This window comes from Thalassophryne amazonica, chromosome 3 (genome assembly GCF_902500255.1).
Source record: "Thalassophryne amazonica chromosome 3, fThaAma1.1, whole genome shotgun sequence".
Classification (NCBI taxonomy): Eukaryota; Metazoa; Chordata; class Actinopteri; order Batrachoidiformes; family Batrachoididae; genus Thalassophryne; species Thalassophryne amazonica.
The window spans coordinates 7,364,187-7,508,365 of NC_047105.1; the positions used below are offsets into that span (position 1 = coordinate 7,364,187).

The window sequence follows — 144,179 nt, forward strand, 5'->3', positions numbered from 1 at the left end:
GGTAGTATAGTTGCTGACATTTTGCTAAATATAATAAATTCATGCTCTAATTTCTGGCTTGTTAGTGCATAAAATGCTGGAGGAACCGTAATCACTGGGACGGATCTGGTGGCGTGATCTGTTCGGGACTGAGATGGATCCCTTAAGCTGCTGATGAGAGCTCACTTTCAGTCTTGCGTTGTGACACTGTGACCCTGTTGCAAAGGGTCCACATAAAGCAGGACATTCACTTCTAAAATTAGCTGCTGGCTGCAACTCTTATATGAGAGTGTTGGCACCTGTATGGTAATGCACTGTGGTATGTGGGAGAAAACATTGACAAAATGACATGGCTTGTCTTTTTGATCCCTCATAATTCCTCATATTTGATGATGGAATAGGAAGACAAACATCACTGATCCCCTACCTCTAGGAGTTTGTGATTCTGTGATGATTTGATATAACTTTAAAGTGTCTGGACATTAGTTTTTAGAATTTTTAAAAAATAATTTTATATTTTGGATGAATAGCTGTGTTTCACAATATTAACAGATGGAGAAAAAGGATTTTTTTTTTTTCCAAAGCATGTACTCCATAAAATAGTGAGTGAATGAGTCCATTCTCTCCAGGTATTTAACATGATGATTCAGAAAAAATCAAAATGTTGTAATCTTGTTATCTGAAATTAAAAGGGCATACAGTAAGTTTAAAATAATTTCAAATTTGGTTAATCTGATCAGTAAAAACATGCTGAACACTGCCACCTGCTGGATGGTTGGTGGGTACAGGATGCATGATTAGAAATTAGGAGCAGGTGTGGTTGAAGTTACATGTAGCTTTTCCACCACCTGCAGAGAATCTTTTGACAAAACCTGACAGAGAGGACAGAGAGCCTTTTCATACCTTGCCCCTGTTTTGTGGAATGGTCTCCCAGCTTCAGTAAGACATTCAGATTCTGTGGAGACTTTTAAGAACAGACTAAAGACACATCTTTTTAATCAGTCTTACCTATAGTTGGAATGTTATGCTGGCATCTTTTTTAATTCTTTTAACTTTTTACTTTTTAATTGTGCTTTTGTGAAGTTTGACTTTTGCTTTTGATCTTTTAATTTTGCTTTACATCGTTCTTGAAGTGTTTTGTGTGAGGCCACGCTGTTCTGAATTGGCGTGTTATAAATTGAATAAATTAAAAATTTAAATTAAATTAATAGCGGGAGGTAATGTAGAGGAGGTGATGGACAGGGGAGGTAATGATCTAGTGGTTAAAGCATTGGGCTTGAGACCAGAGGATCCTCGGTTCAAATCCTGGTTCAAGCCTGAATGGAAAATCACTAAGGGCCCTTGGGCAATTAAGGTCCTTAATCCCCTAGTTGCTGCAAGTGTGTAGTGGGTGCCGTGCATGGCAGCAGCCTCACATTGTGGACCAAAGGGAAATAGTAAGTAAGTAAATAAGTAAGCTTTATTTATAAAGCGCCTTTCACAGACCAGGGTCACAAAGCGCTGCACATGGCATACAAAAATAATCTAAAAATAACATACGAAAACAATAAAATACAATATTAGGCTAAAAAGCTAACTTAAAGAAATGCGTCTTTAGTTGCCTTCTAAAAGTATCTATACAATCCAGAGAACGAAGGGCACAGGGAAGCTCATTCCAGAGGCTAGGCGCCACCACTTTAAAAGATCTGTCCCCGTGAGTTTTAAAACGGGTCCGAGGAACCATCAACAGGTTCTGATTGGATGACCTGAGGCTCCTGGAGGAAGCATAAGGCTGGATCAGGTCCCTGATGTACTCCGGTGCCTGTCCATGTAGAGCTCTAAAAGTCAATACCAGGATTTTGTAATGAATCCTGTAGGAGACAGGCAGCCAATGCAAAGTATTAAGAATATGAGTAATATGGTCCCTCCTGCGGGTGCGGGTAAGCAGGACTTTTACAATAATCCAAACGCGATGAGACGAACGCATGAACAATCATCTCAAGCTCTTTTAAAGTCACCATCTTACGGAGCTTAGAGATGTTCCGAATTTGGAAAAAACAGTTCTTAACCAGGTAATTTGTGTGCTGCTCCAAAGACATCCCTCCATCCAAAATTACACCCAGGTTACGCAGGCTGCTTTTGACCATGCAGCTTAGGCTACCGAGATGCTGCTTAATTCCAGGTACAGCACTATCTGGTGCTACAATCAGAGTCTCAGTCTTATTGGAATTTAACTGCAGACTGTTCTCAGTGAGCCATTCCTTAATTTTGGCCAAACAATTTGTGAGAGAGCAGAGTTTCTGTGGCTCAGTTGTCTTAAAAGTGCAGTACAGCTCTTACAGTAGTAAGAGCTGTACTGCACTGTACTAGTACAGCCTAGTAATACGACCTAATATGACCTAAGAAAGGCTTTTGACACAATTGATCACAACATATTTCAAAAGATGGAACTGTATGGGATCATTATTAATTGTTGCAACTGTTGCTCTGGGGGTTAGTAAGGTTAGACCTTACTTGCGTGAAGCGCCTTGAGGCAACTCTGTTGTGATTTGGCGCTATATAAATGAAAATAAATTGAATTGAATTGAAATTAAAAATTAATGAAAGAATTAATTGGAAAGCTCATATTTAAAAAACTACACTGCAACCATTATTCATTCTTCAAAAAAGAGCATTAAGAACAATCCACAATGCAGGTTATCGAGACCACACCAATCCATGGTTCATTAAATCTAAATATTAAAACTCCATGATGTGGTTGCATTTAAGACTGTTCAATTAATGTATAAAGTGAAAAACAAGCAATTGCCCTTTAGAATTCAAGAATTGTTCACAGAGAGGGAAAATATAACCTAAGGGGCTTGTATTATTTTAAAATTGCTGGTGCCTTGACAACCAGGAAAGGTTTCTGTGTCTCCATTTGTGGCTGATGGAGGAACCCAAGAGATGTCCAAATATTAATCAGTTTAAATATCAGTATAAAGAAATTATGCTCTCTAGATGTGTCTGATGTAAGATGAGTTTGTGCTGCTATATTGTGTATGTAAATTGTTTGGTATTGCTATTGTTATTATTGTGGTTAATCTTATCATCACTATTATTATTAGTATTACTATTATTATTAGTTGCAAATTTGTTTCATAGAGTATTTTGAAATCAACTGATGATATATGTGTATATAGCAAATGGTAAAAGGGGTGAGTGTTATAAGCTTTTGCTTCAGCCGACACCCCTTCGGCCGCACAAAACTGGAAAATGGCTGAGTTTTGTTTTATGAGATTTCTTTTTTCTTTGTTGTCGTTAAGTATGTGTGTATGTGCGCCACCGAATAAATTCATTCATTCATTCATTCATCGGGGTGAATGTGACACATTGCTGTGTAAAGCGCTTTGAGCATCTGATGCAGATGGAAAAGCGCTATATGAATGCACTTTATTTATAGCCATAAAATCTTATCATTTTAATTAGTAATTTAAATTTTTTGAGGTCACCTGCTGCAGAAGTGTTCAAGTAAGAACACTAGAATCATGGCAGGCTCTTGGTTACCTCATCGACCTTGATTTCAGACACAACACAATGCTAAAAACGCAGCTTGAAAACTACTTAAGATCTTTGCCTGCAGTCAGCCATAAGTTGACCACATTGGGACACAGTTTCCAGACCACAAGAATTCTTTGAGGGTAGGACTGATTAGTGAGGTCTTTAAACTTTGGTTTATGGAATATCTTGAATTCATTTGGCCATTTTAGAGACCTAAAATCTAGGAAATGACAGTAATAATTACAGCATGCATTGTTTATTCATAAAGGTGTAATGACTGCAATAAAGAAAAGTGTTGAGAAAGCAAAAGTAACTGATAGATGAATGATGTTCTGTCATTAACTAGATCCCTGAATGTTTTGCATAATCCTCATACAAGTCAACAGCGGAAAACCTTTGTAGTGAATGCACACTGCAAGGATCTTATTTATTGATTCAAAAAAGGGGGTTCTAGGACTACCTAAATCAAAATTAAACCCTGCTGCAATAAATCTGTGCTGTTCTGTATCTTATTTATTCTGCAGACATCATGCCCTAATTTATATATGCATGTGAGTTGAATCATGCCATAAAACATAAGGAAGTCATGTAAGAAGTCAACTTGTATGGAAACAGGCCTCGGATGTATGATGAAAGTTGGATATAAAATCCAAACCTCAGCAAAGAGCGATGAAATATGTTTAGGCTCCCACACTGCATTGTTGCTGCACACATGAATAACACAACAATAGATGTTACTAAGAGTCTGGTATTTGTTATATATTTACAAGTTGTAAATGTGTATGACTTTTGTCTGGGTTCTACAGCCCAGGCTGTAGAACCCCTACTGGGCATTGTGGGTTACTATTTATGAAGAAAAAAGACCGTTGATTGGTTCCATTTCTGAAATAGGATTTTCTGGCGCACAGTGGCATAGATAATGACACTGTTCCCTCAGAGTAAGAAGGTCCTGGGATTGCTTCCCATCTGGGCCTTTGCATGTTCTCTCTGTGTTCACTTGAATTCCCTCCGGGTGCTCTGAGTTCCTCCCTCTTCCAGCCATGCCAGTTTGGTGAATTGGAAACTTTAAATTGACCATTGGTGTGCGGTTGTGTTTGTCTGTCTATATGTGGCCTTGCGATAGACTGTCGACCTGTCCAGGGTGTAACCCGCCTCTTGCTGTTTGACTGATGGGATAACAGGGTTCTAGCTAGGATAAAATTTTAGCGTAGTGGTAATGTCGAGGGAGCGAAGCGACCAAGGGGGGGCAGGGGGAGGGGGTGCGTAAGGGGGGAAGCTTTTGAAAATTCAAGCTAAAAATTGGCCATTCTAGGGGTACCCAAAGGGGAAAAGCCAGGTACGACAGCCCACGTCCCTTCATCATGTCCAGAAGGCTGGGGAGGTTTGTTGAGTGGGCAATCTCATTCTGGGTTAGCCAGTACATGGCCCTCAGTGAGTCTGGACATTTTAAGTCAAGACTTAAAACCTATTTTTATTCTCTTTCTTATGAGTATTTTTTATTTTTTTTTTAAGTTTTATTCTTTTACTTCTGTTTTTAATTAGGTATTTGAATTTTTTATTTTTATTTATTTATTTAATTTTTTTTTATGTTGAACTGTTCTGTGTGAGGCACCTTGAGACGGCTTTTGTTGTAATTTGGCACTTTATAAGCTGATTAAGTTGAAATTGAACAACATTTTATTGAGGCTTAAAGTAAATAAATATGAAATTGGTTACTGGGTCCTTAAACTCTGGACATAATAAACTCTACATGGTGGATCCTTGATCTCTGGACATAAACAGAAATAAAATCTGTTAGTTTTTGTCTAAAGCATTTCCTTTCAGACATTATTATTGGCATGAATATCTTTCCATACCTATGAGCTGCAGCTCTTGCAGCTGCGCTCCATGTCAGGTTTATAAAGAACGCAGGACATCTCATTTTGTGAGGGGAAAAAAACGTTTTAGTCGATTGTAGTTTCTTGTCTGTATTGCAACGTTTGTAAGAGGTGTCATTTTATTTCAGCAGAGCCGCGCAGCATTTAGAGCTGTGCAAAAGGAACGGGACGATTCTCGTTTGTTGACTGCAACAAGACAAGAGTCCCAGTTAGTGACTTTAATCCACACAAAAGTGACTCATGATATTTTAATGGCTTTCAGAGGGGTTAAGAAGCGGACTTACTGCTTCTGAAGACAGTGAATCAAAGAGCCACGAGCCATTGAATCAAAGCATTGGTTTGATTCACGCTTCAAACTGGAGTCGCACTGCAGAAACGGTTGATTACAGACACTGTATTGAAAATAAGCATAACGGTCCAAAATTATAGCGTTACAGGCCGTAACGCAAGTTTGCGCTAGCTAGAACCCTGGGATAGGTTCCAGCACCCCCCGACCCTTAAATGGAGTAAGTGGGAAAAGAAAATGAATGATTAATGATGATTTCCTGCTCTTTTCGCCTTTGAAGTGTTATTTCTAGTGGAGTGTATGTTGGACCAAACAAGTAATTTGAATATGTCCCAGAGCTTTCATGTATTTTATTTATTTATTTATTTATTTATTTATTTGCTGTTCTGACATTGATACATGAATAATGATAGAGATATGTACCGGATTAATCAATCATTTTGATTGCAAACAAAATACAGGTAAAAAACAGTATGTACCCTACACAATTGCAAATGGTTAAAACTTGCCTTATTTTTTGAAGGTTTATATTTTCTGCATTTGGCTTTTCCCTTCTTAAATACAACCCCTGGTAATAATTATGGAATCACCGTCCTCGGAGGATGTTCATTGAGTTGTTTAATTTTGTAGAAAAAAGAAGATCACAGACATGACACAAAACTAAAGTCATTTCAAATGGCAACTTTCTGGCTTTAAGAAACACTATAAGAAATCAGGAAAAATAATTGTGGCAGTCAGTAACGGTTACTTTTTTAGACCAAGCAGAGGGAAAAAAATATGGACTCACTCAATTCTGAGGAATAAATTATGGAATCACCCTGTAAATTTTCATCCCCAAAACTAACACCTGCATCAAATCAGATCTGCTCGTTAGTCTGCATCTAAAAAGGAGTGATCACACCTTGGAGAGCTGTTGCACCAAGTGGACTGACATGAATCATGGCTCCAACATGAGAGATGTCAATTGAAACAAAGGAGAGGATTATAAAACTCGTAAAAGAGGGTAAATCATCATGCAGTGTTGCAAAAGATGTTGGTTGTTCACAGTCAGCTGTGTCTAAACTCTGGACCAAATACAAACAACATGGGAAGGTTGTTAAAGGCAAACATACTGGTAGACCAAGGAGACATCAAAGCGGCAAGACAGAAAACTTAAAGCAGTATGTCTCAAAAATCGAAAATGCATAACAAAACAAATGAGGAATGAATGGGAGGAAACTGGAGTCAACGTCTGTGACCAAACTGTAAGAACCTCCTAAAGGAAATGGGATTTACACACAGAAAAGCTAAACGAAAGCCATCATTAACACCTAAACAGAAAAAAACAAGGTTACAATGGGCTAAGGGAAAAGCAAATCGTGGACTGTGGATGACTGGATGAAAGTCATATTCAGTGATGAATCTCGAATCTGCATTGGGCAAGATGATGATGCTGGAATTTTGTTTGGTGCCGTTCCAATGAGATTTATAAAGATGACTGCCTGAAGAGAACGTGTAAATTTCCACAGTCACTGATGATATGGGGCTGCATGTCGGGTAAAGGCACTGGGGAGATGGCTGTCATTACATCAATAAATGCACATGTTTACGTTGATATTTTGGACACTTTTCTTATCCCATCAATTGAAAGGATGTTTGGGGATGATGAAATCATTTTTCAAGATGATAATGCATCTTGCCATAGAGCAAAAACTGTGAAAACATTCCTTGAATGTGTCATTCCAAAAAGACACATAGGGTCAATGTCATGGCCTGCAAATAGTCCGGATCTTAATCCAATTGAAAATCTTTGGTGGAAGTTGAAGAAAATGGTCCATGACGAGGCTCCAACCTGCAAAGCTGATCTGGCAACAGCAATCAGAGAAAGTTGGAGCCAGATTGATAAAGAGTACTGTTTGTCACTCATTAAGTCCATGCCTCAGAGACTGCAAGCTGTTATAAAAGCCAGAGGTGGTGCAACAAAATACTAATGATGTGTTGGAGCATTCTTTTGTTTTTCATGATTCCATAATTTTTTCCTCAGAATTGAGTGATTCCATATTTTTTTCCCTCTGCTTGGTCTAAAAAAGTAACCGTTACTGACTGCCACAACTTTTTTCCTGATTTCTTATAGTGTTTCTTAAAGCCAGAAAGTTGCCATTTGAAATGACTTTAGTTTTGTGTCATGTCTGTGATCTGCTTTTTTCTACAAAATTAAACAACTGAATGACATCCTCCGAGGCCGGTGATTCCATAATTTTTGCCAGGGGTTGTATATACTCAGCAGAATGTCCAACATTATGGTATCCACCATCGGTTTAGGGGGTGGGGTGGGTGGGGGAGGGGTCATAGGGAGGGGATCATCGAGCCACTCAGTGGATCTGTTCCTGCAGCAGAGTCCATTGAACTTGATGCAGACTATTGTGGTCACTATTTGAGCAAATATATTGCCTTTTTGAGGAATCCCAGGTGAATCCACAGATTGTGGCAGATTACACTGAAATGAATAGAGGCTTGGTCCTAGCTAGGCCCTGGGGGCCCATTGGTGCCAGTGCATGTGATTAATATGTAATTGACATTTGTTTCCTAGCCTAACCATAACTGTAGTATGTACTAGAGATAAGCAAGTGGGTAACAGGGACACAAATCACGTACTACACTGCCATCATCTTACCTGCCCTTTGACCCAGATGTTTATGCAAAACCCATGTGCACATACCAAAGTATGCTACAGAAATGAAAACGTTTCAGTGACAGACTAAACTGTTCCTGATGTTCATTTGTACAATGGATGCCGTTACTATTTTACCTATATGTCCGCTATCTTCTTTGAATTTTTTTTTTCAATAAAGCTCTTCTGTTAGGTTACTAAGCATTAGGTGGCTAATGGGCATGGTTGGGTAGGATTACTTTGAAAGAATACATGTAGATTACATGTATGTATGTACATACATTTGGATTACTTGTAATCTGATTACTTTTGGATTACATTTCAAAGTAATCCTACCCAACCTTGCTAATGGGATAGCATAGTGTAGGCTGTTTGCACACTAGGAAGGTAGAACATCATCTAGGTACTGTTAAACTATGATTACATGCCTACTGGGTATTCAGGCACCCCTCGGATTGTGATGTACTGACTGCTTTTTGTCAGATGTAATATTCGCATGTAACCTATGACTTTCCCTGGATGGGACGCCAGTGCGATGCAGGTCATTTTTACTACCCATTTATATCTGGGTGGACTGACACAAGTTGTCCAAGGACACAGACAGTTAGCGTGACCAGGAATTGAACCCAGGTCTACATATTGGTAACCCAACTCCTTATCCCACTGATCTACCTACTCTTCACCTTGGCATAATAATAGTGTTAACATGCTAGAAAAGCATTCTTCCAGTTGCGTTGGAAATGAACGATCTGAATCGCACGTTAGCACCTCAAAAGTGTTGCGGCCAACTGTGCAACGTGTCACCAATCACAGCGACAGGAGAACTCACACTCGAAATCCAAAGTTCTGAACATAGAAAGAACATGAAACACCAGCTGGAGGCCTGAAGGTTTGTCTTTCGAAGACAGCCGAAACCTAAAAGCAAAGCCTGAAGCAGCTCAGCGGATCCATTTTTTCCTAAAACTGAGAAACAATAAAATGTGTGCGTGCCTAAGTTTGTTTCTGCGCACGTCAGGAATAAAGCTGTGCACACAGTGCTTGTCAGAGAACAGCTTTCCTTGCCTGGAACCTAAAATGTTTCTTTATCTGTAATCTGACCTTAGAGAGCAGCTGCTCCTTCTGCTGCCAAATCCTGTTTTCTTCTGTCAAATGTCTGTTGTTTGTGTGGCTGTTGCTGTGCGGTTTCCTTCACGCTACATCTGTATGCATCGCAGGAGGATGAGTTGGGATCTTTATGAAGTGGATTTGTGGGTACTGGGTGGACTGTTGTGCATTAATGTATTTTGGTGGAGGTATCTGGTCTGCCATGCGGGGAGCTTTTGACTGCCAGCAGCGTCTGTTGTTTGCCAACAAGTGTCCAAGATTCAGCTGCAACTTACAGGCTGTTTTCAGTTCACATCTTATAGTGTTTTTTCAGAACAGTACAAAAATACTTTTGCAAGTCAAGAAAGGTTGCAAAATGCCTAAGCTTTATGAAGATTTTATATTTCATGCTCAGACGATGGTTTCCGTTTTCATCAGAGATGCTTAGTACTTTATTTTCTGGGCTATATGTCATAGCAGAGTGTTAGTCACATTTGTCCAAAAATGCATCATGAAGAGGAAAAAACATACATAAGATACATTAATCTAAAAATTTCATTTATTTTGGAAATATGGTTCTACTTCTCCATACAACAGTAAGCAAAATTAATTTAATCAGTGCATTATTTATTTGTAATGAAAACATCCCGTTAGCAAGCGGACACCAATAATTATTATTGGATGAGGCACAAAGAACTGAAGAGGAAACTGTTTCTTGTCATCAATGAACAGATTAAACCATCAACACAGAGCTCAAGGTTTGCATATTGGTCACCGTGAGGAAAAAGGAAGAACTTACTTCATGCATTTTTCTAATATTATAGTTGGTCTTACCTTAGCCTAGCCAACTTTCTTATTACTGTTCTGGCTTTCCCATGAAATGCAGACAAGTGAAATGCAGAGTAGTATGAAGGTTATTCCCTCTATTTATTCAAGAATATATGAAGGTTATCCCATAGGTTGATTCAAAAGCGTAGTTTTCTTACAGTTTGAGAGCATGATTCATTAATTTTGCTTGTTGTCAAAGACCTAGCACACCCTGTTTCTTCAGCATTTCTTCGGTTCATCTTGTTTTATTGTGGTTGGCGTCGAGCTTAATGGTCAATTACCACCATCTTCTGCTGTGGAGTATGAATCAGACAGTACCTCATACAGATCAGTATATAAGAGGAGGTTGTCGCGCATGTAAATGGATGGTGATGCAACATTTTGACATATAAAATCAACTTTATTTATATAGCGCCAAATCACAACAGAGCCTGAAAGCTGAAGGCTCTGCCTCCCATTCTACTCTTACAAATCCTAGGAACTACAAGTAAGCCTGCAGTCTGAGAGCGAAGCGCTCTATTGGGGTGATATGGTACTATGAGGTCCCTAAGATAAGATGGGACCTGATTATTCAAAACCTTATAAGTAAGAAGAAGAATTTTAAATTCTATTCTAGAATTAACAGGAAGCCAGTGAAGAGAGGCCAATATGGGTGAGATATGCTCTCTCCTTCTAGTCCCTGTTAGTACTCTAGTCCTCTGGCTTCATGGATAGATAAAGCTGGGTATCATCTGCGTAACAATGAAAATTTAAGCAATGCTGTCTAATAATACTGCCTAAGGGAAACATGTATAAAGTGAATAAAATTGGTCCTAGCACAGAACCTTGTGGAACTCCATAATTAACCTTAGTCTGTGAAGAAGATTCCCCATTTACATGAACAAATTGTAATCTATTAGATAAATATGATTGAAACCATCGCAGCGCAGTGCCTTTAATACCTATGGCATGCTCTAATCTCTGTAATAACATTTTATGGTCAACAGTATCAAAAGCAGCACTGAGGTCTAACAGAACAAGCACAGAGATGAGTCCACTGTCTGAGGCCATAAGAAGATCATTTGTAACCTTCACTAATGCTGTTTCTGTACTATGATGGATTCTAAAACCTGACTGAAACTCTTCAAATAGACCATTCCTCTGCAGATGATCAGTTAGCTGTTTTACAACTACCCTTTCAAGAATTTTTGAGAGAAAAGGAAGGTTGGAGATTGGCCTATAATTAGCTAAGATAGCTGGGTCAAGTGATGGCTTTTTAAGTAATGGTTTAATTACTGCCACCTTAAAAGCCTGTGGTACATAGCCAACTAATAAAGAGATTGATCATATTTAAGATCGAAGCATTAATTAATGGTAGGGCTTCCTTGAGCAGCCTGGTAGGAATGGGGTCTAATAGACATGTTGATGGTTTGGAGGAAGTAACTAATGAAAATAACTCAGACAGAACAATCGGAGAGAAAGAGTCTAACCAAATACCGGCATCACTGAAAGCAGCCAAAGATAACGATATGTCTTTGGAATGGTTGAGTAATTTTTTCTCTAATAGTTAGAATTTTATTAGCAAAGAAAGTCATGAAGTCATTATTAGTTAAAGTTAAAGGAATACTTGGCTCAATAGAGCTCTGACTCTGTCAGCCTGGCTACAGTGCTGAAAAGAAACCTGGGGTTGTTCTTATTTTCTTCAATTAGTGATGAGTAGTAAGATGTCCTAGCTTTACGGAGGTTTTTTTATAAGCAACAGACTCTTTTCCAGGCTAAGTGAAGATCTTCTAAATTAGTGAGACGCCATTTCCTCTCCAATTTACGGGTTATCTGCTTTAAGCTGCGAGTTTGTGAGTTATACCACGGAGTCAGGCACTTCTGATTTAAAGCTCTCTTTCAGAGGAGCTACAGCATGCAAAGTTGTGTTCAATTAGGATGTAAAACTATTGACGAGATACTCTATCTCACTCAGAGTTTAGGTAGCTACTCTGCACTGTGTTGGTATATGGCATTAGAGAACATAAAGAAGGAATCATATCCTTAAACCTAGTTACAGCGCTTTCTGAAAGACTTCTTGTATAAACAGTATGTCTATTAGACATATAACTCAGTTTCAAAATATAAGCCATAGACCAGCCAAACAAGTAAAAAACAAAAAACAAAAAAACATGACATAGCCCTGAAAATACAGGACTCCGTTTGCTGGGTTATTAAATTTAAAACATTAAATGTTTTCAGAGCACAGCAACTAGTCTTGACATGTCCAGAACGACTATATACTGTATATGTGATGTAGATTATTGAAGCATTTTGTGGGATCTTATGTTGTTGTGTTTACTTGTATTTGCATTGTGTTTACTTGTAAGGAAATGTGCTACAAAAGGTGCTGCTTTACCTTCTGGTTGTAGCTTTTTTTTAAATGCGTATTTCTCAAAAAAATGTTTTACTGAACATGCCGACACGAGCGACATTAGGTCAACCTGCATCAGTTCCTATTGCTTTCCAGTGGACCAGGTGCAAGTGGACTCTGTATTTGCGGTCATTGAATCTCCGGGCTTGTGAAACCATCCACAGGACACTTCCTGCAACCCGCTTTGTCGTGAGACAATACTAATATTTACCTTCTGAGAGGCACATTTTATAACTAATCAGTTAAGCTGCTTGTGTGTAATATTCGTCACAACCCTGAAATTCGTTTTTTCTGATTTTTCTGTTCCACAGTGAGGAATGGTATTTTCCCAGCAGTGGATGTACAAGAGATTTTAAAAAGAGGTTAAAAATCGGACACAAAACCTTGTTTTTTTTTTTATTTGGCTCAGGTGTGCTGACTGTGGTCCAGCCTTTAAAGCCTTTTCACGCTAGTGTGAGCTGATTATCTACATGCAAACTCACATTGGAAAACTTTCACATGGGTCTGGTGTAGATTTCCTGCGTTTATTCAATCATGGGAAGAAACGAATTACTCAACCAACTACTGTAACGCAACACTGGCCTCCAGGACCCTACAGTTATCAACACACAACTTGCTTACAAACTCTTGATAGGTCTGTCTGCCTTAATTTATGTTGTGGTCATGTTTTGGGTGTAAAAGCTAACTGATACCAATACAAAATGATTTTAAAGTCATGTATAGACTAGGGATGGACTATATGACCTAAAAGTAATATCACAGCATTTTTAGCTTTTGATGGGACTGTATTATATTATGGTTTTGCACTTGAATATTTTTGAGCAAATGTTTATAGCAACCAATGTGAATAAGACGTAAAATGACGATTGCCCCACGGACACACATGATCACGTCTGGTCACTTGCAACGTATACGTGGACAGTTAGTGCAATCAGATTTGAATCAGATATGCAATAAATCCAATTTAACTGGCAAGCTGAATAAACCCCAAGTTGCATAGCCCAGATGTCCTTCTCCCCGGCCACTTCCTGGAATTACTCTTGGGATCCCAAGGCCTCCGAGCCCAGATAGGACATAATCTCTCCATGTGTTCTGGATCTATTCCATGACCTTGTCTCAGTTGTATGTGGCTGGAAAATATCAAACGAAGGTGTCCAGAGGGCATTGTATGGCAACATGTAACACACCACCAGGTTATTTTTAATACAGAGAATGAGCTTCTTCATGATGTTACAACTTTGCAAGGATGAGGTCAACCTACTCTGAACAATTTATTTCAAACAATGTATTGTCTAATTAATATTTTGCTCACCCTACCCAAAGTTTAGAATATATGACACTTGCAACATAAAATCAACTGGTAAAGGAGTTTTGCTTCACCTTGACACTCTGAAGCAATACTTGAATGGCCTGTTGAGCTCATGTTCCACTTTCCCCCACTGTAAACAAGACACCTAGATACTTGAACTCCTTCACTTGGGGCACCAGTCGTCTGAACTTGAAGGGGAGCGGTTTGTCCCATTTTGCATTCATCACTCACTATGCAAAAGTTTGAGTGCAGATCCTTCGTGTGCTTGTCAAATACATTTTTTATGGTGGTGGAGCACTAATTCTGCCACCAGACCCCCCCCACAACAGATTTACCTGCAGGCTGGAGGACCTCCTACAGTCCATATGCATTTTAATGTTGTGAACAATAATGCTAAATGTTAAAATGAAGTCAAGACAGCAGAGTCCAGTCATTTTGCCTGAAAGATTGGTTTAGGTGCCACAAGGCTTAAAAAGGGTAATATTGCACTCTGATGGGTCCATATGGTGTATCCTAATGCACTTGGTTTCAAGGATACCCATGCCCAATCTCATGTACATCTGGAATTGCACACTGCCCTAATGCCAGACCCCATCTTGGGCAAAGGTTGCTTGATTGTAGTGCTACGTGCTATGTTGGAAGAACTATTAAAACTGTCCCCCTTGGCTAACAGTATGGGCCACTCTCCTTCCTCAACTTACCCCTTGTCCTCCTCAGCTGCCTTTTCCGTCCCCATAACTCCTCAACCCTCGTCTCTTTTGTGATGCCATCCTCTGTTGTCTGGTGGTAACTATCATGGTAACCGCTTTGTCTTCTTGACAGCCAGGATCTTAGAAACCTCTGCAATGGTTCCCTCTGCCTCCTCCTGCATAAACCTCTCTCCGTCTCTCGCATGACCTTCTGCAGCTTGATTGTAGCTTTTGTTATAGTGTGGCTACCTGCTCCACCAAATCTAACCAGTGTGTCTGTGCCTTTCCCCATTGCCATCTCCTCCTCTGCCTCCCCTTTCTCCACGCCCTGTCCTGTCCTCTGTCAGGCCCTCTATGACCTAATGAGGGTACTGATCATAGCATCCTCTGCTGCCTCTGTACCCTCCCCTGCCAGCTTTGGACACATCCTGACTCTTCTACCAGGAGGGGCTCTGTGGTGGAGGGGTGACAGGACAAAATCCCATTGGACAAAATCCCAACTTCTTATTACAAAAGTGGACAAAATCCCAGTCTCATGAATAAATATAAAATATAATAGGGTTAGGGTTCAAAGAGATGGAACTTTGGAATGAGACTGGACTTTGTCCATTTTTGTAATAAGGGGTTGGGATTCTGTCCACTGGGATGTTGTCTGCTGGGATTTTGCCATGGATCCCTGGTGGAGGAGTCTCACAAAATGATTCCTTTTCTGTCTGGCACATTAAATTACTGGTGAAATCTTTAAATTGATCACTTTAAATTAATATTTAAAAATATGTGGATGTTCAGCCAGCATGGACGTTGTGCTCAATAAGTAAAAACATGTTATAGTAACTTGTTAGCTCTGATTTCACAAATGAAGCATCGTGTTAAATCCTGACTGTCAAATCAACCAGTTGTTTCTGCTAAGACCCATAAGCCATGTTTGTTTTCCTGCCTGTAGGTCTTTGTAAGAGATGTCTGACAGTCGCTGGCACACCTCAGGAAGCGCCTGTGATGAAACCTCTTTCTTGTTTTTGGATCTACTATCAGCGGGACTCAGTAGAAATGCTGTAATTCGGTAGAACATTTCACCGCTTACAAATCTGTTAAGGAAGGAAAAAACAAACCGAATATTAGCACGCACACACACACACACACACACACACACATATACATATAAAATATAATAGGGTTGGTACTTGGACTTTTTGGCAGAAGAGATAAGCCGGTTGCTCAGACTGATTGCAACATGATCACCCTGTAAATGCTGGGAACACGGGAAGTAGGATTCTGGTGCATGAATGGTGCTGTTTGAATGAACGTGCAAGTCGCATAGCTTTGCAGAGTTATTGACATTCCTGCTGCACATTGGAATTCTGTAGCATATTTGACTGGAGAGCCTCGTGGTCTGACTCCCAAAGAGCGAGAGAGGAGGTGTGTACTGTTCTGGTGTCAAATCAGGTTGCAAAAAACAGTCCGAAGGTACCGTTCACACGAGAGTCGACCAGACCCGCCTGTTCAGTGTGTTTTGAGTTTTTCCTTGTGAAATGACCTGCTAGCACACGTGATTGGAGGACTGAATCGGAGAGGTCTTCTTTGGATTCATGGATTCTCTTTCATTGTGAAACTGTTGCTTTTCATTACAAAACCATCTCTGTAGCATTTGGACTTCTTACTTGATTTAAATCCTGTGACTCCACCAGAGGATGCACTAAAAAATGGCTCTGCTGACAGTATCCTCCCTCTAGTCTGAGCCGCGATTGTGTTCCATGCTGATGTTGCATTCCAGTTGGAACAATCCCACTGTTTTTCCAGACCCCAAAGTGGACGCCTAAATTGGACATCATCCCCCTCCCCCTCCACCACTTCACACACACACTCCTCCCCCCCCCCCCCCCGGGTGCCCCTAATACCCCCCCCCCCCCCCGCCCATCTGTCTCTTTCCAATCTGCCTATACACGCGTCCCCTGGTCTCCTGTCCTTATTTGGGTAGAGACCTTCTGAGCGCTGCGTGGAGAGAAAGGGGGAGGGAATGGAGGGAGGCTGGGCGTTGGGTTGACACAAGGGAAGCAGGAGGAGAAACTGAGCATTCACAGCCCTTTCTTAATAAGGACATGTCTGGAATTCAAGCCCCACTCGCCACTAAGAGCCTCTCTTTCACAACGCCTCACTCAACCACACTCGTGTGTAAACCTGAAGCTTTATCTAGGTTGTCCTCTCTGCTTGTTAGTCTCAGTGGTGTTTGTGTGCAGGAGGTTTTCTCTGTTATCTTAACAAAAGATTCCCCCACCCGCCGGCCTTTATATCGCATGGATCAGACCGCCAGTCTTGAACAGTTGAAGCGGTTTCCCAGCAGCACCTGAGGCCCAACAGCAATGTCAACAAAAATAACAATAGTCGTCACTGTTTTTTTTCAGGCCCAGTGTTAAAATAACAAATTATATATATGAATAAATAAAACTTGAAAAATGTAAGACACTCAGGAAATGCAACAGCTAAAAGTCAAGTGATATTTTCAATGTTGTGGAAATCAAGAGACATGGGCATGTTAAAAAAAAAAAAAAATGGAGTGGCTATTCGCCCAGCCGTTGGTTCAATAAAGTAAATACGCGAGCATATACTCCCAGCCACAACCAACCAGTGAGCGCGCTTGTAAGTTCACTTCCGGTTTCAAAGTGGGAGGGGGAAAAAAGGGCTTAAATTAAATTTTAAGGACTTGAATTAAATTTTTCTCACTGGCTGTGGGAGGGTTCGCAGCCCGCGGAGGGGCTGTGATCTAAAGCGGTTCTGTTTGGCTCATCACACCCAGGGAACTGTGTCAAACTAACACCATCTTACCGACAACAAGCAGCATTTTGATCAAAAACGGTTTCGTCATCGTTAACAGGCTTCCGTTCAAAATACTTATGAAGTTTGTTTTCATCCATTGCAGTGTTTTCACAGTAATTAAACATGGCGCCGTTAAATGTGTCAAACATACACCGCAATAGAGCCTTAAAAAGTGGTGTAAAAAACGTAGTTTAGATGCACAAAACGTGTCAAATACACGATCACGGTTGGGCGAATAAGGTATCATGTTTATCTGCTCAACGGTTGGGCGAATAGCCTTTGGAACACTGATTTTCAAGATCGCTAATCTTTCTGCTGTCAGCTGCATGAGTGTAAACAATATATTTGTTTAAAAGCAAAAGTTATCATTTGTCTTTATTGTCAGAATCTCCCCAGTCATCAATAGCAGATCTCACTTATTTCCTTGAAAGTTTGACTCCAGTCCCCCGTGAAGCATTTTAAAACAAATGGGCCACTTTACGTGCAACAATGCAGATATCTTGTGTGAAACAGGAGTTATTAGGGAGTTTTAATGGCACCAGTGGATCACATGAACAGTGAAAGAGCATTTCACCCCCCCACCCCCCCCATCTGTGAGGCTGATAATATTGCCGGGGAAACACTGAATAATAACTGATTTGTACAGCATTTACCAAGCACACTGCTTCCCACATCAAATGACAGTAACATAATAAAGTGATATACATCAAACACAGCATTTTAAAAATTAAACATAAGCAAGAAATTTACATAAAAAATAAAGGAAAAAAAATATACCAAACATTTCCAATTGCCTGATTGATCTATTTCAGTCTCACCCTGTCCTCTCCATCTTCATCTGTCACACCAACCACCTGCATGTCCTCCCTCTTCTCCTCCTGCTTGGTGGCTCCATCCTCAGCATCCTTCTCCCTATATACCCCGGGTCCTTTCTCTGCTCATGTCCAAACTATCTCAGTCTCGCCTCTCCAGCTTTGTCAATAATGATAATAATATATACGGATATACAATGTGCTTCTCTAATCAAAATACAATAAAAGACGATAATTTAATAAAATGCCATAAATAAAGCAGTTATTTAAAAATTAACATTAACTGAGAAAGTTTAATAAACACCAGAAAGAAATATCATTGCAAACTATTTTGACACATTTTTTTCCAGCTTCTAAAATATGAACATTTGGTCTTTTTCTCAAATGAATACCTTCATCTGTAATTAATTATGTTGCTTTGAACTGCTGGTGAGTCAAAAATAAGCAATGCAATGATTTTATATTTATTTAGGGGTGGGCAAACATAAAAAATCTTAATCGCATTAACTCAATGACTTTCTGTGACTTTCTGTGTTTTAATCATGATTAATCGCATGGTATATGTGAAACCCAAAAATGAATTCAAAAGCCACTTAAAAGCACAGTTTTATTTGAAAATGTAAATGAACATTGCATAAATTTGAAAACGTAAATTTCAACTGAAACACACTAATGAAATCAAATATAAAACCACTGGCAGGTCATTTGTTATCCTGTTTCATATCAAAATAACAATATTCATGTCCATGACTAAATGTACTAAAACAAATACGTCACAATTGTACACATACCACAATTTGATATGTGTACAATTGTGATGTATTTGTTTTAGTATATTTAGATTTTGTTGTGATTTGGCACTTTATAAGCCGATTCAATTGAATTGAAATTGAACATTTTATTGAGTCTTAAAGTAAATAAATATGAATTTGGTCACTGGATCCTTAAACTTTGTACATAATGAACTCTACAGGACGAGTCCTTGATCTCTGGACATAAAAAGGAATAAACAAAATCTGTAGTTTTTGTCAAAAGCATTTCCTTTCAGACATTGGCATGAATGTGTTTCCATATATCTGAGCTGAGCTTACAGCTGCTGTGCTTCACTTCAGGATGTAATTTGAAAAGAAAACACAGCACGTTTCATTTTGGGAGGAAAAAAAAAACATTTTAGTCGATTGTAGTTTCTTGTCTGTATTACATTGGAAAGAGGTGTCATTTTATTTAAAGCGGCAATTCATTTTGAAGTTATTAATTCCGACCGGACTCTGTCTCAGCGCGCAGCGTTTTGAGCTGTGTGAACGGAACGGAGGACGATTCTCGTTTCTTGACAGCAACAAAACAAGAGTCCCAGTTAGTGACTTTAATCCACACAAAAGTGACTGACGATATTTTAATGGCTTTGCGAGGGGTTAAGAAGCGGCTTGCCGTTTCTGAAGAGCAGTGAATCAAAGAACCAACGAGCTACTGGATTGAAGCATTGCTTCAATGGTTCATGGTTTCAAAGTGGAGCCGCGCTGCAGAAATAGTTTATTACAGACCAAACCCTGAATATCCGACTTTATTTGTACATCCGTATGACTCTGAAACTCGGAAAAATCCGTATAATTTACGGACTATAGGTTGACATGAAAACCACCGAAAAGCTGTGTTCACCGCGGGGACACGTTCAGCTATTCGAGATTATTCAAGATTTTTTTTTTTTTTTTTTACCGATGACGAACGATGCGCAAAAAAAATTTGACCGATGCAGCTGCATCGGTCCAAACCGGTCTGGATCCAGGCCTGATCCTGTAGAACTTTGTACCGAAAATGTCCATTCAAAAGTTCGGCGTCTTTCTGCATTTTGTTTTGTTGTGCATTGCATAGCCTGTACTTTTCTCGATCCTCGTGTCGTTTTCTGTGTGAACTCAGCTATCAGCAGGAAGCAGCAGCATAAGCTCGCCCCCGACTGACGCTTTCAAAATAAAAGGCAACGAGCAACAGTCATAAAAGGCTAAAAAAAAACAAAAAAACAAAAACGCAGTGTTAAGGGGAGGAACAAAATTGTCGGCGATAATGATCTCAATAATTAACGCAACGTTAGTGTGTTAACGTTGCCCAGCCCTAATTTATTTATATTTAAGAAAGTGCAGTTAACCCCCCCCCATAAACATAATTGAGCCTAATGTCATAAAGAAACTAATAGAACAACTAATAATAATAAATAACATGTACTTATAACAGTCTAAATTTCTCTGTTTCTTTGGTAGTATAGTTGCTGACATTTTGCTAAATATAATAAATTCATGCTCTAATTTCTGGCTTGTTAGTGCATAAAATGCTGGAGGAACCGTAATCACTGGGACGGATCTGGTGGCGTGATCTGTTCGGGACTGAGATGGATCCCTTAAGCTGCTGATGAGAGCTCACTTTCAGTCTTGCGTTGTGACACTGTGACCCTGTTGCAAAGGGTCCACATAAAGCAGGACATTCACTTCTAAAATTAGCTGCTGGCTGAAACTCTTATATGAGAGTGTTGGCACCTGTATGGTAAATGCACTGTGGTATGTGGGAGAAAACATTGACAAAATGACATGGCTTGTCTTTTTGATCCCTCATAATTCCTCATATTTGATGATGGAATAGGAAGACAAACATCACTGATCCCCTACCTCTAGGAGTTTGTGATTCTGTGATGATTTGATATAACTTTAAAGTGTCTGGACATTAGTTTTAGAATTTTTAAAAAATAATTTTATATTTTGGATGAATAGCTGTGTTTCACAATATTAACAGATGGAGAAAAAGGATTTTTTTTTTTTCCAAAGCATGTACTCCATAAAATAGTGAGTGAATGAGTCCATTCTCTCCAGGTATTTAACATGATGATTCAGAAAAAATCAAAATGTTGTAATCTTATCTGAAATTAAAAGGGCATACAGTAAGTTTAAAATAATTTCAAATTTGGTTAATCTGATCAGTAAAAACATGCTGAACACTGCCACCTGCTGGATGGTTGGTGGGTACAGGATGCATGATTAGAAATTAGGAGCAGGTGTGGTTGAAGTTACATGTAGCTTTTCCACCACCTGCAGAGAATCTTTTGACAAAACCTGACAGAGAGGACAGAGAGCCTTTTCATACCTTGCCCCTGTTTTGTGGAATGGTCTCCCAGCTTCAGTAAGACATTCAGATTCTGTGGAGACTTTTAAGAACAGACTAAGACACATCTTTTTAATCAGTCTTACCTATAGTTGGAATGTTATGCTGGCATCTTTTTTAATTCTTTTAACTTTTTACTTTTTAATTGTGCTTTTGTGAAGTTTGACTTTTGCTTTTGATCTTTTAATTTTGCTTTACATCGTTCTTGAAGTGTTTTGTGTGAGGCCACGCTGTTCTGAATTGGCGTGTTATAAATTGAATAAATTAAAAATTTAAATTAAATTAATAGCGGGAGGTAATGTAGAGGAGGTGATGGACAGGGGAGGTAATGATCTAGTGGTTAAAGCATTGGGCTTGAGACCAGAGGAGCCTCGGTTCAAATCCTGGTTCAAGCCTGAATGGAAAATCACTAAGGGCCCTTGGGCAATTAAGGTCCTTAATCCCCTAGTTGCTGCAAGTGTGTAGTGGGTGCCCGTGCATGGCAGCAGCCTCACATTGTGGACCAAAGGGAAATAGTAAGTAAGTAAATAAGTAAGCTTTATTTATAAAGCGCCTTTCACAGACCAGGGTCACAAAGCGCTGCACATGGCATACAAAAATAATCTAAAAATAACATACGAAAACAATAAAATACAATATTAGGCTAAAAAGCTAACTTAAAGAAATGCGTCTTTAGTTGCCTTCTAAAAGTATCTATACAATCCAGAGAACGAAGGGCACAGGGAAGCTCATTCCAGAGGCTAGGCGCCACCACTTTAAAAGATCTGTCCCCGTGAGTTTTAAAACGGGTCCGAGGAACCATCAACAGGTTCTGATTGGATGACCTGAGGCTCCTGGAGGAAGCATAAGGCTGGATCAGGTCCCTGATGTACTCCCGGTGCCTGTCCATGTAGAGCTCTAAAAGTCAATACCAGGATTTTGTAATGAATCCTGTAGGAGACAGGCAGCCAATGCAAAGTATTAAGAATATGAGTAATATGGTCCCTCCTGCGGGTGCGGGTAAGCAGGACTTTTACAATAATCCAAACGCGATGAGACGAACGCATGAACAATCATCTCAAGCTCTTTTAAAGTCACCATCTTACGGAGCTTAGAGATGTTCCGAATTTGGAAAAAACAGTTCTTAACCAGGTAATTTGTGTGCTGCTCCAAAGACATCCCTCCATCCAAAATTACACCCAGGTTACGCAGGCTGCTTTGACCATGCAGCTTAGGCTACCGAGATGCTGCTTAATTCCAGGTACAGCACTATCTGGTGCTACAATCAGAGTCTCAGTCTTATTGGAATTTAACTGCAGACTGTTCTCAGTGAGCCATTCCTTAATTTTGGCCAAACAATTTGTGAGAGAGCAGAGTTTCTGTGGCTCAGTTGTCTTAAAAGTGCAGTACAGCTCTTACAGTAGTAAGAGCTGTACTGCACTGTACTAGTACAGCCTAGTAATACGACCTAATATGACCTAAGAAAGGCTTTTGACACAATTGATCACAACATATTTCAAAAGATGGAACTGTATGGGATCATTATTAATTGTTGCAACTGTTGCTCTGGGGGTTAGTAAGGTTAGACCTTACTTGCGTGAAGCGCCTTGAGGCAACTCTGTTGTGATTTGGCGCTATATAAATGAAAATAAATTGAATTGAATTGAAATTAAAAATTAATGAAAGAATTAATTGGAAAGCTCATATTTAAAAAACTACACTGCAACCATTATTCATTCTTCAAAAAAGAGCATTAAGAACAATCCACAATGCAGGTTATCGAGACCACACCAATCCATGGTTCATTAAATCTAAAATATTAAAACTCCATGATGTGGTTGCATTTAAGACTGTTCAATTAATGTATAAAGTGAAAAAACAAGCAATTGCCCTTTAGAATTCAAGAATTGTTCACAGAGAGGGAAAATATAACCTAAGGGGCTTGTATTATTTTAAAATTGCTGGTGCCTTGACAACCAGGAAAGGTTTCTGTGTCTCCATTTGTGGCTGATGGAGGAACCCAAGAGATGTCCAAATATTAATCAGTTTAAATATCAGTATAAAGAAATTATGCTCTCTAGATGTGTCTGATGTAAGATGAGTTTGTGCTGCTATATTGTGTATGTAAATTGTTTGGTATTGCTATTGTTATTATTGTGGTTAATCTTATCATCACTATTATTATTAGTATTACTATTATTATTAGTTGCAAATTTGTTTCATAGAGTATTTTGAAATCAACTGATGATATATGTGTATATAGCAAATGGTAAAAGGGGTGAGTGTTTATAAGCTTTTGCTTCAGCCGACACCCCTTCGGCCGCACAAAACTGGAAAATGGCTGAGTTTTGTTTTATGAGATTTCTTTTTTCTTTGTTGTCGTTAAGTATGTGTGTATGTGCGCCACCGAATAAATTCATTCATTCATTCATTCATCGGGGTGAATGTGACACATTGCTGTGTAAAGCGCTTTGAGCATCTGATGCAGATGGAAAAGCGCTATATGAATGCACTTTATTTATAGCCATAAAATCTTATCATTTTAATTAGTAATTTAAATTTTTTGAGGTCACCTGCTGCAGAAGTGTTCAAGTAAGAACACTAGAATCATGGCAGGCTCTTGGTTACCTCATCGACCTTGATTTCAGACACAACACAATGCTAAAAACGCAGCTTGAAAACTACTTAAGATCTTTGCCTGCAGTCAGCCATAAGTTGACCACATTGGGACACAGTTTCCAGACCACAAGAATTCTTTGAGGGTAGGACTGATTAGTGAGGTCTTTAAACTTTGGTTTATGGAATATCTTGAATTCATTTGGCCATTTTAGAGACCTAAAATCTAGGAAATGACAGTAATAATTACAGCATGCATTGTTTATTCATAAAGGTGTAATGACTGCAATAAAGAAAAGTGTTGAGAAAGCAAAAGTAACTGATAGATGAATGATGTTCTGTCATTAACTAGATCCCTGAATGTTTTGCATAATCCTCATACAAGTCAACAGCGGAAAACCTTTGTAGTGAATGCACACTGCAAGGATCTTATTTATTGATTCAAAAAAGGGGGTTCTAGGACTACCTAAATCAAAATTAAACCCTGCTGCAATAAATCTGTGCTGTTCTGTATCTTATTTATTCTGCAGACATCATGCCCTAATTTATATATGCATGTGAGTTGAATCATGCCATAAAACATAAGGAAGTCATGTAAGAAGTCAACTTGTATGGAAACAGGCCTCGGATGTATGATGAAAGTTGGATATAAAATCCAAACCTCAGCAAAGAGCGATGAAATATGTTTAGGCTCCCACACTGCATTGTTGCTGCACACATGAATAACACAACAATAGATGTTACTAAGAGTCTGGTATTTGTTATATATTTACAAGTTGTAAATGTGTATGACTTTTGTCTGGGTTCTACAGCCCAGGCTGTAGAACCCCTACTGGGCATTGTGGGTTACTATTTATGAAGAAAAAAGACCGTTGATTGGTTCCATTTTCTGAAATAGGATTTTCTGGCGCACAGTGGCATAGATAATGACACTGTTCCCTCAGAGTAAGAAGGTCCTGGGATTGCTTCCCATCTGGGCCTTTGCATGTTCTCTCTGTGTTCACTTGAATTCCCTCCGGGTGCTCTGAGTTCCTCCCTCTTCCAGCCATGCCAGTTTGGTGAATTGGAAACTTTAAATTGACCATTGGTGTGCGGTTGTGTTTGTCTGTCTATATGTGGCCTTGCGATAGACTGTCGACCTGTCCAGGGTGTAACCCGCCTCTTGCTGTTTGACTGATGGGATAACAGGGTTCTAGCTAGGATAAAATTTTAGCGTAGTGGTAATGTCGAGGGAGCGAAGCGACCAAGGGGGGGCAGGGGGAGGGGGTTCGTAAGGGGGGAAGCTTTTGAAAATTCAAGCTAAAAATTGGCCATTCTAGGGGTACCCAAAGGGGAAAAGCCAGGTACGACAGCCCACGTCCCTTCATCATGTCCAGAAGGCTGGGGAGGTTTGTTGAGTGGGCAATCTCATTCTGGGTTAGCCAGTACATGGCCCTCAGTGAGTCTGGACATTTTTAAGTCAAGACTTAAAACCTATTTTTATTCTCTTTCTTATGAGTATTTTTTATTTTTTTTTAAGTTTTATTCTTTTACTTCTGTTTTTAATTAGGTATTTGAATTTTTTATTTTTATTTATTTATTTAATTTTTTTTTATGTTGAACTGTTCTGTGTGAGGCACCTTGAGACGGCTTTTGTTGTAATTTGGCACTTTATAAGCTGATTAAGTTGAAATTGAACAACATTTTATTGAGGCTTAAAGTAAATAAATATGAAATTGGTTACTGGGTCCTTAAACTCTGGACATAATAAACTCTACATGGTGGATCCTTGATCTCTGGACATAAACAGAAATAAAATCTGTTAGTTTTTGTCTAAAGCATTTCCTTTCAGACATTATTATTGGCATGAATATCTTTCCATACCTATGAGCTGCAGCTCTTGCAGCTGCGCTCCATGTCAGGTTTATAAAGAACGCAGGACATCTCATTTTGTGAGGGGAAAAAAAACGTTTTAGTCGATTGTAGTTTCTTGTCTGTATTGCAACGTTTGTAAGAGGTGTCATTTTATTTCAGCAGAGCCGCGCAGCATTTAGAGCTGTGCAAAAGGAACGGGACGATTCTCGTTTGTTGACTGCAACAAGACAAGAGTCCCAGTTAGTGACTTTAATCCACACAAAAGTGACTCATGATATTTTAATGGCTTTCAGAGGGGTTAAGAAGCGGACTTACTGCTTCTGAAGACAGTGAATCAAAGAGCCACGAGCCATTGAATCAAAGCATTGGTTTGATTCACGCTTCAAACTGGAGTCGCACTGCAGAAACGGTTGATTACAGACACTGTATTGAAAATAAGCATAACGGTCCAAAATTATAGCGTTACAGGCCGTAACGCAAGTTTGCGCTAGCTAGAACCCTGGGATAGGTTCCAGCACCCCCCGACCCTTAAATGGAGTAAGTGGGAAAAGAAAATGAATGATTAATGATGATTTCCTGCTCTTTTCGCCTTTGAAGTGTTATTTCTAGTGGAGTGTATGTTGGACCAAACAAGTAATTTGAATATGTCCCAGAGCTTTCATGTATTTTATTTATTTATTTATTTATTTATTATTTATTTGCTGTTCTGACATTGATACATGAATAATGATAGAGATATGTACCGGATTAATCAATCATTTTGATTGCAAAACAAAATTACCTGGTGAAAAAACAGTAATTGTACCCTACACAATTGCAAATGGTTAAAACTTGCCTTATTTTTGAAGGTTTATATTTTCTGCATTTGGCTTTTCCCTTCTTAAATACAACCCCTGGTAATAATTATGGAATCACCGTCCTCGGAGGATGTTCATTGAGTTGTTTAATTTTGTAGAAAAAAGAAGATCACAGACATGACACAAAACTAAAGTCATTTCAAATGGCAACTTTCTGGCTTTAAGAAACACTATAAGAAATCAGGAAAAATAATTGTGGCAGTCAGTAACGGTTACTTTTTTAGACCAAGCAGAGGGAAAAAAATATGGACTCACTCAATTCTGAGGAATAAATTATGGAATCACCCTGTAAATTTTCATCCCCAAAACTAACACCTGCATCAAATCAGATCTGCTCGTTAGTCTGCATCTAAAAAGGAGTGATCACACCTTGGAGAGCTGTTGCACCAAGTGGACTGACATGAATCATGGCTCCAACATGAGAGATGTCAATTGAAACAAAGGAGAGGATTATAAAACTCGTAAAAGAGGGTAAATCATCATGCAGTGTTGCAAAAGATGTTGGTTGTTCACAGTCAGCTGTGTCTAAACTCTGGACCAAATACAAACAACATGGGAAGGTTGTTAAAGGCAAACATACTGGTAGACCAAGGAAGACATCAAAGCGGCAAGACAGAAAACTTAAAGCAGTATGTCTCAAAAATCGAAAATGCATAACAAAACAAATGAGGAATGAATGGGAGGAAACTGGAGTCAACGTCTGTGACCAAACTGTAAGAAACCTCCTAAAGGAAATGGGATTTACACACAGAAAAGCTAAACGAAAGCCATCATTAACACCTAAACAGAAAAAAACAAGGTTACAATGGGCTAAGGAAAAGCAATCGTGGACTGTGGATGACTGGATGAAAGTCATATTCAGTGATGAATCTCGAATCTGCATTGGGCAAGATGATGATGCTGGAATTTTTGTTTGGTGCCGTTCCAATGAGATTTATAAAGATGACTGCCTGAAGAGAACGTGTAAATTTCCACAGTCACTGATGATATGGGGCTGCATGTCGGGTAAAGGCACTGGGGAGATGGCTGTCATTACATCATCAATAAATGCACATGTTTACGTTGATATTTTGGACACTTTTCTTATCCCATCAATTGAAAGGATGTTTGGGGATGATGAAATCATTTTTCAAGATGATAATGCATCTTGCCATAGAGCAAAAACTGTGAAAACATTCCTTGAATGTGTCATTCCAAAAAGACACATAGGGTCAATGTCATGGCCTGCAAATAGTCCGGATCTTAATCCAATTGAAAATCTTTGGTGGAAGTTGAAGAAAATGGTCCATGACGAGGCTCCAACCTGCAAAGCTGATCTGGCAACAGCAATCAGAGAAAGTTGGAGCCAGATTGATAAAGAGTACTGTTTGTCACTCATTAAGTCCATGCCTCAGAGACTGCAAGCTGTTATAAAAGCCAGAGGTGGTGCAACAAAATACTAATGATGTGTTGGAGCATTCTTTTGTTTTTCATGATTCCATAATTTTTTCCTCAGAATTGAGTGATTCCATATTTTTTTCCCTCTGCTTGGTCTAAAAAAGTAACCGTTACTGACTGCCACAACTTTTTTCCTGATTTCTTATAGTGTTTCTTAAAGCCAGAAAGTTGCCATTTGAAATGACTTTAGTTTTGTGTCATGTCTGTGATCTGCTTTTTTTCTACAAAATTAAACAACTGAATGAACATCCTCCGAGGCCGGTGATTCCATAATTTTTGCCAGGGGTTGTATATACTCAGCAGAATGTCCAACATTATGGTAAAAATATACAAATATGTTCTGTTAAGGCCCTGTCACACCTTGACGATTTAGCCAGCGTGTGCCAGTCGTATTAAAAACACTGGCATAAGTCCAATATGTTCAGGGTAGGTTTTTAATAAGTTAAGAGCAAGTTGAATGTATTGAAACACGCCGAAGCTTGCTGATGTACGTCCTAATAAGATGAGCTCCATAAAAAATTTTGGGCATGCTGAAAATTTTCAACGAGTGCCAGTGTGTGACTCATACGTCCAGCACTTATGGACTTATGGAACTTATGTGATTGTTGGCACACATTTCTTGTAATTTACTCATAAGTATAAATATGTCCATTAATACTGGCCACTGATTGGCTGAAAGCTGGTGTCCTTATACAGAACGACTGTTTCATTCACACACGGAATAAATCTGACCTGTTCATTTCAGTCCAGTTCACCATCACAGTTGGACATGAATCCACATAAAGCTCCTGATTTTTGAAAATGACATCTGTAAATACTTTAATTTGTGGCTGGAAACGTAGCATTTTAAAGCAAGTCCCTCTGTGGTTTTTCTGCTCCAGGTGCGTTTCTCATGCCGGTGTTGCACTCTGATCACACAGAACTGCTGTGATGATTTAAACTTTTAAAGCACTGTCACTGTGGCGTGATCATCAGACAGCCTGATCAATGAAGTGTGATCAGTGCCGAACGAGGTGCTGCGACTCTTTAAACTTTTAAAGCGCCATCGCTGTCGGTGTGATCATCAGATGACCTGTTTGATCAGGTGTGGTCACGCCTGATTAATGCGCTGTTTAAACATTTAAAACGCCGTCACTGTCGGTGATCACCACGCCGACAGATCACACAGCATCACTGGCACTTTAAAAGTTTAAATCATCACAACGTTTCATTATTCAGGTCTGTGGTGACCTGATCAGGTCTGATCAGCAGACCTGATCAGAAATCAACAATGCTTTAAACATTTAAAGAGACAGCACTTCATTCATTCACGGCAGCGTTTACCACAGCTAGTTCACTCATCAGCATTCTGTACACAATGAAAATGGTCTACCAAGATAAGAAATTACTCTGTTTCTGACCTGCACCGCACAATACCGACCCGAACCACTGGGTGGAAACGGGGCTGTTGGTATACGCTGGATAATCGTCAAGGTGTGACAGCTGCATTAATTTATTTGGCGTACGACAGCATATGCCAGTGTTTTTAATATGGTCGGCATATGCAGACTAAATCGTCAAGGTGTGACAGGGCCTTAAAGCATATGATATATTGGACTGCACCGCACCGTGCAATACCGACCCGAACCACTGGGTGGAAACGGGGCTGTCGGTATACGCTGGATAATCATCAAGGTGTGACAGCTGCATTAATTTATTTGGCGTACGACAGCGTATGCCAGTGTTTTTAATATGGTCGGCATACGCAGACTAAATCGTCAAGGTGTGACAGGGCCTTAAAGCATATGATATATTGGATTATGTGCATTGAAAATGCAAGATGTCTTTCTTTTTCTGCAAAGATAGCACTTAGTCCAGTTTTGTCTGTCACGCTTTTCTTTTAAATTTTATGAATAATTCCAAGATTAAATACTAGTAGGTCATTCTGTGTCAAATCACGGAGAATCTGCTGACATCGCTCGAAATTTTCTAAATCTTTGAGGAATGACTGGGATTCATGAGTTCCATATTTTTGTTTATGTCCTCTTAACTAGGGAGAAACGCTAACAATATTTCACCTAATTAGCACACTCTTGGAACTTGAACATTTCTTCATATTCCTGAGAAAGTAATCTTATGGTCTCACAAACACTGAGAAAATTTGTTAGTTGGTATCTCACTAATTAAGAAGACATGAGCTACAATATTGAGTTCTGGGTGTTACTATTTTATCCCAATCATCCCACAAAGATTTACAAATTACAGAGAGATGTCAGCAGATTCTTCATTGATTTGACACAGAATGACCCTAATTTGTGTCATCTTGGTGCAAATTACATACCCCCCTTCACACATAACATGATTGAAGCAACTAGCGCATGAAGGAGGTATTGCATGCCACTCGTGAAAAATTGGAGCTGCCTCAAACACCACGTACAGCTGTCTCCACAACTATTCGCACAGACCAGCGGTTGAAAGACAGCGAGTGCCCTGTGAGTGCCCATTGTACCCCCCTCTCGGCAGGTGTCGGCTAAAATCCAGGTGTCACACACGACCATCCAACATCGCTCACTGGACACAAAGAAATGGAGAGGCTATTCACACTCCTGGCACGAGAGTAGAGAACAGGCGACCACATTTGAGGTGTCTGTGAAAATTGTCTAAGTGCAACCCAAGTGTGGGGTAACTTAGCAACACATGGGTGTGACTATGCCGAAACCCCCTCCCCCCCACACACACACATACAAATGGCTTGTGGAGTGTGTCACTGTCATTGTCTCCCCCCCCCCCCCCCCCCCCCCCAGCACACATGGCTTGTGGAGTGTGTAGCCACCCCCCCTCCCCCCCACTCACACACACCATGAATCCAACATTGTCAGCTGTGGCTGAGTGTCCCGGAGTCCGATCGCTGTTCAGCGCAGTGCACTGTTGGGACAGCTGACTGCTGTGGACTGCAACTCAGCTGGTGAACACGCAAAGCACATGTGTGGGCGGGCGCTCACGTCCTCTTGACATGCTGATAATTTCATATAGACACGATCACACGAGTACCGGCCAGCGTCTGAACGCAAAGTACGGTTTGAAATTAATGAGCCGGCTGGGCAGGCTGATGTCACTTCCATCACATACATTGTAGTTTACGTGACTGACAGAAAGAGTGGAGATTAAATAAAACAAAAAGGGTAAAGGCGTGAACTCATTCATGTGTGATCGCATTGCTCTTACGCTTTGCTGTGGACATACAGCGCCTGTCAGCTGACCGCCGGCTGTCAGCTGGACCTGACCGTGTATGCAAGGTGGTAAATTAAAAACACAGACATCAGACAGATGCAGGATAAAAAAATAATAATACATACTGAAAATAAAAATCACAGAATAAAGGAACAGAGAGTGTCTTTTTTTCTGTGAGCTAGCGATGTCACAGACAAAGGGGGGGGGGGGTTCCAGTGACTGGCAGCTGTTCAGATATCTGTGCTTGCAAGTCACAGCCGGAGGACACCTGTAGTGTTGTAGAATATGACCTCGCATAACTTTATCATGAGGCGTTGACATCAGCTTGCTGTCCTCATGTGGGAATAAATAAAACACATATCACTTCAGCTGACCATCGTGTCAGCGCTCCGCAAAGGTGGTGAATATCGTGCCATGCAGAAAATCACCTCACGGGACGCCCCGCGAGGTGCGTGTATCTGCGGGATTTCCTCACATTGTTGTAATTAAAACCCATATCACATGTGCAATGCGGTCACCAGCGGATCACTGTGCTTGACACACCATGCTGTGCTGATGAGTTCATGACATGGGAGCTGGCTCTTCATGAAACAAGAGCCCGGCTGATGTCTTCATGAGACGAGCACATCAGGTAATTCATGTAAAACATAAAAGGGAGAACAGTAATCCACATCATTTCACTACTTCCCGGTGTACGTCTAGGTAGACGCTAATTCTGCTCTTTATAACAAGAATTGAGTATTAGAAATTGTGGTGTTTTTTTTTTTTTTTTTTTTTTTTGCTCCAGTGCTGTGTGTGTGACTTTCCACATGCTCGCACTGTCTTCATGCACGCGAACACGAGGGTGCACAAAATCATCGCCGCGGTATTGTGCATGCCTGTCTGACCATGTCTCCCTCCCGACAACAGGTGGAATATTTTGTGATTCCCCATTTTGTTTTGTTTTTTTGTTCACGGATTTTCTTTGGGTTTCTGTGTCTTTTGCCCAATGTCATGTTATGTGTGAAGGGGGCCTTAGCAATGAATATTATGTCCAAATGGACAAGGAAGGACAGTTGTCACACTGAAAAAAGACAAATGTTGATCCAACTTTATTGAATTGTTTTGCTTGGTACCAACTGAGTGAATTAAGTTCTTTGAAATGACAATCAATCAATTTTATTTATATAGCGCCAAATCACAACAAACGGTTGCCCCAAGGCGCTTTATATTGTAAGGCAAGGCCATACAATAATTACGTAAAAACCCCAACGGTCAAAACGACCCCCTGTGAGCAAGCACTTGGCGACAGTGGGAAGGAAAAACTCCCTTTTAACAGGAAGAAACCTCGAGCAGAACCAGGCTCAGGGAGGGGCAGTCTTCTGCTGGGACTGGTTGGGGCTGAGGGAGAGAACCAGGAAAAAGACATGCTGTGGAGGGGAGCAGAGATCAATCACTAATGATTAAATACAGAGTGGTGCATACAGAGCAAAAAGAGAAAGAAACACTCAGTGCATCATGGGAACCCCCCAGCAGTCTAAGTCTATAGCAGCATAACTAAGGGATGGTTCAGGGTCACCTGATCCAGCCCTAACTATAAGCTTTAGCAAAAAGGAAAGTTTTAAGCCTAATCTTAAAAGTAGAAAGGGTGTCTGTCTCCCTGATCTGAATTGGGAGCTGGTTCCACAGTAGAGGAGCCTGAAAGCTGAAGGCTCTGCCTCCCATTCTACTCTTACAAACCCTAGGAACTACAAGTAAGCCTGCAGTCTGAGAGCGAAGCGCTCTATTGGGGTGATATGGTACTATGAGGTCCCTAAGATAAGATGGGACCTGATTATTCAAAAGAAGAAGAATTTTAAATTCTATTCTAGAATTAACAGGAAGCCAATGAAGAGAGGCCAATATGGGTGAGATATGCTCTCTCCTTCTAGTCCCCGTTAGTACTCTAGCTGCAGCATTTTGAATTAACTGAAGGCTTTTCAGGGAACTTTTAGGACAACCTGATAATAATGAATTACAGTAGTCCAGCCTAGAGGAAATAAATGCATGAATTAGTTTTTCAGCATCACTCTGAGACAAGACCTTTCTAATTTTAGAGATATTGCGTAAATGCAAAAAAGCAGTCCTACATATTTGTTTAATATGCGCATTGAATGACATATCCTGATCAAAAATGACTCCAAGATTTCTCACAGTATTACTAGAGGTCAGGGTAATGCCATCCAGAGTAAGGATCTGGTTAGACACCATGTTTCTAAGATTTGTGGGGCCAAGTACAATAACTTCAGTTTTATGAGTTTAAAAGCAGGAAATTAGAGGTCATCCATGTCTTTATGTCTGTAAGACAGTCCTGCAGTTTAGCTAATTGGTGTGTCCCCTCTGGCTTCATGGATAGATAAAGCTGGGTATCATCTGCGTAACAATGAAAATTTAAGCAATGCCGTCTAATAATACTGCCTAAGGGAAGCATGTATAAAGTGAATAAAATTGGTCCTAGCACAGAACCTTGTGGAACTCCATAATTAACCTTAGTCTGTGAAGACGATTCCCCATTTACATGAACAAATTGTAATCTATTAGATAAATATGATTCAAACCACCGCAGCGCAGTGCCTTTAATACCTATGGCATGCTCTAATCTCTGTAATAAAATTTTATGGTCAACAGTATCAAAAGCAGCACTGAGGTCTAACAGAACAAGCACAGAGATGAGTCCACTGTCTGAGGCCACGGAGTCAGGCACTTCTGATTTAAGGCTCTCTTTTTCAGAGGAGCTACAGCATCCAAAGTTGTCTTCGATGAGGATGTAAAACTATTGACGAGATACTCTATCTCCCTTACAGAGTTTAGGTAGCTATTCTGCACTGTGTTGGTATATGGCATTAGAGAACATAAAGAAGGAATCATATCCTTAAACCTAGTTACAGCGCTTTCTGAAAGACTTCTAGTGTAATGAAACTTATTCCCCACTGCTGGGTAGTCCACCAGAGTAAATGTAAATGTTATTAAGAAATGATCAGACAGAAGGGAGTTTTCAGGGAATACTGTTAAGTCTTCAGTTTCCATACCATAAGTCAGAACAAGATCTAAGATATGATTAAAGTGGTGGGTGGACTCATTTACATTTTGAGCAAAAGCCAATTGAGTCTAATAATAGATTAAATGCAGTGTTGAAGCTGTCATTCTCAGCATCTGTGTGGATGTTAAAATCGCCCACTATAATTATCTTATCTGAGCTAAGCACTAAGTCAGACAAAAGGTCTGAAAATTCACAGAGAAACTCACAGTAACGACCAGGTGGACGATAGATAATAACAAATAAAACTGGTTTTGGGACTTCCAATTTGGATGGACAAGACTAAGAGTCAAGCTTTCAAATGAATTAAAGCTCTGTCTGTGTTTTTGATTAATTAATAAGCTGGAATGGAAGATTGCTGCTAATCCTCCGCCTCGGCCCGTGCTACGAGCATTCTGGCACTTAGTGTGACTCGGGGGTGTTGACTCATTTAAACTAACATATTCATCCTGCTGTAACCAGGTTTCTGTAAGGCAGAATAAATCAATATGTTGATCAATTATTATATCATTTACTAACAGGGACTTAGAAGAGAGAGACCTAATGTTTAATAGACCACATTTAACTGTTTTAGTCTGTGGTGCAGTTGAAGGTGCTATATTATTTTTTCTTTTTGAATTTTTATGCTTAAATAGATTTTTGCTAGTTATTGGTGGTCTGGGAGCAGGCACCGTCTCTACGGTGATGGGGTAATGAGGGGATGGCAGGGGGAGAGAAGCTGCAGAGAGGTGTGTAAGACTACAAGTCTGCTTCCTGGTCCCAACCCTGGATAGTCATGGTTTGGAGGATTTAAGAAAATTGGCCAGATTTCTAGAAATGAGAGCTGCTCCATCCAAAGTGGGATGGATGCCTAACAAGACCAGGTTTTCCCCAGAAGCTTTGCCAATTATCTATGAAGCCCACCTCATTTTTTGGACACCACTCAGACAGCCAGCAATTCAAGGAGAACATGCAGCTAAACATGTCACTCCCGGTCCGATTGGGGAGGGGCCCAGAGAAAACTACAGAGTCTGACATTGTTTTTGCAAAGTTACACATTGATTCAATGTTAATTTTAGTGACCTCCGATTGGCGTAACCGGGTGTCATTACTGCCGACGTGAATTACAATCTTACCAAATTTACGCCTAGCCTTAGCCAGCAGTTTCAAATTTCCTTCAATGTCGCCTGCTCTGGCCCCCGGAAGACAATTGACTATGGTTGCTGGTGTCGCTAACTTCACATTTCTCAAAACAGAGTCGCCAGTAACCAGAGTTTGATCCTCGGCGGGTGTGACGTTGAGTGGGGAAAAACGGTTAGAAATGTGAACGGGTTGGCGGTGTACACGGGGCTTCTGTTTAGAACTACGCTTCTTCCTCACAGTCACCTAGTCGGCCTGCTTTCCCGGCTGCTCGGGATCTGCCAGAGGGAAACTAACGGCGGCTAAGCTACCTTGGTCCGCACCGACTACAGGGGCCTGGCTAGCTGTAGGATTTTCCACGGTGCGGAGCCGAGTCTCCAATTCGCCCAGCCTGGCCTCCAAAGCTACGAATAAGCTACACTTATTACAAGTACCATTACTGCTAAAGGAGGCCGAGGAATAACTAAACATTTCACACCCAGAGCAGAAAAGTGCAGGAGAGACAGGAGAAGCCGCCATGCTATACCGGCTAAGAGCTAGTAGCTGCGCTAAGCTAACGGATTCCTAAAAACACACAAAGTGAATAATGTGTAAATAATTTAGAGGTGATTCAGCAGAGGGAGTGCTTTAGTTAAGGCACGTGAAGATTACACTGTGAAACAAATCGTTATCTAGTTAACTAGCTCAATCTAACTACGCAGATTAGACAGCTAACAGATACAGCAAAACACCGCTGTGCTCCGGAACAGGAAGTGATACAATACCGCAGTGAGAGCCAACCACCAGTAGAGCAAATTAAGTTGCTTACAGCTAGTTTGTTATTTAATTTCAAAAACTTAATTCATTCAGGTCAGTAAGCTACTTACTAAACTTAATTTAAACTTAAACTTAATTCATTCAGGTGTTACCAATTGAAACAAATTTTTAAGTTGGTTCTTTTTTTCAGTGCATGCTTGTTGGTGGAAGGTCTGAGCTGCATGTTCTACTCTCACTCTGAGTCAAAGTGTTCAATACTTGGGCAGTGTCGAGTTGATGCAATAACACAGGCAGCACACATGACCGACCATGCGACCTCAAACCACATGTATGAGGGGCGATCGAGAAGTCTTGAGACTCACCCAGAAAAAGTGGTTCTCCAGCTTTTGCATTCTGAGATACCAACATTTCTCAGCTTTGCACCCACTGAATCAAAACTTCACGAGAAATGTTGGTTTCTCAGAATTTAAAGGTCAGGCTCAAAACTTCTCAGTTGCCCCTCAGTAACATCACAATAGCCACCTTCAGCATCTAAGACAGCGGTGGATAATATCCTGCCATGACAGGCCAAGAAGATGCAGGTTTTCGTTGCTAATGATCACCTCGTCACCATTTCATAGACGATTGTGACCTTTACGTTGAAGGGAGATGGTCATCAGTAAATATACCTGCTATGGCTGTTGGTTACAAGGAAGGCCTGCAGTCATCTTCACTTCCATCCTGTTCATTGATTTTCCAGATTTGTAAGCAGACAACGCTACTTCAGTCAGCACCAGTGGAGTCCGATAATATGAGCTCTTGTACAAATAAAGCTGCAATTTAAACTGAGAAGTAAGACACCCACGCAAAAAAAGCTATTCCTTTTGAAACAAATCAGTAAGTGCACCTAAAGGCCATGCCAAATTCTGAATGAAAGGAAAGCAGTCGATGTGTCACTCTACAAATTTCTTCAGCAGCAGGCAGCTATTAAGTTTTCCCCCAATTGTCTGGGCTTTTTCTGTGTTTGCAGTTCATAACACAACTCCAGATGGAACCTCTGTAACCTACAGGTTTAACTTGCTAAACTCATCAACCGCTGTCTTTTAAAGTTGAGATGGCTCCAGTCTCCGTTAAAAACAAATTGAAGAATTTATTTGTCCACATCTCATATTTAGCTTCTGAATGGAAGGTAACTAGTGCAGGGTTATGGCTATCACTCATTCATCACTCATCTTCAAACACTCATCCGGGATCAGATTGCAGGGGCAACAGCTCCAGCAGGGGGCCCCAGACTTCCTTTTTCCCGGCCAGATTAACCACCTCTGACTGAGGGATCCTGAGGTGTTCCCAGGCCAGTGTGGAGATATAATCTCTCCACCTAGTCCTGTGTCTTCCCTGTGGTCTCCTCCCAAATGGACGTGCCTGGAACACCTCCCTAGGGAGGCGCCCAGGAGGCATCCTTACCAGATGCCCAAACCACCTCAGCTGGCTCCTTTCAAGGCAAAGGAGCAGCGGCTCTACTCCGAGCTCCCCATGGATGACTGAACTTCTCACCCTATCTCTATGAGAGACACCAGCCACCCTCCTGAGGAAGCCCGTTTCGGCCAGTTGTACCCACGATCTAGTTCTTTGGGTCATGACCAAACCATCGTGACCACAGATGAGAGTAGGAATAAAGACCATTTTGGCTCAGCTCCCTTTTCTTCACAATAGTACGGTAGAATACCGCCCCTGCTGCACCGATTCTGTGGCCAATCTCACACTCCATCGTCCCCTCACTCATGAACAAGACCACAAGGTACTTGAACTCCTTCACTCGGGGCAGGACTGCATTCCCTACCCAGAGTAGGCAATCCATCGGTTTCCTGCTGAGAACCATGGCCTCAGATTTAGAGGTGCTGATCCTCATTCCAGCCGCCGCTTCACACTCGGCTATGAACCGATCCAGTGAGTGTTGGAGGTCACATGCTGAGATATGATCCAAAAACCCAGTATAATTACAGGAGTGTAAGTTGATAGTTTTTTAGTTTTTGCTGGCCTGAGAGGTCATGTGACTTACACTCTGGTGCGACTTATATATATATATATATATATATATATATATATATATATATATATATATATATACGAGGGCTGTCAATAAAGTAATGGTCCTTTTTATTTTTTTCAAAAACTATATGGATTTCATTCATATGTTTTTACATCAGACATTCTTGAACCCTTGTGCGCATGCGCGAGTTTTTCCACGCCTGTCGGTGACGTCATTCGCCTGTGAGCACTCCTTGTGGGAGGAGTCGTCCAGCCCCGCGTCGGAATTCCTTTGTCTGAGAAGTTGCTGAGAGACTGGCGCGTTGTTTGATCAAAATTTTTTCTAAACCTGTGAGACACATTGAAGTGGACACGGTTCGAAAAATTAAGCTGGTTTTCAGTGAAAATTGTAACGGCTGATGAGAGATTTTGAGGTGAGACTGTCGCTTTAAGGACTTTTCACGATGCGAGACGTCGCGCAGCGCTCTCAGGCGGCGTCATCAGCCTGTTCAAGCTGAAAACCTCCACATTTCAGGCTCTATTGATCCAGGATGTCGTGAGAGAACAGAGAAGTTTCAGAAGAAGTCGGTTTCAGCATTTTATCCGGATATTCCACTGTTAAATGAGATTTTTTTAATGAAAGAAGTGCGGACGGATCCGCGCATCGGGACGCAGCCGCCGCGGTGCGGCGGCACAGGAAAAACACCTCCGTGTTGATAACCATTTGTAAAATCCATGCGGCTTTTGATGGCTTTCAGTGGAGTGAGTATATGAGAAATTGTTTAACAGGCAGGACATGTTCCAACTTGTCCTTAAGGCTTTCAACATAGGTGTTTTTCCTGTGGCGGAGCGTCGCGGCGGCTGCGTCCCGACGCGCGGACCCGTCCGCACGTCTTTCATTAAAAAAATCTCCTTTAACAGTGGAATATCCGGATAAAATGCTGAAACCGACTTCTTCTGAAACTTCTCTGTTCTCTCACGACGTCCTGGATCAATAGAGCCTGAAATGTGGAGGTTTTCAGCTTGAACAGGCTGATGACGCCGCCTGATAGCGCTGCGCGACGTCTCGCACCGTGAAAAGTCCTTAAAGCGACAGTCTCACCTCAAAATCTCTCATCAGCCGTTAAAATTTTCACTGAAAACCAGCTTAATTTTTCGAACCGTGTCCACTTCGATGTGTCTCACAGGTTTAGAAAAAATTTTGATCAAACAACGCGCCAGTCTCTGAGCAACTTGTCAGACAAAGGAATTCCGACGAGGGGCTGGACGACTCCTCCCACAAGGAGTGCTCACAGGCGAATGACGTCACCGACAGGCGTGGAAAAACTCACGCATGCGCACGAGGGTTCAAGCATGTCTGACGTAAAAACATATGAATGAAATCCATATAGTTTTTGAAAAAAATTAAAAGGACCGTTACTTTATTGACAGCCCTCGTGTATATATATATATATATATATATATATATATATATATATATATATATAAATCAGGCCTGTTTTCTTTTCTGTTGTTCAAAACACCAAACAAATCAATGTAGCTGCTTACTTTGCGTTGTGATTGTGATTCCTCCAACTCACTCCCCTTGGGATGCAAACTCACAATCTCCGGCATAATCAAAAGGCTAAAAACCCAGGGCTCTAGCCTTGTGGCCAGAGAATATTTTTACAGTGCATCTGGAAAGTATTCACAGCTAGGGCTACAGCTATTGATTATTTTAGTAATTGATTATTCTATAGATTATTCTGGTGATAATCAAGTAATCGGATAAAAAGTACTTTTGCGTTTTTAAACAACATCAACAGTCCAGTGCTCTCCCTAAGCAATGGCACAATGTCGCTGCGCCATCACGCAGATTGTCTAATTTAGTCTATCCCTTTCTGTTTTCCTGGGTAATTATTTTTTCACATCTTTACAAGTTTTATATCTTTCCTGGTGTCAGGAGCTCAGACAGTCGGGCCAAAGTCTTGACATTTTGCAGAAATGGTGATGAGATGTGGATGGGATGAGATTTTTACGTTGTGTTTTTTTTTTTTAATCCCTCTTTTCTGTGCGATTCAGCAGATGCAGAGGTTGAACATGCAAGCCTCACAGTCACTGTTTTTTTAGAGCCTGACCGATATGGATTTTTTGTGGCCAATGCCGATAACGATATTTGGATGGACAAAAATGCCGATAATCAATAAATCGGCTGATTTGCCGATAGCCGATAAATCAGCCGATATTTTTTTTTAAATGAATAAAATGTTCTTTTTTGGACCCTTAACAAAAAAGGTATGAGCTAAAAGCTGAAGCTTTGTCCTCATATTGATTAACTTTATAACAGAGAAGAATTTTCAAGTTCAAAAAATGCAATCAAGAATTAAACCTTTGTGAAATTAGCAAATACATATCCTTAAAAAGAGTTGTGAAATGCATCTGATCCTGTACCTCTTGTAGCTGCAACTTAGATATAGGTTCAGGATAAGGATAGTAAAGTAAGTCCCTTCGGCTGCTCCCTTGTTTGCACTCGGGGTCGCCACAGCAAATCCAAGGTGGATCTGCATGTTGAATTGGCACAGCTTTTACACCGGATGCCCTTCCTGACGCAACTCCACATTACAAGGATAAATGTGGCAGGGGTGGGATTTGAACCGGAACATTCTGCACTGAAACCAAGCGCATTAACCACTTGGCCACCACCCCTGCCAGGGTTCAGGATAAGGATATAGATACTTATAAACTTACTTGTATGCTTTTGTCAGCCGATCAGTGCAGTGTGACGGCGAACTACAGGGGCCGGTGATGAAGACATTTAAGCAGGGGTGTAAAGCGGCTCTCAGTTGAATGGAGTCAGAGTTCCATCTACTGGACAAACGGTGCAAGGACATTTTACATTGCCGACATAAACATTATTTCAGTAACTGTTCTGTTTATTAAATTATCGGCGTTCTATCGGCAAAATTTTGGCCGATAGCGAGTACTTTGAGTACCGATAGTGAGTACTTTGAAAAGGGCTTATATTGACCGATAATATCGGCCGGGCTCTAGTTTTTTTATTATTTTGTTTAAGTTACAGTGTTTGTGAAGCATTGTGTGTTTCCCAAAAAGTGAAAAATAAAAAGCGAAACACTCAGTGTGAGTCTGAGCAAAACACAGAAGAAAGAGTGGACTTCTTTCTTTCAGAGACTTTGTCAGTGTTGCCGGGGATGGTGTGAGCTCCTCACACTGGGCAGAGAGAGGCAGCAGCCGGCCACCGCGCAAATAGCCTCTCCTCACATAGAGCGGAGAACAGGCAGCGGACCAAACGGTGTGTTTTTTTTTAAAACAAACACACTGCTTTGCTTTAAACGTGCAGTAAGCTGTTTCAGATGATCAGCATGGACCTCTTTCTCCTAAAAGGCTTTAATTTACTCTGTATGTCGTGTTGGAGAGCTGCAGCTTTTGTTCTAAATTGATTAGCTCTTACACAGGCTATGCGCATGCTCTAGTCTTCTTCTGTGTGTTTTTCTGGGGACGTTACAGCGCCACACACAGGTCTGGCATATGTACTACAACGTTAAATGAAGCTTCGAGGCACAGAATTTTCCTCAATCATTTTTTGTAATTGAATTATTCAAATTACTCGACTAATTGTTTCAGCCCTATTCACAGTGCTTCACCTTTTTCACCTTTTGTTATGTTACACCCTTTTTCCTAAATGGAGTAAATTCATTTTTCTCCTCAAAATTCTACTCACAACACCCTATAATGACATGAATTCTTTTTGAGTTTTTGCAAATTTATTAAAACTAACAAATTAAGAAATCACATGTATATAAGTATTCACACCCTTTGCTCAACACTTTGTTGATGCACCTTTGGCAGCAATTCCAGCCTCAAGTCTTCTTGAATATGATGCAGCTCTCCTTGGACCGGTTTGTAATGGTAGTTATGTTGTTTATCACTTGGGTTCAGAAGCCACATTCTAACCAGTGACCTGTGTCCTGTTTTCACACAGATCTCCCACAAATCATTCGATATTGGGGCTCGCGGTCGGGCCCAGGAGGAGCCGCCACCATTGCGTCCAACGAGTGGAGTGCCAACGGTAGCCCAGAAGATGGGCTGGACGGGGACAATGAGGACAAGACCATTGACGGGGACGCTGAGGGGGTGTGGAGCCCAGATATTGAGCAGAGTTTCCAGGAAGCCCTTGCCATCTACCCACCCTGTGGCAGGAGGAAAATCATCCTGTCAGATGAAGGCAAGATGTACGGTGAGTGCACTGAATAAAAGCCATGCATTAGAGAGCAGCAAAAGACAATTATATGGAAAGAAGTTCAGTCACTTTAAAATAATAAGAAAACCATTGTTTCAGCAGATATTTGTGGCTGAATGAATACCGAGATTCACCACAGTACTCTTAGAAAGGAACGAGAAGAGTACTTTTTCCTGTGCTCATGTCACAGCACCACTGACAAAGAAATGAAGGCTTTTCTTTCCATCAACAACATGTCTGTACTTGTGATGCTAGGACGCAGGGACAGGTTCTTCCAGTCGCACCAGCACTCTGAAAACTGGTTAAATCTGTCCTGAGAGCATCTGAGCTCCTCTTCCATTGACTTACACCTTGGTGTTTTTTACAGGCTGGATTTCTGCTCGCTGTTTTATGGGGTTTTCTCTTCCTCCCTGCCTTTGAATCTGTCAGTTGCAAAACCTGCTCTGAGTCTTGTTTTTGGGGGGGGGTTAATCGCAGAACATCATGTGCTGTTCTACCCACACCAGTATCGCTCAGAGAGTTGTGCCTTTAGGTGACTGGTTGAAGCTGGTTCCTGTTGAAATGTTGTGTTTGATGCCGGGATGGATGACTTAAATTAGTAATAATTAACACAGCATGAATTGAGATGCAGGAACAAAAGCATTCACCTTGGCATGTGGATCTTTTAAATGTCCACATGTCTTCACCAATGCTTGTGCCATTTCCTGGAGCAACTTTCATTAAATTGCAGGTGTTGAGGTCTTGATGTCCTGAAATACTCTGTATCCAGATGGAAAGGTTGGCAACTTTTCATTGGAAACACACACGTCCAGGTGTAGAAAATGGAATGCATTTGTCTTTCATTATTTGGAGTCCCTCCTTTCCTGTGCCTGTTATAGTGAGCCAGTGCAATCATCAGATTAGATTGAGCTTTTCAATTTGTTTGTAAAGCGTTAGTGTTGACGCTTGTTGTGTAACGAATCATAATTGATCCGTCATTTGTATGAAAGGTCCTCATTGTTTGGCACGCGTATGAGCCGTGGATTAATTGCAAAGTTTTTTAATAGGTTAGTAATAGTCTGAAGGACAGCTTTATTGTCATGACGACTTCTTTTAAAAGAAGTAACTGTGTAAATCTTGATGCAGATGTCGGTCAACGTCTGAGCAGAGAACAAAAGCTGCACATTCATGTGACTGCAGCACGTTAAAAGCAGACAGTCCCTGCCGCCTCATGCTGCAGGTGCTCTTGTGCAGAAATTTAACATATTTTGGAGTCCAAGCACAGCAATAATAATTATGAAATGTCAGGAAAAAGAGGATGAAATGTGAACACACTGATCTCACTGCACCATCCTTAGATCAGTGGCTGGTAGTCCATTGAACTCTAGAAAAACCCCCCCAATGTTTGCCAAGTGGTATTTCCTCGAAAGTACTTTCGAAATTGTTGTTGTTCATGATGATGATTATTACCGTGTCAACAGTCACTATAGACATGCTCCTTTTTAGAAAAAGAAGTTATGATTGTAGGTCTGTTTCTTTTTACTTTATTTATATTTTTTAATTACTTTTTATGACATTGACAAACACTATTTGTATACACTACTGTTCAGATTGCAACTTATTATTTATATGTTAAAAGTGTGTGTGTGTGTGTGTGTGTGTGTGTGTGTGGCTTCGATCACGGAGAAACTGGGGAGAGCTGACATTTTCCATTTGGTATGCTTATGTATTTTGGGTCAAGGATGAACGCTGCGAAAATGGAAAGTTGATAGGACTAATATTTTTGGAGAAATTAGGGATATTAGGTAAAAACAATGGATATTGATATCACCAATCAGTCCCTAGTAACCAAACAAGCTCTGAACAAAGGAGATACCGCAACCTTGCCAGTTGTAAAACATGACATCAACTAAATGTGGCAAATAATAAATACAATTACTCGCAAAACTTTCTTTTTAATTTCCTGAACTTTCAGTTAAGATTATTGTAGAAACTTCGCATAATTTATTACCACCCTTTTATTTTATTTTATAAACACAACCCAATCTAGAGGCCATGGATCCCCACGGGCAACACTGTAGTAACAATTAAATAGTATTTTAAAATGTTATTAAAACACTGGACAGCTTTTTTCATTGTTCTTTGAATTCTTTGTAAAAGTGGGAAGCCAAGTTACATTTGTCTCACTGCCCCCCCCCCCCCCCCCCCCCCCCCCCCCGCCGGCTTTTTTTTCTTGAACTAAAAAAATAATCCGATCTGTGAAAAATACCGTGATCCGATTTAAATTGTTGGTTTTGTGATCCATGACAGTACCACTAGATACAACTGTCTAACAGTTTTGCCCATTATTGATTGTGTCTTTTAGAATGAAATCTTCTAGAAAACAACGAAAGCTACAGTGTCTTAGATCTCTGCACAGCACTGAAAGATGTTCACAGCCCTATTTTTCCAAAAAGTGCCTGTGTCCTCAGAATCACAACATTTAAAGCGAAATACGTTCAGGCACAGAAGTGGTGTTTTGATATCGTCACAAGAAAACTTTGGCACCTTAGGCCACCAAAAACCAGGTCTAAAGTCCAGCACTATATAAAGACTGCAATAGTCTGCTTCACAACAGATGTACACTCTGCTTGCCTGCACATATATCACCATGTAGGGCCCCTTCACACATAGTACGGATGTGATTGAATTGCGCATGAAGTGCACATGAAGCAGGAATTGTATGCAATATGTGTAAATTCGTAGCTGCCTCGAACGCCTCGTACATCTGTTGCAACTATTTGCGCACACCAGCAGCTGAAAGACAGTGTGTGCTGTGCGAGCCCATCAAACCCTCTCGCGGCAGGTGTCGGCCAAATTCCAGGTGACAAACACAAACATCTAATACTGCTCGCTTGGCACTAAGAAAATGTGTGGCCATTCGCAGTATTGGTACAACAACAGTGAGCAGATGATCACAGTCAAGCTAGATGTGAAATTTGTCTAAGTGCCCCCACGAGTGTGGCTTTGCAAACAAACACAGTGACACGTTGGTGTGTGTGCTGAACTGACGGGGTGTGTCCGCCCACAGGAGCGGCTGTGGAGATCTGTGGATTTGGACGTCATGGCTGGGGAACACGTACCATGTTTGGACGGACATGAACTAACAACTGCTCACTGTGACGCGCGTGTGTATGCTTGCTGTCCTCACGTGGACATACACAAAAACATATATCTCTGTTGCAATGGGCTGCAGCGAGCGCAGACATTGACAGGCTACTCCAGGTGAAACGGACCATCAGATCATAACACGCAGCGGGCGATCTGAATGTTACGTCACCCACGTGAGCTCTCTTCCACATGACGTGGTGTTTGTCCTATGGTGCACCGGCCACAAGACGCGTGTGGGGCCGGCTGGACATGCCACCAGCCAATGTGGACATGATAAGAACACCCTGCTTCTCATTTGTGTCATTTCATGACTATGTCTATGACCATGGGTCATCTACAGAGGAACAGATGGTTCATATTTGTATTACCCACTTGATAAGAGGGATTCAGTAAAATGCAGTGTTTTTATATGGTGTGTGGTAGTTTTTTTTTTTTGTTTTTTTTTTTTAAATATGTCCATGTCCTTCTTGATATCATGCATTTTCCTGCAGCTTTCATGGGACAGCGATGGTAGCTCAGTGGTAAAGTTTCTGACTAGCAGTCAGAGCTTTTGGAAAGTGCAGGTTTGAATCCCATGTGTGACATGTATTCTTTAATTTTTTATTTTCACAGCAGCTATGCCATGTGGTTGCACATCGCGCAGCTGCTTGCACTGTGTTCCCGTGTGCACGAAACCGTCGCAGCAGTAGCGTTCAGGTCTGCCCGTCAGCTCAATGTTCATGGTTCGTCCATATGAGCTGTTCCGCTGTGATTCACCCCGAGTTGTACTTATTCGTACTATGTGTGAAGGGCCCCTTACCAGCAACAGTGTAATGTTAATATGATACCATATTATGGTCATTGCAGGAAAGCAAGAAAAAAAATGGAACAGTAAGAGGGAGAAAAAAATTATTTAGAGCTGAAATAGTGCTGTACCCCATCTCTTTCTCTAATTCACTCAAAGACGGGACAGTTGCATAAAAAAATACCCAACAAAATTAGAAGAAAATAACCCACATAAGAAATAAAAGTAAATACTGAATAGTATTAAAAAAGTTCACCTTGCTGTTGCATTGTTTCATCTCAGGTAGCTTTGGTGGCCGCTGTCTACTGTACGCTCTGAAAGATTGGAGTTCATCCATTAATGAGACACAAATACTTTCACTATCATCCATTTACAACCCCAATTCCAATGAAGTTGGGACGTTGTGTAAAATGTAAATAACAGAATACAATGATTTGCAAATCCTCTTCAACCTATATTCAATTGAATACACCACAAAGACAAGATATTTAATAAAAAAGAAGAAATAACTGTTGCAGCACAGAAATAAGTGCAAAAAATCTTTAATAAGGTGCTGAAAAAAAAGTTCAAAGGGACTGAGGAAGGACTCTGAGGAAGATGTGACTCTCACATTGATACGTCAGTCCCTTTGAACATTTTTTTTTCAGCACCTTATTAAAGACTTTTTGCACTTATTTCTGTGCTGCACCAGTTATTTCTTCTTTTTTACAAATTGGTCCTGCCTGGTTGCACCAGATTTGTTTGTGCTGTGCAGAAGCGCGGTGAACTCTTTCTTTGCTTTACAAGATATTTAATGTTCAAACTGATAAACTTTATTGTTTTTGTGCAAATATTTGCTCATTTTGAAATGGATGCCTGCAACATGTTTCAAAAAGTTGGGACAGGGCAACACAAGACTGGGAAAGTTGATGAATGTTCAAAGAACACCTAATTGGAAACAGGTGAATGTAATGATTGGGTATAAAATGAGCATCCTCAACAGGCTCAGCTGTTCACAAGCAAAGATGGGGTGAGGATCACCACTTTGTGAACAACTGCTTGAAAAAATAGTCCAACAGTTTAAAACAATGTTTCTCAATGTTCAGTTGCAAGGAATTTAGGGATTCCATCATCTACAGTCCATAATATAATCAGAAGATTCAGAGAATCTGGAGGACTTTCTACATGTAAGCAGCAAGGCCGAAAACCAACATTGAATGCTCGTTACCTTCGATCCCTCAGGCAGCACTGCATTAAAAACCGACATCATTGTGTAAAGGATCTTACCGCGTGGGCTCAGGAACACTTCAGAAAACCATTGTCAGTTAACACAGTTCGTCGCTACATCTACAAGTGCAAGTTAAACTCTACCATGTAAAGTGAAAGGCATACATCAACAACATCCAGAAATGCCGCCGCCTTCTCTGGGCCCGAGCTCATTTGAAATGGACAGACACAAAGTGGAAAAGTGTACTGTGGTCTGATGAGTCCACATTTCAAATTGTTTTTGGAAATCATGGACGTCGTGTCCTCGGGACAAAAGAGGAAAAAGACCATCCAGATTGTTACCAGTGCAAAGTTCAAAAGCCAGCATCTGTGATGGTATGGGGGTGTGTTAGTGCCCATGGCATGGACAGCTTACACATCTGTGATGGCACCATCAATGCTGAAAGGTCCATCCAGGTTTTGGAGCAACACATGCTGCCATCCAAGCAACATCTTTTTCAGGGACGTCTCTGCTTATTTCAGCAAGACAATGCCAAGACACATTCTTTACGTGTTACAACAGCGTGGCTTCGTAGTAAAAGAGTGCGGGTACTAGACTGACCTGCCTGCAGTCCAGACCTGTCGCCCAATGAAAATGTGTGGCACATTATGAAGCACAAAATACGACAACGGAGACCCTGGACTGTTGAACAACTGAAGTCGTACATCAAGCAAGAATGGGAAAGAATTCCACCTACAAAGCTTCAACAATTAGTGTCCTCAGTTCCCAAACGCTTATTGAGTGTTGTTAGAAGGAAAGGTGATGTACTACAGTGGTAAACATACCACTGTCCCAGCTTTCTGAAACGTGTTACAGGCATCCATTTCAAAATGAGCAAATATTTGCACAAAAACAATAAAGTTCATCAGCTGGAACATTAAATATCTTGTCTTTGTGGTGTATTCAATTGAATATAGGTTGAAGTGGATTTGCAAATCATTGTATTCTGTTTTTATTTACATTTTTCACAACATCCCAACTTCATTGTAATTGGGTTTGTACTTGATACCACAGCGTTGTGTACCTGGTGTTATCCATTTAAAGAAATGGACAGTTGCCACTCTGATTTTTTGACATCATCTTCAGGTTATAAAACAACCATGAATGATGAACACTCAATACTTTTGTGGGCAGCAGTCATATTTCCTGTCATTTAAATTTAAAAGTGTGCTCAAATGCACCGCAAAAGGCTTTTGGCCTACTGTATATGGCAGTTGTTTTTGTGTCTGCTACCAAAATAGGGCCTTGAGTTGGGAATTATTGAAAATGGAGGTCATCAAACACTGGCATTTAAGAAGCTGCAACCAGAGAACGATTTGTCATTTTTGATTGTCTTGTGTTTGTATTTAGTTATGATCAAAGAAAATGGGCAAAAATATGTAATCTTGCTCATTAATGCAGATGATTGAACATGCTACAATGACCAGCATGAAGTTCACCCAGTCACGTCTCAGGCCACGCTAAGGCCTGCGGCAGTTGACAGAAAGTATGAATGTCCAGTATTGTTGTTTTTAGCCACTAGCCTACTCGATGCAAGTTAACATCTTTTTTCAGATGAGCAGAGAATTTTTCCTCTACTTTGTTATTTTTAATTTTTTGGTATATTTACAATGTCCACCAGGTTCTTAATTTTATACTTTTTGAGACACATGCTCCATTGCTGGATGGAGGCAATGGAGTAACTTCTAGTTTTGGTACATACAAAATGATAGTGACACAATTGCACCTTTGAAAGTTGTCCTTTAGTATTTCTGGATGATTATATTGCTAAATACCTGTCGACTTGCATACATTTCTAGTGTTCCACTTGAAAACCTGCAAAGTTTTAACAGATTCCAACTTCAGTGCAACCATAAAATCCACTAATCATCACCACAAGGTCTTCTGCAAACCGTATGTGTCTTATTCGTGTTTCTGTATTTGGGACAGCATTTTTTTGATTGATATCAGATGGAATTCTTTTGGCATGAATCACCAAGGATAGAATCTTGTCTTCTTGTTTGTCAGACAGATTTGTATACTCACGGACGAGCACATACCTGAGATAACTGAGCCGCTGTTGTGGCTGCTGTTGGTGAACTGATCCTGAAGAGCAGAGAAACAAACTCAAGCAGATTAATGATACTATAATAAACATGTTTCAGGTTTCTGATAGAACAAGAGCAATTAATGGTATTGATTTTTAAGTGTACCAGTTTAAGTATGGAACAATTAATTAACTTTAAAAATAAAAATCAAGGACAATTTTCTGTCTTGGGGAGTTACTTTATTCATTATGTATTATGATTATAAAAGTTATTATAAAGTCAGCTAAAGTGAGTCCGTCAAGGACGTAATAAAATCATCAACATTTATTTATTTGTTTATTTATTTGTCTGTCTGCTTGTTAGCAGGATTATGTCAAAACTACTGTACAGATTTTGAAAAATGTTTCCCCACAGATGCATATTAGGCCATGGAAGAACCCATTTTGGAGGTGATAATGATCTGGATTCTGGATCAACATTTCATTTTATTTAAGGATTACATCAAAACTACTTCACAGATTCTCACCAGATTTACACCACAGATAGATATTAGGGTATGGAAGACTCCATGATCTGGATGCGGATTCATGTACATTAGAAATCTCAGTTTGCTCTTGTTTCCCATGTTGCACATGTTAGATGATGTAGTAAACTATCAGGACATGCGTAAATCTTTTTGAACTGTTCATGCTATTAATTATATTAATGATATAAATGGAAGAGTGGGGTACAATAAGTTTTACCTACAGCTAACGTTAGCTTATCTAGCCGGCTGTAGCACCATTTATCATAACTACAATATAGTCGGTTCTGTTCTGTTTGGGAAGCTAACGTTAATACACACTTTTGTTTACATTTGTTTTTATATGCATTTGTTAATACCGTTATTTTAGGTTTTAACTACGCTATTGTACTTTATACATTAGTTACCGGCTTTGTTTACCTTGTTGGCTAGCAAGGTATGGTTGGCTTATTAACTGCTAATTTAACGGTAGCTTATCTAGCTATAGTTAGCTTATTTTTGTGATTTACTTATTTATTTTATATGGTGTAGACTTTTAATATTCTTCAGTTTATGGGTTCTTTAATAGATATCAATATATAGTATCCTATTTTGGGGTTTCCATTAGATAGCATACAGAATATGTATTTTGTCTTCCTATAGTAAGCTAGTAGGGTGAACTTTAGATAGCTACCTAAAACATATTACTTCATAGCTTCTGTTTCTATAATAAATTAACCATATTTATAGCTTAGCCAACTAGCTATAATTTATTTTACTACTAGTCTGCAGACTAGGTATACGTGTACTACAATCTCCTCCTCTATGAATATTTAGGTTTTAGAAGCTAATTCCTATATATTATGTAGTACTATATTTCTTGTATATGTTGTTTATTTCCCTTATTGTGTATATATCACTTATATACATGATGTCCATTTTCTTGAGCTGCTTGGGTGGGTAGGGAGAGTTCCCATGGGATAAAAAAAGCTTTTCAACCTACCATCCCTGGTTCTCAAGACCAGGCATCTAAGTGGTTCTACTCTACTCTATTCTACTCTTCTTTATTTTTAGATATTTAGATATACGAGGGCTGTCAATAAAGTAACGGTCCTTTTTATTTTTTTCAAAAACTATATGGATTTCATTCATATGTTTTTACGTCAGACATGCTTGAACCCTCGTGCGCATGCGTGAGTTTTTCCACGCCTGTCGGTGACGTCATTCGCCTGTGAGCACTCCTTGTGGGAGGAGTCGTCCAGCCCCTCGTCGGAATTCCTTTGTCTGAGAAGTTGCTGAGAGACTGGCGCGTTGTTTGATCAAATTTTTTTTCTAAACCTGTGAGACACATCGAAGTGGACACGGTTCGAAAAATTAAGATGGTTTTCAGTGAAAATTTTAACGGCTGATGAGAGATTTTGAGGTGATTCTGTCGCTTTAAGGACTTCCCACGGTGCGAGACGTCGCTCAGCGCTCTCAGCCGCCGTCGTCAGCCTGTTCAAGCTGATAACCTCCACATTTCAGGCTCTATTGATCCACGACGTCGTGAGAGAACAGAGAAGTTTCAGAAGAAGTCGGTTTCAGCATTTTATCCGGATATTCCACTGTTAAAGGAGATTTTTTTAATGAAAGACGTGCGGACGGGTCCGCGCGTCGGGACGCAGCCGCCGCGACGCTCCGCCACAGGAAAAACACCTCTGTTGAAAGCCTTAAGGACAAGTTGGAACATGTCCTGCTGTTAAACAATTTCTCATATACTCACTCCACTGAAAGCCATCAAAAGCCACCTGGATTTTACAAATGGTTATCAACACGGAGGTGTTTTTCCTGTGCCGCCGCACCGCGCTGAGCGACGTCTCGCACCGTGGGAAGTCCTTAAAGCGACAGAATCACCTCAAAATCTCTGATCAGCCGTTAAAATTTTACTGAAAACCAGCTTAATTTTTCGAACCGTGTCCACTTCGATGTGTCTCACAGGTTTAGAAAAAATTTTGATCAAACAACGCGCCAGTCTCTCAGCAACTTCTCAGACAAAGGAATTCCGACGAGGGGCTGGACGACTCCTCCCACAAGGAGTGCTCACAGGCGAATGACGTCACCGACAGGCGTGGAAAAACTCACGCATGCGCACGAGGGTTCAAGCATGTCTGACGTAAAAACATATGAATGAAATCCATATAGTTTTTGAAAAAAATAAAAAGGACCGTTACTTTATTGACAGCCCTCGTACATTAGTTACACTACTAGAGTTCTACATTAGAATTGGAATATATTATAGAAGACATACCGTACTGAATTTTCATGCACAATAATCCAAGTATTATGTGCATAAATAGTATGCTCGTATATTTGGATTTTCACCAAAACATAGTCAGTACACAGGTTCTGTAACTTAAAAGGAATCCGTTAACCAGCTGTTTGTTAGCTAGCTTTTTTGTGAGGGAAAACTGAGTGGTGTGTAAAGTTGTATTTTTGGCATGTCTTAAGTAAGTGGGCTTTATCTGGACTTTTGAAATGCCACACTGTAGTATATTTTACACACTGACAAAACAAAACTTGTAGCTGACCTGAGTTTGTGTTGACCGCCAAATACATAAAAGTTGCTGTATATCTTTTTTGTTGTTGTTTGTTTTACATAGTCTACTCTAAAATTTGTACTTGATTTCACATGCTTTTTAAATAGCTGTTCAGTTTTGTGTCGCAAGACAGTGCGACACTGCTGTAAAAATAGTATGCTCATAGTACTTGGATTTTCACCAAAGTACTACAGATGAACACACAACTTATTTGTCTTTAACGTTGGCAGTAACATAGCAGTTACTAAGCTAGCTACAACCTAGCTTTTTATCTAGCTTACTAATACGTGAGCAGCATGTAAAGCATACTTTATTTAAATGGGTCTTGTGGAACATTCTAGAATTTAAGATGGCTGGTGGATGTGTGAGTTATCTTATGTACATTTTTAAGTCTTTTTGTGCAGTATGTTGGGTATTTTTTACACACTGCTGGGAAAAAGATAAACTTGTAGATGACCTGATTTTACGTTGACTGTCAAATAGATATAATAATAATAATAATAATAATAAATGGAATAAAGTAGCTGTTCAGTTTTGTTTATGGAGGTGCTGTGGTGCCTCTGGCCCCATACATTTGTCACTAGAATGTCAACAAAGCCAGGCCAAGCACCAAACTGCCCCCTTAGCAACGACTTGACAGGGCCTCTTTTCGAAGCCCTTTTCTTACTGGAGGAGTAAACACATTTACGGTATGTCATTTGAAGCTCTGCCGACAGAGCCAAGCCATGCCCCAGAAGAAGCCTTCTCACAAGGTGATTACCTCAGACATCTAAAAGCTGCTCTGACGTGAGCCTCAGGAAATGTTAACGATTGCACTGGATGTAATGCTGTCTACCTTCAGTCTCACACTACCAGTGGCCTCTAAAAGCAGTAAAGTCATCCCTCCCATTGGGAATTCCAGCTTTTCTGCCAAATTACCCCGTCGGTGGGAAATCATTGCACATTTCCATTGCCTTAGCAGAATGACTGCTGCACAAGTGTATACTTTGCTGTACACCGTGGTCTAGACTTCCCACTAGTGCTGCCAGTCATTTGCGTAGCATGGGGTTGACAAAGAGTTCAAAGGAGCACAGCGCTGAATTTAATAAGTCACACATGTTAATAATCACTCTGGCCGTTTCCCAGGAACGGCAGCACTCTACCATATTTAGAAGTCAAAGTACCTAAAGTCTTGCCTGTGATTTAATCTGGATGCAAAACCTATCGCTCAGGCTACAGCATTATTCTTAGAGATTAATATTCCAGTTAATTTTATGATGAATTCTTTCATTTTTGAAATGTCAAAAGATGATGTGAAAATGCCAACCATAGTGTCCAACAACCCAAAGATAAATCACTACATTTCTGATCCAAAATACATTTATTTATTCATTTATTTTTGGCTTAACTCTAGCATTGAGCTTTTGAAAAGTCAGGACATGCACTGGTCATTGATTTAAATCTTGCAAAGTGTCTTTAATGTAGTTTAAATCCATGTTGAAGCATGTTTAACCACATGTTTTCATTTTAACCAAGTTAACTTAAGACTTTAGCCAGTTCATAATCTACTGTTGTTTGGTTTGAAGCAGTTACGAGAGCGCCGCGCTCATAGGGCGCAAACCTTCACCAACATTAGTTTCCAATTCCACAAATTTTTACCTTGGAAAATATTTTGAAGGTCAAAGTTCTGTTAGAAGTGGCTTTCATGAGCTAAAATATAATACAAACATAGCTCAAAAGGGCTTTTCAATGTTAAAATCAAATGTCCGCTAAATCTGAAATATAGATCAGATGCAGATCAAACTTAGTCTGTTCATTGTGACTGCCAGTTTGCACCTTATTGTCACAAATGAGAGAGATTGGGGCACTTTTGATAAAAATATAAACGGTGTTTTCAGTGTTAAATTTAAATGGCCACAAAATCTGTTATCTGGATCAGATCCAGATTAAACTTTCAGTTGATTAGGGAATAACCCTGTTGTGTCTGATGAATTGCGGATGTTTGTGCTGGTTATATGGTTGCAAATTAAGCTTTAGCGGCAACACGTTAGCGGAGACAGTAAAACAGATGTTGAAGCAACTTTTGTGTGATTTGGCACTATATAAATGAAATAAATTGAATTTGAAGACTGTGGCAGCAATTTAACTGGACTTATGCTGTACACAGACAGACGGACACCAGGTCTTCGCAATACCCAATGGCCATATGCCTTGGATAATAAAGACAAAGTCCTACAATTTAAGAAGCTGATGGGGGGAATGAATGTTTTGACTCGATAAAGACTTAAATCAATTACTTCTCATAATTGTTTTTTGTGCCAAGTAGGTAGATCAGTAGGGTACAAGTAGAGCTACCACTGTGTAGATCTTGGGTACATTCCCAGGCACAGTACTAGTCTGTGTCCTTGGACAAGACAGTTTCCTCTGAATTGTCCCAGTCCACGCTGATGTAAATAAGTACTGGCCGTGGTTGGAGACGTGATCTGTGATGGACTGGGGTCATGCTACAGGCATGGTCTTCAAGTTGTGGGACTTTGAGGGTATTTTTTATTGTAAAATGATATTTTAAAGCAATGTTACACAATATCCACTCCCACCCCCCAAAATAGACTTGGTAAACATATTCTTTGCAATGCTTTGTAAAGATGAATGCATTATCAGCAAGAAATTGGAATAGTTATGGCAAAATAAACCTGCTGGCACGCTCTGCTGCACAACATGGGTTGAAAGGAAGTACAGTCAAAAGATATGCGTCAACAAAATGTTGCCTGTCTTGTTTTGCATCGGGTTTGTGCTGACATGTTGTTCACCTGAGCTGTGTGTCAAACCTCATACACACCTCGCTCTCTGCAGAGGTGTACTATGGGTAATTAAAAGAGCAAGGTTTCTGCTAAGAGGAGGACGCATATGCCTGGTTTGAGCTTCCCTTTGGAGGTAACATTAGCAATTAGCAATGGCATCATTGCACGCACAAAGTCGAAGGAAGGATGCGTGCACAGGTGTGTGAGCTCCTTACCGGCCTGCAGTGATGACTGAGCAGTCCCGGTGTTTCCCTGTCAGGGCTCACTGAGACGTAAGGAATGTTTTCAGTCATGGCTCAGCAGTATGTTAGCAATTTAGGATTACCTCAGTGTTATGAAAATGAAGGAGGGCACAGAATGGGTGGAGAATGGGTTCAGAAGACAGACAGGAGGAGGGAAGGTATGAGAAATGAAAGACAGATTACCTTTTTTTTTTCTGCAAACTTAGCATGAAAGTGGAAAATTCCAGTGATCATGTAGTAAAAGGAAAGGTTGGGCGTGTCCTTGTCGGAGAAGACGTTAAGAACGGCAGCCTGCAGCAATCTGAGTGGATGTTGAGCAATCAGCAGGGAATCGTATGAAGAGGGGGCGGACAGATGGGGAGACGGTGAGCATGTGGAAGTAAGACACCGAAGAGGCAGTGCATGCAGTTCAACACCGTGTGCGCGCGCAGCATTGTGCAGGTGTTTTGCATACCCTAGAATTACAAAGCAAATGGAGCTTTTTGTTTTTTTACTTCATCAGTAGGTCAACAATCTAATTTGTAATGTCTAAACAATCCAATAAAACATACTCACTCTCTCATCTTCAACCACTTTCTCCAATTAAGTCATGGGGCAGGAAGCGGGGTTCACCCTGGACAGATCGCCAGTCTGTCTCAGAGCCACATACAGACAAACAAACGCATTCACACCCGCACGCACACCTACGGACAATTTAAAGTTTCCAATCCACCTAACCTGCATGTCTTTGGATGTGGGAGGAAGCCGGAGCACCCGGAGGAAACCCACGCAAATAGGGCTGCAGCTATCGATTATTTAGTAATCGAGTATTCTATCGATTATTCTGGCGATTAATTGGATACTTTTGCGTTTTTAAACAACATCAATAGTCCAGGGCTCTCCCTAAGCAATGGCACAATGTCGCTGTGCCAAAGTCTTGACATTTTGTGTCAGTGCCTAGAGCGAGCACACAGGTGACAGTGGTAAGAAAAACTCTCTCTGATGATTTGAGGAAGAAACCTCAAGCAGACCAGACTCAAAGGGGCGACCCTCTGCTTGGGCCATGCTACAGACACAATAGACAATACAGGAAATTATACAGGAGATTTTGGGAGTCCATGCTGGTGTCCAGGATGGAAAACACCCACTGCCATCTCTGGATGGAGCCGCACTTTAAACAGAGAGATTCACTGAGCATATTCACTGAATCAGCTGATCAAGCCCTTTGAGGTATTTGAGATTCATGAGTTCATTGCTTCTAATGTCGTGGCTGTGGTCCGATGAGTTGTGCAGCTCTTCTTTGTTTCCGTAAAGGAGATAATCTGATGGTCAAATGATGCAAGTTGTTTAAATCCGTGCAGAGCTGCAGACAATTAGTGCTGGAATTGCTTGTCAGTCCAGATTGTAATTACCTATGTTAGCTGCTGTCTGTAGTTTTTCCAAACATATTTGTCCTATCAAGTTTGCGTTTTCGCAGTGTTCATCCTTGACCCAAAATACATAAGCATACCAAACGGCAAATGTCAGCTTTCCCCAGTTTCTCCATGATCAAAGCCATACACACACACACGCACACACATGCACACAGAGGCTACTTAACTCTTATAATATGTATACTATATTTGTTGCAAGTTTTTATTTTTTTTTTGGTACGGCTCTAAACCTGATATGTTGCGATTCTGAAATGTTAGGGCAGCACAGAATCCTTGAGATGAATGAATGAACTTATAAGGGAAAAGTGTACCAATAATTGCAGCAAACCCACTCCGATACTACAAAGTCATTGAGACCCTGGTTAACTACTGGTTATTTAGTAAGAAAAAGAAAGTGTATGTTACAAAACAGACAGATTTAAGGAAAGACAAACAGGCGATGCTCATCAAACAGCAACACAAGTTAAAACTTGAATCAGATGGAGATGAGATTTACTTTTGCTTCCACTTGGGAGCCCAACAGAAACAGACTGAGTAATACTATACTAACTTATGCAGCGTGTATAACATAGTTTTTAATCCAGTTTTCATATTGTGAGACTCTAACATGTTCATAATATGTTTCAGACTGGATTTACACTGATTGAATTTAAAATCTAAAGGGATTTTTAATATTGTCCAAAAACTAAAGCAGTACTGTTGGTTTTTGAATAATTGATTGATAAAATGACGTAACGTGAGGACAGTTCAGATTAAATGTAGGGAAGTTTATTTTTTTACTTAACTTTTGCATAAATTTTGAATATGAAGGAATGGAGTCTCATCCAGCTGGAGTCATAGATGCTCATCTGCTTCATGCTGTGGTATCCGAGGATGACCACGGTCCTGTTTAGGGCTTCTTGAATTTCAATAGAAATCATGAAAAGTTTTAAGAATGTTAGTGGCAGCCTTAATTATAATTGAGTTAGAAATGTTTTATTAAGCTTTGTATGTTTGGTTGTCCAAATCATGTAATTTAAAGTAGAGCTGCAACCAGTGATTACACTAATTATCAGTTAATTTGTTGATTGAATGCCATAAAATAGTGACATGTCAATCAGTTGAGCCAAACCCCAAGATGACGTCCTCAAATGTCATGTTTTATCTGCAAAAAAAAGAAGAAAAATCCGTGCACCGGTATAGAGCTCCCAAAATCTTTTAATTTTTGTATTTTTGTCTGCTATTCTTGATTATCTTGCACCTGGACTAATCAGGATTGGCTGTGCGCACAACTACTATTTTTTCTTTTTATGTTTTATCCGCAACCCCAAAATATCCAGTTTACTGTCAGAGAAAAGAAAATAAATAATATGTGCGCTTGTTTCCCGTGCAGAACATTCCCAGTTCAAGGCCCCTCCTATTTGTTCTCCATGTAACGTGGAGCTGTGTCAGGAAGGCTAAAACTTGCAGATCCACCTTGGATTCGCTGTGGTGATCCCGATTTGAAACACGAGAAAAGCTGAAGGGACTTACTGAGAAGCTGAACTCAAAGAATTTGGAGATGTGTTTTTCCTTCAAGTTTCTGGCTGTTTAGACAAAATGATTAATTGGCGATCATTAATAAGGAATTAATCAATAAAAAATATTAACTGGCACCCCCAGCTCCAAATAAAAGCAAAACATGATTTGCTTTAATATGCAATAAAAGACAATAAATGTTCTTACTGCTGAGCACAATTTACAAATCACAAATTACACATATTGTGCATTTTCTCTCATCTCTGTCGTCATGTTAAATGTATTTGATTGTCCTGCGCACTGGTGAAGTAGTGAAGAAGGGTATTGTAATCTGTCCTTTGTCAGCTGGATGGATTTTCACCAAACTTGGTGGGAATATTAGTTGGATGAATATCTCCAAATGATTAACTCTTGGAAAAGGTCAGACAAAGGTTACCTTAACATGGTGTGAAGTATATATTTGCTGATATATCTCCCCAACCATTAGGACTAGAGAGATGATCTGAAGTTTATTTTGATTGGTAAAATATTTGTGATTAATTGGTAACATGAACTGTAGGACATTGCTACATGACAGTATGCGTTTGCATCAGCGTCGTTATGCCTTTTAATTTTTTTGACCAGTTGGGGCACCGAGGCTGCAGCAGCGTAGCGCTGTGTTCACGTCTGACGGGAAAAACCTTTAGAAAAGCTGCGTAATGAGATTGCTGTGAAATTCAGAGCAGAGCTGTGCGTTTGGGAGGATGTAATGTTTTATTTTTCCTCTCCCCCCCTCTCGGGTGAAGAGATTGAGAGTGACAGTTGGGCTGGGGTCAAAATGGCATTGTTCTTTCTCTGCCGTCCTCTGCCGGGACGGTCGGCAGCAGGTGCTGCTGTCTGTCTGCAGGGTCACACAGTGGTGTTGTTTTGCTGCCAGGTGGCAGCGGCTGGCGGACACAGTTTTGGCCTTGTGTTTCCTTACACCATCAGCTGCCCCTTTTGCCCCTCTAATGCACGACTCAAACACACACACACACATAAACTCACCCCCAGCTTGAAACCCTGCTCGTCCCAGAGTTGGAAGTGCACGCGAGCATGTGCGGCTGTGTTCTCAGGCCAGAGCCAATCAGACTGGCTAGCACAGATGTGACAGGCTTACAGGAATGATCGGAATGCGGAGGCGCTGGAGCGGGCGGGTCCATCCTTGGCCCGAGGCAGAGGGGGAAGGGCCTACATCAGTATCAGCACACGGCGCTGCTCTGCTGGCCGGCTGCTGGGTTGACGGGTTGGAGAGCTGGATGGGTGCTGTAAGCCTGCTCAAGATGGTTTGCAGTATTTTGATGGCGTTTCAGTAACCAGGGCCTTCAGGAGGCCAAGAGCTGAGGAGGCTCTCATGTCTCACCAAAGCTGTTACAAACCACACAGCTCTGAGACACGCTGTCTGCTGTGTTTGCCAGCAACTTCTTTGTCATGATGCAGCAGCAGAATGTCATTCAGCCGCATAAGCGTGACCTGGCAACAAACAAACAAACAAATAAACAAACAAAAGAACACTTTTCCCTTGAAGCAACTCCATGATGCTTTGTGCACTTGTTGTATGCCAAAAGTGAATTTTGCTTCATGTCAAAAGCACGGCTGGAAACGCGGCGGCGCTCATTAACGCTCTGACGTGAACATAAAGACGACTCGACTGGTTTTCTGCACAACCTGTTTGTGCAGAATGTTGAGAGCAGATGTGAATTCTTGTTTTTTTTTTTTGAGGCTACACGGCGATGTGAGGCCGCAATGAGGAGGCGTGAAACAAAAAGATGGTTTGTTTTTAAAAAGACAAAAAATTCAAATGGTTTTCTGTTGGTGGTGGGGGGGGAGTTGTTGTGACTTTTGACCTCCCAGAAAAGTGTGTCTGCACTGATTCCTGAGAAGCTGTGGGAAAGGTCAAAGCGCTGTTCTTTTACTGTGTGAGTACATATGTATAAGTGCGCCACCTTCTGTCCAATTTTGGGAATGATAAGTAATCCAAAGGTTTTTTTTTTGTTTTGTTTTTTTTTTTTTTTTTTTAAACAGGTCGGAATGAGTTGATAGCGAGGTACATCAAACTGAGAACGGGAAAAACCAGAACAAGAAAACAGGTAAACACACTGTTTTTTTTGTTTTTGTTTTTTTTTTTTTTTTTTACATTTTTTTGAGTTTGAATAATGTTTGACATTCTGGGGGACGACGACACATTACACGTAATTCACACAAGTAGCACTTTTTTTTTTTAAAGGATTTTGCACTTTTCACATTTCTTTTTTTTAAATCTGGATGTCTATTCTTACTTGTCATTTTTTGCACCAGTTATCAATTTTTTTACCAAAGTACATTTGGCATATGGTTTTGTTCAACCAGTCTGGCCTAAATCTGGCAGAGAGAAAGTGCAGAGCAGCTGCAGGTGCCCAGATGTGCTCTGTAATGAAAGAAAAGAACCACCTGCTTTTGGACGACAATAGATGTGATGCACTAGAGCGGGAAGCAGCTAGCAAAATTCTAAAAAAAACAAAAAAACAAAGAACAACAACAAAAAAAACAACAGCCCAAACAGTTGTCTGAGGGAGCAGTTGTGTTGTTGCAACTCCAAAGAAAATCTCCCTTTTAAAGCAGACTGATATTCTGTTTGGGCTTAGAAAAGGTCCAAATAGCTTCTATTAGTTTCATCAGACTCCTTTATGTTTGATCATCTGAAATTGGTCGCTGCCATGTTTATTATTTTGCCATGTTTGCCATTTTCATTAGTTACTTCATCCAAACCATCAACATGTTTATTAGACCCCATTCCTGCCAGGCTGCTCAAGGAAGTCCTACCATTATTTAATGCTTCAATCTTAAATATGATCAACTTATCTTTGTTAGTTGGCTATGTACCACAGGCTTTTAAGGTGGCAGTAATTAAACCATTACTTAAAAAGCCATCACTTGACCCAGCTATTTTAGCTAATTATAGGCCAATCTCCAACCTTCCTTTTCTCTCAAAGATTCTTGAGAGGGTAGTTGTAAAACAGCTAACTGATCACCTGCAGAGGAATGGTCTATTTGAAGAGGTTCAGTCAGGTTTTAGAATTCATCATAGTACAGAAACAGCATTAGTGAAGGTACAAATGATCTTCTTATGGCTTCGGACAGTGGACTTATCTCTGTGCTTGTTCTGTTGGACCTCAGTGCTGCTTTTGATACTGTTGACCATAAAATTTATTACAGAGATTAGAGCATGTCATAGGTATTAAAGGCACTGCGCTGCGGTGGTTTGAATCATATTTGTCTAATAGATTACAGTTTGTTCATGTAAATGGGGAATCTTCTTCACAGACTAAAGTTAATTATGGAGTTCCACAAGGTTCTGTGCTAGGACCAATTTTATTCACTTTATACATGCTTCCCTTAGGCAGTATTATTAGACGGTATTGCTTAAATTTTCATTGTTACGCAGATGATACCCAGCTTTATCTATCCATGAAGCCAGAGGACACACACCAATTAGCTAAACTGCAGGATTGTCTTACAGACATAAAGACATGGATGACCTCTAATTTCCTGCTTTTAAACTCAGATAAAACTGAAGTTATTGTACTTGGCCCCACAAATCTTAGAAGCATGGTGTCTAACCAGATCTTTACTGTGGATGGCATTTCCCTGACCTCTAGTAATACTGTGAGAAATCTTGGAGTCATTTTTGATCAGGATGTCATTCAAAGCGCATATTAAACAAATATGTAGGACTGCCTTTTTGCATTTACGCAATATCTCTAAAATCAGAAAGGTCTTGTCTCAGAGTGATGCTGAAAAACTAATTCATGCATTTATTTCCTCTAGGCTGGACTATTGTAATTCTTTATTATCAGGTTGTCCTAAAAGTTCCCTAAAAAGCCTTCAGTTAATTCAAAATGCTGCAGCTAGAGTACTGACGGGGACTAGCAGGAGAGAGCATATCTCACCCGTGTTGGCCTCTCTTCATTGGCTTCCTGTTAATTCTAGAATAGAATTTAAAATTCTTCTTCTTACTTATAAGGTTTTGAATAATCAGGTCCCATCTTATCTTAGGGACCTCGTAGTACCATATCACCCTAATAGAGCGCTTCGCTCTCAGACTGCAGGCTTACTTGTAGTTCCTAGGGTTTGTAAGAGTAGAATGGGAGGCAGAGCCTTCAGCTTTCAGGCTCCTCTCCTGTGGAACCAGCTCCCAATTCAGATCAGGGAGACAGATACCCTCTCTACTTTTAAGATTAGGCTTAAAACTTTCCTTTTCGCTAAGGCTTATAGTTAGGGCTGGATCAGGTGACCCTGGACTATCCCTTGGTTATGCTGCTTTAGACGTAGACTGTGGGGGGGGTTCCCATGATGCACTGTTTCTTTCTCTTTTTGCTCTGTATGCATCACTCCGCATTTAATCATTAGTGATCGATCTCTGCCCCCCTCCACAGCATGTCTTTTTCCTGGTTCTTTCCCTCAGCCCCAACCAGTCTCAGCAGAGGACTGCCCCTCCCTGGGCCTGGTTCTGCTGGAGGTTTCTTCCTGTTAGTGGGGGGTTTTTCCTTCCCACTGTGGCCAGGTGCTTGCTCACAGGGGGTCGTTTTGACCGTTGGGGTTTTTCATAATTATTGTATGGCCTTGCCTTACAATATAAAGCGCCTTGGGGCAACTGTTTGTTGTGATTTGGCGCTATATAAAAAAAAAAAGTTGATTGATTTGATTATTTTAATATGCACTGTGGATTGGAGTGCATGATGTTGGAGTGCACTGTGTGCACATTTCCTTCTCTCGGGAGTTTAGAGTTATTCTGAGTCAATCTATTGTAATCTAGTTCACTAGATTATGTTTTAATCTAGTTTGGTTTTAATTTTAGAAATTAAGGGTATCACCAGATATTATGACTTATATTAAAGAAATGAATTGAAAATCAATCAAATTTCCCTCTACCAAGGAAATTATGTTTATTTACATTAGTTTGTTCGTTTGTTAGCAGGCAAACTCTTGACCTTGCCCCCCCCCCTTCCCAAAAAGGACAGAGACTTTCCTGTTATTGCTTGGAATTAGAAGTTTGGGAATGTAAAAAATAAATTTAATATAGACTCTGCAAATGCAACATGAGTTAAAAAAAAGGCTAATCCATGAATATAAATCACAAAATTTTGGGGCCAAATTTTGGGAAAGGGCCAAATGTATTTATTTACTTGAGATACTTGAGATTAAAACATGCCAATGTTGTCTGTTGTCTGAATTAGGCACTGTGACATTTTGAGGTAATTCTTCATAAAGCAGCGGTGTCAAACTCAAGGGAGCGGCAGGGTGGGGGGTCCGCTACGCTGGATGTCTGAGGGGGAAAAAAACACAGCTACAGTTGAATGAAGCTGATCCACATTTACACAGTAAACAAAAATCATTCATCTGCTTCTGCAAGACTCCATGTTAGTCGTAATTAAGACCCCATTTAATGTCCAAAAAATTTGCTTTATTGTTGCAAAACATCTGTAAATAGTAAAGTTATTATTGGAAAGGAGCTAAAAGCATGTTACTTTGACCTCCTACAAAAGTTTAATACCTCTTTGAAAAAGGTGGGACGATATGGAAAAAAAAAATGCAATTGACCTTGTATTCACTTTGATTTCATTGCAAACCGTATGAATCCATTCATGTTTTGTGTTGTCAAGATCTTTTTATTTGTCAATATGCAGAATATCCATTCCTGCATTTAAGGCCTGCAACACATTCCAAAAAATGTTGGTATGGGACTAACTGAGGGCCAGTAATGAGGTAAAAAAAAAAATAAATTCATTGAATGATAGTATTTCAAACAGGTGATGTCAACAAGTGATTGTAATCATGATTTTATACAAATGCACTATCAAAGTAAGGCTGAGTCTTTGAGGATCAGCGTATCTCCAGTCAACAAATGTGTGACAAGGTTATTGAAATGTTTAAAAATCAGTGCTCCCCAATAAAGATGAGAAACGATTACATATTTATCTCTCTGCTGTGCATAATATCATTAAACAAGGAGTCTGGAGGAATTTCAGTGCACAAAGAGCAAGGTCAGAAGCCTAAGCTGAGCACCTATGATCTCTGATCCCTCAGACAGTGCTGTATCAAGAATAATTATTCATCAATAGCTGATGTAACCACATGGGTAACAGACTACTTTGAGAAACCTGTGTCAAGCACTACAATATGGAGTTACATTCAGAAATTCCACTTAGAACTTTACTGTGCCAAAAAAGAAGCCTTATGTTAACCTTGTCCATAAGCAGTGTTGACTTCTCTTGGCTCAGAGGCATCTGGGTTGAATCATCATAAAATGGAAATGTGTATTGTGGTCAGATGAATCAGTATTGCCAATCTGAAAGAAATGGACGCTGTGTGTTCCAGACCAAAGATGAAAAGGACGGTTATCAGCAACAAAACCAAAATCCAGCCTCTGTCATGTTGTGGAGCTGTGTCAGTGGTCTTTGTAAAGTTAATTTACACTTCTGTATGGCAGCATAAATGCAGAAAAGCGGATTGAGATTTTAGAGCAACATATGCTGTCCTCAAGACAACATTTTTTCCTGGGATGACCATGCATTTTTCAATAAGAAAATGCAAAACCACATTCTGCACACAATATTTATTTATTTTTATTTGTTTGTGAAGGGACAGTGCAAGTTCATGGACATCACCATAGAGTGAAGCAAACAAGCCAGATTATAGCCATTGGCTAATTTCCATCTGTTGTCCCTGGTAGATGTTCCACAGCATGTTTTTGGTTGTGGGAGAAAACCGGAGTGCCTGGAGGAAACCCACACATACACGGGGGGAACATGCAACTCCACACAGAAACAGAAAGGACGGGAAGGGATCCCACAACCTTCTTGCTGTGTAGCATCAGTGCTAACCACTAAGCAACCATGCCAAAGCATGGCTGCAAAAGAACAGGATACAAATACTGAATTGGGCTGCCTGCAGTCCTGACCTGTCCCCAATAGAGTGTGTGTGGAGAATTTTGAAACAAAAAAAAGGCAATGATGACTACGTACTGTCGCACACATTGAGATGCATTTGCAGGAAGAATGGGATCAAATAAAACCTGAAACACTTTATCGCTTGGTATCCTTAATGCCAAATGGTCTTTCAAGTGTTGCGAGAAGGAATGGCAACATTACAAAGTGGCAAATGCCTTCGCGTCCAAACATTTTTTTAGAATGTGTCGCAGGCCTTAAATGCAGGAATGGATATATATTAACAAATGAAATGAATTTGTCCACACAAAACATGTAATATATTGGCTTCATATGGTCTGCAATGAAATATAAAATGTCACTGTTGTTATTTGCATTTCCCGTAACTTTTCCATACATTTTTTGACTTTGGGTTGTAATATATTTATTGCAAATTGGATCACATTGTGTTTTGGGGCAACAGATTTAGAGATAATTTCAAAATAAGAATTAAATTAAATTAAAATAGTTTAAACTATTTGGAGTTGTTATGATAATTGTTTTTGTTTGTTGCGTTTTTACTATTGAGTTAATGTGTGTATTGTGTAGTGTGTGTGTGTGTGTGTGTGTGTGTGTGTGTGTCTGCGTACGTGTGTATCTGTTTGCACTTGCATGCACATGTGTCCGCATGGGTTTTTTATGCTCAAAAACTGTTTCACACCCCCTTAGGTGTCTAGTCACATACAGGTGTTAGCGCGGAAGAAAGTGCGTGAATACCAGGCGGGTATCAAGGTATGTGCCGCCAGCCTGCCTCCTGGCAACACTGACTGGGCGTCTCTTTCCTCTTTGGTTACGGCTTCTCTCTCTTCCTTTGTCTTTTCTTTTCCTGTCTCTTTTCCTTTTCCCTCTTCTTGGCTATTCTTCTGTGCAGGTTTCTAGCCACTTGCAGGTTCTCGCCCGGAGAAAATCTCGCGAGATCCAGTCAAAGCTAAAGGTATGCGCTTCACGGCGGGCTCGGCGGGGCTGCTGCAGGCTTGGCTTTGCACTAACTAGTTGATTTATCAGTATATTAGTTGATATACTGATATACAGGCTGTTTCCTCTTGAACGGTTTTGCGCACGCTTGGCAAGCTAGACACATTGTTTTACGATCAGTCAAATACTATTTAAGATGTTAATTAGTTAATTCCGGGACACCCACTCCTAAAATAACCCCAGTCCTGCATGCAGTGCACAAACAGGCAAAGCTTTTTATAGGTCTCAGCTCCATTTACTGTTTGGTAACTTTCATCACTTCATAATGTTAGAAAAGCTTCTTCTTCTACCTCAAAGGAATGTTACCGTGAGCTCAGTGGATTTTATTTGGCTGCATGTTGCTCCAGCTATGATCTTTTCTCCAACCGGCCATTCTGCCAAGATATCCTACTTCTCTGATACTTCTTTTCTGAAAACTCTCTTGACTTTGATAGTTTTACTTCCTACAGTGTATCTTTGTATATGTCCCTTGATGTAAAAAGAAATTATGATAATGTTTCTTGAAAGACAGAGGTCTTCACAGGTCCAAAGTTTGGAGTTAACATAAAACAACACAGTCAAACCCAATGTGCATAAATTAGTTTTGAAATTTTAAGATAGTATATATATTCTAATCTAAAACAACAAAGGTTACGAGGTGTTTAAAGGATTCACCCGGTCTGTCCATCTCTCTGTTCATGAGTCTTACAAATGCAACTGCTCATAAACCGGTTGGTGGATTTCAGTGAAACTTTACACAGTGGAAACACAGCATATGAAAGTATGCATGAAGTAAAATAATTGTGGTGCAGCGTCTTCAAGTGGAGATAATTGACCTTGTTTTTTTTTTTTTTTTTTTTTTATTATTATAATGATTATTTTTTTGCTTTGTTTTGTTTTATACCTCATGATTTGTCAATTACACGTATGAACAGACCAGTTGAACTCTTAGGTATTTCATCTCAAATGATTTACTGCCTCAATACGTAATATATTCATGTAACTAGTATGGCAGCGCGGGACATTAGGGGGTGGTGGGGGGGGTTATTCTGTAAGCTCTTGTCTTGGACCTTACCTGAAATAGACTTGAGTATAATTAGACCAGACTAAAAATGCACTCAAGATAACCAGAACTCAATAGAGACAGAATATCCAGGAGAAAACACACACAAACTGAACCTCACAGTTCTTACACACACACACACACACACACACAAATAAAAGCCTAAAAATTAGTTTTTACAATGTACATTGTGACCATTGTTCATAGTGTGTAGCTCAGAATTACACAACTGCACTTGTGAATTAGTTGTATACATGCAGACACAACACCCAAGTTAACAGAACTGGATCCATCCTCTACCCTACGATTGAACAAAATGGACAGAGTTCCTTTGAACGTGATCACACATGATTTTTGACCTTTGAAATTAAACAGTGTTCCACAGTTTTCACCTTAAGGTCCATTCATGTATCTTATGGGGTACTTTTTGGAAAAAAGGTACCTTTGTCTACATAAATGGAACCAAAATTGGGACTCTGTGTTAGAGCCCAAGATATACCACCTGCACAGACTGTATCTGGGATTAAAGTTGGAAACTTGTTAAATTTTTATTCTATTTAACATGCTGATGACGCAGCCTTATAAACTACAATACACCATTTTAACTGCTTACACACCATTGCAAATAAATCAAGTGCAGTCCACAATGAAAACCAATACTGCAATAAAGGTGAAAAAGAAACCTATTCATTCAGTGCACTTTGATGTTTTATATGCTGCAGGGTGCAGAAGAACTGACTTGAAAATGTATTAAGAATTGTACATCTCACTAACTTGAACAGACATTGTGTTATTATTGATGTTGCAATAAGGTTATTTTTTAAAAGTATGATTGAAAACACTGAAATACAAACTTTTTTAAAACACAATGAGCATATAATTTGGACTATAGGAATATGGTCTGGCATAGTCAGGTTTATATCTTGGTCCTGCTACACCAAATTACATATTATTTATAAGAAATCAAGTGGACCTATGAAGGCCTCTAACCACTTTTTTCAGTCCTTCTGATTGTCATGAGGCTTCCTACAATAAGGACACATAATGTACATACAGTGGTGGGCACAGCTAACCAAAATGTTAGCTTCAATAACAGCTAATCAGCCAACTGAAAAGTAATCTTTTATAACGCTAAACCAATAAACCACTAAAAAAATTTATCTGAAAAGCTAATCCGCTAATAAAAAAGTTAGCTTTGCTAATTGGCAGTTAGCCTGATTAGCGGAACTGTGCCCACCACTGCATACATATTACCACTCAATACACTGGAACATTCTGCAAAGCTAGCATCAAAACACGTGTACAAAGTAGTCCTTGATCGCACATCACCATCCATGCATGACATTTCATATTTCAGTTGAAGTTGGCACTTTTGTCAAACCGTGATTCAGTAAATTGTACGCTTTAAATAGGGAAGAGCAATTTTCTATATCTTTTGCATTTAGGTACAGCGCATCCGGAATGCATTCACAGCACTTCACTTTTTTCCACAATGTGTTATGTTACAGCCAGACGTATTCCAAAATGGAGTAAATTCATTTTTTTCCTCAAAATTCTACTCACAACACCCCATAATAACAACTCTAAGAAATCGCACGTACGTAAGTATTCACAGCCTTTGGTCAATACTTTGTTGATGCACCTTTGACAGCAATTACAGCCTCAAGTCTTCTTCAGTATGATACCACAAGCTTGTCATTGTCCTGCTGAAAGATGAAGCATCACTCCAGTCTGAGGTCAAGAGCGCTCTGGAGCAGGTTTTTATCCAGGATGTCTCTGTACATTGCTGCATTCATCTTTCCCTCAATCCTGACTAGTCTCCCAGTTCCTGCCACTGAAAAACATCCCCACAGCATGATGCTGCCACCACCATGCTTCACTGTAGGGATGGTGCCTCATTTCCTCCAGACTTGACACCTGGCATCCACGCCAGAGTTCAATCTTTGTCTCATCAGACCAGAGAGTTTTGTTTCTCATGGTCTGAGAGTCCTTCATCTGCCTTTTGACAAACTCCAGGTGGACTGCCAGGTGCCTTTTACTAAGGAGTGGCTTCTGTCTGCACACTCTACCATACATGCCTGATTGGTGGATTGTTGCAGAGATGGTTGTCCTCTGGTAAGGTTGTCCTCTCTCTACAGAGCTGGAGCTCTGACAGAGTTAACATCGGTTCTTGGTCACTTCCCTGACTAAGGCCCTTCTCCCCCGATAGCTGACTTTAGACAGGTGGCCAGCTCTAGGAAGAGTCCTGGTAAATCTGAAGTTCTTCCACTTACAGATGATGGAGGCCACTGTGCTCATTGCTCCCTTGAGTGCAGCAGAAATGTTTCTGTACCCTTCCCCAGATTTGTGCCTTGAGACAATCCTGCCTCAGAGGTCTACAGACAATTCCTTTGACTACATGCTTTTTGTGCTCTGACTGTGAACTGGGGGACCTTATATGTAGACAGGTGTGTGTCTTTCCAAATCATGTCCAAGCAACTGAATTTACCCCAGTTGGACTCCAATTAAGCTGTAGAAACATCTCAAGGATGATCTTTGGAAACAGGAGGCACCTGAGCTTTATTATGGCAAAGGTTGTGAATACTCACATTTCTCAGGTTTCTTATTATTATTATTATTTTTAATAAATTTGCAAAAGTCTCATACTTTTTCATATTGTCATTATGGGGTATTGTGTGTAGAATTTCAGGAAGAAAATTGAATTTCATCCATTTTGGAATAAGGCTGTAACAACAAAATGTGGAAAAAGTGAAGTGCTGTGAATATTTTCCAGATGCACTGTATATTTAAATTGTTTGCTTGACTGGTTTACATATTTTGTGGAACAGAATGTGAGCTGTAGCTATACCAATGGATAACAACATAATAGTAGAGTGCCTCTAAAAGGCACTCGTGCACCTTGGACTTTTATCTTTTGTTTGTTTCATGACACCACATTAAGCAAAGCAAAAAACAAAACAGGGTTCTTAAAAAAAAAGTTTAAATTATGCTCCTTAATCTCAAATGACAAACTGCCACATGATACAAGCTGCAAAATATTTGTAAAGCACAAGATTGAGTTGCATAATTATTACCTAATTTAAGACAACTAAATCATCCATTTTATAGCATGTTGACTTTATAGGTCACATAGAAAAATAAACATCAGCACTGTCATTGATTGAAGTCTAAAATTTGTGAGTCAGTGTCATAGTCCTCATTAGAGTTGGCGCCATTTCATTCTTGCAACGCCAGTGCGTGGTGCATGCTCTGGATTGCCTGGAGGCAAACAGCAACTCCCACTTCAGACTTCAATCAGTTCACTGTGGAACAACTTAAAGAATTCTTATGAGAACATGAGGTCCCCGTCCAGAATTATGCCAAAGAAGTTTATGAACTAGGCGTCCACAGAAAGTTGCACCTGGATTAGCTAATTTACATGTTATCTTACCCTATTAGTGCCATCATGAAGTTTACCTTCGTTAGCAGAGACTACATTCACAACTGCAGATCATTTTTACTTCAGACTAATCTGTCACGGTGATATGGTAACAGAAATAACTCAAGTTTTACATCTATTATTAAAAACATTACCACTGATCACATCATCATCTGGTGAGAGAACCACATATGCTGATGATAAACTAATGTGGAGTAGTTTATAGTTGGCGTGATAGATTAGTCTTGAATAAATATTATCTGACGTACAGTCAGATCATAACAGTCTCTGCGATGGTTAACTTCACGACGGAGCTAGCACCGGAAGCTAATGTGCGAGTTAGCTAATCCAGCTCTAACTTTATGTGGATGGCTGTTTGGCATGCTTTCATGTACTTTTCAGAACTGCAAACAGGGCAAGCCCAGTTCATAATCCACTTTGGTGCTGTTATTTTCCCCAAGCTCTTTCTGTAACGCTGTCCTTCACAAAGCACAAACTCAAACTATTCTGCACTTTTAAATTTATTCAAAGTCACAGTGAAAAAGTCAGGCCTGGGTCCTGGAGGATTTCTCTCACAGACGAGATCCACCTTTTTGGGAACCCCGAACAATAAACACAAACAGTTTTTATAAGGCATTACATAGGCGTGACAAAGGCGGACCTTTTTTTCGCAAAATCCATTCTTATTGGTCCCCGTGGGCATTCGAGGGAGGCCCAACCCCCTGCCTCGGACCCGCTCAGTAACCGGACATGTATCATTTATAATGTACTGAGTTACATTATAACCAGTCCCAGCAGAAGACTGCCCCTCCCTGAGCCTGGTTCTGCTGGAGGTTTCTTCCTGTTAAAAGGGAGTTTTTCCTTCCTACTGTCGCCAAGTGCTTGCTCACAGGGGGTTGTTTTGACCGTTGGGGTTTTTTACGTAATTATTGTATGGCCTTGCCTTACAATATAAAGCGCCTTGGGGCAACTGTTTGTTGTGATTTGGCGCTATATAAATAAAACTGATTGATTGATTGACATTTGTCCTAAGTGGTTAAAAAAAAAAAAAAAAAAAAGCAAACTGGTTAAATCCAGTTCAATATACACATTCCAACTTAGAACAAAGAAAAGTAAGAATAAGAGTGACAACTAAGAATACAGTCATAAGTAAAATAACTACTTTAATACCAAAACAAGCACAGACAACAAATAAAGAAAACTGTAGTTGAACACACAAATATATCTAACAGCACGCTTAGCTAAAACATTTTTGGTGCAATTCTGGATGGGGACATCGTGTTCTCTCAAGAATTCTTTAAGTTGTGCCACATTGAACTAACTGATGTCTGGAGTCATCGTTGCTGTTTGCCCTCAGGTGACCCCAGCATGCATCACACACTAACGTTGCCACAACAAAATGTCGCTAACCTTATGGCCCAGTCACACGGCACACGACAGTTCCTGAACGAAGGGAAAAAAGTAAAAAAAAAAAAAAAAAAAAGTCACAATTTGTTGAGAAAAGGTGGATGAACAAGTTTTTATCACCAAACACCCTGCGAACCAAGAGTGCAAAAGGGACGAAAGAGGAACAAAACGAAACCGAAGCCAACATTGATCTTGATGCTTTAAACGAAACACGCCTGGAGCCACAGATGTAGCAGTGTGTGTCTGCATCTCTGAGTTCCAGGACTCGGCGCTGGGATGCAGCTCATAACGCATGAGTCCTGAAGAAACTGCAGACAGAAGCTGTGGAGATCTGTGAGCACGTCAGTGGACCACCTGGTCTAGTTCCTCGTACAGAACAAAAGAGGGATCATCTCCATCATCGTCAGAATCCTCACTGTCTGACGACACGCTGCGCACTACGTCTTGCTCCAATTAAAAAAGCAAAACTCTGGTGTGCCGAGGTCACTGCTGTATCACTGTATTACATTACTAAGTCATATATATTGATTTATAACAGAAAACTGTCAAAGGTGGGAATAAATATAAGTGTAAAGATGATTGAATATATCAGAGCAGCAAATTGATCGGCCCATGTGAACGCGCATTGACTCACGTGCGGTTATTTCAAGCAGCTGCAGCTGATCCACAATGTGAATTCTGCCTTCCAGAACAGCTCTTTATATAATCTTTTGAATGATCTACCCATTGCCACATGTACATGAGGGCTGGATTGTTATTCCTACACCCATATTGTAATATTTAATAAAAAATAATAAACACGCAGGAGTTGCTGTACCGTCGGAAATTACACAACTTTTTATTCTTTCAATTTCAGCAGTTGCTTGTGGCAAAATAATTAATTGTATCCACACAAAAGATTAATTCTGTCCTACATGAGGTGCCTGAGCCCATTGAAGCTGACCCCCCACTCAGATTAAAAAAATCCAAGCAAACAGGTTGAGTTTGCCCTGTAATTTCCAGCGGTCCATGAACACAGCGGCAGCAGCAGCAGTACTCACAAATTGGCGTCTGCACTGTGTGAAAACATTCAGCTGGTCAAACAAAGTCGAACTAAATGGTAACGTTACAAAAACTAAGCAAACGATAAAAAAACCCACCAAGAACAACATCAAAATGAAATACGGACGAATTGAGGTTTTCGGTGGCATTCGTTGAAAATTTTCAACAGTTTAAAAATCCTGGCAAAGCGCCAGCTGCAGGAACGAAGCTGTGTGAAGGTTAAATGATGGCAACAAAAGTCCAGATTTCTTGTTTTGTTTGGGCTTTGTTGTCCTTCGTTAAGTGCCGTGTGACTGGACCATCAGTAAGGACGATGGCAAATCCAACACCATGCGACTTCAGTCATTTTCTGAAGCAGTCATTTAGAAATAAAGACTGTGGCACAGTTGTACTATAAATATAAAAAACTTGATTTTTCATTTTAACACTTTGTGACTTTATTACTCTGGAATCAGTGTTTTTTTTAATATAGCACATTTACATCAATATAAATTATTTACACACATTTAAAGGTGCTATTAGTGATTTTTTTCTGCCAATAAACGTCACTTTTGTGCCACACTTCAGGATGTAAACAAAACGTCTTCCTCAGCCACTCCTCAACTATCCCTCTGCATTGAGCATAACAAATGACAGCGCCTTTTAATGTGTTTTAAAAGAAAAGAAAAGCCAAATATATGTAGATTCTAGTAACACCATGTTCTTGGTGAGAGGCATTTTTCCTTTTGAATATGATTTTTTTTTTTTTTTTTTTTTTAGATACTTCTAGAAAGTCACTGCTATCTATAATCTTGAAAAAACAATTGATAGCTGTGCTGGTTATAGTGATGTGCAAGTCCAAATGGAGACTGTAAACAGCAGCCAGAAAAACTCGGAGCACAAATAGTGTGTTGCTTCATTCTTTGCACTGGAAATAGTTGTTGGCTGCTATGTTAATGTTTAAAATGCCATTCACAGCACCTTTAATGTGATATATAAAATACTGACGTGATGTAATCGTCTGGCGGTGCTATTTGGGTAAAGTTTTATTTGCGACCTGTGCCTGGTTTATTGGAAATGGAGTTCTCATTTCGTTCACAAAATTAAAAGCCTATAGACTTTGATTTTCCACAAACTTTCAACAGGTCAGATTTATAGAAATGTTAATTATATCATGTTTTCCTATTTTCAAATAAAATACTTAAAGCTATTATGAATTGCTTGATGACACATTCATTGACTAACAAATTCCAACAAAAAAAATTCTGCACTTGAAAATTTTTAGCAACATATGTGTTGTTACGATGAACACTGTCTTTATAATTAAGGAGATCTGCACCTTGAACTTGAGCTCACGTTTAAATTTACTGTCAACCAAAACTCACCTCACCATTCAGAACTGCACAGTACTAACGATGTCTCTCTTTTTTGGTTTAGGCAATGAATTTGGTAAGTAATTTTGACTAGTACAATATGCTTCGCTTTGCCTCTGTGTTTGGCAGCCCCAGTGCACTGTCGCCCTCTGTAGCCCCTTTGCCAGCATGGCATCCCGCCCCATTACAGTTGTGCATTGAAGCAGCGTTCAGGAACCAGCAGAGTACTGCTGCCTGATGTGGTGTCATGCTTTCAGCCTCCACCAAAAGCTCGTGTCTAGCTTGCTTTGCATAAGTTGTTGCACCTTTATTTGGGGTCTGGCTTCTGTCTGTCCACTAATTAAATGTAAAGTCATTAATGAATTACCTTGCAGCTGCATTGTTTTGCATTAATCACTGTAGTTAGAAATATTAAATGTCATGGCCGCACACCACTTCAAATCTAGAATGGCTTTGATCTGACGTGAACATGAATTGCTGGCTGTGTTTCTCTTCTCACATGGGCCTCAGGTTGTTGATGTACGTGTGCCCCTCAGTAACACACTGATGTTTGAGGTCTATGAATGCCTGCTGTTCATCCGACGTGGACCGGTTTCATGACGGCTGCCGAAGCAGATCAGCAGCAGTTTTATCTGACGATACTGTGTTTACCGACTCCAGGATGTTTATTCTGTTTTCCGTTAGGCTAATTTCACTGCAGCAGATTCTGAATCACAAATGCAGTATTTGCTGAATTTAAATGGGTTTATTGTTTCAGGCCCCAAAAATGAAATATTGAATGTTAGCTATAAGATTTTATATCATTAATATATTCTATAAATAAAATGTCTGAAGATTTTGTTTTTGCTTCACTCTACAAACAAAGCGATTTGGAAACAAAGCTGTGGCAGAGTGAATGAGAGAGACAGAGAGAGAGTGAGACACAGTGTGTTTATCCTGACAGTGTGACCCGGTGTCACAGACCGAATGTTCCCCCTAAAAATCAGTCCCCCTTGATGACGTGGTTCACCGATTATCACCTCGTTTCTGCTTAAAACTGCCTCAGTCATCAGCTGTCTCAGCGACAGATATCTGAAGCTTTTGTACAACAATCATTTCCACATAAATTCAGCATTATTTCATGGCTAAACGAGCTGCTAGCTGATGTGTTCACTGTGCGTCGGACATTTCAAAGCGTCACAGAATTTCACCTCGTTTCTGCTTAAAATTGACTTTAGAATGATTTAAGAGGCTTTACCTTTATCATCTGATGGTTAATAATCCCATTAATCAGTTTGATTGCTTTGCGTGAAGAGAGTCCGTCTCAGACGAGCTGCTGTGGTCCAAAATGATGCATCCACAGATGCAAAAGGCGGGCCGATTTTTAGGGGCGGCCTGTTCGGTCTGCGACACCAGACAGTTAGTCCAGGAGTTTGATCATTATATAAAAAAGTAAATTTTGTGGAACAAGATGAAAAGTTTAGAAAAGATCTGGAAAAATGTGTAGTTGTGGCTTTTTCAGAATCCAAGATGCCATCCAAAATGGCTCACATTTCACTTATCTTAACATACTTTTGCTTCTGGAAGGGTCAGAAACCTAATTTATGCGTCTAAATGTAAGTACAGCGTGATCCAAAACAAACCAGAACCCATAAAACTTGTAATAAATCCTACAAAGGTCCTACAAAGCAAATTTTAAGAAATTTGCTGGACTTAAACTTCAGTCTGTGTACGATCATTCCTCAAACATTCAGTTATCTTGTTCGCTTTGTGTAAAAGTCATATTCTTCCAAAATTATGCTCCAAATGGTATGATTTGTTGGCAAAATAGGCCCCTAGACAAAATGTCTTTTACTTGGTTGCCAAGACATGTTGGGGAAGACTGTTGTTCCAGTTGTCTTCAACCTCTACTGGTGGTTGGCTCTCACTGCGGTATTGTATCACTTCCTGTTCCGGAGCACAGCGGTGTTTTTCTGTATCTGTTAGCTGTTTAATCTGCGCAGTTAGATTGATCTAGTTATCTAGATTACGATTTGTTTCCCAGTGTAATCTTTACGTGCCTTAACTAAAGCACTCCTTCTGCTGAATCACCTCTAAATTATTTACACATTATTCACTTTGCGTGTTTTTAGGAATCCGCTAGCTTAGCGTAGCTACTAGCTCTTAGCCGATTTAGCATGGCGGCTTCTCCTGTCTCTCCCGCACTTCTCTGCTCTGGGTGTGAAATGTTTAGTTATTCCTCGGCCTCCTTTAGCAGTAACGGTACTTGTAATAAGTGTAGCTTATTCGTAGCTTTGGAGGCCAGGCTGGGCGAATTGGAGACTCGGCTCTGCACCGTGGAAAATTCTACAGCTAGCCAGGCCCCTGTAGTTGGTGCGGACCAAGGTAGCTTAGCCGCCGTTAGTTACCCCCTGGCAGATCCCGAGCAGCCGGGAAAGCAGGCTGACTGGGTGACTGTGAGGAGGAAGCGTAGCCCTAAACAGAAGCCCCGTGTACACCGCCAACCCGTTCACATCTCTAACCGTTTTTCCCCACTCGACAACACACCCGCCGAGGATCAAACTCTGGTTATTGGCGACTCTGTTTTGCGAAATGTGAAGTTAGCGACACCAGCAACCATAGTCAATTGTCTTCCGGGGGCCAGAGCAGGCGACATCGAAGGAAATTTGAAACTGCTGGCTAAGGCTAAGCGTAAATTTGGTAAGATTGTAATTCACGTCGGCAGTAATGACACCCGGTTACGCCAATCGGAGGTCACTAAAATTAACATTAAATCGGTGTGTAACTTTGCAAAAACAATGTCGGACTCTGTAGTTTTCTCTGGGCCCCTCCCCAATCAGACCAGGAGTGACATGTTTAGCCGCATGTTCTCCTTGAATTGCTGTCTGTCTGAGTGGTGTCCAAAAAAAATGAGGTGGGCTTCATAGATAATTGGCAAAGCTTCTGGGGAAAACCTGGTCTTGTTAGGAGAGACGGCATCCATCCCACTTTGGATGGAGCAGCTCTCATTTCTAGAAATCTGGCCAATTTTCTTAAATCCTCCAAACCGTGACTATCTAGGGTTGGGACCAGGAAGCAGAGTTGTAGTCTTACACACCTCTCTGCAGCTTCTCTCCCCCTGCCATCCCCTCATTACCCCATCCCCGTAGAGACGGTGCCTGCTCCCAGACTACCAATAACCAGCAAAAATCTATTTAAGCATAAAATTGAAAAAGAAAAAATAATATAGCACCTTCAACTGCACCACAGACTAAAACAGTTAAATGTGGTCTATTAAACATTAGGTCTCTCTCTTCTAAGTCCCTGTTGGTAAATGATATAATAATTGATCAACATATTGATTTATTCTGCCTTACAGAAACCTGGTTACAGCAGGATGAATATGTTAGTTTAAATGAGTCAACACCCCCGAGTCACACTAACTGTCAGAATGCTCGTAGCACGGGCCGGGGCGGAGGATTAGCAGCAATCTTCCATTCCAGCTTATTAATTAATCAAAAACCCAGACAGAGCTTTAATTCATTTGAAAGCTTGACTCTTAGTCTTGTCCATCCAATTTGGAAGTCCCAAAAACCAGTTTTATTTGTTATTATCTATCGTCCACCTGGTCGTTACTGTGAGTTTCTCTGTGAATTTTCAGACCTTTTGTCTGACTTAGTGCTTAGCTCAGATAAGATAATTATAGTGGGAATGACAGCCTCAACACTGCATTTAATCTATTATTAGACTCTATTGGCTTTGCTCAAAAAGTAAATGAGTCCACCCACCACTTTAATCATATCTTAGATCTTGTTCTGACTTATGGTATGGAAATAGAAGACTTAACAGTACTCCCTGAAAACTCCCTTCTGTCTGATCATTTCTTAATAACATTTACATTTACTCTGATGGACTACCCAGCAGTGGGGAATAAGTTTCATTACACTAGAAGTCTTTCAGAAAGCGCTGTAACTAGGTTTAAGGATATGATTCCTTCTTTATGTTCTCTAATGCCATATACCAACACAGTGCAGAGTAGCTACCTAAACTCTGTAAGTGAGATAGAGTATCTCGTCAATAGTTTTACATCCTCATTGAAGACAATTTTGGATGCTGTAGCTCCTCTAAAAAAGAGAGCTTTAAATCAGAAGTGCCTGACTCCATGGTATAACTCACAAACTCGTAGCTTAAACCAGATAACCCGTAAGTTGGAGAGGAAATGGCGTCTCACTAATTTAGAAGATCTTCACTTAGCCTGGAAAAAGAGTCTGTTGCTCTATAAAAAAGCCCTCCGTAAAGCTAGGACATCTTTCTACTCATCACTAATTGAAGAAAATAAGAACAACCCCAGGTTTCTTTTCAGCACTGTAGCCAGGCTGACAGAGTCAGAGCTCTATTGAGCTGAGCATTCCATTAACTTTAACTAGTAATGACTTCATGACTTTCTTTGCTAACAAAATTTTAACTATTAGAGAAAAAATTACTCATAACCATCCCAAAGACGTATCGTTATCTTTGGCTGCTTTCAGTGATGCCGGTATTTGGTTAGACTCTTTCTCTCCGATTGTTCTGTCTGAGTTATTTTCATTAGTTACTTCATCCAAACCATCAACATGTTTATTACACCCCATTCCTACCAGGCTGCTCAAGGAAGCCCTACCATTATTTAATGCTTCGATCTTAAATATGATCAATCTATCTTTGTTAGTTGGCTATGTACCACAGGCTTTTAAGGTGGCAGTAATTAAACCATTACTTAAAAAGCCATCACTTGACCCAGCTATCTTAGCTAATTATAGGCCAATCTCCAACCTTCCTTTTCTCTCAAAAATTCTTGAAAGGGTAGTTGTAAAACAGCTAACTGATCATCTGCAGAGGAATGGTCTATTTGAAGAGTTTCAGTCAGGTTTTAGAATTCATCATAGTACAGAAACAGCATTAGTGAAGGTTACAAATGATCTTCTTATGGCCTCGGACAGTGGACTCATCTCTGTGCTTGTTCTGTTAGACCTCAGTGCTGCTTTTGATACTGTTGACCATAAAATTTTATTACAGAGATTAGAGCATGCCATAGGTATTAAAGGCACTGCGCTGCGGTGGTTTGAATCATATTTATCTAATAGATTACAATTTGTTCATGTAAATGGGGAATCTTCTTCACAGACTAAAGTTAATTATGGAGTTCCACAAGGTTCTGTGCTAGGACCAATTTTATTCACTTTATACATGCTTCCCTTAGGCAGTATTATTAGACGGTATTGCTTAAATTTTCATTGTTACGCAGATGATACCCAGCTTTATCTATCCATGAAGCCAGAGGACACACACCAATTAGCTAAACTGCAGGATTGTCTTACAGACATAAAGACATGGATGACCTCTAATTTCCTGCTTTTAAACTCAGATAAACTGAAGTTATTGTACTTGGCCCCACAAATCTTAGAAACATGGTGTCTAATCAGATCCTTACTCTGGATGGCATTACCCTGACCTCTAGTAATACTGTGAGAAATCTTGGAGTCATTTTTGATCAGGATATGTCATTCAAAGCGCATATTAAACAAATATGTAGGACTGCTTTTTTGCATTTACGCAATATCTCTAAAATCAGAAAGGTCTTGTCTCAGAGTGATGCTGAAAAACTAATTCATGCATTTATTTCCTCTAGGCTGGACTATTGTAATTCATTATTATCAGGTTGTCCTAAAAGTTCCCTGAAAAGCCTTCAGTTAATTCAAAATGCTGCAGCTAGAGTACTGACAGGGACTAGAGGGAGAGAGCATATCTCACCCATATTGGCCTCTCTTCATTGGCTTCCTGTTAATTCTAGAATAGAATTTAAAATTCTTCTTCTTACTTATAAGGTTTTGAATAATCAGGTCCCATCTTATCTTATGGACCTCGTAGTACCATATCACCCCAATAGAGCGCTTCGCTCTCAGACTGCAGGCTTACTTGTAGTTCCTAGGGTTTGTAAGAGTAGAATGGGAGGCAGAGCCTTCAGCTTTCAGGCTCCTCTCCTGTGGAACCAGCTCCCAATTCAGATCAGGGAGACAGACACCCTCTCTACTTTTAAGATTAGGCTTAAAACTTTCCTTTTTGCTAAAGCTTATAGTTAGGGCTGGATCAGGTGACCCTGAACCATCCCTTAGTTATGCTGCTTTAGACGTAGACTGCTGGGGGGTTCCCATGATGCACTGTTTCTTTCTCTTTTTGCTCTGTATGCACCACTCTGCATTTAATCATTAGTGATCGATCTCTGCTCCCCTCCACAGCATGTCTTTTTCCTGGTTCTCTCCCTCAGCCCCAACCAGTCCCAGCAGAAGACTGCCCCTCCCTGAGCCTGGTTCTGCTGGAGGTTTCTTCCTGTTAAAAGGGAGTTTTTCCTTCCCACTGTAGCCAAGTGCTTGCTCACAGGGCGTCGTTTTTACCGTTGGGGTTTTACATAATTATTGTATGGCCTTGCCTTACAATATAAAGCGCCTTGGGGCAACTGTTTGTTGTGATTTGGCGCTATATAAAAAAATTGATTGATTGATTGAACAGCAAAACTGAAGATTAAGTTTGTAGAATTTATTGCAAGTTTTATGGGTTCTGTTTTTTTTTTTTGGTGGGGGGGTCACCTTGTATTTAGACATGAGAAATTCTTTACAATGGTTATCTAGAGGTTTCTTGTAATCTTGTAAGCTAAGGTGGTGGCCATATTGGAACCCAAAGTGGCTCCTATCAAATCTTCAAGGAATTTTATCTGAATTCTCACTTGCATATAATTTCTTTTTTGGATTATTTATTCTTTCAGTCAGATTTCACATTTTTGACACACACAATCAAAACCAAGTACTTGGTTGCATGGCTTGACTGGCTGAGAAATCAGTTTTATTTTGTTTTGTTTTATTTTGTTGCAAGTTCTTTCCTTGAACCAAATAAACTTGAACTTGAAGAATGTTTGCGGAGTTGAGGAAAATTAGCTGAGAAGATTTATGGAAGGCCTTTTGGGCCTGTCTTTATATTATCTATAAACAAATGCTTTGGCCTGTGATAATGATTATGCATAAGGTGACATAAGTATAAAAATGCACAGAACTGTCCATGGCATCAAGATCTAAAATCTAATATATATAATATAATATATTATAATCAGAATATTGTCTCAGGAGTTCACAACTAAAGCCTCTATGTAATCACAGTAAAGGGTTTCACATGCCATAAACATATTTAGACATTTAAATTATCTTAGCCTTTCCAGAAGCAAAGATACATTTAAAAAACAAATAAAACCCTGAATGGTGGCCATTTTGGACGCCTTCTTGGATTTTGAAAAACTTCTGCAAAATTTCCATTGTTTGGCCATTTTTTTTAAACTAATACTGTTGGACCAAGTGTAGAGCTAGAAAGCAACAGATGTGCATCCAGTGTCCAGCCTGCATTTTGACGTTTTGCTGAAATATTCTAGTGACAGAGCTGCTTCATTCCTTCCATACTTCTCTTTGCTTGGGTCTATTTAGGTAATTCCATGAGATTGTCATGCCAGTTATGGCTGCGTTCATCCTTTTGAGAATATGAAGTCTCTGGGATGACTCGATCACAGCAGGACCACTGAGAGCGGTAACAGACGTGACAGTCTCATGGACTCACCCAGCTGTTGTTAAAGTTGTTTTTCCAGAAGGACAGTCTTATTAAACAGGTGATATTAATTGAACTCATTACAGAGTGCTCTAATTACAACTAAAGTTATTTATGTACACTCTGAGTGGACTGCGTTAGTACTTATTTGGATTGTTCCCCACTGGGCATACAGTGGCTCATAGATATGAAGTGTATCTAAAGCTGAATGAAGCTGATTCATGTGGTCACAATCAGCAAATATGATTCTTCCTATTGTGGAAGCTGAATCAAGCCTCATTTTAACTCCTTAACGCCTATTGTCGCATATATGCTACAATATTTGACTCAAATATGCAACATACCAAATTGACCAGTATACCTGTTGTTGCAAATTTGCAACATACCATTATTATTATTATAACATTATAACATAAATTATTACCAAAATACCAAAATTACTATTTATCTTTTGTGCAAAAGTGTAATTAATAATCCCAACATTATTTACCATCTACTTAAAGGCAAAAACACACACAAAACATTTTTTTATATACAGCTATATAAATTCAGGCGTTAAGGGGTTAATAATAAAAAATTCTTTTGGATTCTCTTTACTCGGAGTTGGCCACAGCAGATCTGCTATGGTGCTGCATGTTGATTGGATGTCCTTCATAACCCAACTCAAAGTGGACACGGACAATGGGGCCGAGTGGTCTTGAACCTGGAACCTTCTGTTTTGGCACCAAATGCATCAAATACTTTTTTAAAAAAGCATTAAGATAATTTTTTTACGTATGCTAAGGCCATAATAAAATCATCAGTGTTTTTTATTTATCTGTCTTTTAGCAGTATATATGTATATGTGTGTGTGTGTGTATATATATATATATATATATATATACCTGTTGAAAAGCATGTTCAACAGGTGCTGGCTTCATCCTTAAATAGGGGACACCTGATTCACACCTGTTTGTTCCACAAAATTGACAAACTCACTGACTGAATGCCACACTACTATTATTGTGAACACCCCCTTTTCTACTTTTTTTTACTAATAGCCCAATTTCATAGCCTTAAGAGTGTGCATATCATGAATGCTTGCTCTTGTTGGATTTGTGAGAATCTATTGAATCTACTGGTACCTTGTTTCCCATGTAACAATAAGAAATATACTCAAAACCTGGATTAATCTTTTTAGTCACATAGCACTACTATTATTCTGAACACTACTGTATATATATATTCTGGATCTGCTGTGGTGACCCCGAGCAAAAAACAACAACAACAAAAAAAAAAAACCCTGTAATATAAACACTATTTGATGATATTAAATCAGCATTTTAGGACCACTGGCACCACTGGACTAAAGCAGCTAGTTTAAATATATACATGTGTACTTCAGAGTATGCTAGTGCGCATTAAAGCTGGTTTATGTTTCTATTTGTACTTAAATAAACTGGCTGTTTTTGAACTCGGGCACACCCAGAGTTTTCCTCCACTATACTAGAGAGTACTGTCCTATTTCTAGTTTTAACATAGTAGCGCTTGTAGATTTTTTTTTTTGTTGTTGTTGTTGTTTTTTTTGTTGTTTGTTTGTTTTTTGCAATCATGCAAACCTTAACACAGCTTTTCAAAACTATTTAGTTGTACAATTCAGAGTATGTTTTGTGTGTATTTTGTAGTTGTGCAGCAGTGATTTAGGTTTTGATTACACTGCCCCCTTGTGGTTGATGCGCTGCATTTCTCTGTGTCATCCTGTAGGATCAGGCATCCAAAGACAAAGCCTTGCAGAACATGGCCGCGCTGTCATCTGCACAGATCGTCTCTCCGAGTATGATGAAGAACCATCTCCCCCCTCTGCCTCCTGCTCCCTACCATCAACAAGCCAGAGTGAGCACAGCCGTCCTTCTCTGTGCCGTTACACTGCATCCAATCAATATCACTAAAACAAAAGACCTTTTCCCCCCTCCAGTTCTATCCTGCTCCAATCCCAGGACAACCTGGAACCTCTCAGGAGTAAGTAGACCTCAATACCGATCCTACTAGCTGTCTGCAGGATGACATCAGGATGTGTTAAGAGCGACTGTTGCTGGAGATGAGTAAAGGCGTGAATGAGGGAGTGAGTTGGGAGGCTAAATTTTGTATTGCTACAGTTTGCATGTTTAACGGATCACATTTCCACATACCAGGCTGGTTCTAGAGCTCAACCCGGGAAGGACTCCTGGGCTCGGCCGCACCAGCCACGCGTAAGTTCCCCTTGTTCAGGTCCAGCTGTCAGCACAGAGCAGTACTAACTCTTCTTCTGCACCTTATTTTATGTTTTATGCACTGATGTAAACCATCACCGGGCCGTACATCTGCTTCGAAATTGGAATTGAGAGTGAGACAAAAAAAAAGAAAAAAGAAATTGTGGTTCAAAAAATTTTCAAAATCAATGAATCAGAAGAATTGGGGCAGGGGTGGACTTGCGCCTCGCTGATGCTGCATTTGACACTAACAGATGTTCACAGTCATATTTCATTGTACCACATTTTATGTATGTTAAACATACGCATTAGCACTAGAAAGTACAAACAGTCAAGTCCATAAATATTAGGATATGGAGTTAATCTTTTAGTTATCTACAAAACAAAAAAGGTTAATTTGAGGGTACTTATATCCAGACTGGGTGAGCGGTGGCCAGATTACAGAGGTTATTCATTTCCCCCCTTAAAGGGTCAGGATTGGCAGCGTGCGTGTGCTTAGCGTTGTTGTAACTGCTTCAGGTCCTGATGGGTAACGATCTGGTACACCTGCGGGCCACTCGTATCTCCTGAAAGCCAGCTGTTGTATGGTCATCCTCTGGGCCTGGTGTTCACCAAAAATGTCCCAGTGTCGCTGACTGAACGGTCCCCCCTAAAAATTGCTCCGCCCTGCCTTCACGGCGCATGCGTCATTTCGGAGCTCAGCAGCATCATTTCTGTGCGTCACCTCGTTTCTGCTTCAAACTGCCTCCAGTCATCATCTGTCTCAGTGACAGATATCTGAAGCTTTTCTACAACAATCATTTCCACATAAATTCAGCATTATTTCATAATAAAAGACGGAGGACACGATCAGAGCGCTGCAGCAACACATCTGACTCTGACGTGCTGCATCGCCTCGTTTCTGTTTCAAACTGACTTTAGACTGATTTAAGAGGTTTTACTTTGTCATCTGATGGTTAATAATCACATTATTCCCTTTGATCGCTTTGGGTGAAGACAGTCAGTCAGACGTGCTGCTGTGGTCCCACATGATGCATGCGCAGAGAAGGCAGGGCAGACCCATTTTTAGGGGGGGACCCTTCGGTCTGTGACACCGGTGTCAGACTTGACCCTAACCTGAAATGGGGAAATATTTAACAATGTAATTCCTGCATTATTCTCCCAGTTTGGAAGCATATATTGTATCTTCCAGAGTATAAGTCACATTTTTAAAAACAGGTTTGTGAGGTCCTGCGACTTGAGTACTGAAAAATCAGATGAACATTATCATTATTGTTATTAGTATTATTATTGTTATTGTATTAGTATTTATATAGCGCTTTCCGATGAATCAAAGCACTAAACAAAATAATATTTTAAATGTACATTACAACAGTGCATAAAAATACCATATTAAAGAGCTCATTAATATATATATATATATATACGAGGGCTGTCAATAAAGTAACGGTCCTTTTTATTTTTTTCAAAAACTATATGGATTTCATTCATATGTTTTTACGTCAGACATGCTTGAACCCTCGTGCGCATGCGTGAGTTTTTCCACGCCTGTCGGTGACGTCATTCGCCTGTGAGCACTCCTTGTGGGAGGAGTCGTCCAGCCCCTCGTCGGAATTCCTTTATCTGAGAAGTTGCTGAGAGACTGGCGCGTTGTTTGATCAAAATTTTTTCTAAACCTGTGAGACACATCGAAGTGGACACGGTTCGAAAAATTAAGCTGGTTTTCAGTGAAAATTTTAACAGCTGATGAGAGATTTTGAGGTGATTCTGTCGCTTTAAGGACTTTCCACGGTGCGAGACGTCGTGCAGCGCTCTCAGGCAGCGTCATCAGCCTGTTCAAGCTGAAAACCTCCACATTTCAGGCTCTATTGATCCAGGACGTCGTGAGAGAACAGAGAAGTTTCAGAAGAAGTCGGTTTCAGCATTTTATCCGGATATTCCACTGTTAAAGGAGATTTTTTTAATGAAAGACGTGTGGACGGATCCGCGCGTCGGGACGCAGCCGACGCGGTGCGGCGGCACAGGAAAAACACCTCCGTGTTGATAACCATTTGTAAAATCCAGGCGGCTTTTGATGGCTTTCAGTGGAGTGAGTATATGAGAAATTGTTTAACAGGCAGGACATGTTCCAACTTGTCCTTACGGCTTTCAACAGAGGTGTTTTTCCTGTGGCGGAGCGTCGCGGCGGCTGCGTCCCGATGCGCGGACCCGTCCGCACGTCTTTCATTAAAAAAATCTCCTTTAACAGTGGCATATCCGGATAAAATGCTGAAACCGACTTCTTCTGAAACTTCTCTGTTCTCTCACGACGTCCTGGATCAATAGAGCCTGAAATGTGGAGGTTTTCAGCTTGAACAGGCTGATGACGGCGGCTGAGAGCGCTGCGCGACGTCTCGCACCGTGGGAAGTCCTTAAAGCGACAGTATCACCTCAAAATCTCTCATCAGCCGTTAAAATTTTCACTGAAAACCAGCTTAATTTTTCGAACCGTGTCCACTTCGATGTGTCTCACAGGTTTAGAAAAAATTTTGATCAAACAACGCGCCAGTCTCTCAGCAACTTCTCAGACAAAGGAATTCCGACGAGGGGCTGGACGACTCCTCCCACAAGGAGTGCTCACAGGCGAATGACGTCACCGACAGGCGTGGAAAAACTCACGCATGCGCACGAGGGTTCAAGCATGTCTGACGTAAAAACATATGAATAAAATCCATATAGTTTTTGAAAAAAATAAAAAGGACCGTAACTTTATTGACAGCCCTCGTATATAGCAAAGTGGCCTCTGTGTAAGGTGTATGTGTGCATGTGTATGATCACGTACAAACTGGGGAGAGCTGACATTTGCCGTGTATTTTGGGTCAAGGATGAATGTCGCCAAAATGAAACAATGATAAGACTAATATTTTTGGAGAAATTACAAATATTACCTGACAGCAGTGAACAGTGGATGTTGATAATTACATTCTGGACTCACGCACCATTCGAAATACAGAAACTTTGCATAATGTATTACCATTCTTGAAAAATGTCTTTCTGGTGCTTGATTCTATTTTTTCTCTCTGTTTAAGGTGCAGCTCCATCCAGAGATGGGTGTGGTATTTGTGCTGGAGACCCTCCTGTCCTGTGCACCAAAAGCATTTCCTGTATTTTCGATTTGTGAATTGTTCTGTAATTTATGTTTGTAGCATGGCCCAAGCAGAGGTTCACCCCTTTGAGTTTGGTCTGCTTGAGGTTTCTTCCTCAGAGGGAGTTTTTCCCTTACCACTGCTGCTCTGGGGGTTAGTAAGGTCAGACCTTACTTGTGTGAGGCAATTCTGTTGTGATATGGCGCTATATAAATGAAAATAAATTGAAAAAAAAAAACAAAACAAAACATGAAAAATGTCAGCTACCTATTTTATAAACACTACTCAATCTAGAGTCGCTGGACAAACCTGTTTCACAATCTGTGCCCATCTGAACATTTCTTGTGTCCAAACTGGGTCAAATAACAGCCAATATGTTGTCTAGCACACGTTTATTTGTCCATCTTACTTATTTTTGGAATTTAAGAATCCTTTTGTTAAGATAGTAGAGAAGCTTGAATCTTCGACTGGACTGGGTTGCTTGACGCGAGGACATTTCGCTTCAAATCGCAGAAGCTTCCTCAGCTAAAATTCTTGCTCTGGTGGTCTGACTTCTGTCTTGACTCTTGTAGAGAAGAGAAGTCAATCAGTCAATTTGAAGCGAAACGTCCTCGCGTCAAGCAACCCAGTCCAGTCGAAGATTCAAGCTTCTCTACTATGGAAACCACCTGGACAACTGAGAGCCTACACAGAAACTTTTGTTAAGAAACACCACAGACTGAGGTGTGCACATGTGCTACATTGAGTTCCAAAAATGTGCAACTTACATTCCAGTGTGCCTTATATATTATGTTCTTTTTTCCTCTTGACAACCCATTTTCTGACAGATATAACATACACTGGAAACTACAGTACCCTCACTTTAACTCATTGGCACTGTACTTTCACCTTTAGTGTGCTGAAGTCAACAGCTGAAAAACGCTAAATTTGTCTGTGTCCTAATGTTTATGGACCTGGCTGTACATACAGTGTATCACTGTCTCACTGAAGCATTTGCTGTCTTTCAGTATCAAACCTTTTGCACAGCCTCCTTACGCAACCATACCAGGTCCTGTACTGCAGCCCATGAGTGAGTATGAACTGGACAAGCGTGAAAAAACAAAGAAACCATCACAGCAGGTGATGGGAACTCATCTGACTGTTTTCATAAATGTTCCGTGTTCAGATTATGAGCCCTTGGCACCGCCTCCACCACCGACAGCAACTGCAGTGCCAGTGTGGCAGGATCGGACCATCGCATCCTCCAAGCTACGGATGCTGGAGTACTCAGCCTTCATGGAGGTTCAGAGAGACCCAGATAACGTGAGCGGAAACTGAAAAAAAAAAAAAGAAAAACCAAATCAGATGAACCCAGTTAATGATAAATGGGTATTTTATGTCAGTTGGCATTCATATGTAAGCAAACGCTCTGACTTAGAGTAAACCAAAGGTGCTGTTTGATCTTCTTCTTGAGGTTGACTGTCTCTTTTCCACTCCCCTTTGTTTCTGCCCACTGCAGTACAGCAAACACCTGTTTGTCCACATCGGACAGACCAACCCGTCCTACAGTGACCCACTCCTAGAGGCTGTGGACATTCGGCAGATCTATGACAAGTTCCCTGAAAAGAAAGGCGGACTCAAAGAGCTTTATGAGAAAGGCCCTCAGAATGCATTCTTCCTTGTTAAATTCTGGGTGGGTTCTTGTAACTTCTTTTTTTTAAAGTCCAAATACTGTTGTTGTCCTTAGTCATGACTGTGCAGCCTGCAACAGGAACATTGTGTCAAACACAGGTTAAAGTTTTACGTAAACTGACAAATTTGTTTTGGGCATTGCTTCATCTTGGGGTGTCTTGAAGAGAGGACTAAGTACAGATGATGTAAACCAGGGTTGACACTACCTGAAAACCACGATGCCAAGTGCCAGGGGTCAACCATAGTGTCAACCACAGTTAACCTTTTGTTTAGTAAGTCCTGCATAGTCCCTGAGGCCACTTGATGCTGGATTCTATAGCTGGAAGCAAATGAGTCAAAAAGTACCTTGACACTTGCTCACATTTTGGCTCTGCACTCCCGCGCAATTCGTTGTGACAATGCCACCCGCTGTGTTCCCAGCTGGATGCCACGCTTTGTGCCACTGGAAGCTGCTGTCGCGGCTCGTCTTTAGTCTTCTCAGGATGTTGTCTTTTAGATAACACAAACAGCCTTAAGCAAGATAAAATGCACAGAGTTTTTAAGTTTATTTAAGCCTTCGACACAAAGCTTAGACAAACTGAGTCCTCTAGAGAGACTGAATATGACAACCGCGCTCGTCTATTTATTGGAGACCCGCGGGCATCGCTCCTCCTTCGACTTTTTTATTTATTTCATTCCCAAGACATGGTTTTCTATTGGAAGCGTCCTCTAGTGAACCCTAAGCAGGTGTTAGGCCATTATTTCAATGTGACAAACGCTCCCATTAAAACATGAAGGATTTACAACTGATTTTTTTAAAAGACCTTCAGCCACAGGTGCAGCTGGCCTGAGGCCCCCTCCGCACGTGGCCTCAGCCACACGTGCAGCTGGCCTGAGGCCCCTGCACGCGGCCTGCGGGAAAGCACCTAAAAGGCCTTGGAAAGCCCCTGACAGACTAAATGACTAATAGAGCCCTTTTTTTGGGTTGAACACCTGCTAGTTCAACCAGAGGACATACAGTTCGGATCAGGACACTTGATAGTTCATCACAGTTCAAATATGGACCTAAAAATTCTTCTACAGTCCCTCCTCTGGGACTCGAAAGAGTCCCATTACATCAACTATACTCTTGGGTTGTTTACTGACAAGACATCCTCATTTGTGCATTGCAATAAAAAAAAAAAAAAACACAGCACTCGACTTACTGATAACTCTGGTGCGGATATGAATATCAGTGATACTTCACACGGTAAATATATTGCAGTGCAGGTGAACCTACATACTAAGGCACAAGGTGAGCAATTAGCTGGATTATATCAACACAAGGTGACATTCAAACATTGAGTTTTGGTGTAATTCAAGGCACTTAAAATGGCCACATAAAACAAGTTACATCAACCTCTTAATCATGGCAAAGTAAAGGCTTCACATTGACATCAGTGCAACCAATCATCTTCTGGCATCTATTGACTCACTCAACCAGAGGCTCCAACCCATTATACTTGGTTCTACATATTATTTTGTTAAAGCGTCACACATTTATTATTTAAATGCATCAAATAACCCCTACGTTACCACTATTTAGTCAACCAATCAAGTAACTATTCTAAGGTTAGCGCAGCTATGTCTAGTTAAATGATAAACACAATAAATGGTTTCCCTTCATGTCCGTCCTTAAGTCATTTGCCTTAGTCAATCGTATAATGGTTTTCATTATAGGCCATTTCTCAACATTCTCCACTTTGTTTTTCTTCTTTTTCAGCTTGTTTTCTAATGCCCTTTTTGGCTAGACGCCAAATTTAGGCGATGCATGTCTCTTGAGGCATGCTATAATTTAAGAAAAAAGGGGTCCCTATGGTGCATCTTTACTACTAAATCTACAAACACGCCGTGTAAGGGTCCCCTTTTTATAACTTTGCAATGTGATATCTATGTGTATGCATTTAGCTTTATCTGTGTTACGCAGATGATGGTAAGGACAGACATTTACCCAACCTTCGTTACTAACATATATCCTTCTTTGTTTTATTTACACTCAGATTTCTGAAACCAGTCCGCAATTCAAACTCAAGAACCAAGATCATAGTCCGTGTTCAGTGCCATTACGTCAGTCCGCGCTCCTCAGCATTTACTCAGCATCTGAAGTTTTGGGAGAAGTTGGGGAACATGGGGAGGTTGGCCTTTCAGGGGTAGTGGGGGAAGGATCAGGAATTCTGGCTTTCAGACAGTCGTGCAGTTCTCTGATGGATCTTTCCAGCTCCTTGTGCTGCTTGGCCAGGTTGTACAGGGCCCCCAGAGAATTCTTGCCCACATTCAGGGTGGTGGTGGCCAGCCCTAGCTGTTCCCTTTCCATATGCTCCATCATGCAGGCTAGCATGTCCATACTAGACTGAAGACCACACAGTTGAGTATGGAGGCCCTCCTGAGCACAAGAGATGTTGGCATTGTCACGGTGTATCCTGAACAGGTATGCAGCTGTCTGACTTAGTTGTGGCATGATTTCCTCAAATAGCTCATGGGGAATGTGATTTGTGAGGGGCAGGAGCTGCTCCAAGGTTTTTGGAACAGACTCTTGTGGAAGACGAAGCTCTCGAACCAAGATTGCCATGTCCTGTGGGGTGACCATGACCAGATTAAGGTTGTGCAGTCCAGGGGACAGGAAGTACAAGGGGGAAGGCATTTCGTGTGTGGGGGGAGTATTGTTGATGTCGCACAGGCAAGTGGTTGGGACACTCTGGGCATTTAGTAGCCTGTACAAAGCTCCCCTCTGTCCTGGTGGGTGAGTTCGACTAAGGTCCACCCCTGCTGATCCTCCTCCAGAGGTACTGGGCTGATCAGAATATCTCTCCTGCCTTGGGGGTGGAAAGCTGGGGACAGGGCCTAGCAGTGAATTGGGTCTAGGATGCACTCGGGCAGTTGCTGCATATGGCCGACCTTGGCTGCCTCCCCTGGAGGGTATCGTTGCCACTGGCACATGTGACTGTCTCCATGGCATCTGCGGAAGGGGTGTGTTCCTGAGTCCAAAGGGTCCTTCAGGTGATGGTGGAGTCCTCGGGCCGACTCTTGCTGCAGGCAGATTCTGTGAAGCCGTCATCGCCAGGTGCTGGAACGATGAAGATCCTTCTGTTGCCAACTGGTTTAGCTGCTGGATGGATGGCGGCTGTGGCGACCAATCATGTCTCGACCATCCCTCCTGTATATCCTCTTCTCCAAACAGTTCTGAGAGTCCAATCAGACTTGATAGAGGCAGATCAGGCATAGGTCCCTGATCAGGGGAGTCTGGTCTCTCAGCCATACTCCTGTGTCCTAGTAATATACATATACGTTCATTATTACAGCTCCATGTCATTCTTTCAGATATTGTCTATCCTATCCCTCATTTTTGTGGGTGCTTGTGTGTGAATGTAAATGTGCGTGCATGTCTTCTTCCTCGTCTACAATATCACCAAGCACGGTCCGTCCCAGTCCTCCCTATCTGGGGTGTACGCCACAATATTAGGGAGCTGGGGGCTGTCGGGGAGGATAATTGGTATTTCATCCATTTCCATATATTCTGGTTCTCTGTCTGTTTCGTTTGTGCTTTCTTCCAGGGCTCGGATGGCTAACAGTGGGAGCTGTCCTACTGTGGATGAAATCAATTTATTGACCAGAAATTTTATCAAGGGAATACCACAACATATTACCAGCAAGACCGCCACCCCTGTTAGTGCCAAGATTACACCTATCTGGTATAACCAGTCTTTCCATGATATCCACCCTCTCCTTAGAGTCCCAAACAGTGAAAACAGTGTGCCAATATTCATTCCATTCCCTACAATGTATCCAGAATCGTCAGTTTCATTTCTCCCTCCTATGGAGTTACTTAACAGTTCCTGTTGCATCTCCTCAAGTGTGATTAAGAGCTCTGTCAAATTTCCGTCTTCCCCTGTACGCATGGGAATAGCTGTGCAACATTTGGTGGCTTTGATCATAATACAAACTCCTTGTTCATCAGCCATCATCATCTCGATAGCTAATCTATTTTGCATTGTCATTAGCGAGGTGGCGTGCAGTTGTTCGGTTAAGGCTCCTACTGCTGCCAATGTCCAGTTCAGGTATCTTTGCTGATTATACCACAAGTAATTAATCCACTGCACCTCCTGGAACCTAGAACGGATTTTTGGAGTAACCCCAAACAGAGCCAATGCCCATCCCCATTTATCCGCATCTTCATCTGCTTTAACTCTGCTACTGTCTATGGCTTCTAACTGTCGGGGTATCCCTTCTGGTATCCCGTTTCTTACTGTGATGTTGTAGTCTGTTTTAAACGTCATTATTCCTCTTTTCTTACGAAGTTTCTGTGGCATGGGTTGTATTGAATTTGGCATTTCAATTACTGTTATTGCTCCTGTGAGCATCACAGGAGCACAAAGGCCTTTCCAATTCGGGGACAGCGATGACAGGAGTTTCCTTTTTTGTCCGCATATCCAAAAGATGTCAGCTAAGGGTACCGTTCCCTTAGCTAAATTTGGAGTAGATACCCATGAAGCATGGGTGAGATTCAGTCCAATTACAGACCCCCCTGTGGCCGGTACTATTTGTTCACACTGTATGCCTGCTGCTGGCAGGGTGTGACAGACAGTAATGTTCCATGCTGTTTTGGCCGGTTTGTATTCTTGCTGCTTTTGCATACACTGTATGTGGTGTTTTGGCTGGGTCGTCCCTACCTGCCAATCGCTTATGTATTGTGCTACTAAGCCTTTAGCTATACAGAATGGGTGTATCATCCCTTTCTCTATTTTAATCATAGGTGGAACGGTTCCTTCTGTACTTAGGGGCACTGGACAAAGTTTACTGTCGGCAGCATATTTTTCATCACCTACTGCCATTTTCATAACACATTGTGTATAGCATTCTGCTTGGTCTGGGTTATGTTGGGGGCTCCTATAACAGTTGTTGATATCAGGTAGGGGTTTAGCCTGAGGTATCACACCTTTCCGGTGACAGGCTATGCAAGGCTTTTCACTGATCTGCCTAGCCGAAAATTTCAACCATTGGTAAAATAAATTGGTCTTCAACCCTTGTGTGCGGGCTAGGTCTGTACTGGGATCCCATCTCCCTAAGTGACTGCTTGTTTCTAGGCTTCTAATTGTCCTCTTTTTCCTTGGTTTGATTTTTACCCATTTTGTGGCTTCATGTACTGTAACAGTTACGTCTTGCTTGGTTTCCCTGCATCCTCTTTTATCACAAATTACCTCTATGTTGAGTGTTCCCTCCTCTTCACATTTGATGCTAATGGCTTCGCCTAATATGTAATCCCCCAGCTTTCCCTGTATTCCTATGTTCTTGTAGGCTTTTGATTTAATGTATACCAAATTATATGTTTTTCCTGTGTTTAGAATGCCTTGTTTAGCTGCTATTGCGGCCATGGCCACGGCACAGTCCGTTGTATGTTTTGGATGTCTATTTTCTCCCATACTGACCACCAGTAGTATTGTCAATCCCTTGAATAATTCCTTAATCATTGCTCTGATGACTGTTGAGATGTGCTACTAGATGTGCTACTAAGTGAGCCGTCACTAGATGAGCTGTCACTAGGGATGTGTGGTGTATCTGTGCTTTGTCTGGGTTGTACTTCCTGCGGTTCTTCTGTCGGTAAATCTACTGAGTTGCTGTCCGAGTCTGATGTCTCCTGTGGCCTGTCTATCTGTCGGTCTGTATTTCTGTCTGTCTGTTGGCCTGCGTCTCCAGTTGTCTCTGAGTCTGCATCTGAGTCTGTCGCTGCTCTATCTGGCAGGGATCCACTACTCTCTGAAGCTGTGCGTCGTCTTTGTTCAATCAGTCTCTGTGAGCGCCTTGGCCAGTGTTCGCCTGGCTGCAGGGAGGCGTGGCCTTCCCTCGGTGCTTCTTCTGGCTGCAGGGAGGCGTGGCCTTCCCTCGGTGCTTCTTCTGGCTGCAGGGAGGCGTGGCCTTCCCTCGGTGCTTCTTCTGGCTGCAGGGAGGCGTGGCCGTCCCTCGGTGCTGCTGTAGGGTCTCTGGCTTCTCCTGCTTCCCCCCTTGGCCCGGCGGCTCTGCCAAGACGAGCTTGCCGAGGCCGCAGGGGCGCTGGGCCACCAACCCTACAGCAGTGGTTTAAATGAAACCAAGTGTCCTTACCGTCTACTTTGACTGCTGTACGTGAGGCAAGAATAACTTTGAAAGGACCTTCTCGGCGGGGCCTGTCCCACTTCTTTTTGAACACCTTGACGTAAACCAGATCACCAGGCTGGATGCTCTGATTTTCAAGTGGAATCTCTGCTTCTCTGTCTTCTGTAGCACCTTTGACCTGCAAAAAGATAGTTTTGTGTATTTGGGTTAACTGTCTCAGATAATTATGCCATTCGTCTTGTAGCTGCTCCAGCGATGGTCCTTCGTAGGGTCCTCTCAGGTATGGAATAGGCATCGGCCGACCTGTAAGAGCTTCAAATGGTGTCAAATGGGTTAGTCGGTTAGTTTGTGAGCGCATTGACAATAAAGCAAGCGGCAACGCATCCAGCCAGGTTAGTTTGCCATTGCTGTCTGCTATGATTTTTGCTAGTTTGTTCTTTAAAATGCCATTAGCCCGTTCCACCGCCCCATTTGATTGGGGGTGATAAACACACCCAAACTTCTGTTTGATACCCAATTGTTTGAATGTTTCTTGTGTAACCTTGGCTACAAAAGCCCTACCGTTGTCATATGAGATAGTATCTGGAATGCCAAATCTTGGAAAGACGTCTCGGCACAAGAATTTGGCTACCGTTTTATGGTCTTGATTTGCAGAGGCTACTGCCTCAATCCATCGGCTGAATCTGCATATCACTACCAAAACATATCTCATCCGTTTAACTCGATTTTCAGCTCCCATGTCTATGAAATCCATCATAAGATGTCTGAATGGCCCATCAGGGACCGGAATGTGGGCTAAAGGGGCTGTGAATGATTTCCGGACATTGTACTGTGCACATACCTCACACTCATTCAACAAACGGTCCACTGTTGCTGCCATATATGGTGACCACCAGACAGCTTTTAGTTTGTTCATAATTTGGACTCGCGAACAATGATCGGGTCCGTGGGCCCAAATGATTGCATGTCGTAATAAATTGGTGGGTAACACAAAATGTCCATGACTACTGCGCCACAGCTTGTCCGCTGGCCCCTGACTGCGTGTCTCAATAGCGCCTTGTTTAACCCACATTCGTTTTTCTTCTCCACTGGCCCTACTTTGAGCCACTATCAGTGCGTCAAGTGAAACCAGTGGGGCACAATCTTGGATGGTTAGCAGGGGAAACATATTTTCTCCTTGTGCTCCTTTGCGCGCTGCGTCATCTGCTAGGTTGTTACCTTGAGCTATGATGTTGTTATTCTTTTGATGACCTGCACATTTAATGATGGCTATCTCAGACGGTAATTGGAGAGCTTGTAACAGTTGGGAAATCGCTTCTCCATGAGTGACAGGGGTGCCATCTGCTCTCAGGAATCCCCTTTGTTTCCAAATGTTTGCATGTACATGACATACGCCATAAGCGTAGGCTGAGTCTGTGTAGATATTAACACGTTGATCTTTAGCTATCTGGCAAGCCATAGTTGAGGCTTTGATTTCTGCCAGTTGGGCTGAACAAGGCTGATCAATTCCTTGGGACTCCAGTAATTCAAAGGTCTCGCCATCCGTGTTTAGTTTAACAATCCCCATACCCGCATGCAATCCCGCGGCATCCCGAAAGCATGAGCCATCCACGAACAGGGTTAGATCTGCATCTATGGCGTGATTATACAAATGTTCTCTGGCTCTCAAAATTTCTCTGTCTCTGCCACACAGTTATGTGGAGTACCATCTAACGGTGTGGTCAATTTGGTGGCGGGATTCGCCGTGTGACAACGTTGTATTGTTATTTCTGGAGCGGACAACACAACTTCATATCCAGTGCGTCTAGCTTGTGTTAAGACAAAACGTTGACTTTTTCTGTTTTCTCTCTTTGAAATAATATCTACCTTCTCTGTATTTACATAGCACTCTTCTCCTGTCTTTTTCTTCACTGTCTCTGTTTCACACTTTCCTCTCTGCCTGTCATGCACCTCCCAAGTCCTCCTGTTGGGTCTAAATACCTCCCCCTCGTACTCTTTCACATTAATCTTGTATGTCAGCCAGCTTGCAAGCCCTCACAGCTTTGCTTGCACCTCCCCGCTTACTCTCCACTCTCCCACACACAATTTTCAACAGCTTTATACACAAAAATTATTAAAAACAACTTTCTATATATCTCTATCTAGACTTCTGCCACTTTTCACTCCGCGGCTTTAAACAACCTTTTTATTCACTTAACACCAATGTGTTCTGTTTAAGCATGTATCTCTTCTTCATGTTAGACAGCTTCTCCAGCGCTGTCAGCAACTTCATATATTACTTTTTTCAAGCCCTCTTTGAGCGTACAATATTTCATTTACTTCTACGCCTTACCGCGCCTCACGTGCGTATCCTGTGCTTAATATATTATTTTTCACCAGCTCCTTTCTGAGCATACAATATTTCATTTACTTCTATGCCTTACCGCGCCTCGCGTGCGTATCCTGTGCTTACTATATTATTTTCACAAGCTCCTTTCTGAGCATACAATATTTCATTTATTTCTACGCCTTACCGCGCCTCGCGTGCGTATCCTGTGCTTACTATATTATTTTCACAAGCTCCTTTCTGAGCATACAATATTTCATTTATTTCTACGCCTTACCGCGCCTCGCGTGCGTATCCTGTGCCTTTCTGCACTTTCTTCTACCTTTTTTTTTCACTTACTGAGCTCCTCGTGAGCTTAATGTGCCTTTGCACTGAAAATACTCTTTTTCTTGTCTTATAAAAAACTCATATTACTGTGTACTTAATTACTTATTCTTCTCCCATGCCCCACAAGCGTGTATCTGGTGCCTTACTGCACTATTTTTCTGCTTCATTAATTCTCATGTATTCTGCACTAACTCTTCATTTATTTTTTTTATTTTTTTTTTTATAGTTTTTCTCTTTTCTTAAAAAATGATGTCCTTTATTGAGCTCTTTTACTTACTGTCAGCGGTGCCACTTTGCACTTTCCTCTTTAAATCTCTTTATCATGTACGGTATTTCTACTGCGCCCCATCAGGCGCTTATCTTGTGCTTTCTCTGCACGTATTCTCTTGTTAAACTCTTTTTTCTCACTTATTTCACTTCAGTCTCTGTTAAACTCTTTAAATAACCTTGTATTACCTTGTATCTATTTGTCAGTATACTCCCCTAAATTAACCCCTACAGCGCATGCTATCAGCCGGCACGTTAGTAACAAATTTCAACACCAATTATTCCCCAAGCATCCAGGTTAGTTCTCCACGCACTCTTTCCGCACCAGAGTTCATGAACATTCCTGACCTTTCACTCACACAGACATTCTTTTTCCCGGGAACACACACACCTTCTGAGCATTTTATCTACAAGGCCTGATAATTTTCAATCTTATCTTTTTTAGTCTCTTATGAATTTTCTTAGTCCAGGTTCTTTTGGGTAAGAGGCAATTAAAAAATATCACCTGTCAACTTGGGCGGAAATCCCGACTCTCTCCTCCAGATCGTGCAGAAATTATAAAAGGTTTCTGCTTACCTTTTAGTCGTGATCACTGTTATTTACGGTCTGGAGGGATGAGCTGGACTGCCCCAGGCTGCCGGAATGCCCCTGGACCCTCCTGAAGCTGGCTCGCCAAGTTCTGTCGCGGCTCGTCTTTAGTCTTCTCAGGATGTCGTCTTTTAGATAACACAAACTAATTGCAAGTGATATGCTAGAAAATGACACAACACTTTAGAATAATTCAGCCTTAAGCAAGATAAAATGCACAGAGTTTTTAAGTTTATTTAAGCCTTCGACACAAAGCTTAGACAAACTGAGTCCTCTAGAGAGACTGAATATGACAACCGCGCTCGTCTATTTATTGGAGACCCGCGGGCATCGCTCCTCCTTCGACTTTTTTATTTATTTCATTCCCAAGACATGGTTTTCTATTGGAAGCGTCCTCTAGTGAACCCTAAGCAGGTGTTAGGCCATTATTTCAATGTGACAAACGCTCCCATTAAAACATGAAGGATTTACAACTGATTTTTTTAAAAGACCTTCAGCCACAGGTGCAGCTGGCCTGAGGCCCCCTCCGCACGTGGCCTCAGCCACACGTGCAGCTGGCCTGAGGCCCCTGCACGCGGCCTGCGGGAAAGCACCTAAAAGGCCTTGGAAAGCCCCTGACAGACTAAATGACTAATAGAGCCCTTTTTTTGGGTTGAACACCTGCTAGTTCAACCAGAGGACATACAGTTCGGATCAGGACACTTGATAGTTCATCACAGTTCAAATATGGACCTAAAAATTCTTCTACACTGCGTATATAAAATAATTATTTTGTAGCAGATTAATCATTTTCTCTGAGTTTGGCTGATGAGCAGTGGTGGGCACAGATGACCAAAAAATTAACTTTGATAACAGATAATCAGATAACTGAAAATGTATCTTTGATAAAGATAAAATTATCTCTAAAATTAGAAAGGTCTTGTCTCAGAGTGATGCTGAAAAACTAATTCATGCATTTATTTCCTCTAGGCTGGACTATTGTAATTCATTATTATCAGGTTGTCCTAAAAGTTCCCTAAAAAGCCTTCAGTTAATTCAAAATGCTGCAGCTAGAGTACTGACAGGGACTAGAAGGAGAGAGCATATCTCACCCGTATTGGCCTCTCTTCATTGGCTTCCTGTTAATTCGAGAATAAATCAGGTCCCATCTTATCTTAGGGACCTCGTAGTACCATATCACCCCAATAGAACGCTTCGCTCTCAGACTGCAGGCTTACTTGTAGTTCCTAGGGTTTGTAAGAGTAGAATGGGAGGCAGAGCCTTCAGCTTTCAGGCTCCTCTCCTGTGGAACCAGCTCCCAATTCAGATCAGGGAGACAGACACCCTCTCTACTTTTAAGATTAGGCTTAAAACTTTCCTTTTTGCTAAAGCTTATAGTTAGGGCTGGATCAGGTGACCCTGAACCATCCCTTAGTTATGCTGCTATAGACGTAGACTGCTGGAGGGTTCCCATGATGCACTGTTTCTTTCTCTTTTTGCTCTGTATGCACCACTCTGCATTTAATCATTAGTGATCGATCTCTGCTCCCCTCCACAGCATGTCTTTTTCCTGGTTCTCTCCCTCAGCCCCAACCAGTCCCAGCAGAAGACTGCCCCTCCCTGAGCCTGGTTCTGCTGCAGACACAATAACAACGTCTATAAACCCAGAAAATATATTCACGAGAGTTTTAGGCACTGGAGTTTAATGCTGATGTCCGTGGAGCCTGATCAGAGTGTTTCAAATGCATTTCTCATGTGAACGTACTGAGATTATCCTATCCTACCCATAATGCACTGCTGGGCACAGCATATATCCACACTAAAATCTTAAAAATTAGCGCATTACTTTAAAACTAAAACATATATCTGATAATTTCACTGTATAAAACTTCAGACATGACATTAATTTAAATAACTTGTCTGAAATTAGTTTGGTTAAAAGTTGAACCATAACTTAAAAATGTATGCCTCTGGATGACTTGGGTGATATTGCCCTTGTGTTAGTATGGGGTTAAAAGAAATGAGTTTTTTTTTTTTTTTTTGGGACCAGTTCTCCTTTGCCTGCAGAGGATAGAGCGGTGTCTTCGTGAAGCAGCTCTTCTCTGTTTTGCAGAGGGTAGAACTACACATCTGCTACGAAACATTTAACAGGTAGGTGCTCAACTGATTTAAAATTTTATAAATGTTTGTAGCTGTTCAGCTTTATTTACCATGTTATCGGTCTAAAAATTATTGGACAAAAAGATAATCTGATAATGAAAACATTATCTTCGATAATTATCGGATTATCAGAACTGTGCCCACCACTGCTGATGAGAACACCTCTAATCGCTTCTGGAATTACAGAGGACCGTTCCAGCTGCAGCTTTTCTCTTTCTGTCTCTCGTGCTCTTCATTATGTGTAGAATGCATTTGTAATAGCTTGGTAAAACAGTTGCATGTTCATTCCTTCTGATGAGCAGCTGTAAAAGTATGTTTATGATAGATTTAACATCTCGTTATAATCGATCAGACGAACTGCGCTGTGATGCGGTGCACTGATGCAATCACTTGCACTCACATTCAGTGTTTTTAATTGTTTGCGCAATGTTCACATCATTAAAGTGTGACAGAGATTTTGAACATGTCAAAATTTTCAACGGTTTACAATGACTTTACTCTCCTGCACAGCAGATTGCGTACCAGTGCGCGGATCAAATTCGTACAAGTGTCAAGGCACCTTAAGACTCCGCTGGATGGGCACCAGGTTGGTGCAGCCAAGGCCGGTTCCCGTTTACAGCTTGGTGGACTGAGACAGTGCAGTTGACCAATAATCAGTCTCTTGTCTAGCTTTTGGTAGCCTTATCCCACTGAGCTATCTGCTCTATGACCTGTCAGTAGTGAAACTCGCTCTATAGATGCAGCAAGCTCCAGTATTCCTAGGCTTTGGGAAAGCCTAACCATCCCTTCCCATCTGTTTACACGATAACTCAAAAACAAATCCTCATCTTGTAACTCACCAAATATCCACAGAGGCAAAACCTTCTCTTCAGGACATTTATTTGACCTTATTATATATTGTGCAAAAAGTGTTGGCAGCCTAGAAGTGCCATGTGCAATAATGAACATAAAACTTACAGCTAAATGTATCTTGGAGAGATTGTGCAACAGTTTTGTGCAAAAGTGCATGTTTTTAACAGTTTCTCTGGAATGTTTGCATGTTCAACAAAGTTGACAGTCTGCTTTAAATACAAATGCGCTGCAACAGATAGCATAAATTAAAAACCTGCCTTTGTCCATAAATGTTTGGCCCTCACCAGGCGGACCTGAATAGCGGCGGAATGCAGGATGGCCCTGGTTCTTTTTACGGCGTCAGCAGCCAATACAGCAGCGTGGAAGACATGATCATCACCGTCTCGACCAAAGTCTGCTCGTTCGGAAAGCAGGTTGTAGAGAAAGTCGAGGTGAGGACGTGGCGTCTAGGTTTCTGTCACTGCACGTGTCCTATGGGCCATAGTGACGCCGGGTGCTGCGTGTCTCTGTGTGCTTTCAGACAGAGTATGCCCGTCTGGAGGGAGGAAAGTATGTTTACAGGATCCACCGCTCTCCCATGTGCGAGTACATGATCAACTTTATCCACAAACTCAAACACTTGCCTGAAAAGTACATGATGAACAGTGTTCTCGAAAACTTCACAATACTACAGGTAACGTGCTGTTTTGATGTCCTGCCACCATGCTTTGTGTCAGGCATTTTGTCACTGTACTTGTTGCCTGTCTGTCTTTGTCTATAGACTAGGGGTGTAATGATACACAGAAATCACGGTTCAGTATGCACCTCGATTCTGAGGTCACGGTTCGGTTCATTTTCAGTACAGTATGGAAACAAAATGCAAAACCTAAATTTGCTTGTTGTTTAAACCAACAATTTATTGTAACATTATAAATACAGGAAAATAAAATAATTGCAAAGTGCTGCCTGGTAATAAGTTAAATAAATTGTCCTCAAATAAATGACAAATGTATGAAATATTGTAAAAAAAAAATACATGCCTAGTAAACAGCTTTATAACTGTTCCACAAGTAAAGAGCAGCACAACGGTTCCAGCATGAAGTCCTGTTCTATTGTATTCAACCTTCATATTTTTGCCAGAAAAATTAACTTGTCCAAAACTGTCACACTCTATAAGGAATTTTTTTTTAAAGAGAATTAATGTTAAAGAATCCCTTTACTTTTGTACAATTTATTTTATTTTCTATCTCTTTCTATTAACTGTTCGTTTAATGTTTGTATATCTCTTTTTAAATAAAGTTTTGAAAAAAAACATTGTGGGAGAGGCAAAAAAGTGAATAAAACCACCTTAAAAATATTTAGAACCACAAATAAACTTGATTCTTGGTTCGTTTGTTTATTTTGCCATTATAATTGGCCATCACTTACTAAAATAACTTCTCAAGGCCAGGGCTTCTCAAAGTCTGGAGACTAATCACAGCGCAGCAAATGAGGTCAGTAGACTGAGCGAGTCCAAGTGAGGAGAATTGTAGATATCCCTCTGCTCAGTGCTTTACAAGCTGCTGCAGGCAGCGGAGGAGGGGGACACCTGCTGTCACTCAGTGACAACAGAGACTTTCACTTTTAGTTGCCAGACATCAGAAAAGTCTCCGGTAACGCCAGGAAAAGTAATTAGATTTGTTGCTGGTCGCTTTTGAGAAAATACTGTAAGTCATCAAGAGGGTTTGGAAAGTTGCCAGATTTAGTGAGAAAGTCGCTAAGTTGGCAACACTGAATGTAAACACATGCAACGCAAACTCACTCGTGCACAGCCCTGTACCGAACCGAATGTCCCGTACCGAAACAGTTCAATACAAATACATATAGTTAGGGCCTTAGTATAGACACATTCTTTCAATAACCCAATAATAATACGTTATACGTGCACCATAGATACCCATTTGGAAAAAGATTAGCTGATATAGTTTTTAAGGTTGTTTAGTGCATATATTTCTATAATATAAGCAGAACTTCATGTTATTGCCAATGAAATGATCGTTATATACATTTGTGCTCAAACGTTTGCATACTCTGGCAGATTTTTTCGGGGGGGGGGGGGGGGGGGGGGTTGGCAGTCTTTCAGAGAATATGAATGATGACACAAAAAACATTTTTTCTGCTCATGGTTAGTGGTTGTGTGAAGCCATTTATTGTCAAACAACTGTGTTTACTCTTTTTAAATCATAATGACAATAAAAACTACCCAAATGACCCTGATCAAAGGTTTACATACCCGAGTTCTTAATACTGTGTATTGCCCCCTTTAACATCGATGTTGCAGTCAGGAGAGTGAGATGGCCACTCCAGAACCTTCAGTTTATTCTGCTGTAGCCAATGAGAGGTCGATGTGTCCTTGTGTTTTGGATTGTTGTCATGTTGGAACATCCAAGTATGTCCTATGCGCAGCTTCCGGGCTGATGAGTGCAACGTTTCCTCCAGCATTTTCTGATAACATGCTGCATTCATACTGCCATCAACTTTGACCAAGTTTCCTGTTCCTTTGTAGCTCACACATCCCCAAAACATCAGTGATCCACCTCCACACAGTAGGAAAGGTGTACCTTTCATCACAGGTCTTGTTGACTCCTCCAAATGTAACACTTATGGTTGTGGCCAAAAAGTTCAGTTTTGGTCTCATCACTCCAAATGACTGTGTTTTCTGTGCTGTTTGGCGTATTGTAAGCGGGATACTTTGTGGCATTTAGGTAGTAATGGCTTTCTTCTGGTGACTCGACCATGCAGCTCATTTTTCTTCCAGTGCCTCCTTATTGTGCATCTTGAAACAGCCACACCACATTATTTCAGAGAGTCCTGTATTACAGCTGAAGTTATTTGTGGGTTTTTCTTTGTATCCCGAACAATTTTCCTGGCAGTAGTTGCTGAAATTTTTGTTGGTGTACCTGACTGTGGTTTGGTTCCAACAGAATCCCTCATTTTCCACTTCTTAATTATACTTTGAACACTGCTGATTTGCATTCTCAGTCCACTGGAAATCTTATCTCTTTCCTGTTTAATACATTTCAATTACCTTTGACCATTCTTTTGCTTTCCCTATGACTCAGAAACCAGAAACGTCAGTGCAGCACTGGATGAAAGATGCAACGGTCTGTCAGGAATCCAGAAACTCACTGACCTTTTGTACACACACACTTACAAGCAAACAGATAACAGGTGAGGATGGTTACCTTTGGTAGCCATTCAAACCCATTTGTGTCAGCTCGTGTGTATGTTATCAGACCAAAATCACCGGGGTATGCAAACTTTTGATTGGGGTCATTTGGTTAGTTTCTGTTGTCATTATGATTTAAAAAGAGAAAACACTGTTGTTTGACAATAAATGGCTTCACACAACCACTAACCATGAGTGGAAAAAAAGTGTTACAATTTAGATTCTCTGAAAACTGCCCCCCCCCCCCCCCCCCCCAAAAAAAAAAAAAATCAAAAATTCTGCCAGGGTATGTAAACTTTTTACCACAACTGTAAGCACAACTTATCAACAATACATGGTTGACACTTGATACTTACACGACATACTCCTTTGGAAGTAGAATTTAAGGTTGTTTAGTGTGCGTGCACACACACGCACACACACATGCACACACACATATATGGATGAAGTGATTTGTGTGTGCATGTGTATATGTAAAGTCAACTTGACAATGAAATGACACACTGTATGCCCTTGATACCTACACCATAGGTATCCCTGGGTAAGTGATGACCTCCGGTCTTCCCAAAAATAGGCAGCAGGTGGTCGTTTTGACACTTATTAAAGACATATTACTTTGCAGCCTACTTCTCGATAATGAGGATGGCACAATACATTTTTGTCCCTTTTAACATTGTGCATATTTAATAAGGTTTCATCGAATCACACCTCAGTTCCTGCATACAGCAGTGACAGACTTGTTTTGCACTCGTTATTGTTTACCAAATGATAAACTGTCATTGCACACTAGTAGGGATAACTTTCTTCTGGCACTGGGTCTTTAGGATGGTGTGAACAGACGTGTGTCTCTGTGCTGTTTGAATGTACTCAATTAGTACATTTAAGAATTGTCTGGTGTATATGATACGTGGATATTACTGAGGATTAATGTTCTATTTTGTGAACATGACAACTTATAGAGTATACATGGTGGACTCTTGATACTTCTTCTATATGTAACCCCTTGGGAATAAATGAGTTGATGACATTTTAGGGTTGTTGGTGGAGGTAATGTTTCTTTCTTTCTTTCTTTCGTTCTTTCTTTCTTTCTTTCTAAAAAAGCCTGGAGCCCACAATTTTTCATATATATCCTTATGATTTTTTTTTTTTTTTTTACTGAAGATTCATATCCTGAACTGATTCAACTTTCAAGGTCATAGGTCAAAGTGAAACATCTTGGAAAATTGGAAAATCCCTTTCTTTAACATTTAACAAATTTTCAAAAATGATGGATGGTATCCTTTATTGACTAAAAAAGTTTGATCCTGATCTGATCCAGATTACAGATTTTGTGGCCATTTAAATTTAAGATTGAAAACCCCATTTAATGTGTATTTTACATTATATCTTAATTAAACGTGCCCCAATCACTCTCATATTTTAAAGTGAGGCGCAGACTGACACTCACTATCACCTGTCAAGTTTTGATCTGGATCTGATCCGGATTGTGGATTTTATGGACATTTGAATTTAATATTTAAAAGCCCATTTGATGTACATTTTGCATTATATCTCAATCAAAAGTGCCTCAGTCACTCTCATTTGTGACAATGAGGTGCAAACTGACACTCTCAATGAACAGACTAAGTTTGATCTACATCTGAGCCATATTGTGGATTTAGCGGATATTTGATTTTAACATTAAAAAGCCCTTTTGATCTATGTTTATATTATATTTTAGCTTATGCAAAGTTACTCATAACAGAACTTTGACCTTGAAAATGTTTTCCAAGGTAAAAATTTGTGGAATTGGAAACTAGTGCTGGTGGAAGTTTGCGCTCCAGGAGCGCGATGTTCTAGTTGTTGTTTGTTGCATATATTTGCATATTAATTAATGCAGAGGCGTAATACGGACATGCTGCTTCAGGCAGCGACTTGTAAATGCTACGTTTTTCTGTGTGGCTGGTCTTCATGTTGCTGACTCTTCGTTTTGCTCTGACCCTCAGGTGGTGACAAACCGTGACACCCAGGAGACGTTGCTCTGTATAGCATTTGTTTTTGAAGTGTCCACAAGTGAACACGGAGCTCAGTATCACGTCTACAGACTTGTAAAAGACTAACAGCCCTTCAAGAAGGTTTTGGGAAAACACAGACACAAGTTGTGACACAATCTGTTTCTCTGACCAGCTGAACCCTCCAGGAAAAAGCAAAGCACCGCTCAGACAAACAAACAATGCTCGCTCCGAGTCACACGGACACATCACTAAAGGCGCGTACGCACGGACAATCTCGGCTGACGGAAGAAAATTGGAAGAATTTCGCCGTTTTCTAGCAACCACTTTCCACATGTGTGTGAGGCCGCTTTTGATGAAGTGGAATGTCAAGGTAGTAGGAATGTTTTATGGCGGTGGGGGATGAGGATGTGTTTTAAGTGTCCATGGGAACACACTCTATGCAAAACGAAACGTCTGTGCCAGTTTGAGAAGTGAAACAGGACCACGGAAGGTGAAAACCAAGTGGGATTGTAAGTTGGTTTGTTTTAGAAAGTGCCTTTTCTCCAAAGATTAAATCCATGTTCGGCCACTTAGGATGTTTTATTTTTTTTTTTTTTACTACCTCTTGTTTTAATTGAGCAGATAATAGCAGGACAGCTGTTAGATGGAAAATGTGGACATGAAGCAGCACGCAGAGCGGCGGGATATTTGATTTTCATGTTGCCTTTTTGTTTAAGATGAAAGTTCACCGTTTGCAACTGCAGTCAAATTAAAGTATCATCAGTAGTCACGCCTCTGAGGCCTCTACTTGCCTTTGATGCTTGTGCCATGTGCCAGAATTCCTTTTTGAGTTAAGAAGGAAGGAATGCATGGGCATATATATATATATATAAATATATATACTCACAGCGCGTCCAGAAAGTATTCACAGCACTTCATTTTTCCACATTTTGTTATGTTACATCCTATTCCAAAAAGCATGAAATTTTTTCCACAAAATTCTAACCACAATACCCCATAATGACAATGTGAATTTTTTTTTTTTTTTAGATTTGCAATTTCTTGGCACGTAAAGGGCTGAAAATATTGGCAGAATCTGGCTGATGAGTTGTAGCTTTTCTAATATGTTTCATATCAACCCTGTGCCAGACAAAAGCAGACAATGAGTATATATATATATATATATATACACACACACATAGCGCGTCCGGAAAGTATTCACAGCACTTCATTGTTCCACATTTTGTTATGTTACATCCTATTCCAAAAGGCATGAAATTTTTTCCTCAAAATTCTAACCACAATACCCCATAATGACAATGTGAAAAGGTTTTTTTTTTTTTTTTTTTTTTTTTTTTTTTTTTTTTTTTTTTTTTTAGATTTTGCAAATTCATTAAAAATAATCATAAAAACACTAAGAAATCACATGTACATAAGCATTCACAGCCTTTGCCATGGAGCTCAAAATTGAGCTCAGGTGCATCCTGTTTCCACTGATCATCCTTGAGATGTTTCTACAGCTTAATTGGAGTCCACCTGGGGTAAATTCAGTTGATTGGACAGGATTTGGAAAGACACACCCCTGTCTACATATAAGATCCTGCAGTTGACAGTCAGAGCACAAACCAAGCATGAAGACAAAGGAATTGTCTGTAGACCTCCAAAACATGATTGTCTCAAGGCACAAATCAGGGGAAGGGTACAGAAACATTTCTGCTGCTTTGAAGGTCCCAATGAGCTCAGTGGCCTCCATCATCCATAAATGGAAGACGTTCAGATCCACCAGGACTCTTCCTAGAGCTGACCATCTGTCTAAACTGTAGTCAGGGATGTGACCAGCCGATGGTCACTCTGTCAGAGCTCCAGCATTCCTCTATGGAGAGAGGAGAACCTTCCAGAAGGACAACCTGCAGCAATCCACCAATCAGCCCTGTATGGCACAAAATTCGTAAAGTTTGTGTACATTTATTTGGGAAGCATTTTGGCTGCAGACCAGTGTTTTTAATGACCTCTCATGGCCCACCTGTAGAACCGCCACGGCATACCAGAGGTCCACATCCTCATACTTTGGGAATCACTATTATAAGAAATCATAAATAATCGTAATATGAAGCTGAAGCTTTTCTGCATGAAGAGCGAAATGTCTTCAAGGAGCTAAACAAGTCCAGGTGACCTCAATCTTCTTACTTGGAAAATATAATAACACATTATTAACCACATTATAACGACACTGCAGTTTGAATCTGTAAATAAATGCAATTTAGGGTTAATTCAGAGCTCTGCTGCAGGCGGCCTGTTGACATCCATGTATTTTATTTTTTTCCTAATATGACACTTTGGCAAAAGTGAGTAAAGAACTCAGAGGCTTCCTTATATGACTTCAGTTGCAAAAAAAGTTAACTTTCCATTTTTACAGTGTAAGCGTACTGAGTGTGTTACTGTATTATTAAGGTTGTGACTTATGGTTTATTACACCTAAAAATAAGTCAGGTCTGACAATCTTCTGTGTGTAACACTTACGGGATGCCTTATGCCATCGCTGATGTAAAGCAGGACTTTAGGCGATCCCTGTTATTTCATTTTGAAGACGTGTTGCACTTAAAAGCTCAAGAAGGGGCAAAGCAACAGCAGTGCTTATTTTCTGACTTACGTAGCCTAATTATTGTTTTTATCTTTCTGTACTGTGAGTCAGTGGATGTTAAAGGAATATGTGTTTCATAGGAGAACTTCGGGGACTGATTTGTGATGATGATGATGATGGAGTAGCTCAGCACAGAAAGAGTGATGAGAAGTTATCACTGTTTATGTTGAAGACGTTGTACGCTGTGAAGTCGCTTTGATTCCTTCGTCCATCCCTAGTGCCTAAAAGCTGCATTTAGCCTATTTTGATATTTAAGGCAACTTTGTACTGACATGGATTTTGAGAACGCCTCTGTGCTGTGGAGTCTGATGACCATTGATTGTTATTTATAGGGCTGGAAAAGGAATAGTGGGAGGGCAGGGCGGGGTTCTGGGGTCATTGTGATGGAGATGTTAAAGTATCGTCGTACACGTAGAAGAGGCGAGTAACACTGTCGACTCTGCGCTTCACTGGGCGGTTTAGTCACAAAAGCTCTTAATGATTGTACAGTGGAATAGCTGCATCAGTACGGTGGCTGAGAGAGGCCAAATGCAGAAAACACAAATGCAAAAGTCAACGGCATCACTTTTATAATGGGGAGTTGTATAAAAAAAAAAAAAAACACTTGCAAACACAGACAATACAAACAATTTAACGTGTCTGCTGCAAATTCACACAATGTAACCAAAAACAAAGGCTTTGCAAAGCTTCGCCACGCCACAGAAGTAGTGTCAACACACACACACACACACACACACAAAAAAATTCTGCCCAGAGGATTTGAGCTAATGGACCATTCATTGTTTTACACCACTCAAGTATTAGCTGAATTATTTTTTTTTAAATTTATTTTAAAGGATTCTTAACCTCGCCTGCTCGGTCTGTGCAGGAAAAGATCAGACCGAGGTGATGACAAAAAACAGAGGTCTATTTTCTCGTACAGACTGAGCAAGCGAGGTGAAGAATTTGTTTATTATATGGCTATTTTATACATATAAACGCAGAGTTGCGGTATTGCCCGCTGCTGACGTGTTGGGGTCGTAGTCAGACCCGTTCGCTTTCTTCACCTCCATGAAGAACTTGCTGAACAGATGCTCCGGTTGTTAGCTGGTAAGCTTTCAATCGGGGTTTTTTTTTCCGATGCTGTTTAGATATTTATGGAGTACATTGATGTCCGACTTGGTTTTTCTAATTAAAGCTTTCTGGTTTGTAACGAAGTTTTCAATCTGTTCTTGACTGTTAGGAGCTGAGTTTTCATCTTGTTGGTCTTCATTTTACATGTTCACTTCGAACTCGTTTGCTGTTAATTCCTCCATTTTCTTTGTTCGCTTTTTGTTTTGTTTCGCACCGTGAAAATTGTAAACAGTCACAAATCTGATACGCGATCCGGACCGACTGTCATGGTAACGGTCTGATATGGGAAAATATCAGACCAGAAAGGAAAATCAGCCAATCAGTGCTTGTACCATCGTAGCCATATAATAATACTATTAATACTTATTATTTTACTCTTAAGCGAGCTATATTTTTCTGTTTTTTTTTGTATAGATTTGCTACACACTGAACAGCAGAAGTCAGTTTACGTCCTCCAGGTGGAAATGACTGTTTGTGTTGTTGGTACTGCTGTTATGTTGTGGGGCTTTGCGAAGTGTGTGTGTGTGAGAGAGTTATTTCAGTTTGCAAGAAGTTTTTTTTTTTCCCCAAAATGCAGCACTCCCTTATTGCAGATTTACACTGTGGCCCCAATCAGCCACCGTACACTTGGCTCTCTGACTTTGGCGTTTCACAAGCTGGACGCAGCTATCCCATGTTTCACATTTATACAAATTTTATACAGACAACGGGAAGACTTAACATTTTGATTCTGTTCTCGACTTTCAGTGTTCGCCGTATGCTTCACTGAAAATAATGCGTTATTGTGCTGATGTTGGTAATTAATAATGAAATATCTAATGTATCATATTCTGAATGGTGTGGGCCCTTTTTGTTGTTTTTGTTTAAGGTGGTTTACTGATGTCTTTGTTACCATTGTGCATTGCAATTTTATACTTTACCTTCAGAGTAGAGGTTGAACCATGTAATCAAACGTGTATGTAACAATAACAGACATGTGGTACCTTTGGCCCCCCCCCCCCCCCCCCCGGACAACTTATTAAATCTGTTTGTAAATTTGTTTTTTGGTCGTGTTGGCTCTTTTCATACAAACATTATAAAGACATTAAACTAAAGAAGTGATGGTTTTCTCCTCTGCAGTTGCACGTTTTCTTTATTTTTCTCAGGATTTGTACCCTGTAAGTACCCTGTAGTGAGCAAATAGACTGATAAAGGGGTCTACACCCTTCCACTTTAACACAATAACTCAGAGACATAATAAATTAAAAATGCTGTTATCTTATGAATCTCTAAAGGACATATAATGATGAGTTAACTTTGATGCACCAGCTCAACACAAAAAGCAACTTTACAATAAGCAGTGTACTTGTCTGTCACCTGACGGATGTCTCTGGGCTTGTTGCATGAGGGCGTCATGAGGGCTCAGCCACCACAACATAAATGTACATTATTGTTTTTACTGTTTTCTATAATGTATTTGATGATGTGTGAGTCCATCATATGACTTCTCTAATTATCATACCAATCAATCACAGATATTTTGCTGATCAATATATGTTGGGCTGTTCTTCTATGTAAGCCTGCTCCTGTCAGATCTCACAAGCTAAGCGGGAATGGTACTTGGATGGGAGACCAGATGATGCAGGCTCAACACCTTAAACCATATTTAGGTCTTTTGAGCTCATCTCCAAAATCTAGCCTGAGAAACGCAGGTGTTTGATAAAGAAATGTCATTTGAGCATCATTCCAGGCAGCTAACCAAAAATTGTTTCTACCAGTTTAAGGTTTCCAAACTCAGATCAATTGTGTCAAAAGATGATCTTGAGTTGATTATTCATGCATTTGTATCTTCTTGTTTGGACTACTGCAACAGTTTGTTTTCCTGTCTAAACAAAAAGGAGTTGTCCCGTCTACAGCAGGTCCAAAATTCTGCAGCAAGGCTGCTGTCCTGCTCAAACAAAAGGACTCATGTTTCTCCTAAAGTCCCTTCATTGGCTCCCAGTGTCTTTTCATTTCCATTTTAAAATCCTCGTGTGTTGACTTTTACAACTTTGCATGGCCAGGCTCCCCCCTACATTAGAGACCTGTTATGTCCCTACACTCCTTCTCAGACCCTGAGGTTAGTGGATCAGAACCTTCTGAGGGTCTCTTGTACCCACTTTAAGACCCGAGGAGATGGCTCTTTCCAGGCTGTTGCGCTGAGGCTCTGGAATGATCTCCCTTTGTCTCTTTGTTCACTGGACTCTGTTGATGTTTTAAGAGCAAACTTAAAACCCATCTGTTTCTCCAGGCATTCAAACCTTAGTAGTTAGAGGGCTGTTTTATGACCACTGTGTGTGTGTCTTAGTGTTATTTTATTGTGATAATTGTATTTTTACAGAATATTTATCTATGTGTGCCTTTTGTGAAGCACTTTGTGACTTCCCTTGTCTGTGAAAGGTGCTATATACTCGTAAATAAACATTACTTACTTACTTCATAAAAAAGACTTTGAAATTAAAATGGATACCGGAAGGATCACCTTCACTTCCGGCTCAGGTGATCCTTCCACCATCCCCAACTCACCATAGACATTATATACATAGATGCCTCATAACTTGCTGCAACGTAATCCAGCATCACCGTCATATTGGTTGGGTCACTTCACAATAGGCTCACCAGAGTCAATGGAGGATGAGCAAATTTGCCGGTATTTTGTGCTGCTTACGGTTTCAATAACCGGCGCAGTATAGAAACCAGATCGCGTGGGATTACTTTTCATAAATAAGATTGAACAATTATTTTGGTTATTTTACCATTTGTTATATAATAAACGGTTACGTAAGCAGGAGCTGGTCCTCTCATTAATTGTTTCCATCTGACTAGTATTGCAGCTCTTAAGCAAATTTTCGTTAATGCGGAAAAAGGAAGAGTGCATTTGTGCGCATTTCCATCCACTTATGTGCTTTTATTTCACTATTCTTTGGAATTGAGAACCATCATTTCATGCTTCTGTCATTTGTTGTGTCTGGATTTGACAAAGTAAAGCTGCACCACATCACAAAATTAACCCCACTGGACTTACAGTGTGTCAGCACACGCAAGAAGCTGTGAAAAATAGTTCTTTTTCAATGGTTTTAGCTCCCCAGTCCCAGTTACAGACTAACAAGGTAGTTTAAGATCCTGGAATAACCTGGAACTTTCTTTTTTAGAGGTGGGCAGATCGATCCTAATATCGATAATATGGTAATGATAATATGGCTGGTATTGATATTGAAGGATCCTCATGTAAAAAGATCGATACTCAAGCTTTTTTCTCTCCCACACGCACTGACTGTTGTGCACGCAGATTCAAAGTCTACTCTCTGTAAGAACAGCGCTGCGTCACACAACACGGAGCAGTACACCTTTGTATTGTGGTTTGTCAGCCCTCTGCCTCAGGAGACTTTGTTTTAAGTTGTGTTGAGTGATATTTTTTTAAACAAAAATGTTGATTGTGCAGATTTTGTTAATTTTGTTTGACAACAAAATACTTTATTATCATGATAATAAAGTATTTTGTTGTCACGTACAATGTTTGGCAAAATTCTATCCTAGGTCTTTTGGATCCTTTGGATCTATGAAGCTTAAATATGAAAAAGTATTGGTATCGATATCGGCGATACTGGGCCTGTATTTACTTGGTATTGGATCAATACCAAAATTCCCGGTATCGCCCACCTTTATTCTCTTTCTGGCCTTGAAAAATGTTCATCTTAACCTGGTGAGCGAAGCAGAGGAAATTAAAATGTCTGTGTGTGTGTGTGTGTGTGTGTGAGAGAGAGAGAGAGAAATAAATTCAAATGAACAATCCAAACTTGTTTCTTCACTAAATTAAGTCTTTCAGCATGAAAGTATGTATCTTTAATGTGTGACAGCATCCTATATCGTAAATCAATCAATCAATCAATTTTTTTTTATATAGCGCCAAATCACAACAAACAGTTGCCCCAAGGCGCTTTATATTGTAAGGCAAGGCCATACAATAATTATGTAAAACCCCAACGGTCAAAACGACCCCCTGTGAGCAAGCACTTGGCTACAGTGGGAAGGAAAAACTCCCTTTTAACAGGAAGAAACCTCCAGCAGAACCAGGCTCAGGGAGGGGCAGTCTTCTGCTGGGACTGGTTGGGGCTGAGGGAGAGAACCAGGAAAAAGACATGCTGTGGAGGGGAGCAGAGATCGATCACTAATGATTAAATGCAGAGTGGTGCATACAGAGCAAAAAGAGAAAGAAACAGTGCATCATGGGAACCCCCAGCAGTCTACGTCTATAGCAGCATAACTAAGGGATGGTTCAGGGTCACCTGATCCAGCCCTAACTATAAGCTTTAGCAAAAAGGAAAGTTTTAAGCCTAATCTTAAAAGTAGAGAGGGTGTCTGTCTCCCTGATCTGAATTGGGAGCTGGTTCCACAGGAGAGGAGCCTGAAAGCTGAAGGCTCTGCCTCCCATTCTACTCTTACAAACCCTAGGAACTACAAGTAAGCCTGCAGTCTGAGAGCGAAGCGCTCTATTGGGGTGATATGGTACTACGAGGTCCCTAAGATAAGATGGGACCTGATTATTCAAAACCTTATAAGTAAGAAGAAGAATTTTAAATTCTATTCTAGAATTAACAGGAAGCCAATGAAGAGAGGCCAATATGGGTGAGATATGCTCTCTCCTTCTAGTCCCCGTCAGCACTCTAGCTGCAGCATTTTGAATTAACTGAAGGCTTTTTAGGGAACTTTTAGGACAACCTGATAATAATGAATTACAATAGTCCAGCCTAGAGGAAATAAATGCATGAATTAGTTTTTCAGCATCACTCTGAGACAAGACCTTTCTGATTTTAGAGATATTGTGTAAATGCAAAAAAGCAGTCCTACATATTTGTTTAATATGCGCTTTGAATGACATATCCTGATCAAAAATGACTCCAAGATTTCTCACAGTATTACTAGAGGTCAGGGTAATGCCATCCAGAGTAAGGATCTGGTTAGACACCATGTTTCTAAGATTTGTGGGGCCAAGTACAATAACTTCAGTTTTATCTGAGTTTAAAAGCAGGAAATTAGAGGTCATCCATGTCTTTATGTCTGTAAGACAATCCTGCAGTTTAGCTAATTGGTGTGTGTCCTCTGGCTTCATGGATAGATAAAGCTGGGTATCATCTGCGTAACAATGAAAATTTAAGCAATACCGTCTAATAATACTGCCTAAGGGAAGCATATATAAAGTGAATAAAATTGGTCCTAGCACAGAACCTTGTGGAACTCCATAATTAACTTTAGTCTGTGAAGAAGATTCCCCATTTACATGAACAAATTGTAATCTATTAGACAAATATGATTCAAACCACCGCAGCGCAGTGCCTTTAATACCTATGGCATGCTCTAATCTCTGTAATAAAATTTTATGGTCAACAGTATCAAAAGCAGCACTGAGGTCTAACAGAACAAGCACAGAGATGAGTCCACTGTCCGAGGCCATAAGAAGATCATTTGTAACCTTCACTAATGCTGTTTCTGTACTATGATGAATTCTAAAACCTGACTGAAACTCTTCAAATAGACCATTCCTCTGCAGATGATCAGTTAGCTGTTTTACAACTACCCTTTCAAGAATTTTTGAGAGAAAAGGAAGGTTGGAGATTGGCCTATAATTAGCTAAGATAGCTGGGTCAAGTGATGGCTTTTTAAGTAATGGTTTAATTACTGTAAATGAATCTCTGCTGCTTCTAACAAACCAAACCGTGGGAAAATCGGGTAAAAATTCGGAGAGTTATGGATTATTTGGAGTTACAGCTTCAGGCAGTACAAATAAATGCACAGGGGGCGCATTAGAGACCCATCCAAGATGTATCAGCGCGGCCGCCATGCGGCGTGTAGGAAAAAAAACAAACAAAAAAAATGCGACGTGTAGGAAAAAAAACAAAAACAAAAAAAATGCGACGTGTAGGTATATAATGTCTATGCAACTCCCTGGATCCGCTCACATTGCTTCCTAGACTCCGCATGATTTGTCACTTTATTCTGAAGGCGGAACTCAAGTGACAAAACTAAAGAAGGTGTGAAGCGAAAACGAACAATTTTGTTGAATGCACACAAAAAAATGCTGACGCCTTCTCTGTAAGAAACTTAAAAAAAATAAAATTTTTGTATATCGCTTTCAATTTATAACGATTATACTGTGACTTTTTTGTGGCGTTGTGTTTTGTTCGTTTGTTTAATGTATTTGTTGAAATAAAGTTTTGAAAAAAAAAAATGGTGTGACAAGGCAAAGATTCTCGATGAGGAAACAAGATGATAAACCCCCACACGCATGTCCTTCCTGTCATGGAAAAATACAATTTTTAAACACCCCGTTTAATCCTGAATAACAAATTGGGGCGCGTTTTGAAGCATCACAGTGACTTCTTGATCCATCTTTTGTCAACTTGTACAAACTTTGTATACACATAGTTTGGAAATTTTCGAGCTGTTCAAACATTTGATCCAGATTCATTCATGTTCAGACGTCTTTAAACTGGGTATTCCTAGTGAGTACACCTTGAAATTTCTCGATTGTCCTCCGTTGGGGTAAAAAGTTGAAGCAAAAGCAGCGTTTGTTGCGGTTCTGGCTGAGAAATCAGTTTTGGATCGAGTTGCCAAGTATACGCTTTATAAGCTAGCCAGTTGCCAGGTATACACTTTATAAGACAGACGGAGTAAACTGTTTCATCCGTTAACAGTGTTTATCTCTAAATTTGTTTTTAAGGTGCACACCTATTTATATGTTGCAAAGAATCTGGCAGCAAAAATGACAGATCAGTTTAAACTTTACATTGTGACCCAGGCGTCAAGTGATTATGACAAATTATAATGGTGTTATGTCTATGTTTAATTTTGTTTTAATACATTTGTATTTCGGGCATCTAATTGTGTAAGAAAATATATTTTGGGAAATATCTTATTTTTATTTTTTTTTTTCCAGCTTAGCCTGCAGTTGAACGTTTAACGTGTGATCACCAACACGTGCGCACCAGGACGTTCAATTCACTTGTCTTTTGCCCGAGGGCACCATCTTAGTCTATCAAGTGTCTTTGAAAATACTGTCTCACTCTCTGTCTTCCTGCGCATAACGGCAGGAAAAACTTCATCTGCCGCGGATCTCTCAGGTTCACAAGGTGAGTTAACTAAATAAACCCGTCGGTCAGCAAGTGTCCGTCTTAGTAAATATAAAGCGCAGCTAATTTCACTGAGACGAAAACTAGCTAATTTAGCTAGCTGTGTTTAGCCGGTGTTAGCTACGTAGTGATGCTGGAGGCTGCAGTTAAAATGTGAGTTACGACACAATAATGACACAAACATTGTTAATCCATCCAGGCACGTGTCACATGTACTCTGGAGTTATTTGGTCACAGATTTTGCGTAGTGTTTGTTTGAGAAGAGATAAAGTACAGGTGAAACTCAGTAGCCAGAAAAATAGGCACACCTGCTCAGTAATAAATTCAAGTGCTTTGTGATAATCCAAGGTTCCTCGGTGAGGTCGAGTTTTAGGTGTTGCTGACACGGATCATCTGTCAAGGACATATGTAAATATTGAACATAAAACAAAATAAAGGCAGTGCTGTCTGTGTAGCCGTATTTGCATAGTGAACTTTTATTTCATAAATGGCATCTCTCTCATTGGTCAGTATAGGTCACGTGGTCATGAGGCTACTATTTGTACCTGTATTTGCTGTTGATACGTAGATTCCTAAACTACCTTAACCACAACCACTAATCCTAACTCCATAACAAGGCTGCCCTATGTACAAATAGAATGTAAGATTATTAATACAGCTGCGTATGAATACGCTTCCTAAAAGAAAAACCTCCAAAGAATATGCTCTGTATAGGTTGCAAATCAGAAATATTCCATATGTGCAGCAGACGTCTGCTACTGCACACAACTTCTGGAATTGTCCAAAACCACATGGCCTGGAAGCAGAAATCCATTCGTTCGTTTTCTGTTCCTGCTTACGCCAATCAAGTGTCATGGGCGGCGGGGGGGTTTGACCAACAAGCCTCAGGGGCGACATAGGAGTTCTTCTTCTATAGTTTAGTGGTATACAGTGGATGAAATATGCACATTCCTCCCTTAAGTAAAAATGATTACCTCAAGATGAAGTACTTCTTTACACACTGTAGTCCTTGTATTCATGCCTTCAAAATAAGTTCATTTTATTACTTTTAATACAAAGTGGATATTTTTGTGACTGGAAGAGGACTTACTTTGGCTATTTGTCCAGAACACGCTGTGACGGGAGCTCAAGAGTGTGGCACAGGGGCGTCTGGGGTGATGTGGCAGGATCTGGGGGGTTTATGGTTAGGGTTAGGGGAAGGGAGAGTGATGTGGGGGTGGTCTGGGTGGGGTTATGGTTAAGGTTAGGAGAATGGAGAGTGATATGCGGAGTCTGGGTGGGGTTATGGTTAGGGGAATGGAGAGTGATGTGGGGGGTGGTCTGGGTGGGGATATGGTTAAGGTTAGGAGAATGGAGAGTGATATGCGGAGTATAGGTGGGGTTATGGTTAAGGTTATGGGAATGGAGAGTGATGTGGGGGGTCTGGGTGGGGTTATGGTTCAGGTTAGGAGAATGGAGAGTGATACAGGGGAGTCTGGGTGGGGTTATGTTAGGGGAAGGGAGAGTGATGTGGGGGGTCTGGGTGGGGTTATGTTAGGGGAAGGGAGAGTGATGTGGGGGGTCTGGGTGGGGTTATGTTAGGGTTAGGGGAATGGAGAGTGATGTGGGGGGGTCTGGGTGGGGTTATGGTTAGGGTTAGGGGAAGGGAGAGTGATGTGGGGGGTCTGGGTGGGGTTATGTTAGGGTGTGGGGAAGGGAGAGTGATGTGGGGGGGTCTGGGTGGTGTTATGGTTAAGGTTAGGAGAATGGAGAGTGATGTGGGGGGTCTGGGTGGGGTTATGTTAGGGTTAGGGGAATGGAGAGTGATATGCGGTGTCTGTTTGGGGTTATGGTTAGGGTTAGGGGAATGGAGAGTGGTGTGGGGGGTCTGGGTGGGGTTATGGTTAAGGTTAGGGGAATGGAGAGTGATGTGGGCGTTCTGGGTGGGGTTATGTTAGGGTTAGGGGAATGGAGAGTGATGTGGGGGGTCTGGGTGGGGTTATGGTTAAGGTTAGGAGAATGGAGAGTGATGTGGGGGGTCTAGGTGGGGTTATGTTAGGGTTAGGGGAATGGAGAGTGATATGTGGGGTCTGGGTGGGGTTATGGTTAGGGAAATGGAGAGTGATGTGGGGGGTCTGGGTGGGGTTATGGTTAAGGTTAGGGGAATGGAGAGTGATGTGGGGGGGGTCTGGGTGGGGTATGTTTAAGGTAGGGGAATGGAGAGTGATGTGGGGGGTCTGGGTGGGGTTATGGTTAAGGTTAGGGGAATGGACAGTGATGTGGGGGGTCTGGGTGGGGTTATGGTTAAGGTTAGGGGAATGGAGAGTGATGTGGGGGGGGTCTGGGTGGGGTTATGGTTAAGGTTATGGGAATGGAGAGTGATGTGGGGGGTCTGGGTGGGGTTATGGTTAAGGTTATGGGAATGGGGAGTGATGTGGGCGGTCTGGGTGGGGTTATGGTTAAGGTTAGGGGAATGGAGAGTGATGTGGGCGGTCTGGGTGGGGTTATGGTTAAGGTTAGGGGAATGGAGAGTGATGCGGGGGGGTCTGGGTGGGGTTATGGTTAAGGTTAGGGGAATGGAGAGTGATGCAGGGGGGGTCTGGGTGGGGTTATGGTTAAGGTTATGGGAATGGGGAGTGATGCGGGGGGGGTCTGGGTGGGGTTATGGTTAAGGTTATGGGAATGGGGAGTGATGCGGGGGGGGGTCTGGGTGGGGTTATGGTTAAGGTTATGGGAATGGGGGGTGATGTGGGCGGTCTGGGTGGGGTTATGGTTAAGGTTAGGGGAATGGAGAGTGATGTGGGCGGTCTGGGTGGGGTTATGTTAGGGTTAGGGAAGGGAGAGTGATGTGGGGGGTCGGGTGGGGTTATGGTTAAGGTTAGGAGAATGGAGAGTGATGTGGGGGGGGTCTAGGTGGGGTTATGTTAGGGTTAGGGGAATGGAGAGTGATATGTGGGGTCTGGGTGGGGTTATGGTTATGGTTAGGGGAATGGAGAGTGATATGTGGGGTCTGGGTGGGGTTATGGTTATGGTTAGGGGAATGGAGAGTGATGTGGGGGGTCTGGGTGGGGTTATGGTTAAGGTTAGGGGAATGAGAGTGATGTGGGGGGGTCTGGGTGGGGTTATGGTTAAGGTTAGGGGAATGGAGAGTGATGTGGGGGGTCTGGGTGGGGTTATGGTTAAGGTTAGGGGAATGGAGAGTGATGTGGGCGGTCTGGGTGGGGTTATGGTTAAGGTTAGGGGAATGGAGAGTGATGTGGGGGGTCTGGGTGGGGTTATGGTTAAGGTTAGGGGAATGGAGAGTGATGTGGGGGGTCTGGGTGGGGGTTATGGTTAAGGTTATGGGAATGGGGAGTGATGTGGGCGGTCTGGGTGGGGTTATGGTTAAGGTTAGGGGAATGGAGAGTGATGTGGGGGGTCTGGGTGGGGTTATAGTTAAGGTTATGGGAATGGGGAGTGATGTGGGGGGTCTGGGTGGGGTTATGGTTAAGGTTAGGGGAATGGAGAGTGATGTGGGGGGTCTGGGTGGGGTTATGGTTAAGGTTATGGGAATGGGGAGTGATGTGGGCGGTCTGGGTGGGGTTATGGTTAAGGTTAGGGGAATGGAGAGTGATGTGGGCGGTCTGGGTGGGGTTATGGTTAAGGTTAGGGGAATGGAGAGTGATGTGGGGGTCCTGGGTGGGGTATGGTTAAGGTTAGGGGAATGGAGAGTGATGTGGGCGGTCTGGGTGGGGTTATGGTTAAGGTTAGGGGAATGGAGAGTGATGTGGGGGGGTCTGGGTGGGGTTATGGTTAAGGTTAGGGGAATGGAGAGTGATGTGGGGGGTCTGGGTGGGGTTATGGTTAAGGTTAGGGGAATGGAGAGTGATGTGGGCGGTCTGGGTGGGGTTATGCTTAAGGTTAGGGGAATGGAGAGTGATGTGGGGGGTCTGGGTGGGGTTATGGTTAGGGGAAGGGATAGGGTTACACATAGCAAAATAAAAAACTGCGTCACTAACATATTAAAAGTCCAGTGACATCATCATACTCAACCAATCACAGCATGTTCCAGACAAATAGCCAAAGTAAGTCTTCTTCCGGTCACAGAAAAATATCCACTGCCCTTTTAATGTCCTTTCAGAGGTATAACTGTTAGACTATGCGTACACACATGCACGCACCAAAAAAAGTGCTCGTCAAGATTTTCCCCCTTTAGAATGTTGTGTTATGGCATTATTACTGATGCAGCCATGTAGCAGTGTTGTAATTTAATTTTGCTGCTCTTTTAGGTGTAGCTTTTCATGGCTTCACACACATTTGCTCGTTTAATATTTAACAGAAACAGCCAAACTGTGAATATCAAATATGAATCATTAGCAGAACTGGTGTATCTAGTGGTCAATTAAATGTTTCATAATAACTACAACACTTCCCTCTGAAATATTGTGGAGCAAAATTCATGTCAAATGCTGATGATGAGGTAAGAGTGCCTCACCACATTATGTGAGTCCTTCAATAAAAGTACTTAGTTTGCACCTTTGACAGTCAGGTGACTGTCAGTTTTGCCTTAGTCTCAGATGCTGTAAGCCCTTTGATTATTTTGTTAGCATTGCTTCCCTTTTCCCCCCTTCAGCACGACCTGCGTCAGCACTCTGAGGGCGGTGTGTTTTTGCACTCCCAAGAGAAACGAGTGTAACAGCAGCTCGCGGTGTGTATGTTATTTTAAACAAGCAGCATTATGTTTGTTGTATCCTTTGGTGAGGCAGGCCGAGGTTAAGCCCCCGTCACACAGAGCAAGAATGTGCAGGAACCAGGCTGATTATGATGGCAAATATTACCATCATCAACGCAGTCAGGAGGGAAAGAGGCATGGTCAGCAGTGTCAGAACGCATCCAGATTACCTCGTCCACACCTGCACACTGCCGTCCAAAGTGTATGTAAACAACAGTTTAGATGACACAGACTGCTGTCAGACGGCTATAAAAGGCGCTGAAGACTGACCGATGTTCGAACGTCTGGATGCCAAACACAGGACCAGAATGGGAGACAGTGCTATGTTCCTCCCACGCACGTCTGCCCATGCACGTGTGGGGCTGAAATTGTCACTCAGCTGTCTGTGTGTGTGTGTGTGTGTGTGTGTGTGTGTGTGTGTGTGTGTGTGTGTGTGTGTGTGTGTGTGTGTGTGTGTGTGTGTTCATAAAGACTGCATGAGCCACTAAGCATGCACACATGGTGCACGTGTGTGCATGCCACTGGACACCTTTGCTGAAAGTTTGCTGGCAGTGGGCCAAGCAGTCACACCGTCTGTCACACGCAGCCTTTCCAGTGAACTTTAATTTATTTTTTGCTCACTTCAGGAGCACAACACAACTCTGTACACCGTGATGTCGGTCGGATTATCACATGGTATTTAATCTTTGCAGCCAGGGTGAGGCTTCTCACCACAGGCTGTGGTTTGGTTCCCGTGCACTCTGCACTGTGAAGCGTTTGTGGTTCTGTGCTGGAGGTGAGTTTCAGCTTTAATAATGTTGTCACGGCCTGGAAAACAGTTCCACGTCACACCTCCTACAGAGTTTAGATGATCAGGTAATAATATGCATATTACAGCAGTGAGATCCGTTCAGCTCCATGTCTGACGTGTGCTATGACACATTATTGCACGAGACCACGGAGAGATGCAGCGGCACACGGTACTTTGAGTTTGCGCGCTGTTCACACCCACTATACATGATGAATATGTGCCACATACATGTTTTTACATATCAACATGCCCTTTGCCCTCTCTGGCATTGTTGTTGACCCACCTCCACTGGGTCCAGTGGAGGTGGACATACATGGCACAACATGCCGGCAGGCTTTGCTGTGACCGATCGATCTCAGAGCTCAATCAACCACGATCAGATCATTTCAGATGCTGTTTTGATGCTGTCAGAATATTTAGACTGCGATCAGATGATGCAAAAAACTGCATATAGATGCCATCAGATGTGTGTCCCCGGGACAGCTGAGTGAGTGGGACCAAATATGTAGGTGTTCACAGACTGCAGTCCATTGGTCTTCAGACCACAAGTTAATAATTCCCGATTGTGGCCGGATGTGTCATTCTGACATAATTCAGCATCTACCGGCGTATGTGTGATTGGGTATTAGGGTTTTTGAAATACTTTATTTTTATTAACTGTACTGCTAATTTATGTAATGATAGTTTTCATTGACTGAAACAGATTTAAGAATAATTCAAAATAAAGTGGAATAGTGTCTCCCTAACACTGTTTTTCAGAGGAGCAGTTTAGGATTAATGCTGTGTTCACACCGGACGCCATGCGAGCAACAGCGGCGAGAGGTTGCATGTAATTTCTATGGAAGGACGCGTTGTGGTGCCACAAAAGTCCAAGCCACGCGATGGATGCAAATAAAGCAACACGAATAAAGCAATTTTGAGCGATTGGCGCGTTTGTGGCGCGATATCGTGTTGCGTCACGTCACCCTCTTCCCCAAGTTGAAAAATCTGAACTTTTTCATCTTGTTGCGCCGCGATGACCAATCAGGGACTAGATATGTAGTGACGTGGAGATGTCTGGAATTTATACTTGATGTGGACATGTCCTGTCTATGACAATCAGCCTGTGAGCAGGACTTATGTCCCTTTTGTCCTTTACTTAATAAAATTATGACAGAGTTTGAGGGGAGAGCGATGAACTGCAGCAGCCATTTTTTTTTTCTTTGTTCACATGTGCTCGTGCGAACAGGACAGGAGGTCCTCAAACTGTGTCTTGGGGGGTCGGAAGTACTGCTGAAAGCGGCCATCATGCAGACGCAGCTCCTGCAGCAATTGATAAATTTGTGGCGTCGCGTGGCATCCGGTGTGAATGCGGCTCAAGCAGAGTGACACACCGGGCAATGGTGACGCGTCCATTGCCAGGTGAGGGACATGAATTTGTGACGTTGAGTGGCGTCTGGTGTGAACACGGCTTAAGGGTGAATTCTGGCTGAATCCTTAAATTATCAGTGCAGAGGTCAGTGTTCTTGCATTTTTAATGCAAGGCCAAATTACGGCCATCAGGTATTGCGAAGACTTTGCATCTGTCCGTCTCTGTGCTCAGCATACCTCCATTCCTATTACTGTCAGGGGCTTCAAATTAACAGGGAACATTCTTTGGACACAGACCTTGGACAAGTTCAAAGATGGCTAACCTTGACCTATTTTAAAGTGTCAAAAGGTCACATTCTGTTTCCTGTTTTTATGCTAATACAGCAGTATTTTAGCATTGCGTTATATTTTTAATTTTATTATTATTATTATTTTTTTTGCATTTATGAGGCTTCATGTGCAGTTTTTCATGTGGGCAGTAGGGCTGCAGCTATCGATTATTTTAGTAATCGAGTATTCTATCGATTATTCTGGCGATTAATCGAGTAATTGGATAAAAAGTACGTTTGCGTTTTTAAACATCGATAGTCCAGGGCTCTCCTTAAGCAATGGCACAATGTCACTGCGCCAAAGTGTTGGCATTTTGATGAAATGGCCATGGGATGTGGCTTTCTGTTTTGTTTTCTCCAACTTGTAAAATGTAACCATTTAAGTTTTTTTTTTGTTTTTTTTTTTTGTTTTTTTTTTAAGGTTGAGGGACTGGGTCCCTGTGTGATTTTTTTTTTTTTTTTTTTTTTTCCTCTTCCCTTTCTCTGCAATTCAGCAGATGCATTTCAGCTGGAGGTTGAACATGCAGCCTCGCAGTCAGTTTTATTATTATTATTTTATTTAAGTCACCGTGTTTGTGAAGTATTGTGTGTTGTCCAAAAGCCCCTCACACCGTGCAGAGAGCAGCCGGCCACCGTCCCTCCCCACGTAGGGCAGACCGTGTATTTTTTAAAACTAGACAAACACACTGCTTCGCTTTAGATGCACAGTAAGTCTATTTCAGATGATCGGCGTGGACCATCTATCTCTCAAAAGGCTTTATTTTACTCTGTGTCACGCTGGAAAGCAGTAGCTATCGTTGCTAATTTCATTAGCTGTTATGCTCCAGTCTTCTTCTGTTTTTGTTTTCCTGTGGACGTTGCAGCGCCACACAGGCCTGGAATATGTACTACAACGTTAAACGAAGCTTTGAGGCACAGAATTTGCCTCGAACATTTTTCGTAATCGAATTATTCGAGTTACTCGACTAATCGTTTCAGCCCTAGTGGGCAGATATTTAGTTTTTCCCTAGGAAAAAAAACTCTCATTCAACATGTATCACATTGGATAAACAAACAAACAGAAAACTCCAGTAAATTTCTGTATAAATCCAAGTCTTAATTATTATGCAACATCTTCAGACACAAATGAGGTCTCTGCAAAACCTAGAACTTCGGGGTCATCACTGAGCAGATGGATTACTTGCCGCAGCCACAATTACATTACTGGAAATAGATCTGGGACATGTGACTCCACTGGTTGTGTTGTAGAATAAAAGAAACTGCATCCACCAGCGAGCGCTCAGAACTGCCTCGAATCAAAGGTCTCACGCTTAAAAACTGTTTGATGTTTAAAGGTTACAGTCAGTGCACGGTCTGTATGTGCACTTGCATGTGCATTGCTTGTTTCGGATCACACCTGAATGAATTAAACTCATGTTTGTATCCCATTAGGAATCATTTTACATCACCTAACACTCCTAAATAAAACAGCTCATCAGGAAGCCATCATCACACTGATCTTCTGCTAACATGGCTAATCCAGATGTGGTTACTGTCCGGGTCTTCTCTCTAAACTGTTGGTCAGTAGCTGTGCTTCATCATCATTGCTAAATTATTATGTGCCAAAATGTGTTGTGTAATGTGATCCATCTGTACACTTGGGTTATCATTAGGAGTATTTTATTCTCTGTGCCTGTTTTTTTCAGGGGCATCCGCTACCTTAGCAAACACTGTCGCCAGCGCTATGCCATGATTGGTGATATGTTGCGCAAAGAACAACATGATATAGTCTTACTACAGGAGGTTGGTGAAAGATACACACTTCTTTATCCAGTCAGGGTAAAATCACTTGATTCTGCTCTTTTGTCATTGATGTTAGGGCTGCAGCTAGCTGTTATTTTAACAATCAACTCATCGGAAATGTGAAAAATGTCAAATGTTTTCTAGAGCCCAAGATAATGACATGAAATGTCTTGTTTTGCCCACAGCTCAAAGATATTCTGCTAACTGCAAGAGAGGTGTGAATAAAGTGGTAAAATAAAGATGAAAATAGTCACATTTAAAAGCTGAAATCAGAGAATTTGGATTTTTTTTTAATAACTCAAAATTGTGATTAAGCCATTATCAAAATAGTTGTTGATTAAATTAATAGTCAATTAATAATTGATTAATTGTTGCAACTCAAATTGATATGCACGTGTTTTATGTTCTGACCACTTCTGTGTCATGAATTCACTTGCAGGTCTGTTTCTCGTTTCTCTACCATGTGACGCTTCTTTAAAATGACGTAATATTTGTTCTGCCTCAGGTGTGGAGTGAGAAGGACTATCTGTCCTTGAACAAGAAGCTGGCCTGCACTCATCCTCACTCTCATTACTTCAAAAGGTAATGTTCTGATCTCTAGATTGTCAAAGCTTTGAAAGCCTGCTGAATATGTCTTTGAATTTGCAATTAAAATTCAAAGACTAATCAACTTTCTGTATAAGAAAAAATAATTTGCCATTACAGGCAGTGAGGAATAAGATTTTCCCAGCATTCTGCACCCTAATTCTTTCTCAGCCCTCCCATTCCAAGGCACAAGACTGAGATTAATCAAAGGCTCTGCTTCTCTAATCCTCCCTTTAGTTCACAAAACATCAACCCCAATAGATAAAATTCTCACAAGAACTGAAATCTTGCAACTCTTCATGCGGTACCTTTACGACCGGTCCTGTACTGCACATGACCTCAAAACAAACGTGTATATCACAGTAAAAGATTTAAACTGATAATGTGTTTATCTCACGAGGAAAGAATTGTCAAGCCTGTTTTTTCTAAAGTTAAGCTTTTTATTTTTTTGAGAACACACATATCGGTGGTATCTGAGAATACAATCAGATACTAATCTGAAAGCATTAGTAAGACTACACACTGTACTGTAAGTGTATGCTTGAAATTGTTGTTATACCTTACACTGTGAACATAAACCTCGATTAAAGACTCTGAACTTTCATAACATACACATGCTTGTTACAGCTGTAATGCAACCATTAAGGTTTTTGGACACTGAGCTTCATTTACTTAAGGTTTGCATGAATAAAAATGTACACAAGCACCATTGCACTTGCAAAAATACACCTGTATACTGATTTGAGAACAGTGTGTGACCTTCTGCGCAATGATGATTGTGTCTTGTCAAATATGCAGAATAGCACATATTGTCAGTTTAGCTCGTTTGCCTTCATGGATATGCAGTTTGGCATTTGTCACAAAACTGGTGGGAGAAGCATCCAAGTAGGTGAGGTTTTGCATACGCAGCGCCATTTATGGCCCCTTCACACATAGTGCGAAGTTTGGACGAAAACGGCAAAACAGTTCGAAATTAGCACCCGAAACATCATGCCGACGGGCAGGCATGCATGAACCCGGTGCGAGAGTTCGTGCATGCGCCGGTGTCCGTTGAGCAGGAACAGTGCCAGGTGCACCACATGGCGCCGCTTATGTGGACGAAATAAAAACCAGCTGGTACGTGTGGAACCACATCGTGCCGCTTATGTGGAATAATAATAAAAAAAAAAAAACATACCACTCGGGATGCGAATTCCAGCCTTTCAAAACCTCTGATTCCCAGTCAGAGACTTTACCACTGAGCTACAGACCTGTTCTGTGAAAGCTACAGGAATCTGCCTCATATCAGGAAGGACATGAAAGTATTACAAAAAAAAAAAAATTAAAATCACACACCATATAAAAAACACTGCATTTATCAGGCGAGAAATACAAATATGATCCGTCTGTTCCTCTGGTGATGACCCATGGTCACAGACATACAGTCATGAAATGACATGAATGAGAAGCAGTGTGCTCTGATCATGTCCTCATCTACTGGTCAGGAGCGTCCAGTCGGCTGTGCGTGTTCTGCCCGACATGCTTGTCTTGTGGACGGCGAGCCACAGCACAGACACCACGTCATGTGGAACAGAGCTCACGTGGGTGACATGATGGTCAGATCGCCCACTGCGTGTTCTGATCTGACGGTCCGTTTCAACCTGGGGGGCTGTCAGTGTCCGTTCCGTGCATGTGCTCGCTTGCTGCAGCTTGTCACCACCACAGCGATATGTTTTTATTTATGTCCACGTAAATACAGCAGTCAGACACACGTGCCTCACAGTGGACAGTTGTTAGTCCATGTCTGTCCAAACACAGTAGGTGTTGTCCAGCTGGAATGTCCTGAATGACAGATCGCCTCAGGTACTTCTGTCGGAAGCCACGCCTCTTGTGAGTGGAGCACACACACTCGTGGGGAACTTAGACAAATTTCAGAGCAGTACGACAGTGATTGTCTGCAGTCTGCTGTTGCGCCAAGAGTGTGACTGGCCACACATTTTCTCTGCTGTTGCGCCATGAGTGTGACTGGCCACACATTTTCTAAGTGCCATGTGAGCGGTGTTAGGTGTTCGTGTGTGTCATCTGGAATTTGGCCGCCACCTGCCACGAGTGGGTGTGATGGGTTCGCACAGCGCACCCTTTGTCTTTCAGGCGCTTGTGTGCGCAAATAGTTGTAGCAACAGGTGTACGAGGTGTTGGCGACAGGGACGACATTACATGATTCCTGCGTTATGCGCACTAAGTGTGCACTTCGTCCAAATTTCACACTATGTGAAGGGGCCCTTAGCAAAATCAAAAGGAAATTTTGGTGTGTTGACAGCATCTGCATTTTTCAAGTTTGAAGCCTTGGCGTTAACTGATTGCACTTGACAGCCTGCTGTTCCAGAACAGAGCTTGCACAGAAATAAAAAATACAAATACATCATTGTAAACATTGGATGTATTTCATTTTAATTTGGCAGCATGGTGGATTAGTGGTTCGCAGTGTTGCTTCACAGCAAGAAGGTCATGGGATCGATTCCCACCTGTGGCCTTTCTGTGTGGAGTTTGCATGTTCTCCCTGTGTTTGTGTGGGTTTCCTCCGGGTGCTCCGGCTTCCTCCCACTTCCAAAGACATGCAGGTTAGGTGGATTGGAAACTTTATAACTGTCCAGCTCTGCCTTATAAAAGAGATCTAGATCTCAGTGGGACTAACCTGGTTCAATAAAGATTAAATTAAATTTAATTCATCCTTGTTTCTTTAAGAATGAATGTCTCCATGTGTAACAGGTAGACCAAATTTAGAGTATGGTGGCGCTGGGATTGTGGGTGGGGGGAGCACCCCCCACACTCCTGGGAGGAGAAGCTGTTGCATTTTGTCTTTTTCAAATACCATTGGAAGCCATTTCCTGCAACTTCATAAGCAGAAGAGACTTGGAAAAACATCATCTGGAAAAAAAAGAGAGATTCTGCTTGGTTGCCCACAAACTGAAAAATAAAATAATAATAATAATAATTAAATAAAAATTTAAAAACAAACAAATAAACGTACATGCAAGTATCGACCTTGCTTATTTATTGTTGTATTTGTATGATGCATGCTTTGTTATTATGCTTATGTCATTTTATAAACACACAAATAAATGAAATTTTAACTGTTTACTCAATGAAAGCATCTTTATACATGTTGAGCCCCCCCCGTGGTCGCTAACTGCAGCACTGTGGAGCTTCTGATGGTTCTCTGTTTCCTGGGCGGTCAGTACCACCAGAAGAGGCACCAAAAAAATAATAGTCCTGTGATCCACAGGATTTGTGTACTGATTCACACGAACAGAGAGTCAGCTGAAGGTGTTTGTGAACTTTCCCCGTGGAAATGGGGCTCTGAAACCTTTATGTGATGTGTGATATTCCACCAATAGCAGCGCTTTATTTTTGTTTGAGTGACAGTTAACCGGACCAGTGGCATACGAGTCTTGCAGGAGTTGCCTGCTTTATGAGCTTACACAGGAAAGCAATGGAGACAGGAGAAATCACTCCGCGCGGCTGCAAACGGACAAATTTCCATAAATTTTAACAAAATTACCTGAGAAAACAAAGAGTGAACACCCTAAACTTGAAAATCAGCATCATGGCGCTGAGATTGTAACAACCTGGTGCTGCGCCACGCTTCCATTGCTCAGGGAGAGTCCTGCAAAGGACATACAGCACTAACAGACACTCGTGCAGGTTATTACAAGCAAGGTTGGGTAGGATTACTTTGAAATGTAATCCAAAAGTAATCAGATTACAAGTAATCCAAATGTATGTACATACATACATGTAATCCTACCCAACCTTGATTACAAGAAACATGTAAATGCAGCCTCCTGGTTCAGACATTTGGTTCTTGTTTTGTCCATGGTGGATTGGCGGGGTGGTGGTGGTTGCAGTGCCTTCTGCAGGTGGAACACATACAGAACTGTGCTCATGGTTCTCTGATGCACTCCATGATCGGCACACATTGTGATTGTTCATTGGTTTCCTGGAGTGCCGTGGATGGAGCAGGATTTCATTGGGTAGTGTTTATAAAATAGGTAGCTGACATTTTTCATGGCTGGTAATAAATTGTGCAAAGTTTCTGCAGTATTTAGAACTGCAGATCTTAGACCTCAGCAGTTTTTTTTTTTTTTTTTTTTTGAAGAACTCAAACCTTTTATTTCCAGTTAATTGTCATTTTTTTAATGTTAATTTACTGTCTTAACATATTTCTAAATTATTTAGGTTCTTGGTATCATGTACACATTTTATTTTTACTTAAATTTTTCTTAAAGTGTTTTCACTTTCTTGTGTCATCCATGCATTTTTAATGTATTGATAATTTTGTTTTGTACTTACGTTGAACTTACTAAATAAAATCATGCACTCTTGCTTTTAATGTTTAGATGACTTACCACCCCCTGCTGGATTGGTGTGTGAGTCCAGAATATAAATATCAATGTCCATTGTTCAGTGTTGTTTGCTAATATATGTAAAAAGTAATAGTAAGTAATTTCCTTCAGCTGCTCCCTTGTTTTTCACTTGGGGTCGCCACAGCAAATCTGAGGTGGATCTGCATGTTAAGTTGGCACACACTTTTACATCGGATGCCCATCCTGATGCAACTCCACAGTACATGGAGAAATGTGGCAGAGGTGGGGTTTGAACCAGTAATCTTCCGCACCGAAACCAAGTGCACTAGGGCTGGGTATCGATCAAGACTTTTTGATGCCGGTACCGATACCTTCACTTTGATACCGGTTCCTGAACGATACTTTTTTTTATCCCAATTTTATTTTAGAATTTTATTATCAACATAATTATATTTAGGGCTGCAGCTATCGAATATTTTTGGAATCGAGTATTCTGTTTTTTGGGGGTTTTTTTTTTCAACGATTAATCGAGTAATCAGATAAATTACTCTTTTGTGTTTTTAAACAATATATCAATAGTGTGTTATATAACATGAAAGGCCTCTAAAAATGAACAAGCAGTTGGCTTTTATTCCTCTCCAAAAAAGGTTTTGAGTTAAACTCCACACTAGATCAAAGCTTAATCTTTGGCTTATTGGCTCCAGATCTGAGCCCATTTATGCAAACTGTTTGTGAAACATTTGTGATGTATATGACAAAAAATTGAAATAAAAGGACAAATAAGGTGTATCCTTTAAAAAAAAAAAAAAAAAAAGGGGGTGCACCCCCAATACCCCACCTGAGAATAAACAACAAAGTGTAAACGGTACAAAAATGCAAAAGTAACTAAATAAATAAATAATAAATAACTCAAATATCACTAATAATTCAACTTAAACAGTACAGTTCAGTTTCCAACTGAATCCAGATGAGGTAAGTATAGTATAATGTTCATCTTTGTTCAAGAAGGTGAGTGCTTGTCTTAGCAGAGAGAGAGAGAGAAAATATTTGTAGTAGTGCATGTGTGTGCAATGCATATACAACCCTTTAAACGAGCAAATGACTGTTACAATGCAAAAAGGTCAGCATATTGACATGGTCAGAGGTGAGGCTAGCCCTACGCTTTGAGGCAATGTTCCCAGCAGCAGAGAACATGCGCTCTGAGGGTGTTGAGGTGGCTGGAATACTGAGAAAAGACTTTGCCAGCTTAGCCAGGGTTGGGTATTTTACTGCATTTCCTCTCCACCATGACAGTGGATCCTCTTTTTTGGAGACATGGTGTTCACCAAAATATTGTAAGACTTCCCTCTGGACCTCTTGATTTTGATTCTCATCATTATCCACTTCTTCATTGCTACTGGAGTCTGATGAAGATCCAAGAACATTGTGAGCTGATCCTTGGGCTTGAGTAGCTTGGGAGTCTCCTTCTATGTTGGTGGTGGATTCATTTCCCTGCACATTGGACTCTTGCCTTTTGACAGTTAGTAGCATTGTTTGAATTGTGCTTTGGACGTTAAATGATTCCTCAGAAGACAAGAACTTACGTTTTCTGAAGCTGGGGTCCATGGCAGCAGCAAGTAGGGCAGTGTTGGGGTCCTCAGGTTTAAATACAAACAGATCTTCCCACCTGTCAGTGATCTGTTGAGCTGCAAGCCCCTGAAATGCCTTCACTGGTGCAATTTCAAAAGCTGAATTCACGGTGGATTTCTTCAGTGTTTGTTGACTGCAGGGTCAGAAAGCGCAGCAGTCACTGGCCACCTCTGCTCAAGGAGCCTGGACAGCATATGAAGTGGACTGTTCCACCGGGTACTGACATCCTGGACCAACATGTGCTGTTGCACTCACATTTGCTGCTGCTTTTCTTTAAGTTTTGTGCAGGCCTGTTCACTCTTTTTAAAGTGCTCCACCAGGCATCACGCAGAGGCAACACAGCTTGCAATGTTTTCATTATTATTATTTATTTTTTTTAGTGTATTCTGCACAACTAAATTCAGTGTGTGCCCTGCACATATGACAGAGGCCCATCCATGTCCCTCTTTCAGAATTCTGGCAGCTGCCACTACATTGGCCCCATTGTCATGGACAACTGCATTCACCTTCTCAAAAGGAATGTGAAATTTGGTAGCAGCCTCCTCCAGCCAATCTGCAATGTTTGTGGCTGTATGCCTCTCCTCTAAAGGCATTGTAGTAAGGGAGAGGGACTTCATTTCCCAATCGTCTCCCAAGAAATGACATGTGACCCCCAGATAAGCCTCTGTAGCCACACGTGTCCAAATGTTAGTTGTTAGTGCAACAGACTCTATGTCCTTAAGAACACATTGTAATTTTCAGTTATTTCAGAATATTTTTGCTCCATCATATTTGTGAAGTATGTTCTTGAGGGAATGGTGTATTTTGGGATTGAATGTTTTGATCATATTCTTGAATCCTGTGTCTTCCACCATGGACAGTGGACACATGTCTGTGATGAGCATATTTAAAATGCTTTTGGTCAAAACCACAGCCGCCTTGACAGTACATGAGGGACCTGTCTGGACAAAGACGTCCATGCGTCACTGATGTGCTGTGGGGGGGAAAAAACCCCCAAAACAAAAACATTCATTTGTAGGCTATAACAAATCCTAAACTTGCCCAAAAGTAAATATATGCTAATGAATTTGTCCATCTGTGTCATCTATCTTATTTATTATTATATGTTTGAATCTGGTGTGTGTGTGTGAGAGAGAGAGAGACTGTGTCTGTCTGTGAGTGTCGCACGCGGAAGGGAGAGATGAAGAGAGGTGAATGACATGAGTGAGATTTTGGTGCTCTTGTTAGCCTACTTATTAGCCAATGTCTCATCACTATCGACACATAACACAAGCTACACATTATTATTATGTACTGAAATTCTAACAAGCAGTAGTGTTCATATCAGTTAACGTTAACAATCGTAAAATATGTGACCTTTTAGAGGCTCCGAGTCTGCTTGGAGAAGTGCAGTTCATGTGAGGATGCTTTCGGTTGAGGAGTTGCAGCATTGACGAAGTACTATTATGGTAGGCCAGGTCCCTTTTACAGTGTATACATTGCACTACATTATCCGCCTTACGAAGTGTAAAATGATCCCAAACTTTAGACATTTTCTGCCTTTTATGCACACCGGTATCTAGGGATGGGTATTAAGATTTTATCTATCAATTCTGCTTATCGATCCGATTCCTTATCGATTCCCTTATCGATACCTCTTTTGAATTTTGTACTAAAAGTAGGCTTTACAGGTTTTCTGTGTATTTTATTGAGTCTTAAAGTAAATAAATATGAAATTGGTCACTGTATCCTTGATCTCTGGACATAAATAAAAATAAAAACGGTGTTTCGCTTTGAAGTTATTAATTCCGACTGGACTCTATCATTCTAATTTGACTCGGCAGAGAGTCGCGCAGCATTTGGAGCTGTGTGAACAGAACGGAGGACGATTCTCGTTTCTTTCTCGCAACAAGACAGGAGTCCCAGTTAGTGACTTTAATCTGCACAAAAGTGACTCACGATTGACATATTCAGGGATGAAAGTGGTGAAAAACAAAAAAAGCTGTAACCCAAAATTACCCCCAACACCACCCACATGAAAATGTTTGAATTCTAGAAGCTCTGAAATGCAATCTGGGCTATTCCAGACAATAAACTGCAGTGAGTGCAGCTTCCATTTAGGTGAGAAAAAACCCAACTTTCCTTATTCACATATTCACATTCATTCCAGTAGTATTCTGCTCTTACTAGGATGCAGCAGTTTTCTATCTTGGCAGATAGTTCTGGAGGAAATCACAGAAGAAATTAACACATTGAAAATATGGTTTGACCAAAACAAATTGTCATTAAACTTAACTAAAACAGGGATGAAATGGAGGTGTAAGAGTCACTAGGTGTTCACAGGAAAGTTATTTCTATATGTATTTATTTATTTTCATTGTTAGTTGGTTTTATCTTTTCTGTTGTTTTGCTTCATCAGGTTCTTTTTGTCGCTTTCTCTAAAATTGTATATAATTGTTAGATTAGTTATTATTACTGTTATTGTTGTGCTTACTATTATTGTTTCTGTGTCGGCTCTCAGTTGTCCAGGTGGTTTCCATAGTAGAGAAGCTTGAATCTTCGACTGGACTGGGTTGCTTGACGCGAGGACGTTTCGCTTCAAATCGCAGAAGCTTCCTCAGTTAAAATTCTTGCTCTGGTAGTCTGACTTCTGTCTTGACTCTTGTAGAGAAGAAAATACCACCATTAGCACCTATTGTGCTCTAGTTAGTATATAGTACTCTATATGCCCTATAGTGCTCTAGTGTTAATTAGAGCTATTGTTTAGTCACTAGCCTATAGTAGTCGGCCTCTCGGTAGGAGGGTTCTGGTTAGGTTTAAAAAACTCCAGCTTTTGTTGGCTTCTGTATTTTCTTCTCTACAAGAGTCAAGACAGAAGTCAGACTACCAGAGCAAGAATTTTAGCTGAGGAAGCTTCTGCAATTTGAAGCAAAACGTCCTCACGTCAAGCAACCCAGTCCAGTCGAAGATTCAAGCTTCTCTACTATGGAAACCACCTGGACAACTGAGAGCCTACACAGAAACATCTATCAACTGTTTCAGAAGACCATAACAGGTCTTTTTAACATAAAAAAGGTAAATACTACTCAGCCATATAATCTAGGGTTTTAGCGGGGCAAAGTGAAAGAAAAAAATTAATCAACAAAGCAATGATCGAAGCACTGCTTCGATCTGCAAATCACTGCTTCGTTTGGTTCGTGGTTCAAAGCAAAGCTGCGCTGCAGGAAAGTTGATTACAGACCTGCTGCAGGGTCTGTAATCAATGTAGAGAAATGTTTGTCAAATTCCTGACAAACACCCCCAAAAATAACGCCTACTCTGAAGGACTGATAAGGGAATCGTTAAGTAAAAAGGTTATTGATGTCGGTGGATCGAACCATTTCTTAACGATACCCGAAAGGAACCGATTCTCGATACCCATCCCTACCGGTATCTTCGTTTTCCGCCATCGCCAGAGAACTAGATTGCGCCGCCTGAAGTCTTTGAAATGTCCATCAATTATTACAGTCTGGGGGAAACGATACGGGAGCTGCGCTATCGTCTACAAAGTCATAGTGATACGATAGCAATACATTTTAAGTAAACGGAATTTGGTGACATGAATTAAACGAAGCTTCGACGCAAAGAATTTGCCTCAAGCATTTTTTGTAATCGAGTTACTTGAATAATTGTTTCAGCCCTAATTATATTGAGCCTTAAAGTAAATAAATATGAAATTGGTTACTGGATCCTTGATCTCTGGACTTAAATAAAATCTACATGGTGGATCCTTGATCTCTGAACATAAATAGAAATAAACAAAATCTGTAGATTTTGTCAAAAGCATTTCCTTTTGGCATGAATGTCTCTCCATACCTCTGAGCTGAGCTCAACTGGCTGCTGCACATCAGCGCAGGACGTCTCATTTTGGGAGGAAAAAAAATGTTTTCATCAATTGCAGTTTATTGTTTGTATTGCAACATTTGGAAAGAGGTGTCATTTGATTAAAACAGCGATTCGCTTTGAAGTTATTAATTCCGACCGGACTCTATCTTCTAAGAGAGCCGTGCAGCATTTGGAGCTGTGCGAACAGAACAGAGGATGATTTCGTTTCTTTCTCACAAGACAGGAGCCCCAGTTAGTGACTTTAATCCGCACAAAAGTGACTCACAACTGACATATTTTATTGGCTTTGAGAGGGGTTAAGAAGCGGATTTGCCACTTCTGAAGAGCAGTGAAGCAATGAACCAACAAAGCAGCGGATCGCAGCACTGCTTCATTGGTTCATTGCTTCAAAGCAGAGCCATTACAGAAGTGGTTGATTACAGACCTGCTGCAGGTGTTTGGAGATATTTTGGCTTCTTTTTTTTAAAGATGGGAAACTTGACAAGATGCAAGAATCCTGTGGCTGCTGCTGCGCCACTCAGCAAGACTGGTAAGAATGTTATTACTCACATTACTTTTGCCAATTGAACACAATTTTTAAAGCAAAATTGAACAGTTTTAACACAAACATTACAATAAATTTTCCTGAGGAAATTCATATGATAAAAAAATGATACAAAAATAATAAATTATTAATTTAAATTAATGTTTGACCCCCAGAGAAAAAGTTTCTCCGGAAGTAAAATTAAATTTTATCAAAAATATTCCATGTACAATGCAAATTAAATGCTGCTGCTAATCTGCTCATAAGCTTTGATATTATAGAATATAAACACAATGCTAAAATACAAATAATAGAAACAACGCAACTGATGACGCATTGGGAGGCGTTGCCCGACACATATAAAGCAGGCAATGTGAAAGGCCCTTTAGTTACTAGAAATACAGCATGTTTCATAATGTACTGTGTAAAAAATAAAATGGCAAAACTTTATTGACGTGAAGAGGCTCTAACAAACAGAAAATACATTAACTCACTTCTTCGAGTGACTTTACTGGAAGGCCCATTACTTCCAGACACTGCTTGTAATTGGTTCTAGCCCACACTTCTGGTTTAGCTGGCCATTCTTCAGATAATCATCTCAGCAGCGTCCGCATTGTTCTTTCTCCTGGTATGTCTGGAAACCGACACTTTCAGGGGCGGTCCAAGGATGCATTGCATCAATTTTGTTATTCAGCTGTTTGATACTGTGAATGATGTCATTCTGCTTCTCCTGGAACACAAAATGTATATAGTTCCACATGTTACAACCTTAATACAGAAGTTCCCACTTTTTTATTAAATCCTATGCTTCACAAATGATTAAGCCAATGCTGTTGACCTTTCATCATGAGCACAGACAAATCTGTGAATGAACTGAGCGATGAAAGTGAGCCATGGAAAAAAAAAACCCCTTAAAGTTCTTGGCAAGGCCCTGGCGGGGTCTGGTGGTTGTCCCCCAGAAAACTGTGAAATCTCAAATGCATTCTGGTACTTTCTCAGGTCTATTTACCCACCAAAAGAATCTCCAAAAATTAATTTCTTTGTTGGGACAGGTCAGTTTTTCCACCCCACATAAGGTGGTAAACCTCAGTAGTACAGCATAGAAGTCCTTATGTTTCAAGTGTATGGTACCATAGACAGTATGCACACACTATGCAAATGAAACATTATGCAAGGGACAGAGAATTTTTTTATATAAGTTTTTATGTAAGAAATTCTGAAACTTTATCAGCAATAAATAAACATGTTAATTAACAGGGCCTGTAAATTATTTCTTTGAGGGAAAGTTAGCATATACGGCTTCATTACTGACAGATTTTACTCTATTTTCAAATTATATCTCAAATAGAACAGAATATTTCTTGCCAGAAATTTTGAATATTTTGCTTGCTGAATGTGAATTTTAGAATCTACTGGCACAAGACACTGTACAATCTTATTTAACCATTACAGTACAAACCTCTGCATAAGGATCGAGCTGATGTGAATCAACTGCAGGCAGACACTCGACCCACTGATCAGATGGAGGATTCACTGATTTAACAACTCTTATGGCAGCTGGCATGGTTGCTGTTGGGGGGAAACAAGCAATAATCCAAAAATATTATCAATCAATTTTATTTATATAGCGCCAGATCACAACAAACAGTTGCCCCAAGGCGCTTTATATTGTAAGGCAAGGCCATACAATAATTACGTAAAAGCCCCAACGGTCAAAACAACCCCCTGTGAGCAAGCACTTGGCGACAGTGGGAAGGAAAAACTCCCTTTTAACAGGAAGAAACCTCCAGCAGAACCAGGCTCAGGGAGGGCAGTCTTCTGCTGGGAGTGGTTGGGGCTGAGGGAGAGAACCAGGAAAAAGACATGCTGTGGAGGGGAGCAGAGATCAATCACTAATGATTAAATGCAGAGTGGTGCATACAGAGCAAAAACAGAAAGAAACACTCAGTGCATCATGGGAACCCCCCAACAGTCTAAGTCTATAGCAACATAACTAAGGGATGGTTCAGGGTCACCTGATCCAGCCCTAACTATAAGCTTTAGCAAAAAGGAAAGTTTTAAGCCTAATCTTAAAAGTAGAGAGGGTGTCTGTGTCCCTGATCTGAATTGGGAGCTGGCTCCACAGGAGAGGAGCCTGAAAGCTGAAGGCTCTGCCTCCCATTCTACTCTTACAAACCCTAGGAACTACAAGTAAGCCTGTAGTCTGAGAGCGAAGCGCTCTATTGGGGTGATATGGTACTATGAGGTCCCTAAGATAAGATGGGACCTGATTATTCAAAACCTTATAAGTAAGAAGAAGAATTTTAAAATCTATTCTATACTCAACAAAAATATAAACGCAACACTTTTGGTTTTGCTCCCATTTTGTATGAGATGAACTCAAAGATCTAAAACTTTTTCCACATATGCAATATCACCATTTCTCTCAAATATTGTTCACAAACCAGTCGAAATCTGTGATAGTGAGCACTTCTCCTTTGCTGAGATAATCCATCCCACCTCACAGGTGTGCCATATCAAGATGCTGATTAGACACCATGATTAGTGCACAGGTGTGCCTTAGACTGCCCACAATAAAAGGCCACTCTGAAAGGTGCAGTTTTATCACACAGCACAATGCCACAGATGTTGCAAGATTTGATGGAGCGTGCAATTGGCATGCTGACAGCAGGAATGTCAACCAGAGCTGTTGCTCGTGTATTGAATGTTCATTTCTCTACCATAAGCCGTCTCCAAAGGTGTTTCAGAGAATTTGGCAGTACATCCAACCAGCCTCACAACCGCAGACCACGTGTAACCACACCAGCCCAGGACCTCCACATCCAGCATGTTCACCTCCAAGATCGTCTGAGACCAGCCACTCGGACAGCTGCTGGAACAATCGGTTTGCATAACCAAAGAATTTCTGCACAAATTGTCAGAAACCGTCTCAGGGAAGCTCATCTGCATGCTCGTCGTCCTCATCGGGGTCTCGACCTGACTCCAGTTCATCGTCGTAACCGACTTGAGTGGGCAAATGCTCATATTCGCTGCTGTTTGGCATGTTGGAGAGGTGTTCTCTTCACGGATGATGCGAAGGAGATGTGTTGCACTGCATGAGGCAAATGGTGGTCACACCAGATACTGACTGGTATCCCCTTCCCAATAAAACAAAACTGCACCTTTCAGAGTGGCCTTTTGTTGTGGGCAGTCTAAGGCACACCTGTGCACTAATCATGGTGTCTAATCAGCATCTTGATATGGCACACCTGTGAGGTGGGATGGATTATCTCAGCAAAGGAGAAGTGCTCACTATCACAGATTTCGACTGGTTTGTGAACAATATTTGAGGGAAATGGTGATATTGTGTATGTGGAAAAAGTTTTAGATCTTTGAGTTCATCTCATACAAAATGGGAGCAAAACCAAAAGTGTTGCGTTTATATTTTTGTTGAGTTAGAATTAACAGGAAGCCAATGAAGAGAGGCCAATATGGGTGAGATATGCTCTCTCCTTCTAGTCCCCGTTAGTACTCTAGCTGCAGCATTTTGAATTAACTGAAGGCTTTTCAGGGAACTTTTAGGACAACCTGATAATAATGAATTACAATAGTCCAGCCTAGAGGAAATAATTGCATGAATTAGTTTTTCAGCATCACTCTGAGACAAGACCTTTCTAATTTTAGAGATATTGCGTAAATGCAAAAAAGCAGTCCTACATATTTGTTTAATATGCGCTTTGAATGACATATCCTGATCAAAAATGACTCCAAGATTTCTCACAGTATTACTAGAGGTCAGGGTAATGCCATCCAGAGTAAGGATCTGGTTAGACACCATGTTTCTAAGATTTGTGGGGCCAAGTACAATAACTTCAGTTTTATCTGAGTTTAAAAGCAGGAAATTAGAGGTAATCCATGTCTTTATGTCTGTAAGACAATCCTGCAGTTTAGCTAATTGGTGTGTGTCCTCTGGCTTCATGGATAGATAAAGCTGGGTATCATCTGCGTAACAATGAAAATTTAAGCAATGCTGTCTAATAATACTGCCTAAGGGAAGCATGTATAAAGTGAATAAAATTGGTCCTAGCACAGAACCTTGTGGAACTCCATAATTAACCTTAGTCTGTGAAGAAGATTCCCCATTTACATGAACAAATTGTAATCTATTAGATAAATATGATTCAAACCACCGCAGCGCAGTGCCTTTAATACCTATGGCATGCTCTAATCTCTGTAATAAAATTTTATGGTCAACAGTATCAAAAGCAGCACTGAGGTCTAACAGAACAAGCACAGAGATGAGTCCACTGTCTGAGGCCATAAGAAGATCATTTGTAACCTTCACTAATGCTGTTTCTGTACTATGATGAATTCTAAAACCTGACTGAAACTCTTCAAATAGACCATTCCTCTGCAGATGATCAGTTAGCTGTTTTACAACTACCCTTTCAAGAATTTTTGAGAGAAAAGGAAGGTTGGAGATTGGCCTATAATTAGCTAAGATAGCTGGGTCAAGTGATGGCTTTTTAAGTAATGGTTTAATTACTGCCACCTTAAAAGCCTGTGGTACATAGCCAACTAATAAAGATAGATTGATCATATTTAAGATCGAAGCATTAAATAATGGTAGGGCTTCCTTGAGCAGCCTGGTAGGAATGGGGTCTAATAGACATGTTGATGGTTTGGATGAAGTAACTAATGAAAATAACTCAGACAGAACAATCTGAGAGAGTCTAACCAAATACTGGCATCACTGAAAGCAGCCAAAGATAACGATACGTCTTTGGGATGGTTATGAGTAATTTTTTCTCTAATAGTTAAAATTTTATTAGCAAAGAAAGTCATGAAGTCATTACTAGTTAAAGTTAAAGGAATACTCGGCTCAATAGAGCTCTGACTCTTTGTCAGCCTGGCTACAGTGCTGAAAAGAAACCTGGGGTTGTTCTTATTATCTTCAATTAGTGATGAGTAGTAAGATGTCCTAGCTTTACGGAGGGCTTTTTTATAGAGCAACAGACTATTTCCAGGCTAAGTGAAGATCTTCTAAATTAGTGAGACGCCATTTCCTCTCCAACTTACGGGTTATCTGCTTTAAGCTGTGAGTTTGTGAGTTATACCACGGAGTCAGGCACTTCTGATTTAAGGCTCTCTTTTTCAGAGGAGCTACAGCATCCAAAGCTGTCCTCAATGAGGATATAAAACTATTGACGAGATAATCTATCTCACTCACAGAGTTTAGGTAGCTACTCTGCCCTGTGTTGGTATATGGCATTGGAGAACATAAAGAAGGAATCATATCCTTAAACCTAGTTACAGCGTTTTCTGAAAGACTTCTAGTGTAATGAAACTTATTCCCCACTGCTGGGTAGTCCATCAGAGTAAATGTAAATGTTATTAAGAAATGATCAGACAGAAGGTATTTTCAGGGAATACTATTAAGTCTTCAATTTCCATACCATAAGTCAGAACAAGATCTAAGATATGATTAAAGTGGTGGGTGGACTCATTTACATTTTGAGCAAAGCCAATTGAGTCTAATAATAGATTAAATGCAGTGTTGAGGCTGTCATTCTCAGCATCTGTGTGGATGTTAAAATCACCCACTATATTTATCTTATCTGAGCTAAGCACTAAGTCAGACAAAAGGTCTGAAAATTCACAGAGAAACTCACAGTAACGACCAGGTGGACGATAGATAATAACAAATAAAACTGGTTTTTGGGACTTCCAATTTGGATGGACAAGACTAAGAGTCAAGCTTTCAAATGAATTAAAGCTCTGTCTGGGTTTTTGATTAATTAATAAGCTGGAATGGAAGATTGCTGCTAATCCTCCGCCTCGGCCCGTGCTACGAGCATTCTGGCAGTTAGTGTGACTCGGGGGTGTTGACTCATTTAAACTAACATATTCATCCTGCTGTAACCAGGTTTCTGTAAGGCAGAATAAATCAATATGTTGATCAATTATTATATCATTTACTAACAGGGACTTAGAAGAGAGAGACCTAATGTTTAATAGACCACATTTAACTGTTTTAGTCTGTGGTGCAGTTGAAGGTGCTATATTATTTTTTCTTTTTGAATTTTTATGCTTAAATAGATTTTTACTGGTTATTGGTGGTCTGG

At 40.9% G+C, this 144,179-nt stretch overlaps 2 protein-coding genes across 3 annotated transcripts in view; both read left to right on the forward strand.

The window, feature by feature from the left end:
* Nucleotides 1-14,815: 14,815 nt before the first annotated feature.
* Nucleotides 14,816-107,924, forward strand: tead3b (TEA domain family member 3 b). Its single transcript, XM_034167518.1, has 15 exons — nt 14,816-15,077; nt 42,249-42,503; nt 60,745-60,809; nt 66,354-66,416; nt 66,556-66,618; nt 74,984-74,995; nt 84,244-84,372; nt 84,455-84,498; nt 84,672-84,728; nt 88,861-88,922; nt 89,019-89,155; nt 89,352-89,525; nt 102,416-102,559; nt 102,649-102,801; nt 107,301-107,924. The coding sequence occupies exons 1-15, from the start codon at nt 14,816-14,818 to the stop codon at nt 107,412-107,414; spliced, it is 1,734 nt and encodes a 577-aa protein (XP_034023409.1). The 3' UTR covers nt 107,415-107,924.
* Nucleotides 107,925-118,089: 10,165 nt separating this feature from the next.
* smpd2b (sphingomyelin phosphodiesterase 2b) overlaps nt 118,090-144,179 on the forward strand; it is a 40,824-nt gene continuing 14,734 nt past the window's right edge. The window contains exons 1-4 of one of the 2 annotated variants that reach the window (XM_034165480.1): nt 118,090-118,187; nt 126,778-126,905; nt 127,032-127,128; nt 127,634-127,710. In XM_034165480.1, coding sequence (XP_034021371.1) covers nt 126,856-126,905; nt 127,032-127,128; nt 127,634-127,710 — 224 coding nt within the window. In that variant the 5' untranslated portion in view covers nt 118,090-118,187; nt 126,778-126,855. The remainder of the gene's footprint in view (nt 118,188-126,777; nt 126,906-127,031; nt 127,129-127,633; nt 127,711-144,179) is intronic. The other variant, XM_034165486.1, reaches the window with a different exon arrangement.

Excerpts from the sequence above, each read along its gene's own strand:
- tead3b (XM_034167518.1), top strand. The coding sequence starts at position 14,816 with ATGACCTTCTGCAGCTTGATTGTAGCTTTTGTTATAGTGTGGCTACCT. Across the intron at positions 84,729-88,860 it reads CTCGGCCGCACCAGCCACGC|TATCAAACCTTTTGCACAGC; the intron begins GTAAGTTCCCCT and ends GCTGTCTTTCAG. Across the intron at positions 88,923-89,018 it reads TCCTGTACTGCAGCCCATGA|ATTATGAGCCCTTGGCACCG; the intron begins GTGAGTATGAAC and ends TTCCGTGTTCAG.